Genomic DNA, 144,179 nt, shown 5'->3' with positions numbered 1-144,179 from the left:
TACAAAGTAAGATACTGAGAGGGCAATAAATGTGGGTAAAAGGGCCAATAAGTGAAAATAAGGTGGCCATGGCCATTCAAGCAATTAGCTCTAGGAGAGAGATGCAATTTGGTAGGTCAGTGAAGATAAAAACTTGTTAGTGTATGGTCCATAATTGACTTGTTTAATGTGCCTCAATGCCATGGAGTAGATGGCCATTTTTTACAATAATTTCTAATATAGTGTTGATAATAAGAATGTTTTGTGTCATGAATCCACAAAATTTCTAAGTATTGATCTCTCTAGCTGAAGAATGACATAACATTCATTGGTCACATTCTACTAGCTCCACCTCTTATTACCATTAAATGTGTGTGATAATTAAATGTAGGCTTAGCCACCCATGCCATAGGAAACTGAAGAGCCACTTGAAAAGTGGGCATCAAAGAATCACCTTTGGTATCTAAATTGTGGGTAGTGGTAGAAATGGTTAAGTGATTTAGTTTAAGCAATACCTTCTCATGGGAGATTGCATCACAATCAAGAACATGTAATGGCTTGGTGGTAGCCAAAATAGGGATGACAACATGAGTACCATCATCAAGATTAGAATCCGATACTTCATATCTCATCTTACAAGGATATATTGATCATATTTCTTGGTTTCATCAGAGAAACTAGAATAATTAGTTAGGGTAAAATTTAGCTAATAGGCAGGGTTCCATTAATCTGGATTTGAGGAGGGATCCACTGCACAAATAGAGAGAGAAGGAGACAAAAAGAGGGAGAGAGTAATGGGCATGATTTCAATTGTTGAGATGACAAGCTCAACACATGTGGACATTGATGATGGACCGCCTAGTTAGATGGGTCCACACGTCTGCACTTAGCACATCGGTAGTCATTATGACTCTCACATGGCCATTGACTCATTGCTTACTATATTCAAGTTGTTACACTTATTTATAGCTGGCATAGTTATAGCACCAGTCGACTAGTGTAGTCGGTTATGCATTGTTTGACTTAGTAGGCCACTTTCCTTTTATGTTGTATCTTATCTATACTTTGTGTACATTGTAAAGTGTGTGGAAGAAGAAGGAGAAACCAGCAAGAAAACGTTTTGGCCTCCATCTCTCTTCTTGTCTCTTGAGTGAGCTTCTCCTTGTGCATTCTATGTGTGTTCGGCGTAGCATCTTGAGCAAATCCCCCCACCACACGATTCTTGACATGGTATCAGAGCCGCGCCACTGAGAGAGGCTGATTTTGAAGGCTGAAGTGAAGGAGAAGAAGTAAGGTTCGAGCAAGCAAGCAACGGGTAAGAAGCTCTCACATTCTTCCACTCTCTCTCTCTCTTGGATAGTGCTTGTGGAGGCACTAGAAGCAGGGCAGAACAAAAATCTCAGATTGCAGTGAGATTTGGTGTGCGCGAAGAGCGTTGTGTATTCTACAAAACAGCCCTTTAGGGCCATCTCGCTGCTATTTTGGCCATCCAAGGTCATTTCAGATCTCATTTTAGACTCGCAAGATTGCGGACAACAGTTCGAGGTATTCTGCAATTTCAACTGTGCCTGCCGTATACAGGTGCACAGGTTATAGATTTTAGATCTGTAAGTTCAAAGGTGTTTACTAGCAAATAAACACAAGGTTTATCTACAAACTGGTTACAGATTGCATGTATTGTTGAGCAGACAATCAAAAAGGCTGTCTAGTGTATTGCCGTGCACTACAAGTTGAGGGTTGCATAAGATTTGCTTGCTGTTTGGTATTAGTTTTGTGATAATGGCAGAGAACATTGGAAATCCCATTATTGAGAAGGTAGACAAGAACAACTACCCTTCATGGAAGTTCCGTGTGACGAACTTCCTTATTGGAAAGGGCATTTATGAATTTGTTTCAGGTGAAGAAAAGGAGCCAGAGCTGGGTATCCCTCCGACTGCTGCAGATGAGTTAAAAGCATGGAAAGAGTGGAATGCGAAAGACAAAAAGGTGATGTACTGGCTATCTGCAATAATTGATAATACTATGCTGGGACATATTAGGAATGCAAAAACTTCACATGCAGCTTGGACAATTTTTGAGAGCATGTTTTCAGTAAATACAAAGGCACAAAAATTTCAACTCAAGCAAGCGTTGAATGCCTTGAAGAAAGGAAAAATGTCTGTCAATGAGTATGTTTTGAAGGTGAGGAGCATTGCAGATGCCTTAGCAGCGATTGATGCAATGCCATATGATGATGATTTGGTTTCATCCACTCTAAGTGGCTTTAACAATGAGAAGGCATGGAAATCATTTGTTACTTCAGTATATGTACAGAAGCCATTTCTAGATTTTGATGAGCTGATCTCTATCATGATTACTAAAGAGATCAATATGCAGGGTGATTCATGTGAAAGAAATGGTGAACATGTCTAAAAATTTTACTCGAGTTCAGGAAGGGGACGTGGAAGATCCTCTTCGAGAGGCCGTGGTATGGGACGTGCTAGCAATAACCAGCAAAACAGGTTCAATCAACAGTTTGGTGAAATGCAGGTTTCTGGAGGCAGAGGAAACTTTAGAGGCAGGGGGAGCTCTAGAGGAAGAGGTGGATGGCAGAACAGAGGTTCTAACAACTCAAGTATTTTGTGTCACTACTGTGGCAAAATAGGTCATATTACAGCCCAATGTTATTCTAAGAAAGATGATATTCATAGTGGTAAGTTGCAGAAAGGAAACTATGCATCGTCTTCACGACAAAATGAAGAAAAAAATGAACGTCTGTTTGTTATGCAGCATATGCTGAATGCAGGTTAGTTGCAAAGGGAAGTAGAATTAGATGTATGTTTACTCTGGATGCTGGAATTCCTACTATGAATGCTGCTATGTATGCTAAAGGAAAAGGTATTGTTGCAAATATTGAAATTTGGCACAAATGCATTGGACATGCAAATGTACAAAGGCTGAAATTAATGCAGTCCAAAGGGTTGGTTACAAGTTTGCCTACATTTAGAGTTGCAGAATTTCATAAGGTATGAGAAGCCTGTCAGTTTGTTAAGCAGGCAAGACAACCCTTTTCACATGATAGAGATGTAAGCAAAAATATCCTTGATGTTGTGCATACAGATATTTGGAGGCCTACACAAAATGTATCTCTTGGAGGCAGTTCATACTTTGTCACATTCATTGATGATTGTTCTAGAAAGCTGTGGGTATATTTTATGAAGGAAAAGAGTGAAGAGTTTGAGCACTTTAGAACCTTCAAGGCTATAATTGAAAGAGAAACATGCTTGAAAGTAAAGTGCTTGAGTTGAGATGGAGGGGGAGAGTACCTCTCAAATGTGTTCAGTGATTTTCTGAGGTCTCATGGGATAAAGAGATAGTTCACATGCAGGTATATCCCACAACAAAATGGGGTTGCTGAAAGGAAAAACAGGCATATTGCAAAAGTTGCACGCACCTTGATGGCTAAAAAGAATATGCCTAAGCATTTTTTGTCTGAGGCTGTTCATACTGTTTTTTATATTATGAACAGAACTCCCACAGCTACAGTTCACGGGATGACTCCTAAAGAATGCTTTACTGGCAAGAAGCCTAATGTATCGCACTTGAAGATATTTGGTTGTGTTGCATACGTTCATGTGCCAGATGAGCTACAGAAGAAGCTTGATCCAAAGGCAGAAAGATGTGTCCTTATTGGATACTCTTTAGAGTAGAAAGGGTATCATTGTTATAACCATGTCACATGTAAGTTCAGAGTGAGCAAGGATGTCATCTTTGATGAAATGAGCAGTTGGTATGCATCTAGTGGTGATGCATTAGATGATGATGATGATCATGACACTCATGTGCAGGCTAAAAAGCAAGAATCACGGACTCTTAGTGGACCAAAGACATCATCTGGTAGTCCTTGGTTTGGGAGACTAAGGAGTAGCTCTACATCTTCAGGTGCATCTAGTAGCACTACAGGTAAAGACAAAGGAAAGAATAAAGTGTCAGATGGCATTCATACAGTTCTTGATGGAGACTCAAATGGCTTAGAGAGCTTGGAATTCCTTCAGTGAGGACTCCAGGTGTGCAGAGAGCACGCGTCAATGCAAAGACTCCATTGAGTGATCCACTGGTACGCAGGTCTAGCAGGGTGAGATACCCTGTTAACAGATTTGGTTTTGAAGGTTATACAACTCACCATTATGATTATATGGTGAAAGTGATTGAGGATGTTGAGCCCACATGTTTTGAGGAGACTGTTGGTCATACTCATTGGGATGCAGCAATGGATGAGGAGATGGTTGCATTAGAGGCCAATAAGACTTGGGATTTAGTATCATTGCCAAAGGGCAAGACAGCTATTGGATGTAAGTGGGTTTATAAGATTAAGCACAATGCAAATGATTCTGTTAATAGGTACAAAGCTAGGCTGGTTGCAAAAGGCTATGCCCAGACATATGGCATAGATTATGAAGAAACCTTCAGTCCAGTTGCTAGGATGGAAACTGTCAGATATGTGTGATTGCTTTGGCAGCAGCCAAAGGTTGGAGGTTGTAGCAAATGGATGTGAAGAATACCTTCTTGCTTGGTGATTTGCAGGAAGAAGTGTATATGGATTAGCCAACAGGTTATGAAGATTTAGAGCATCCCACGTATGTGTGCAGGTTGAAGAAGGTGCTCTATGGGCTCAAGCAAGCGCCTAGAGCATGGTCTGACAAGATCAGAGAGTATCTTGTCAATATTGGATTTTATGTTTCTGATGTTGATCACTCACTTTATGTGAGAAAGGGAGATGCCAGTTTGGTCATCATAGTCATTTATGTGGATGACTTGATTATTACAGGTGATAGTGATAGTGGGATTGCTAAAGTCAATGAATTTTTGAAGAAGAAGTTTGAGATGAAGGATTTAGGTGAGCTAAGGTACCACCTTGGCATTGAGGTGATCAGATGTGATGATGGTATATGGCTGTCCCAAAGACAGTATGGCTTGGATATGTTGTCCAAGTATGGTATGACAGCATGCAAACCACTTTTAGTCCCGTTGGAGAAGAATGTAAAGTTGAGTGCTGATGTTGGGGATGAGATAGAAGACCCTACTATGTTCAAGAGGATAGTGGGAAGTTTGATCTACATGACCATTACAAGGCCAAACTTGAGCTACACTATTGGTCTTGTGAGTCAGTTTATGCAAGTACCTAGAAAGCCACATTTGGATGTAGTCAGATGCATATTGAGATATGTAAGTCCACATTACATTATGGACTGTTCTATGAGGCAGGTACAGATGTACAGGTGTTTGGATACACAGATGCAGATTGGGCTGGTAGTATGTTTGATAGAAGATCTACCAGTGGATACATGTTCTCTCTTGGTAGTGCAGCAGTTACTTGGAGTAGCAAAAAGCAATCTACAGTTGCTTTGTCGAGTACAGAGGCTGAGTATAGAGGTGCTGTTGATGCAACATGTGAGGTAGTATGGCTGTAAAAGCTATTGGTTGATTTAGATGTGCAAGTGGAAGGTCCAGTTGTCATTTATTGTGACAACATGAGTAGTATACAGTTGGCTAGGAACCCTGTGTTCCATGCCAAGACAAAACATATTGAGGTACACTATCACTTTGTGAGAGAGAAGGTACTAGTAGGTGAGATTGACTTGGTGTATGTCAGCACACAGGATCAAATAGCTGACATCTTTACGAAGGCATTGGGTATAGAGAAGCTTCAAAAGTTTCGAAGCTTACTTGGAGTTGCAGAGATGCAGTTGAGCTTGAGGGGGAGTGTTGAGATGACAAGCTCAACACATGCGGACATTGATGATGGACCTCCTGGTTAGATGGGTCCACACGTTTGCACTTAGCACGTCGGTAGTCATTATAAATCACATGGCCACTGACTCATTACTTACTATATTCAGGTTGTTACACCTATTTACAGCTGGCATATTTATAGCGCCAGTCGACTAGTGTAGTCGGTTATGCATTGTTTGACTTAGTAGGCCACTTTCCTTTTATGTTGTATCTTATCTATACTTTGTGTACATTGTAAAGTGTGTGGATGAAGAAGAAACCAGCAAGAAAACGTTTTGGCTTCCATCTCTTTTCTTGTCTCTTGAGTGAGCTTCTCCTTGTGCATTCTGTGTGTGTTCGACGCAGCATCTTGAGCAAATCCCCCCACCACACGATTCTTGACATCAATGACAATGGTTTTGATGGAAAACCAATGATAGAGACACTAATATTATAGAGATATAACATAAGTAAATTTTCTTTGTGGTGACAGAGTAATATGGAGAGAGAAAGAGAGGTGATGAATTTTTTTATGAATAAATAGTGCCAATGTGCCGAAATATTTTGGGATTCTTATGAGTGAGAGCTACTTAATACTATCATTCTTAGAGCTATTTAAATTTGTTGTCATCTCATATCAATAATTGGACCATCAATGCAAATATTGGTCATATGCAAAAAACAATGTGGATTATGCTAAAGATAAAGAATAAAACTAGCTTGATTTGGACGGCTTTCACTTTTGGGAGATGGAGACTGCACTACTAATAGATTAAAAAAAACTCAAGAGAGTGGAGTACACAATAGATAATGGTTCCACCATTGTCTCTAGAGAGAAAGTTGCTAGTGTTTGGACTTATCGAAAACACTATCAATGTGCACCAATTGTCAAATCCATAGTGTGGTGACTTATCCTTTGAGTTACCTTGCACAGTGGTGAGCAGTGATCACATCTACCATTTGAATACTCTGTTTGGTAGAACCTTTGTTGTGTGTGGTAGTGATGCAAGTATTGCTTCACCCTCACCGGATTTTAGCCAATCCACTAGCAGTATTTTGACATTGTTAAGGTACCTTCCAGACAAGTGCTCCTTGAAATAAATTTTTGCAATGTTAAAAGAGATCATAGAAGTGGAGGTGTTACCAATGAGACATGATCGTAATATCTTATTCAAACTTCTCTATGTGGAACCTACATCATGATGGGTGGGCCTAGAAAATAATTTTCATGGGCATGTATTCTACCTTTGCTAGATTTTTCAGGCACAAAGAAAATGTGTGGATCATTTACAATGTGTAAATTCTCTATCTTCAAGATTCTTTAGAACATGCCAAAGAAATTGGTTGCATTGGCAAGGTTGTTTGACCAAAGTTTGTGAACCAAACTTGGCTGTTCAGCTTGTGGGAGCTTGAATTGTTTCTTTTGAAATGTGCCTCCAATATGTGTTTCGACATGTCCATGCTAAATATTGCAATGTTTTCCCTTTGGGAAAGAAAACAAAAAGATCACAAGAGGAATCATTCATTTGGGCTATCATTTACATCCTGTTGGAGAAATTGTTTCCTGCACGGCTATGAAGGATATTAAGGATAAGGTCAAAAAATATGTGGAAAAAGATGGACAAGGACATTCGAAGTCCTTGCAAAAGAAATTGGCAAAACAAATAGTCATGGAGTCAATTATATCAAGTACATCTATTGGAGCGAAAAAACTGTCTAAGGAAGACCTAGGTGAGCTCTTAATATAAGAAAAATATCACAATGGAGAAATAAAGTCTATAGAGATGTTGGGATGACCATTAATGGTTATGATGCTCTACTTCAGCTTAAAAGAAAAAGCTCCTATGACTACTTTCAAAGCATGGTCTTTCTTAGGTATCTTGAGTTCTCATCTTTTTAGAGATACCATATCTTCAAGATGTCAACCCAAGGCCTTGCAAGTTGTGTTGACCTAGTAAAAAAAATGCATCCAAGGGGAGAGCTTTCAATGTGTTGGGTGTGTTTTGATTTCGTGAAAAACATGAAGGATTGGAATACTGTGGTTGGCCATGTTTACAGTCCATACATACAAGAGTTGCAAATGATAGCCATCGGGGATTTTAAGGTGGAGGACACAGAGGCCCAAACTTTGTTTTGGAAATTTCTCAATAGGGTCATGTAGAAGGAAGACTAAGGGAAACAAACTTTAGAGGAATTATGGGTTGATGAGGCTTAGGCTAGTGGCATGCAGTGAGGGTTGTTTTCAATTGTAATCCCAACAAGATTATTCCTAAGAGACAAAGGTCATATTCCTTCCATTGGGAGAAAAGTATCCAACATCATGCCAAAAAGTGCATTCCCACCCACAATCAAGAAGAGTTCAAATTATAGTGTAGACTTTGAAAAACTGCTCCCTTAGAGCAAGATGCTAAGTTTGAGTTGCAGGCTTTGAGGCATTGGTTGAAAGATTGCCAATGCTAGAAACTTGGCTCATGTGGTGGCATGCAAGAGTTGGGCATTGGAGTGAATATATGATTGAGGTAATGCAAAACTAAGATCTAGGGACTTCAGTGGTATTGCTCTTGGTTTTTTATATCGTTTTAGCCTTTTGACTGTCCTAGTGTAGGCACTCGACGATGATGACAAATACCTTATTCCATGTATTTATATGCAAATATTCTTAGCTGAAAGCTATAATGTTTGCTCATGATGATGCAAGTGTTAGAGATATAGACATCTAGCGTAAATGCCTTGGACACATAAATGTACAAAGGATTAAAAATATGCAGCAAAAGGATATTGTTTTGGGATTGCCAAAATTCAAATATATTGATTTGGGAATGGTATGTTTAGCTTTTCAATTTGGGAAACAAGCTCAATTTCATTTGCTTGATATACACAGAACAACAATAGACCTTTACAGCTTGTTCACTTAGATATATAGGGATTTTCACATAATGTATCTCTTAGAGAGCCTAGGTACTATGACTTTTGTGGAGGATGATTTCAACAAGTATACTTGGGTATACATTCTGAAACACCAAAATGAAGTTATTGAAATATTTATGGGTTTTGAACGTTATGCAAAGAAAGAGTTCAACCATTATGTCTCATGCATATGGTCTAATGGTGGTGGTAAATATTTGGCAAAGGAGTTTCAGGTACTTGACTAAGCATGGGATCAAAAGACAATTCACATGCATCTATACTTCTTAACAAAATGGAGTGTCTAAAAGAAAAAATAGGGTCATTATCTAAGCAGCCATGGCAATGATGAATGAGAAATATATGCCACTTTTTCACTAGGCTGAACTAGTTCTTACTATTGTTTATGTCATGAATCGAACATCCACAATTGGCATACTTGAGAAGACACTATATGAACACTTTTATGGCTACAAGCTTGACATTAGAAAGTTGAAAGTATTTGGTAGCATTGCATATGTGCATGTACCTAAGAGAAATGGAAAAAGCTTGATCCAAAGCAGTTAAGTCTATCTTTATTGGTTACTCATAGGAATGGAAAGCTTATAAGTGTTATGATCCATCTACTCACATGAGACTTTGATAAGCCATGATGTGGTTTTTGATGAGCTAGCATCATGGTATGATTTTAAGAAGGTAACAATTCACCATGATACTTCAAAAGGTACATATGCTAAAAATGGGATGCAATACACTACTACTACTAGTGGACCTACACATGATGTATATGCCAAAGTGAGTCCTTGGACATGACAATTACGTAGTCATGGTTCTCATTATGCTAACACAGATATGTCAATGAGGGGAAGATTGGACATCAATAAAGGAAAAGAGAAGGCATTTGATGATGTAACATGTCCATTGACATTAGGATATGATTCCACTGATAGCTTGGATAGTGAATTTGGAATACCTACAGTTGTTACGCTTGGTGTTAACTAGAGGTATGTACAGCCTCATGAGAGAGAAAAATATCATAATGCACCACATCTACAAAGATCAAGAGAAACAGAAAACTTATTGACAGACTTACTTACAACAAATACACAGCTAAACACCATGCATGTATGACAAAAGTAATGAGTTACAAAGACCCATGTCATTTGTAGATGTAGTCAAAGATGAGAACTAGTGTATAGTAATGGATGAAGAGTATGATGCTTTGCTAAAAAATGGAACTTGGGAGTTAGTTAAGTTTCCTAAATGCAAGATGTTTATTGGATGCAAGTGGGTCTCACTTGAAAGATACAAATCCACGTTAGTTGTGAAGGGTTATGCTCAACAATATGGGTTGGATTATGAAGAGAAGTTTAGTCCTCTTGCAAAGATGGAAACTGTATAGATAGTCATTACATTGGCTGCATCCAAAGGTTGGAATTTATATCAGATGGATATAAAGCATACATTTTTTAATGGTGATATGATGAAAAAAGTTTACATGCATCAATTGGAAGGATATGTATATCCTAAATATCCATCTATGTTTGCAATTTGGAGAAAGCAATGTATGGATTGAAATAGGCACTACAGGCATGGAATAACACCATATTAGAGAATTTGGGAATCTTCCAAGTTCCACTTTCAAATAAAGGGTAAAGATTTGGCCATGTGGCTAAATCTTAACCCATGCTTCAAAGTGAGACTTGGAAAGATAACCTATATAGTAATTAGGGTAGACTCCACTTTCTAGTAAGGAGACAAGATTTGATCATGTGGCCAAATATTAACTATATTGGGAGTTCCCAAAGTATATGAGAACTCTCAAATTCCCTAATATAGTATTGAATGCAAAAATTGGCTTGCACTTACAAAGTCTTGGCTTTCAAATGTGTAAAGCTAATCATAGCTTCTTTACCAAGAAGACAGAGAAAGGATATGTGATTTTAGTGGTTTATGTAGATGACTTGGTCATTATAGGTGATGATACATATGGGATTGATGATATCAAATCTAACTTGTAGAAAGAGCTTCAAATAAAATATCTGGGAGAGCTGAAATATTTCCTTGATAGTGAAGTTATACGAACACCTCAAGGAATCTAGATGTTACAAAAGTAGTATGCACATAATATGTTGGAAAAGTATAGTATATTGGAGTTCAAGCCCATGGATACTCCATTAGAACAGAATGTCAAGTTAATAGTTGATACATGAAATGAGATTGAAAATGTAACCATGTATAGTTAGATGGTTGGAAGCTTGATTTATCTTACCATCACTAGACCTGATCTCAATTATTCAATTGGATTGATCAATCAATTCATGCAAAGGACAAGGAAACCTCAATTAGATGCACTGAGAAGGATTATGAAGTATGTGAAGGCTACTGTTGAATGCTGAAATGACTTGATTTTTTAGTTGATTTTTGATTAATTTTGAATTATGTTGAGTTTTTTTCTAATTTTTTGAGATTTTAGATAGGGTGGAATGGTTTTGATAAGCTCATGATGTTTTTTAGTAGAGATATAAGGCTCTATGATGTTCTGATAGGTTTTGTTGAGGTTATGATTGGTTTTGATAACTTCTATTTACTTCTGTTTTTCTTCTATATGAAGCATGGAGTAATGATTGATGAATTTTGAGGTTGTTTGAAAGCTCATTGAATGGTTTTTGATCATTTAGAATGGTTTAGTATGAGTTATGTGGTTGTGACACTTTTTGTTGACCTTCTGTAACCCTCTATTGACCTTCTATAGAGCCTCTGTTTATGTTCTGTTTTTGTTTTGTATGCTCTATAAGTGTTCTGTGGAATGTATGAGAGGCTTTGGGAAATTTGTCTAGCCTTGTAAAGAGGTTATTGTAAGTTCAAAAGAGCTCAAGGAAGTGAAAGAAGTATAAGTTGAAAACTCAAGAGAAGACTAGAGTGAAGTGACAGTAGTGAGATATGAAGAGTCACTGTAGTGGCTCTGGTGACCTTTCATATTAGACACACCTCTTGGGAGGGGTATTCATGACCAAATAAGGGTTATTATGAGGGATTATTGAGTATTATATTGAGGATATGATGCACTATTGATAGAGAGAGAGAGAGAGAGAGAGGGAGTCAAAGATAGCCAATTCTATGCAAATAATGTATCTACATATGAGAGATTGTGAGAGAAAGCTATGGAATCTTTGAAGATGAATCATATGTGATATCTTTCCATTCAAAGTGAAGTATTATTTTGTGTTTTTGATTTCTATCAAAGATTTATATGAAGAACATGAAGAATGATGGATTTTCTTAAAGTTAAAGCTTGTTTCTATGAAGCTGCATTAAGATTTTTTATTCATGGTGTTGTTTTCTTTGTTGAGATCATATCAAATATGAAAAAAATGGTTGTTGATGATACAAGATAGATTTTCTTGTAGTAGAAACCCTGTTTCCTTGGTGTTCCTTTTGGGATTCCATGTTTTTTGTGTGCAACCGGGAAAATTGCCATCAAACAAGCATAAGAAGAGGCTGAAAATGAAAGAAATGGCATTGCTAAGAAGAGAAGAATTCAATGGGAGTTTGCAAAGCTTCTCCAACCACTAAAGAATTGGAGATTCTCATTGCCATAGCCACTTTCCACAGGAATTTCATCCCACAATGGTGAAAACATATCACTATCTTGATGCAGGCTCTATGTGGTGGACTATTTCCTCTTCCTATTGAAGCAATAGAGACGTGCATCTTGGTAGCAAATTGTTTGGGAACAAACCAAAGTGTGGAAATAGAGAGAATGATCATCCATGGGAGATTTGGTATTCATTGAGAAGCTTCTAGACATCATCAAGTGCAAGGTCATGAAAAAGCTTCAGGAGTCTTGGTCAATGGAAGTTCACGAAAACAAGAAAGAAAAGAGTTGGAATTTGTTTGTGGATGCTCAACAGCAGGACATGTGGGATGCATAGTGCACTGACAATATCCTATTTGTCCAATTAGCAACCCACTGGAAGTTAGTGGATAGAGTATTCTTCACAACATACACTATTGAAACCATTAGAAGTTGGCATTACTATGATGATGGCACCACAACGATCCTTAGAAGAATAAGCTTTGATACCTTCAGAACAGAATATCTTCCCCTCTATAGCAGATTAAAAGCGAAATTCAAAGATGTAGAAAAGAAAGAAGTAGAATAGATGTTGGCTGAGAGAGGAATTTAGGTGACGGGAAGTGCTTAAAAATAGCTAAAAATTATGAATATCAAGGGAAAAATATTCACTGTCAAAGGCGGCGGCTCGATCTAGGACGATTTTAAGCGCCAAAGTACTTTAAAGGCGCCCGAGCGACACTTGTTGATTTTTCATAATTTTTCAGACAGTCATGCGGGTTGACACGAGACACTGGCCAATGTGGGATGCTAAGCCGGACGCCCACGATTTTTCAGAGCTCAATTCCGAGTCCGGACTGGGGAAATGGCCAAGAAATCGGTCAAGATACGAAGAGGTGGACCAAAGTTTGGACAAATGGGCAAGTGACCTTTGGGGGCCCAAACTTAAAATGCCACATGAAATGTTAGAAGAAAATCGTGGAGAGAGAGAGGAGGAGAAGATGGCACCTTCAACGGCCGAAAAATGCGCTTGATGGAGATGGAGGCATCATGCCTGATCAATGCAACCCCTGTCAATCATCATTGGCCCTCATTCCCTCCTAGATGCTGACTCTTTCACCACCTCTCGCCCGTCAAATGATGCTCTCTTTGAAGATCTCTCATTTCAGTATTTCTCTCTCCTCCCTCTCTCTCTTCTAAAGGCAAGTTCATGTGGGAAGAAGAAGGAAGAAGAAAGAATGATGCGGATTGCTCCACAGGCTGGAAATGGTGATTGGTGATTGTGCTGGACATGAAGTGCTGCTGATTTCCAAATTTACAGCCATGGACATGAAACCCGAAACATGCAAATAAGCGGTAATTCAAAATTTTCAAAGGAAATTTGAGATTTTATAGCTTTTGATTGATGAAATGTTGTTCATGTGGGATAAAAATTGTTCATGCTACTGTTTTCTATGAGTTCTTGCTGGTCATAATCAAAAAAACAGAAAAATATACATCTTGTGGTTCAAAATAATACATTAAAACACGAAAAACATGAAAAATCAAGAAAAAATGATGGTTTTTGGCATAAAAATGGGGAAGTAAATAGGAACATCAATTAAACTTTCATTTTTGTGCAAGAAGGAACTAAGGGCCACAGCCCCTAATTTGTTCTTAATTTTTAGTAATTAAATAATGCAAGAAAATAAGGGAAAATACAAGAAAAGGGTGGAAAAACCCTTAAAAATAGGGAAAAAATACATTTTGGGTTCTGAAAAATAAGGATAAATAAGAGCAATGTTTGTGAATGTTTGTGGGGACTGAAGCATGAGGATTTGCCTCAGTTCAACCCCACCTTCTTGTTCTAGTGTGTGGTTTTCCGGTTTTTTCACATAAAATGATGGTAAAATGCCCATAAATCTATGCCACGACGCAATATTTAAACGGGGAAGGGTAGAGGAGTTGAAATATGTCTAAATGCCGTGTGTGATGATGGGAAAGTTGCTGATTTTTATGCATAGCATTTAGGACGGATGATAATTAAAATTAAGAGCTTAGTAGCACGAGGATCACCTCGGTGCTAGGCCCATGCAACGAAGCACGAACGGTAGTTGGAAACCATTAAAAGAATGTTTTTGCACGTGTGCACGATACTTTTTTGCTAAATGTTTGAGCACTAGGCATCCACCAAATGCATGGAGCATGAAAAAGATTTTAAAAGTATCAGTGATCAGCTCCTGGACATGCATTGCAATTGGTTTATTAGAACATGACCTACATTGAGAGGCAGCGAGGTACCCATGCTGTAGGTAGACGCGGATCCTAAAGGGGAAATCAAGTAAGGACAATGGTACATTCCTGGACACGCTTATTTGGTACCTTGAGTGACGTTTGTGCGAAATGTTTAGATGTTGAGCGACGCACTGAGGGGCCAATCCCCAAGGTGTAGGAGAGTCGCAGAGGGTTGACGGCATTTAGCCGTAGGAGGAACCCCATGTGTATGCGATTGGAGCCTTTTGGCTATGTGAAAGGGACTCCCTCTGAGGAGTAATATTGGGTTAGGATCAGTTGGACTACAACGTATACAAACGCAATGTTTAGGAAGGCATAGATTTTGATAGACGCTCCTGGCCGCGAGGCCGAGGGGTTGTCTTGTGCGTAGTGACGAGGTCCGGCTAGTGCATGAGCCAGTGCCGGCCCGTTTTTAGGTCCATCAGTGGTGCGTCTGCCGGGAGCCACTGAAAAGTGGCGGTTCTCGAATCCTGGTTGTCTAGGGACCAACTAGCAGTTTATGCCAAAGGATATTGAGATTGATCCGTTATTTATTGATAAGCATCGTCTAGTAGAAATCCAAAAGCAAGAAAGAGACGAAAGAGCTAGGCGACGTGCTGAAATTTTTAGGAGATATTCCCCTAAGCGTAGCGGTGCTGAACCCTTACGAGGGAGTGGATCTAGTGGTCTTGGAGCCACAAGCAGCAAGTTAGAAGAAGGTGGAAGCTCTAGTGCTCCCCTTTCTGCCATAAGCCAGTCTACATCAAGTGCGGGAGGTGTAACTCCACCGTCCCCTATTCCTAGTGCAAATCCAATCCTCGTCATGGCGCAGCCTATTGCAATTCCAGCAGGAACGACGGATTTTCCGGCTATAGGTTACCCGCTACCCATTTTTAATTGGCTAGTTGAGGAAGATGCGGAACTTCACATTAGGGAGTTTCAAAAGCTGATGTTTAACTGTCACATCCAAGAAGAAGGACATTTAATGATGTTCTTCAATATGACTCTCAAAGGAAGAGCTGCTATATGGTATCATGGTTTAGAAGCCGGAACCATATTGAACATTGATGCATTTTATGGAGCTTTTCAAAGGGACTTTGCCCCTGAAAGGGGTGGGCAATATTGGTTGCGTGTACTCAACGTGACCCGTCAAGAACCACACGAGGATATTCGTGCTTATGCGAAGAAGATAAAAGAGGTTTTCCGTAAGTTGGACACCTCTATTGCTATCCCCGCAGCTGCCCAATTGCAATATTTCCTTTATGGTTTGGACTTTAATATCCAATTGCAGTTGACTAGTGTCCCCTTGGGGGATATAGATACTGCCATTACACGAGCACAAGAGGTGGAATCCCGACTACAAGTAGCCTATACTTCTCGAGGCAATTCGAATATGGGTTTAGTATTGGGAAACAATATGGCAATAGCCAATGGCAGTAGTGGCCAAGGGATAGCAATGGCTAACCCTAATGGGAGAGGGAACATGATGCACAATGTCCCTTTATTACCAGCTCCCCCTAGCATGTCGATGCTTACGGGTAATCAAATGGCTCCAAGTAGTGGAGGCCAGATGGTCAATTCTAACACCATGCTTGTGGCTCAACAACCAGTGCCTAATCGAATTGTTAGGCCGATGGAACGATAGGGCTATGAGTCGAGTGCTTCCAATGTTCTTGGCGAGGTTAAGGACATGATGAAGCATTATACCGACATGATTACGGAGCAGTATCGGCAAATAGCCGTTGATGTCAACTTCCTTAAAAAACAACAAAATTTGATAGGAAGTAGATACCCAGAGGAGGGTGCACCTTCGAGGTTTAGTTGCAAATGGTGTGGTAGGCAGCACTATCCAAGAAATTGCCCAAATGTTAAGTGCGACATTTGTGGAAAATCTGGCCATTTAGCAGCTACTTGCTAGAGTAAGATCAGTTCCCTCCAGCGAGGAAGTCGGCAACCAGGGCCTGTTAATCATCGTGCCCAAGGAAATGATTCCTAGCGAGAGGACGGGCCTAAACAAATACTTCAACGACCAAAGACTATAGTGGAGGAGCTACCAAGTGGTAGTGGGGTTAGTTTGGTTGAGGCTGTACGCGTTAACGATGCTGAAACCTCTAATCTGCGAGCTGTCCTTACAAGAGGTCAAAAGGGTAGAGAAGCCGACAAGGATAAGCTTGTCGACGGAAACCCTAAACAAGGCGACAAAGAAACGCAAGTTTTGGATCCTGCCATGGAAGGGGGACCTTTGAAGCCCGTAGAAAGTAAAGCCGATAAGGAACCACCAAAGAAGAAGGTGAAAGTTAAGAAAGAGGCAATAAAGCCAGTTCAGCGACCTAAAGAGCGGATGGTTTGGTGTGAAAAGCGAGCTCTATCAAACTATCATGAATTTGATTTGGCGAGCTCTCTTTGCGAAGTCAAGCCGGATGTGAATCTTTTACAGCTTATTAAGCTTTCCCCAGGAGTACACAAGGAATTTAGAAAGATCCTACGTACCGGGTATATCGTAGAACCTTTGGGTATTGCGCGAGTTGGTGATGACTGGTTCGAGCATGCTGAGAAGCATTGCCCAAGGGTTGCAGCCTATGTCGATGGGATATTAGTAGATTATGCCATTGTCGACACGGGATCATCTGTTAACATTATGAGTTCTGAACTAATGGAAAGGTTGGGTCTTGCGATCCAGAAAGATACCTCCACAATTCTCAAAATGGCAGATGATAGTTTGAGACAGCCAGAAGGCTGCATTACTAAGGTCCATGTTACTGTTGCAAATGTAGAATGCATGTTGGACTTTAGGGTGATTCATTTTGTAGGCCGGCCAAGTTACCAAGTATTACTCGGACGTCCTTGGATCTTGCAAGCGGACTGCCAAGTGGATATACTCGCCGGTCGATTGATATTCAGCAGAGGTGCCCAGCGTGTGGTAGTTGATGCTTATCCTGAGTCCCCGCAGAGTGAGCGAGCTCCTCTATCTTCTACAGAATTGGAGACATTAGAAGATTTATCTGCCAATGAGACATCATCGAGTGATGAGTCTAAAGAGGGATCCACCACGGAGGACATCTATCATATCACTTTGAATGAGCCAATAGAGGGCCAAGATCGTATAAGAGATGCAGATGTTATCGAGCTAGACCTTGGTATGCCTGATGATTCGCGGCCAATCAAATTAGGTTCTATGCTCAGCTCAGCAGAAAGGGAGGACTATGTGGCCTTGATCCAGGAATTCCGTGATATCTTTGCCTGGAGTTATGATGAGTTGAGAGGCATTCCTCCTAGTCTTGCTGTTCATACGATTCCGTTGAAAGAGGGCAGTCATCCTGTACGACAGAAAGTAAGGCATATGCCTTTTGAACTGAGGGACAGGCTGTTTGAAGAGTTACAGAAGCTTCGAAAAGCGGGTTTGATTTTTCCTGTGCAACACACGGAATGGTGTTTGCCAGTTGTGATTAGAAAGAAGAAGAATAATCAAATCCGTTTATGTGTAGATTTTAGGGAGCTAAATAAGCAGACAGTTAAGGACTACTACCCATTGCCATTTATTGACCAGATTTTGGATCAATTAGCGGGTAGGGAGATATATTCGTTTATGGATTGCTTTGCAGGATACAACCAAATGGCAATTGCAGAAGAGGACAAGTTAAAAACAACTTTCATCACTATATTTGGTACTTTTGTGTACCATGTGATGGCCTTTGGTTTATGCAATGCACCTGGTTCGTGGCAACGAACAGCAAATAAGACATTCGGTGACATATCCCGTGAAGAGTTGAAGGTGTTTATTGATGACTTAGGGGCTGCCACCGTGAGAAGAAGGCAGTTGATCATTCTAAGAAAATGCTTTGAGCGCTGTAGACAACTTTGCATCGCCCTAAACCCATGGAAGTGTGTTTTTGGAGTACCTTATGGGCTGTTGCTGGGTCATGTAGTCAGTTCGATGGGAATTGCGACAGACCCCGAGAAGGTCAAAGTTATATTTGCCATGGCACCACCACGCACTCCGAAGGAAGTTCATTGCTTTCTGTCTTCGGTCGGTTACTACCGTAGATTCATCAACGCCTTAGCAGAAAGAACGTTGCCGCTTACAAATTTATTGTCCTTCAGCTGTTCGTTTGTATGGGGTGACCCTTGTAAGGTAGCATTCGAGGATGTGAAACAAAAGCTAGCAAGAGCGCCTGTTTTAAAAGCACCTAAAAGAGGTGAGGTGTTTTATATATTTTCAGCAGCCACCATGTATAGTATCAGCTGCTGTTTAGCCCAAATTTGGGAAGAGAAGTGGTACCACCCGATTGCTTTTGCTAGTTGGAAGCTAGGCGTATCCGAAATCAATTATACTTACATGGAGAAATTGTGTCTAGCAATGGTCTTTGGGACCAAGAAATTCAGGCATTATATTCTCTATGAGAAAGTCGTGCTTTATACGAAGGCGGAGGGACTTCGACTATTGATGAATAAGTTACAGCCGCCTGATCGTCTAGCAAAGTGGTTGATCACGTTGCAGGAATTTGATTATGAAATCAAGAGTAAGCCACCAAGGTTGCAGGGAATCGTGGAATGTCTTGTGGACTTTGGGGAGCTGAAAGAATCTGTGGCTGAAGGTAGTGACATGGACTTGTTATTTAAAATAGATACGGCATCTATTCCCTCCTGGTATGCTGCAATAATGCATTATTTATCAACAGGAGAGGCAGGATCCGAATTATCTAAAGCTGAGAGAAGGAAAATTAAGCAGCAAGCGTTAAAGTTTGCTTTGATCACGGGTACATTATATCGGCAAGGGGTTGATGATATCTATCGCCGGTGTGTGATGCCTGACGAGGTGCCATTCATTTTGGAAGAGTGCCATGACTCTGCTTGTGGTGGACATTTTGCTGGATGGCTTACAGCACAAAAGGCTTTAAGAGCAGGTTATTGGTGGCCTGCCATCTTCCAGGATGCGTTTGCATATGTTAAGAGATGCGATATTTGTCAACGACATGATAGTCGAGAGAATAGGAAATGACCACTCGCCCCTATTATGGCAATACTTCCATTTGAGAAGTGGGGAATAGACTTTGTGGGTCCTATTACTCCGTCATCGACTACACAAAAGAGGTACATCATTGTAGCAACTGACTACTTCACAAAGTGGTCAGAAGCACGTGCAACAAGGAAAGATGATGCTAAAGAAACTGCTAGTTTCCTTTTAGAGCAGATAATATGCCGTTTTGGTCCACCGAAAGAATTAGTGTCAGACCGCGGAACCCATTTCCTGAATAAGGTGATTAAGGGTTTGACAGAGATGTGGCACATCAAGCATAACAAGACAACCCCATATAATCCGCAAGCCAATGGGCAATTGAAAGCACCAACAAGCAGCTTGTGGGCATCCTGTCCAAAATTGTGTCGGAAAAGAAACGGGATTGGAATAAAAGTTATACGTGGCAGTGTGGGCTTATAATACGACCTTCAAACGAGCCACTGGCCATACCCCATTCAAGTTAGTATTTGGGGAGGAGTGTGTCTTGCCTTTAGAAATTGAGCTGCCGACTATTCGGTTTGCCATCAATCATTCTTTGAGCGATGAAGACGCACTTTTTGAATGCTTGACGACACTGGCACACTTAGATGAGCTTAAGTTGCAGAGCTTATTACACCAAGAAGTGGCGAAGCACCGAATGAAGCAGCTACACGACCTCAAAGCCAAGAAATACACCTTCAAGAAAGGACAGCTTGTTCTGTATTATGATGCACGACGTGAATTATTTCCAGGCAAGCTAGAGCCCAAATGGGATGGGCCCTATAGGATTGTTAGGATAGGAAAGAATAAATCCACAATCTTGTTAGCTGACCTTGAGGGGACAAAATTTAAAAATAAGGTTAATCTTAATAAGATTAAACCTTATTACTTCTGATTGCACTAATGCTATGACTGCCTTGTAGGTCTAGGCGAGATCAATCAAACATCTACAAGGAAATCGTGATAGAGGTTGATGGGTCGCCTGATCCCTTATTTAGAACACCCAGATTTCGAACAGAGGTATCATCAGGGAAAGCTCATTTGGTGGAGCAAAGGATACAAGGTGATTGAGCAAGAAGGCGGGACATTTATTTGGGAGATCAAGGTCTTCGGCCATCACTGCCTACAAATTTTGACGAGCATCCCTGTTGAATTCAATGATGATGGAGGGATGGAGCCTACAGTCCACCCGTTGAATATGCTGAATTTCGATTACCATAATTACGAGTAGAGTTCAGGATGGCGGGATATGTAAACCCTTTATGGACGTACACCTTGTACTTTGATGGGGCGTCCAGGGGTCCATGCAAAAAAGGAAGTGTAGGAGTTGTCATCCGAGACCCCCGTCGACGCATTGTCATGAAGTTAGCTGCTTATCTCGAGGTGAATTTTACCAATAATATGGCAGAATACAAAGCCCTGATTATGGGTTTGAATATTGTGAAGAAGGGTGGTATCCGCCAGTTGTTGGTGAAAGGGGACTCTCAGTTGGTTTTAAATCAACTCAATGGGACGTACATGGTACGGAACCCCATCCTTTGTATGTACCATCATACTGCCATAGCCTTGCTAGACGAATTCGATAGAGTGTCTTTTCAGCTGATTCCACGAAATTGGAATCAGTTTGCCGATTCATTGGCTAATTTCGCATATGAAGAAGACCTCTTCTTTAATTGTGGCCCTTGTCCCGATATATCTATTGATGCTGAGACAGGACCTGGTCGTTTGTGGGGTATGCTTTTCGAACATGCCCTCTTTGGCAGACGATGGTTGATCTGGGTGATGCAACGGGTAAGCGAGACTCATCTGCCTTTATTATCTTGGACCCACAGACTGGTTAGACAACATGTGATACGAACCCCTCTTGCGTATATCGCAAGAGGGATAGGTCATAATCTAATGCACCTAGTTTAGGGCTACAAGCCTTACTTCCCCTAGGAATGGTATGCTTTAATATCTATCATAGTTGCTTCCAGGAGGATGTTATGCATAGTCATGTTTTGCTTCATTAGGCCAAGAGGGCCGATTTAGTTTTCTAGCAAAGTCAAGTTTCATTTCGTTAGGCCAAGAGGGCCGATTCAGTTTTGTAGCAAAGTCTTGTCTGATTTCATTAGGCCAAGAGGGCCATTTCCCTGTCTAGTGCGGGTGCGTTTAATTGGGGTTTTGTTTTAGTGTTGTGCTGGACAGGTTTCGTGGTTTGTGGAATTTGGTGGAGCCTGGAGGAGCTTTTGCTACGATGGAAGCTTCTTGTGGCCAATCCAGGTGATACCTCTCCTTTACGAGTACCTTTCTTTCCTGTTATATGTGTATTTGTCCTTGTCGAGGGGACATATTTTTGTTGGGGACCGGCAACCAAGGCATGAAGTCCCAGGTTTAGGCTAAGTATGTTTGAGGGAGGTCGGAGTAGTCATTGCCTCCTCTAAAGACATTGCCAGGCATCGAAAGACCTGTTTTAGAAGGAAGTCCTAGTGGCCCTGTCCTGCTAGCCTGCTAGGCAGCCGTTCTAGGAGTTCTTGTTGGTAGTGAGGCAGTTAGAGAAGCCTACTAGAAGATAATAATGACGATGCCAAGAAACCCTGAACATCCTAAAAGATGACTATAAATACGAAGGTGTGTAAAAAGGGGTTTTAACCCCTATCAAAGAAAAGAAAAGAAATGGAAATGTATAGGCAGTTGCTCATTGCCTTGTGAAGGCCTGGTAGGTTCCTGGGGACGAGTCAGACCCGGGGCTGATACCTTGTCTTCCTAGGGGTGGCTTCTTGCTGGAAAAATAATACCAAAACAAGGAAGGTTGGAGCGAAAATAAAAGTGAGCGTTAAAAAAGGATTAAGTGTCGCCTTGCGAGGGCTTGGTAGGTTCTTGGGTGCCGAGACAGGTCCTGAGCCCGATGCCCTGTTCTCCTTGGGTCACTACGCTCAGCTCCCTCCTTTTTACATGCCCAAGTATGTTCATCCAATACAAACCCTAAAAGAAGAAATGTACTGAAAGGAAATCCTCCTTGATCAGGCTATAGGAGTCCTCGCCTTGCAGGAGCTCCTAGTGGTGTTGTCTTTAGTTGGTAAGTAGTGCAGACTACCACTTAGGGCAACCTCTTTGATAGGTTTTTTTAGTTTGGCTGTGTTGGAGCAGCTGGTTAGTGACTCACTTCGGATCTTTTATTAGATGATGCTAGGTCTATTCCTTGTGGATGTCATGCCTTGGTTCTGTCCAGGGGTAGGGGGAGCATTGTGCTGAGTTTTATTATATAATTGTTTTGTATCAGTTTGATGCTTCTTTGGTTGTTTATGTGCAGATATGTTCGTGGATTTGACGGGCTGAGTCGCCCTATCCCGTGGTCGCCAATGAGAGCGGAATTTAGGTGACGGAAAGTGCTTAAAAATAGCTAAAAATTATGAATATCAAGGGAAAAATATTCACTGTCAAAGGCGGCGGCTCGATCTAGGACGATTTTAAGCGCCAAAGTACTTTAAAGGCGCCCGAGCGACACTTGTTGATTTTTCATAATTTTTCAGACAGTCGTGCGGGTTGACACGAGCCACTGGCCAATGTAGGATGCTAAGCCGGACGCCCAGGATTTTTCAGAGCTCAATTCCGAGTCCGGACTGGGGAAATGGCCAAGAAACCAGTCAAGATACGAAGAAGTGGACCAAAGTTTGGACAAATGGGCAAGTGACCTTTGGGGGCCCAAACTTAAAATGCCACATGAAATGTTAGAAGAAAATCATGGAGAGAGAGAGGAGGAGAAGATGGCGCCTTGAATGGCCGAAAAATGCGCTTGATGGAGATGGAGGCATCATGCCTGATCAATGCAACCCCTGTCAATCATCATTGGCCCTCATTCCCTCCTGGATGCTGACTCTATCGCCGCCTCTCGCCCGTCAAATGATGCTCTCTTTGAAGATCTCTGATTTCAGTCTTTCTCTCTCCTCCCTCTCTCTCTTCTAAAGGCAAGTTCATGTGGGAAGAAGAAGGAAGAAGAAAGAATGCCGGCATGGATCGAATTGCTCCACGGGCTGGAAATGGTGATTGGTGATTGTGCTGGACATGAAGTGCTGCTGATTTTCAAATTTACAGCCATGCACATGAAACCCGAAACATGCAAATAAGCGGTAACTCAAAATTTTCAAAGGAAATTTGAGATTTTATAGCTTTTGATTGATGAAATGTTGTTCATGTGGGATAAAAATTGTTCATGCTACTGTTTTCTATGAGTACTTGTTGGTCATAATCAAAAAATCAGAAAAATATACATCTTGTGGTTCAAAATAATACATTAAAACACGAAAAACATGAAAAATCAAGTAAAAATGATGGTTTTTGGCATAAAAATGGGGAAGTAAATAGGAACATCAACTAAACTTTCATTTTTCTGCAAGAAGGAACTAAGGGCCACAGCCCCTAATCTATTCTTAATTTTCAGTAATTAAATAATACAGGAAAATAAGGGAAAATACAAGAAAAGGGTGGAAAAACCCTTAAAAATAGGGAAAAAATACATTTTGGGTTCCGAAAAATAAGGATAAATAAGAGCAACGTTTGTGAATGTTTGAGGGGACTGAAGCATGAGGATTTTCCTCAGTTCAACCCCACCTTCTTGTTCTAGTGTGTGGTTTTCCGGTTTTTTCACATAAAATGATGGTAAAATGCCCATAAATCTATGCCATGACGCAATATTTAAACGGGAAAGGGTAGAGGAGTTGAAATATGTCTAAATGCCGTGTGAGATTATGGGAAAGTTGCTAATTTTTATGCGTAGCATTTAGGACGGATGATAATTAAAATTAAGAGCTTAGTAGCACGAGGATCACCTCGGTGCTAGGCCCATGCAACGAAGCACGAACGGTAGTTGGAAACCATTAAAAGAATGTTTTCGCACCTGTGCACGATACTGTTTTGCTAAATGTTTGAGCACTAGGCATCCACCAAATGCATGGAGCATGAAAAAGATTTTAAAAGTATCAGTGATCAGCTCCTGGACATGCATTGCAATTGGTTTATTAGAACATGACCTACATTGAGAGGTAGTGAGGTACCCATGCTGTAGGTAGACGCGGATCCTAAAGGGGAAATCAAGTAAGGACAATGGTACATTCCTGGACACGCTTATTTGGTACCTTGAGTGACGTTTGTGTGAAATGTTTAGATGTTGAGCGACGCACTGAGGGGCCAATCCCCAAGGTGTAGGAGAGTCGCAGAGGGTTGACGGCATTTAGCCGTAGGAGGAACCTCATGTGTATGCGATTGGAGCCTTTTGGCTATGTGAAAGGGACTCCCTCTGCGGAGTAATATTGGGTTAGGATCAGTTGGACTACAACGTATACAAACACAATGTTTAGGAAGGCAGAGATTTTGATAGACGCTCCTGGCCGCGAGGCCGAGGGGTTGTCTTGTGCGTAGTGACGAGGTCCGGCTAGTGCATGAGCCAGTGCCGGCCCGTTTTTAGGTCCATCATTGGCCAAAGAGTTTTCTAGAGACTAAAACCTCCCCTGATTCTGTTCTTTTGAGTACAGACCAAGTGGGTGGAGCCAACTTCCTAATGAATGACACAATCAAGAGGCAAGCACTAGAACAAGTCTAGATGTACGTGAGAAGGGAGAAGGTAAATATCAAATCCGAGAATGAGCTTGTAGTAGAAGCCTCTTTTCACACCCTAAAAGCACTCTTTACAAAAGTCCCCATGGCGACTCAAGGTCCCCTTCCTAGTTAGATCCATCCTAGAAATATTGATGATAGGCCAAAGAATGTAGTCCCATTGCCCATCTTTAAGGGAGAGTACAATGAAGATCCTGATCTTCTTGCAGTAGAGTTTATGGTAGCATGTGTGGTAACAATGCCAGAACCAACCTGGAGCACTGGTTACCAGTATTCCCCACCACTTTCAAAGGTGTGGCGTTCTAGTGGTATGAGAGACAAGCAGTAAGAACTTTTAGCACATTGGAGTTTTCCTTATAGTCCTATAACCAAAAGTTTGTAAGTTTGTGGAATTGAGAAGATTAGGTAATCTACACGCTACAGTGGAAGGTGCAAGACTACATGATGAAGTTGAAGCAAGGTTGCCAATGACCTCAGGAAGAGGAGTCCTACCTCCTCCCATGTCAAGAATGGTATACCCACCAAATGTAGTCCCAAGGATAGTTCTCTACCCCTACCCCCATATGCAAATAGTGTCGTAGTACAATACACCGAATCCAAAGGGTTCAACCAAAACAATAGAATATTGCTCCAGAATATTGGCAACAGGATTTTGGTATTAGAGACTGTTGAGATATCGAGCTCCACTCGTGATATGCTAGGGTGACCGTTGTGTATTTATGTCACCGACTTGTCAGTTGTTGCAGATGCGGTTGGTACACCACCCATGAATAATAGCTAAATGATAGCTATCCTTATCTACTCTAGTTCGTGGCTCAGTTAGTATGCCACCTTAGTTAGTTGAGTTTGGTTTGAGACCCATATATAGGGTTCTTCTATTTCTATGTACGAGAGTTCTTTTTGGCTTACACAACTAAGAAGAGGAAAACTGTTTTTAGCCTCCATCTCTGTGTGTATTCCCCCATTGTGCAAGCAAGAAAGCTTCAAGTGAGACTCCTTCCTTCTCTCCCACAATCTTGACATGGTATCAGAGTCTTGTTCGTGGTAAGGAGCTTAAGAAAGCAAGCCAAGCTCGCGGTGTTCTGGTAAGAGGAGCACTGTTGCTTTCATTTTCTATTTTGGGAGCAGATCTCTGCCAGGCAGCACAGCCGGAAATTGCAAGAGTGCATTGTCTCAGGTTGAGACGCCCTTTGCGGTGAAGCAAGAGGGCAGTATATGCTACGAGCAAGGGCTTTAGCCCTTGGCGACCCTGTTTTTTTTATTTGAGGCCATTTCGGTGTTGGGGGTAAAGGCGCCTCCGCCGTGCCATCCCGTGTATTGTCAAGATTGTGGGAGAGAAGGAAGGAGTCTCACTTGTAGCTTTCTTGCTTGCACAATGGGAGAATACACACAAGGGTGGAGGCTAAAAACAGTTTTCCTCTTCTTAGTTGTGGAAGCCAAAAGAACTCTAGTACAAAGAAATAGAAGAACCCTAGATATGGGTCTCAAAACCAAACTCAACTAACTAAAGTGGCATACTAACTGAGCCACGAACTAGAGTAGATAAGGATAGCTATCGTGTAGCTATTATTCAGGGGCGGTGTACCAACCGCGTCTGCAACTGACAAGTCGGTGACATAAATACACAACGGTCACCCTGGCGTATCATGAGTGGAGCTCGATATCTCAACACTCCCCCTCGAGCTCAATCCCAATTCCTGCACACCAAGCAGGTCTCTGAACTTGCGCAGCTTCTCTGCGCCCAATGCCTTCGTGAATATGTCAGCTACCTGATCCTCTGTGCTGACATAAACTAGATCAATAAGACCTAGTAAAACCCTCTCTCGCACATAGTGATAATGCACCTCAATGTGCTTTGTTCTAGCATGATAGACTGGGTTATTTGCCAAGTGTATACTACTCATGTTGTCACAATAAATGACAACTGGCCCATCTGTAGACTGATGCATATCATAAAGTAGCTTATGCAACCAAGCTACCTCACATGCAGCCATTGCTGCACCCCTGTACTCAGCCTCTGTGCTCGACAAGGCAACTGTAGGCTGTTTCTTGCTGCTCCAAGTGATTGCAGCACTCCCAAAAGAGAACACATATCCACTGGTAGATCGTCTATCAGAAATACTACCAGCCCAATCAGCATCAGTGTATCCATGCAACTGTATCTGAACCCCAGTCTCATAAAATAGTCCATACTGCAATGTGGACTTCACATACCTGAGTATGCGTCTAGCCGCATCCAAATGTGGTTTCCTTGGAGCCTGCATAAACTGACTTACCAATCCAACAGCATAGCTCAACTCTGGCCTGGTAATAGTCATATAAATCAAGCTTCCTACTATGCGTCTGTACATAGTAGGGTCTTCCAGAAGCTCACCTGCATCTGTGCTCCAAAGAAACTGAAATAGGCTTACAGCCTGTCATCCCATATTTGGACAACATGTCCAATCCATACTGCCTCTACAAGAGCTGTATCCCACTTGGTGATCTAATCACCTCAATGCCCAAGAAATAACGCAGCTCTCCCAAATCCTTCATCTCAAACTTCTGCTTCAATAGCATTTTCACATGAAGGATATCTTCATCACTGTCACCTGTCATAATCAAATCATCAACATAAATGACAAGTAGCATAATACCTTTCTCTGTTTTTCTCACATAAAGTGAGAAATCTGCCTTGGAAATCTGAAAGCCAATAGTGACAAGATACTGTCCTATCTTGTCAGACCATGCTCTAGGTGCTTGCTTCAAGCCATACAAAGCTTTCTTCAACCTGCAAACAAACTCAGGATGAACAGCATGCACATAACCTGGTGGCTGCTCCATATAGACCTCTTCTTGCAAATCACCATGCAAGAAGGCATTCTTTACATCCATTTGATGTAAAGACCATCCCTTTGATGCAGCCATAGCAATGACTGCTCTTACGGTTGCCATCCTTGCAACCGGACTGAATGTTTCTTCATAGTCAATGCCATATGTTTGTGCATACCCCTTGACTACTAATCTTGCCTTGTATCTGTTCACAGAACCATCAGCATTATGCTTCACCTTATAAACCCACTTACAGCCAATTGCATTCTTACCTTTAGGCAAAGGTACCAATTCCCATGTAGCGTTTGCTTCCAAGGCATCCATTTCTTCATCCATGGCTTTCTCCCATTTTTCTTTTCCCATGGCTTGCTCAAAAGAAGTGGGTTCTGGTTCCTGTATCACCTTGACCATATATGCATAGTGAATGGCTGTAAATCCATCATATTTCAGCCTATCCACAGGATACCTAACTCTGGTAGACCTGCGCAAAGTGGGTTCACTCCCAGGTGCTCTCAAAACATCCCTAGTCTTCCTTACTCCAGGTGTAACAATAGAAGGAATACCCAACTCATCATCAATGCTCTGTTCTGAGCCACTGGATTCACCATCCACATAAGAGTGACCTGCATTCACATCAAACATGGGCTGATCAACCTTCTCTTTTCCTTTTCGTGATACCTGCATACCACTATCTGCATTACTTTGAGAAGATTCTCCTGATCTCAATCTGCCTGTCCATGGCGAAGACTGTGAACCACTACTAGAGGACGCTCCAGGTCCACTAATATTTTGTGACTGCTGCTGTGAATTCTGTGCAACATTACCATTTTGTGCATCTACATCATCAATCACATTTACTGGTTTATACCAGCTACTCATCTCATCAAAAACAACATCTCTGCTCACTGTAAACTTACGAGTAGAAGGGTTATAGCATCTATACCCTTTTTGCTGCAGAGAGTAACCAATAAAGATGCACTTCTCAGCTTTTGGATCCAACTTGGATCTCAGCTCATCTGGCACATGTACATAGGCAATGCAACCAAAAATTTTCAAATGAGAAATATCTGGTTTCCTACCAGTATACCTCTCCTCTGGAGTCATTCCATGTATTGCTGCAGTGGGAGTCATGTTCATTATGTAGACCGTTGTAGCAACTGCTTCAGCCCAATAAAAATCTGGCAAGTCTTTTTCATTGAGCATGGCACGAGATACCTCTCCAATATGCCTGTTTTTCCTTTCTGCAATTCCATTTTGTTGTGGGGTATAACTACATGAATATTGCTGCTTTATGCCATGCTCCTGCAAGAACTTTGCAAACTCATTTGAGAGGTACTCTCCCCCTCCATCTGACCTTAGGCATTTTATTTGCAGACCTATTTCTTTTTCAGCCATAGCTTTAAGGGTTTTGAAATGCCCAAAAACTTCACTTTTCTTTTTCATAAAATACACCCAAACTTTTCTGCTATAGTCATCAATAAAAGTGACAAAATAATGACAGCCTCCAAGAGATGCAGCTTTAGTAGTCCACACATCAGAGTGGATTAATTCCAATGGCTTCTCACTCTCTTGAACATGTCTAGGAAATGGTTTCCTTGCCTGTTTTCCAAACTGACAGGCTTCACATTCCTTATGCATTTCTGCAACCTTGAATTTTGGCAAACCTGCAACAATATTTTGGGCCTGCATTGATTTAAGTCGCTGTACATTAACATGACCAATGCGTTTATGCCAGATATCAATATCTGCAACTACACCGGTCCCATGTGCAAACATTGTTGCACTCAATTCAGGCATGTCTGCATCCAACGTAAACATTCTGCCCTTCTTCTTTCCTTTTGCTATCAAGCGACCTTTATTTTTCATATCCTCAACAAAGCATCCATGAGGATTAAATCTGACCTGCAAGCCCTGCTCAACCATTTGACCAACAGAAACCAGATTCTTGGTGATATTCGGGACATGAAATACATCGGACAGGTATTTCTTTTTCCCATCCTGCATAGACAAGGGAATTTTTCCAATCTGCACAATAGGATGTGCAGTATCATCACCAGTCTCCACAAATCCTAGTTTTTCCATTTTCCTTGCATCCTCCATCCATTCTGCATGACCTGTCATATGGTTTGATGCACCTGAGTCAACATACCATACATCGTTGCTTTCTTCTCCACTTGTCACAGAATTGTTCATGTGCTGCACCATGAACAAATACTCATTTCTGTCATCACCCTGTCTACTAGAAGATGCATAATTCCCTTGTTGCAGTTTTCCATTCATGATGTCATTCTGCTTTTTATAGCAGTCTTTAGCCATATGACCCATTTTACCACAGTAGTAGCATTCAACATTACTGTTTGCATTTTGACCTCTTTGCCATCCACCACGACCTCTTTGGCTCCCCCTGCCTCTAGAGTTACCACGTCCTCCTCCATAGGACTGGTTTTCTTGAGTTTGCTGCATATTCTGATTTCTACCACGGCCTCCAAATCGGCCTCCTCTACCTCTGCCTCTACCTCTTCCAGCATTTGAGTAGAAGACAGCTTCTTTTGAAGTTCCTCCTGAAGAAGATGCACCACCATTTCTCTGTTCCTCAGAAATTAGAAGAGCAATCAACTCCTCAAAATCAGGAAATCTTTCACGGACGGAAATGGATGTCCGAAACTGCGCATAATCCTTTCCTAGACCATTCAAGGTCACAGAAACTAAATCATCATCTTCCACTGGCGACCCAATGGAAGCAAGTGCATCTGCAATCTTCTTCACCTTCATGTGGTAGTCATTGATGCTCATATTTTCTCTTTGCACATTGTGCAACTCTTGCTTGAGCTGCATTTTCCTGGCTTGCGTATTTGTGCTATACATCTTTGACAGAGTATCCCATGCCTCCTTTGGCGTACTTGCATCCTGAATATGCACAATCATAGAGTCTGAAATGCTGATAGACAGCCAGTACATAACTTTCCTGGCTCTCTCATGCCATGCTTTAAATGCCTGCATTTGCTGTTGATTGGGAACATCAGGAAGAACTGGTTCTTCTTCATTTCCTGCAACAAATTCCCAATATCCTTTTCCCATAAGGAAATTTGTCATTCTAAACTTCCATGCTTGGAAGTTGTTCTTATCCTCCAGAGACTGAAGCCCCCCTCTTATTCTATTCTATTGAGTATAGACCAACTGGTTGGAGCCAACCCCTGATGAATGATGCAATCAAGAGGCAAACGCTAGAATGAGTCCAGAGGTATGTGAGAAAAGAGAAGGCAAGAATCAAGGCTGAGAACGAGCTTGCAGCAGAAGCCTCATTTGGTGCCCTAAAAGAACTCTTTACAGAAGTCCCCATGGCGACTCAACGTCCCCTTCTTAGTCAGATTCGTCCTGAAAATATTCATGATAGGCTAGCAAATGCATGTGCCATTCGGGCTTTGGGCTTCGACCGCCCGAACGAAGGCCTTCGGGCTTCGGCATTCGGCCTTCGGGACATCTAGCCATTCGGACCTTATCATTCGGGCTTCGACGGTTCGGCCCCTCCGAATTTGGGATTCGGCCATTCGGTGTTCGAACGGCCGAATCGGCCCGTCCGAACCCGGCCATTCGGCCCTCGGACCCTGCCATTCGGGCTTCGGCGGTGTGGCTAAACGAGACATTCGGACTTCGGCGGTTCAGACGCCGATTCTGGGATTCAAACCCTGCCATTCGGGCCAATTTTGGCCGAATGCATTTTTTGACACTAGTGCGGCCCTGTAGGTGCGAGAAAATCATAGAAAACTTGGCCGTGTGGCTAGGACACCTAGCAGAGTGTGTTGTCGCAGCCTAGTTGCAACAGCAGACCACACATCAGATCCCACATACCTGAGAGATGCAGCAGAGACCCAGATTTTAACCAGGCAGCCGTGTGTTGACCTCATACCCAGTAGTAGCCAAGAGCTGAAGGTAGCATTGACATCGCACTTGAGTGTTGTAATCCCACACACACAGTAGGCCACATTGGTTGTGCACTGAAAGAGCAGAAAGCCTGATTTCACACCGAACGCACATACACCACACTGAGTGTACATGATTTGAGGATTGGTTGTAATAACAAGGAATACACTCAAACATAATCATTCAAGGAACCCACCAATAGGACTGAACCCCAAGACTTAGCAGACAAATAGGGTTAGGACCTAGGAGGACATTAAGTGGACACGAGGATCCAAAAGACGACAACATAGAGGATCGGGTGCTGCCAGAACTACTCAAACTGATCGATGGCCTTGTGGAATTCGAGGCAGAAACAATGTCAGGATCAAGAGGCGACCGAGGAGAGGACCGGCTAGACCTAGGGGAATTCCCAGTCTCAGTACAGGAACTAGTCCATGACTACGATTTACTTACTAGGACCATGATCTAGGGTAGACCCATAGAAGAAGTGGCAGCAAGCCTCGAAGCAGAGAGAAGAGCAATCAGGAGAGCGCTAGAAGGCATAATTTCCTATAACCATGAGCAAATGGCTAGAAAGCTACAACAAGACGTAGATATGTACGAGGCTAGAAGGGTGCTAGACCTAGCTGGGGCAGCCAAATCTGGACCGAATGAAGAGAGGGAACGTGCAGCAGAGGCTGACATGACATTGAGTGAACTTGTAGCCAAGCGACTCATGGACAATATGTCTGTTGAGCAAAGTGCTACAGCCCTAGCCACCGCACTACTCTCGGGATTGGGAGTCACGCAAGGGGCTAAAGGACATGCTAGAATCCCTATCGTAGCAAAACAGCTAGCGAAGTATGAGCCTAGCAGTGACCCATATAGCTTCATGGAGTAGTTTGAGCAAGTATGCGAAGCAAACGGTCTTACTGACCTTGCACAATGCTCTCAAGCTTTTGGCTTGTGCTTAGGCGATAAGGGGAGAATCTGGTATTCTAGCCTCCATGACACAGAACGTACAAACTTTGCTCGCCTTAAGGGCCTCTTCATCAAGAGATTCTTGGAGGCAGGGTATTTTGACAACCTCATAGTCCGGTTGATGAATATCAGCCAAACGGAGAAGGAAGACGTCAGGGACTATGTCACTCATGTATGTAGCCTCTTCAAAAGGATCCCTACCAATGAACGACCTACTGAGAGGGCAGTATCTATAGTATTCATGAATGGAATTCGGAGTGAGGAGCTCTACAAGGCTTTGGCTAGTAACTCTACCTTGCAATGAGACGTGCTAGCTAGAGTTTTTGAAGAGGCAATACATGTAGATGATCAGCTTAGGGAACAAAGCGTGAGGACTACCAGCTGAGAAAGTGCAAATCACAGGGATCCAGAGAGATCAACTATTTCAGGAGAAAAAGCAACTGCTAGTGTGCACGAAAAGGGAAAGAGTATGGACCAAGGCCAGGAGATGGCGGACATGAGAATGGAGATTGCACGACTACAGGAACTGATAAGGAAGCCTACGGGATCACATGTACAGTGTATATACTGTGGCGGCAATCACCTCCCAACTGAATGCCAAGATCCTAGATATAGGCCATGCTCAAATTGTGGTAGATTTGGGCATGATGCATTGCATTGTAGGATGGCGAGGAGATTCCCATATGCACAATAGTACAATCCTCCGTACTTAGATAATAGACCACCCAATTTATTTGGGAGGGGAGCCCAATTGGCACTCCCTGCACCAAATGACTCAAGACCTGCCGTACCTAGGCTGGAGATGAACCCAACAGGTATACCAAGACCACCAGGGCCTTTTGTAACCCACCCACCAAGCGATGCTCCAGTTCACTATGTGGAAGAGCCTAGTGAAGAGGAGACATATGTCAACCCGTACATATCCTATGACGAGGAGGGCAACCCAGTCCTGATGGACTATCGGCCGGTGCCAGTGATGGCATCAGGTAGAGGAAGAGACAGAGGCTTTGGAGGGCCAAACCAAGATCCGATCACATGCTGGACCTGCGGCCATCTAGGCCACATTTCATCACGTTGCCCAGAGAAGGAACCGGCTAACAAGGACAAAGCGGATCTTCGATGCAAAAATGTGGGATCACACACCTGTTTCCTGATTGTCCTAGGCGGAAACCATTAGCTAGCTCTGCCAACATACTGTGAGCACCTCTGGGGCTGTTTGGACTGGAAACCTTTGATAGTGAGGACACACCTATCCCACTATAGGTTATGACACGAGCTCAAACAAGGCAGGTAGGTATCTCCTTGCCTGGACCAAGTAACATTGACGTAGCCTCAATAGGAAAGAAAAGCCGAAGGAGAAGGAAAAAGAGAATAGACGCGAAGATAACCCTTAAAACCGAGGGAGCCACGACGTTAGTGACAAGAAAGAAAGTCACAGATGCAGAGGCAGAGACCTCAGCCCCGAAGACAGCTGAGCTAGAGAGTGCCAAGGTAGGGGAATATTCCCATCCCAAATGGCAACTCAAAGCTATAGCCAAAGTCAAGGAGTGGGTCAAGGATGCCCAGGAGCATCTCAAGGATGCTGAACCCATACTAGAATATCCAATGGACGATTTTTCCAGCGTGAGCACACCAATCTCACCCACAAAACCACAAACTAAAAGTTTATGATTGCCACAGGGGGAAACTCAGCAGCAAGGCCAAAGGGGGACTTACCACGGCAGATAGAATGCATGGCCCAGGAGTGCTAGCCTTAGGGGAAGACAAGAGCCCAGTAGTCTCCTTGCAACCTTGCTGTCCACCACAGTAACTCTAAGCGTAGAAGACATGCTTAGGCAGAATCCTTCCTTATGGCAGGAGTTAAAAGATTTGGTGGAGGGACACACAGGACTTACGGGTGCTGATTAGCAAGATCATGATGCAGTTACGCAAATCCCAAGTCTAACTCTACACTCAACTCCTAAGTCATTGCACATCAATGCTTTCTAGGAAGGCACTAAAATGCATGTAGTCCTACTTGTTCTAGCCTTAGGAGATATGATGCGGAAAGGAATTGTAGACACAGGCGCCCGTGCTAGCGTATTGAGCCATGCAGTTTTAGAGGCATGGGGAAACCCTCTTGTAGAGACTGCCAGGTTCAATGTCACGTTAGCAAATGGAATGAAGGTAAGGCCATTCGGAGTCTTAAAGAACTGGCCAGTAAAGATTGCAGGTGTGCAGTTTTCCGTGAACTTCATTGTCATGAAGGAAGTGGACTATGACATACTCCTAGGCCGACCTTGGATGAGAAATGCTCGAGTCATTGAAGATTGGGGGAATGGTTTGATCCTCCTAGGGAGTAGAACTAAAGCAGTAAGGGTAGAGATGGACACTTGGAAAATGACCCCCGTTGACCTAAATGCCATCTCAGCCATGCTAAAAGGCGATACTCAAATGACCAAACCCTATGGATCACTCACTAAATATATTCCCTGCCTTGAGGATGAGCGGGATTGGATGCATTGGCAACCATTGACCTACCATTCTCTGATGAGGAAGAACTATATCGGCAGACTGCTAAAGCCGCAACCATGCCAATACAGGAGCCAATTGTGCCACTCTGCATGATGGCAGGAAGCTCACTCAACCCAAGGAAACATGTCTTGTTCCATATCCCCAGCAATAAGCTAGAGCTTTGGGAAATCATAGAGTATCTAACAGACACACTGAAGGGAAACTTGGCTACCAACCTAAAGTCTCTATGTGATCTGTTGACTAAGCCAGAATGGAAATGGACCAAAGTCCACAATTTGAATTTGTTATACAATTGGCCTTTAGTTACTGACGACAAGGAGACTGAAGAGAAAAGCTTAGGCGATGATGAACGGTCTAAAGAGAAAGACTCTGACGACGAGGAATATGAGGACTGCCGCTCTACAGGAGATGAAAGTGAGGAGGAGATAGATATAGTAGAGTATGACACAGAAGGGAGAATGATAGAAAAAATCAAGGCAGACTCGAGACCCAAGAAGGAAAAGACGAATTGGAGTGAAAAAGGAGTCATGCGGATGAAGTGCGATAGATCCTGGCTAGAACACATAGGAGCCGTGGATTACGAGCAAGCCGGAGTAGCGCGACCATGGGTAATCCCAGTGTTCAAGACGGATGCACCTACTGAACTACGACCCCCTAGGGAAACTCCTTCCTCGAGTGAGGGATGCGAGTTTAACTCGGAGTCGGAAGTCATTACTAAGAGTGATCCCAAGATACCCCAACCCTCTAAGGTCAAACGTACAAAAGGGGACTTGCCAGTCCACCTAAGGCACAAGAGATTAAAGGAGGAGGCCAGGATGCGAGCGAAGGACTCAGAAGTAGAGAGGCAAAAGAAACCGCAGGATCTACCCAAATGGTTTACAAAATTTAAAAAGGGTGACAGAGTAGTGATTCTGCTTGGTGCGAAGAGGCAGGGCCAAACTAGTGAACTGATCAAAGGACCCGCCAAAGTCAAGGAAGTCAACTTGGCTGGGGAGGGCGAAAAGCCAAGACCTGTATCATTGCAGATGATTTGACCGAGGATGAGGAGGCCAAACTTGTTGCAGTCTTGCAAGAGTATATTGATGTATTTGCTTGGACATTGGAAGAACTTAAAGGGGTTGACCCTAGGGTTGTGACTCATAATATCCCAATGGTCCCTGATGCAGTGCCAACAAAGCAATGACCTTACCCCATGAATCCCAAACATGCCCATGCAGTAAAAGAGGAGATTCATAAGCTCATGAAGGCGGGATTCTTATATGAGATTGAGCACACGGACTGGGTATCACTGATTGTGATCGTGATGAAGAAGAATGGAAAAATCCGAGTGTGCGTTAATTACAAGAAAGTTAATGCCGCTACGAAGAGGGATACCTATCCTTTACCATACACCGAGCACATGCTTGAGAGGGTAGCAGGTAAAGAGGCCTACAGTTTTCTGGACAGCTTCTCGGGCTACAATCAAGTGCAAGTGCACCTCGATGACAGGCACAAGACTGCCTTCGCCATGGAATGGGGTGTATTCGCCTACATTGTCATGCCCTTTGGGCTGATGAATGCAACTGCAACTTTCCAATGCTTAATGTGCACTATCTTCAAAGATATGCTTAGGCGCAAACTAGAGGTGTTTGTAGATGACTTATGCGTACACTCTAGCTGGGCCGAACACTTAGAGAAATTGAGAGCTGTCTTTGAACGGTGTCGGTTATACAACCTCTCGTTGAACCCCTTGAAGTGCCAGTTCTGGGTGACACATGGATGTATCCTAGGGCTTCTGATGTCAAAGAACGGCATCGCCACGGACTTTTCAAAAGTTAGAGTCATTGTCGACCTTCCGCCACCCAATAACTACAAGGGAGTTCAATGTTTCTTAGGACATACTGGATACTATCGTTGATTTGTACTAAATTATGCACGGATTGCTAGACCATTGTACAAGTTGTTGATAGTGTTCGAGTGGACTGAGGAATGCCAGCGCGCATATGAAGAGTTGAAGAAGGATCTTACCACTGCTGTTGAGAATTAGCAATCACACTCAACAAAACAGCCTCTTTTTATGGAGCCTCAGGGTCAAGGACATGCAGGCTAACTTATCCCATATGCACAATGGTGCCTACTGCAGTTTCCTACTTTCCTATAAAGCATTGTACTTGCTTCCTTTCTTAATGCAATGATAGTACTCTTTTCTTTTCAGTGAAGTGTCAATGTCATTGTCCACATACACAAGATTGTGTTTATGAGTCCAAGTCTCAATCTTGGAACCTAATTCACTTGTGTAACAAACAGTGTCCTTGTCTTCTCCATCATGAGTCCACACTTCTCATTTCATCCTCCATAGCTTTCGTGTTTTGCCATGCTCTAGATCCCGCATTTCTAACATGGTATCAGAGCCCAGTTGGGCATGGCATTGCTTGTCTAGCCTCTCTTGATTCCTTTCAACCTCAGTCTAGCTCAATGTCAGCTCATGACTTCATCTCCCAACTCTACTCTCACTGAAGCTTCCATGGCAGCCATAGCCAGCAGCACCCTGTCAGATTGAGCTGCTTATATCTCACTCCACAGGTCAAATCTCTTGGAGCTTCCTTCTGGAAAAGTATTCCCCAACTCACAAAGCTTCCCTGTATCACATCAATCCAGGACATTGGACCATCTGGAGCTCAGCATTGTGAAAATCCCCAATCTTTGCTCTGTGTCTGCCATAGCCAAACAGGACCTACCTTGCTTGGAGCTTCCATAACTCTTCAACCAGGCCATTTCAGCCCACGATTTCTTCTAGAGAGTTGTTCCTCTGCTCAAGGCACTTCATCCTGGCATGATAATCAATGACATTACTGCTCCCTGGCTTCAGCATTGCGGAAATTGCGGAATCCTGTCAGAAATGTACCTGCTGCTGTTCGACGTGCCTGCGTGCTGCATACTGACCACGATGTTGATGATCATGATAGGGCTTTTGTAGCCCATGAAATCAGCTTCCTAGGAATATAAAAATTTTTAAAAATGATCCACTGTAGCTCCTGCAATCAGCAAAAAACCAGGCCCCTGTCTCAAAAACCCTAATTCCACCATAGCCAAAAGCTTCAAAATCTTGACATTTTTCATTGTTTTTCTCACTGAAGTTATCAACAGTGATTTTAATCACTGAGCAATACTCTCTGAAGTTTATTAAAGTACTGTCACTTAGATCTGAAGGCATCAGCATCAAATCAAGAAGGGGAAGATCACTTGGATTTTAAAAGAGTAAAAGACCTTTTGCAGATCTGGTATTCATTGACACTCAGCTAGTGCTTTTTAGCACTTGTGTCTCTCAATCAATTCTTCTGTTGATCAAATCAAATAAATTCTAAAGTTGATTTTCTACTGTTCCCGTAAATCTAACATGGGCAAAGACTCTCCAAATGCTCGATTCAAAGGAGTCGGGTTCCACACTTGGCAAACCCGCATCAAGCTCATCCTGATGAAGAAGGGTCTCTGGGCCATCACAAATGGCAAAGAGAAGAAACCTCGGGACGCGGACCTTGCAACTACTTGGCAAAAGAATGATGACAGAGCTCAGGCCATTATCAAACTGGAGCTAGACGACAGTTATATCCATCATGTGGATAACTTTGAGACCTCACAGGATACATGGAAAAGACTTGACACCCTGTTCGGTGCACAATCTAAATCATCAAAGTATGGTCTCCTGATTGAGTTCTTCAGGCTTGAAATGAAGTCCAGCACATCACTTGCCACACATCTTAATTACATGGAAGGACTCCTAACCCAACTTGCAGGAATCAACATTAAAATGGATGAAGATGTTTGCATCGGTGTTCTACTTAAGAGCTTGCCTCCTGAATATAATAATGTATCAACAACTCTAATCAACATGCCAAATCCTAAACTTGTTGATATCCAGGCATCACTGTTAGAAGAAGAAAAGAAGCTAAAAACTAAAGAAGAACCAAGTACCTCTAGAGATGAGCATGCATTATATGTTGGCAACAGGTACAAAGGCAAGAAAGATCAGCTCTTTTGTGACTTCTGCAAAAGGACCGGACACACCGAGAAGTTCTGCCACGCAAGAAAGAGATCCCAAAAGGCCTATCTAGTCGCAGTCAAAGAAGAAGAAGAAAATGGAGCAAAGGAAGAAGAAGATGATGATGAAGACCACTAGGATCGGAAGGACAAGACTCATCAGTCCTTGTACTCTCATAATTCTGATAGACTGTTTTAATAGCCTTGTATTTTCCTTGCCCTAATGCTTCCTGCCATAAGCTTTGTAAACTCCTTATGTAACTTGGCATTACAGTCCCTGTACACTTTGTGAGGCCCCTGTTACAGCCTCTGGATGTTCACCATGTTTATAGTACCCACACTTAGCTTTTTCTGCGACAGCCTCTGGTGTTTTGCCATGTCTGTGGTATGCCCACACTTTGCAGGTGGTTCTCATTACAACCTCTACACACTTTGTGCCTTTTCTAGTTGTGATTGAGGAGGGGTGTTGAGAATTAGCAATCACACTCAACAAAACAGCCTCTTTGTATGGAGCCTCAGGGTCAAGGACATGCAGGCTAACTTATCCCATATGCACAATGGTGCCTACTGCAGTTTCCTACTTTCCTATAAAGCATTGTACTTGCTTCCTTTCTTAATGCAATGATAGTACTCTTTTCTTTTCAGTGAAGTGTCAATGTCATTGTCCACATACACAAGATTGTGTTTATGAGTCCAAGTCTCAATCTTGGAACCTAATTCACTTGTGTAACAAACAGTGTCCTTGTCTTCTCCATCATGAGTCCACACTTCTCATTTCATCCTCCATAGCTTCCGTGTTTTGCCATGCTCTAGATCCCGCATTTCTAACAACTGCACCAATCTTACGAGCCCTAGACTGGAACATAACGTTTCATGTGCACATAGACGCCTCTAAGTTTGCTATTGGGGCCGTGCTATGCCAGCCTGGTGAACATAACTTAGACTATCCGATGAGTTTTGCCAACAGGCAGCTCACAGAGACCGAGATAAATTATTCCACCACAGAAAGGGAGGGGTTGGCCATGGTATTTGCTGTAAAGAAATTTAGACATTATCTGTTGGCCACTCCCTTTGTCTTCTTTGTTGACCATCAAGCCTTGCTCTATCTTGTGAACAAGCCTTGCACTATAGGACGCATAGCTAGATGGTTACTTCTCCTATTGGAATTTGACTTCTCTGTGGTTGTACACAAAGGAAAGCACCATTACATGGCTGACCATATGTCCCACATACCCACAGGAGAAGCCGCTGGACAAGGCATACCTGACGATTTACTGAATGCTCATCTCTTTAACCTGTCTAGTGAGAGAGAATTGTTTAAAGCTGATCTGATGCCATATTGGGCCGACGATGTAGTTCAGGTGCTGGAGAGCGGATTACCTGAGAGATCAATTGAGAAGGCCAGGCTGAGGAGACTTATTTTGAAAATCCAACCATACCAATTGATATCCGGCCAACTCTATAGGTTAGGACAAGACGGTTTGTTGCGCAAATGCATGTGTGAGCACGAGATGCACGATGCATTGAAAGAAGCACATGGCGGAATCATTGGAGGACACTTTAGCAGGGATACAACAGCCCAAAAGGTGCTGCAATCCCAACTATGGTGGCCCACCCTATTCCGTGATGCTGCTAAATTTGTGAAGCACTACGACAAATGCCAAAGAACCAAGGTGCCCGTGCGCAAAGATAAAATGGAGTTGACCCCTGTCATAGCCCGACAACCCTTTGAAAAATGGGGCATCGACTTCATTGGACCTATCAATCCCGCGACACAGTACTCTCAGGCTCGCTACATCATAGTGGCAACTGATTACCTAACGAAGTGGGCACAGGTAAGAGCTACAAGGAAGAATGACGCTAGAACCACTGCAAAGTTCTTGTGGGAGCAAGTCATTTCACGGTTCGGGTGTCCAATAGAATTAGTTAGTGATCATGGCACACACTTCATTAATGAGGTGATATCGCATCTGCTCTCTACTTTTCTAATCATTCACAGAAAATCCTCACCCTATTACCCTCAGGCTAACGGACAAGTAGAATCCACCAATAAAATCCTAGTCAATGTACTCACAAAAGTTGTATCTACATCTCGGAGTGACTGGGACAACAAGTTAATGGCGGCCTTGTGGGCCTATCATATGGCTTATAAAACGGCTATAGGCCAGATGCCCTTTAGGCTGACTTATGGAACAGAGGCCATTTTGCCCTTAGAGTTTTTTGTCCCTAGCTTAAGGATAGCAATGCAGGAGCACTGGGAGGGAAGAGATGCTTGGACAAATCACTTGGTAGAGCTAGAACGTCTCACAGAAACGTGGCTCTTGGCCACCCATGCCCTGATTTGTGAGAAAGCATGGAGGAAAATGTGGTTTGATAAGCATATCAAACAACACGACTTTAATCAGGGGGATCTCGTTCTGCTATACTCTGTGAAGGGTCACAAACAAAAAATGAAATTTCATGGACTGGGACCTTTCCGAGTACGTGCAATTAGTCGAACGGGCAACGTTGAATTGGAGACGCTTGAAGGTGAAGGAATAGGCTTTTTCAATGGCAGCCGCATATAAAAATACTATCCTCCTTCCCACCTGTTGCATGAGCCACCTATGTTGGAAGCCCCTGTCAACGTCTGCGTGGCTACTATTATGGAAATAACAAATCAAGATGAAGAAGCAGTGGCACCCGCCTACCTACGAATCACCGTCACGGTGGAAAAGACCTATTCCTTTGATGCTTTGATTGATGAAGGTGTCGATTACAATATCTTGACGCATGACCATTGGAGACACATTGGTCAACCTAAACTACAGCCCACCAACGCCAAACTCACCCCATTTGGGGGCAATGCTTACACGCTCTTAGGGAAGTGCAAAGTGGTCATTTCTATCGAGTCTGACCGTATATCAGCTTTCTTTCACGTGTTGCCTAACACAAAAGGGGCCGGTAATATGTCACTATTAGGTCGTACTTTTAAGAAGCAGACGAATTGTAATGTGGATTATAATCTAGATCGCATCCATCTTACTATAGGCAATGTGCGCATAGTGACGACTTTCAGCAAGGGCTGTTCTGACCCTTTCAACATTGTGAAGCCACCAGTAGAAATCACTACGACCGCACTTATGCTCAAGTCTACATAGAAGGACACTAAGGTCTAACGCCAAACTCTATAGCCTAGACCCAAACCCACCAAGAGTGCTCTCAAGGCCAAAGAGTCTAAGCTTATATGGGTGCCAAAGTGGCAAAGACCACCTCCGGGTAGACCACCCAAACATGCCTATAAATGCTAAAACAATCAGTCATCATAGCCTAAGAGACAATTTGGACACTATCAATGTAGGCACACAACCACACCGCGATGGATCCCCAAAGATCTCTTGCGAGCGCAAGGCTACTATGAAGGCAACCCCTGGATTTGGGTGCCTAAGAATGGCAAGTCTAAAGGCTCATCTCCAAGCAACCTCACTCCAGTGAGAGAGGCTTGCAAACATAGCGCCCGGTCCGTAGTTAGCAAACCACTGCCCGCTATGACTAATAAGGCCCATCTAATTTATCGACCAAAGCAATCGCTAAAAGCCTCAAGCTTACCTCACTCAAAAGAGTTGAATACTTCCGTGGCTATGCACTCAAAACCTAGCACAACTTCTATGCCACTAGAGCTTCCTATAGCACTTCAAAGTGCTTCGGAGTGCAAAGCCACACCCGAACACCAGCAATGGAGTCACTGTTGTCTAGCTCAATCACACCAACACCACCAACAGGTCTTAGGCCTTCCTATGCAGTACGATCTTTCCTTTCCTTGGCTAAAGACCTTGCAGAAACTTCAGGAGATGACCTTGAGACCTGCATTAAGGTGTTAGACCACACTTTCACCACATTTGCTAGGAGTTATGAGCGGTTGGACCTAGGTCTTCTTGATGAACCACTTGCTTCCAAAGTTCGTGCATTACCATGCACTCGGGAGGAATACGAGTTTATGACTGTCAAATTCCCCAAGATTGCTGCTGAACTAATAGCAAATGAAGAAATCTCAAAGGAGCAAGCTGTTCTCAGGCGACTAATCACCTCATACCGTAAGCCTCCTCGTTCTGCTCCCGAACAAGAATTACATGAGCTCACGCAACTTGTAAGCTCCATTTCCTTGTTCTTACAGCAGTGGTTCACTTTGCGGACCCAATGGGAAAAGAAAGGCTATCGTATCATGACAAATGCTGAACAAAGGAGGGCAATCAAGACCATTGAGTACGATCCTACTTATGTGGCACCTCTTTCATTTAGAGTTTTGGCCATTACCTGGAACCAACACTTAGATGACCAGGTCCTAGCCCATCCTTACATTGACCAATTCCTTATGGAAGAAGAACTGCACATTGCAAGCCGCCTTAATACGGGAGATATTTTTCAAGATGTCTTGACCTATATCTCCTAAGTTTCTGTGCAACCTTGTGAACTCGATCATCACGCTCAACTTGAGTACAACCCTACATTTTATGAGTGGTTGTTGGCCGGAACACCCCATCACAATCACCTTTGATATCCTCACCACTTCGTTCAATCCTAGGAAGGATTTTAATCTTTCCGAGGGGGAGGAATAAGGCTAAGAAGGCATAAATAATTGTTGAAAGGTTGAACTCAGTGATCAAAAAAATTAAAAATTAAAAATTAAAAACTAAAAATTTAAAAAAATAGTTAGCAAAATTTTTCAAGTTCTTTGCATTCCTGTTTTGCGTATTTTTCATGCTTAGCTTCATTTAGCCATGTTTTCCTTTTCCACTTGTGATTAATGAAAAGTATTTTTGTTGGGCAGGAACCCAAGATGGCTCATCAAGATCGCGCTCATAAGCTTCCCTTCATGGAAGAAGAAAAGCAAAAATATATGCTGAATCTTGAAATTCAAGCTTATGGACGGCTGAATTTCCGAACTGTCCACAACCTATCCAGGGTCGTGGAAACAGAAAAAGCAACTAAACAGGTCATAGAAAAATGCAATATGACCAAGTATGTGGAGAAGGCAGAGCAAAATGTGGATCATGCAAGGTGTGTTGAGTTCTTATGAACTTTCGACTCTGCCTCCAAGAGTGCCACGGTGACTCTGGGAAGGGGGGATGCTGCCAGGCAAGTCAGGGTACCCTTAAGCAAGGAACTAGTAGAAAAGGCACTGGGTCTGGAATCAAGGGCCGTAAAGAGACCAAAAAGGGATGTCTTTACCATGCTAAAAATGGACAGGGGCCAGGTGCGGTCCAACGACAGAGTCAATATCTAGGACATCCCTGATGACAAAATCCGCATGCGTGCTAAAGTCATGCACACTCTCTTCTCCAGCCATCGATACACTGCCTATATGGGTAGAATAAATGTGCTTGTGCTCGAAAGCCTCACGGCCAATGCACCAGAAGAGATCGACTAGAATGATTATGTAAGACACACAATTGAGAAGGCTGTCGTAGCACTTGATTTGGGAAGCCAACCTGTTGGAGATGAATCCCCAGCAGCAAAAGACAGGAAGAAGGCCGCCTCCAAAGCACCATTCATTGGATATGGAGGTGTACTAACCGCCCTAATTGAAGAAGCAGTAAAGGAGGTAGGAGCAGTAGAGGGGGAGCAAGAGAGACCGCCACCCTCACCACACAATGAAGAATCCTCTGGCTCTAACAAGGAAATAGAAACTGGCGAGAGTAGTGATGAAGAAGAAAATCAAGAAGAACAGCGCTAGCAGCAGTAAAGAGAGCAGCGCACTAAGCGCTTCCAACAGCAAAGGGAAGAAGAAAGGAGGAAGAAAGAGAAAGAAGAACTGCAAAAAGCGCAAAGAGTGTCAAGAGCCCAGGAAACAGAGGAAAAGGAAAGAAAAAGAGGATGCACAGAGAGTGGAAGAGGAGTCTAGAAAGGCAGAAGAGGAGAGGAAAAGAAGGGCTGAGGAGAAGGAAGAAGGAACAAGAAGATATAGAACTTGCAACTCGCCTATCTATGGAACAACATCAACGACAAAGAAAGCAAACCCCACCCTAGGAGGATGAGAACCTAGACACAAGCCTGAATGTGCCAGATCCCATCCCGCCGCCGGTCGGCAGAGGGCAAGGGAAAGGAGGCCATCATGCCTGTCCCTACCAGTTTTGTGCCAACTAGCCATGCTGCTTCCGTAATAACCATCCCTGCCCCACGAACTTCGCCAAAGTTTGATGAGAGCAATATGGTCACATGGATGCAGTTCCTGGTGGAAAGGGAGTTAGCAAGAGAAGCTGGCGTAGCCACCCCAGTGTTAAGAGTGAAGAGGGAAACCACGGTTGATGTGGAGCCAAGCCCAAATCTTAAAAGACAGAAAACAAAAGCTACTACCACCGCCGTCACCATGTCCCATCCCCCACCTCCAGCAGGCCAGTATGATGAGTACGTTAAAGAGCTGCTCTCGCAACTAGAAAAGGCCAAGGAAGAAAAGAGAACTGCCATGGAAGAGTTGGCAACAGAGTGAGAATCAAGAGCCACTCTCCAGCTGGAGAAAACTAAACAGATAGCAGAGTATCAAAAGGAGATTGCTATGCTAAAGGAGGAAGCCAGCAATAGAGATGCAGAAGAAGCAAAAACCCTAAAGGAACATGATGCTATGCTAAAGGAGGAAGCCAGTAATAGAGATGTAGAAGAAGCAAAAACCCTAAAGGAACATGATGCTACCTAGGACGGAAGAAGAAAAATCCTAATGGATCGCCTCAATGGAGAGAGGGAGACCACTGCTCACTTGTGGCGCAAGAACGACCAGCTCACTGCAGTCAACCAGGAGGCACAAAACCGGCTTGAGAAGAGTAGGTGCGAAGAATGCAGGTGACTTCAGAGCTAGAAAAGCTAAGAGAAGAGTAGGTGCGAAGAATGCAGGTGAAGCTGGATCAGCTCAGTGCGCAGATCACTAATGAACACCAGGAGCAGTCCTGCCTACACCGCGTGCTCAAAGACCAAGAGCAACGACTCATGGCTATGACCCTCCATCAGGGGGAGATCCTGGAAGATATGAAGAAGAGAGCGAAGGAATGGGCTGACCACAACGAAAGGAGGGTACGAGACCCGGCACGTCGATTGGCCAAAGCAGAAGGAGATAGAGTATTGGCTGAAAATCAGGCAGAGGTTGCCTAGCTCTCTATGATGGCCCAGCAGCACACTTTCCTCAACACGCTGCTTCACTCCACCAAAACAGAAGAAAACGAGGCCAATGATGAGCTGCTGTAGAAGAAGCTAGCCATTGCACGTAGAGCCCTAACAGCAGGCCTGCACATACCACTACAACTAGGAGGCCCGCCGCAGAGCCTGGAGGAGCAAAGAAAATACCTTACATAGGTAGGCCTGACTGTGCAAGAAATTGACGAACTTGGTTTCATAGAAGAGAAGGTGCAAGAAGAAGTGCAAGCAGAAGGGGGTTTGATCTGGGACCTTAGGAGGATGACTACGTCCCACCACCCTCTCCTCCACGACAAGATGAAGGGCAACCCACTAACACATCCACTGAGAGGAAAGCAGCCATGGCTAAGCGCAGAAGAGAAATGGTGGAGAAGGAAAGGAAGAAGCTGAACATTAGACCTGTCCCAAGGCAACCTACTCCTCTCCCACCAGGCCCTGAGGACCTCCCCGCTGGATTCCATGCAGAGCTAATCATCTGGGAACAACAAGAATGTGCCTGCAACCCCTTCGACTTGAGCTTCAAGCTTCCCACTAAACTAAATAGAGTAATGACCATTGAAGTTGTAAACAATATAATCACTATGGGTGCAAGGCTCAAGGACAAGTGGCTGGAGCGAGAGGCCAACCCAACTCCTTGGGGAACCGAGGACCGCGAATTTTGGCATGATAAAGTCTTCCAAGTGCCTAGATCGGTGGAGGGCTACAATCGCCAACCCACCTGGAGAAGACGCATTTTTTATGTCAACCTTGACGCTTGGATGGTGTTTTGTAACACCCTTCCTTCTGAGAGAAACGACCCCACCTTCATGCCGTATCCTCAGAGGGTAGGCGTGGATTTTAATTCGTCCATCCACGACAGGTTTGACTTCCCTATCATCTATAACGCCAATAGCACCTCCTATAAAGATGCCCTTGTATTTATCCTCCCTAATTTGTACAGTTCCATAGATAAATTCCTGAGTTCACATCCTGTCCTGACCCCGCCTTCATAACAACCCGTAATTATCTTAGACTAATTAGGGTCCTAATCTACCAAGAGCCTACACCTCAAGAAAGCCACCTTCCACCCCTTTACTTCGACCCCAATGCCATAGATAGCAGCACCATGACTCGCCTCATGATGCGTGCTACTCTTTTGCCATCCTTCTGTATTGCACTGCTTGAGGATATGAGTGATAGTAAATTCACACAGTGCAACCACCCTTTCCTTTCCACCACCACTCTCAAGACCCGCCTCAATCTCAAGGGCTACTTGCTGAGCCGTAGATTCCTTAACAAAGCCCCTCGCCCTCCACCATCCCCTACCCGTCATTCGGATGACGAGGATTAAACTCCCATCATGCCCTTATATCACATGCATCTATGTATAACCTCTTCCAAAAAAAAGAAAAGCCACAAGGCAACAAAAGAAAAGGTGAACTGGAAAGAAGAGACAACAACAAAGAATAGCAAAGCCAAGGGATGAATCTACTACTAAGCAAAGATAAGAGAGAGAAGACTTCACATGATGAGCTTGCAACTTTCCTTCTCCTTGTTGTGTACCATAGTCACTGCATCTAGGGTTCTCCCTAGCCCCTTCCCCACTTCACACTTAGGGCATATCAAGGGCAGAACTTTCAGACTTGTCACCCTAAGATTTGCATCGCACCTCCAACGACACACGAACTGGGTCCTCAAGTGTGGGACATTACCAAGGGCTTGCCCAATGTTAGACCCATCTCCCAGTTCCACTGCCACGGGCACCATGCACTACACGGTGAGGCAGATGCACCCCTTAGGGAGTGCACAACTTTTCTTGCAAGTTATGTTCGTGTTTCAAGAACTAGCTACTCAGCTAAAGAAGATCATCCACGACATCCTTTAATGACCAAAACTTTTTCCATGTGTCGGATATGACACCACAGCTGCTGTTTCAGGAGCTTTTTCGCATTGGATTGGACGGACCAACATGCTTCATGTCGCCAACCATCTGTCTACTGATGGCTACCATGACTGAACTAAATCAAGCAAAAGGAGTACTCAGTAATAGATCTACCATTAGCATAGATTTTGGAACCTCATCTTCCAAAGATGCATGCCTAATGCCTCAAGATCTATGGATCGCTTATTGATTCCACAAGCCTGAAGATTTTCAATGCAAGGTTGAAGATCTTCAATGCAGCACTGGAGATCTTGAAATCACAGACAAAGATCTTCAAATCAAAGACACAGATCTTCAATGCGAAGACAAAGCATATCTTTGTCAAGGCAGAGTTCGGGGGGGCTTCTCCAGGATAACTCCCTCCAACACCATCCTCCTAAGGGATTGCTTATTGATCAAGTGTTTCTGATGCTCAAGGGATGACCGGCTACATATTTTTCACTAGCCAACTGGAACCCCTATCAGCTGTCTCGCAGAATGGAAGCCACAACTGTGTGAGAAATGCCGAGCATCTTCATGAAGCCCAAAGCACGCCGGAATCTCTCCTGGTCATCATCATTAAACCCCATCACCTCTCATTCACACCCTCACCTTTGAATCAATGTTATCTGCCCACCAGTTCCGCTTAGCAACAGACCCAACTATCCCACTACTTCCCACCGCAGCGCCATGGGACTAGCACTTGGCTAGGACGGGGGTAATGTTTATCGTGTTTACCGCAGCACAAAGGAGTGGGAAAATGGAGCAGAGGAGCGGGAAAATGGAAAAAAGGAAATAGCAAAAAAGGCGCATGATAAAAGAAGGAAAAGGTGCCTTGACCGATAACCAGACCTTGAAAAATTTAAATGTTCGGGCACGACCCCCAAAAAGTCTCAGTGTCACCCCGAGAAAGCAAAAGAGTAAAAAGCGCACCATTAAATGTGGAAGCGCTCCTGAATCCTTGTAAAAGAGTGCCAAGCTCACTCCTGTGCAAATTGTATGCATTAGTTGGGAATAGGATAAATTAGAATGGTGGGAAATGAGAAATGGGCTTAGCCAATGGTTGGCCATGTAAAAAAGGGGATGACTGCCCAAAGAAGGGAGGGCATGTATATAAAATTCAAAAGGAGGGTACTCGATCGAGCATCAAGGTAAGCTCACTACACTTGTAAGGTAGGCATGGTGCGTCGACTATGTGAGAGGTAGCCATGGCCGCTCGGCTTGATACGCTTGATCAATAAGTGGTCCGTAGGTCTCGGGGTAGAGCTTGTAGCTCCCCTTCAAGTGCTTACAAAAATGCCTATAGATGTGATCAGCATTACACATATGTATGCAGTGGTTATGATTACTCCAATGGACATCATCCAAATGGGAATCACGCTACTCTTTCTCAGCCATACGCAGTAGAGAATGGACAACACCATACATCATTTAATGCAGGGATGTGTTCCATACTAATTGATGTTGATCATGCATATGGAGAAGAGTTAAAAGCTGAAGGAGTGGGCAACATTGAAGAAAATGAAGAATATGAAGTACATGACAACTTACAAAATGAAGAAGAAGATGAAGAAGAGGACAATGCAGTAAATGAGGAACAAGATTATGATCAAGAAGGGGATCAAGGAGAAGAAGATGACATTGAAGATACTCAAGATCCTTTTGTCTTTCAAGAAGGATATGATAGTGACAATCTTGTAGATCTTGTGGTGCCTCATGACGATTATCAGCCTATTGATGATGATGATCTCTAATATCACAGTACACACATTTTTTATGAGAGTGATGCGATATTGATGACTTTGAGGTATATGGGGCTGATTATGCAGAACATGGGCAGGACTCTTCTTATCCTTTTGACCCAGGTGGTGATCAATATTGTGTTGACAGTTTTGATGCCGATTTTCCTACCCTAAATGGCTATTATGATGGAATATTCTTTGATCCACATAAGGATTGGGTTCATTGGGCTGTAGATGACTATTACTTTGGAATCATGTATGATCCGAGTTGATTTTGGGAGAATTTCATGTGGTTGGAGATAGGGGATAGTTTTTTGTATTAACTTTTTGTGAGAAAATTAATCTGTATAACTTCATCAAACAAGGTAAATTTTGTTATGGCCTAATAGCTTATGTTATGAACTTCATTTCTAGTGTTCATATGCCCCATTTGGATACTCCTACTAAAAGTTATGATAATTTTTCTACAACTACCCTATTCAGCCCAAATTCATTGTTTCATGGCAAATCTCTTATCCTATGAAGACCATTCATTGAAGATACACTTTTGGAGTTTGGCATGCGTTTTGTCTCCTATATTCTCTCCTATTAGATGTATCCATCCTTGTATTCATTGTAATTTCAGCTTTGAGGACAAAGCTTTTTCAGGAGGGGATGGTTTGTAATGTAGGAAAATTTTCCATGTATCTAGGATACCATTATAGCCATAAAATGGGCTGACATATGTAAATATACCCTATAATTAGAGGATTAGGGTTAGTTAGGTTTGACTAGGGTTAGCTATAAAAGGTGAGGCCAACCAAATATAGCATTATCTTTGGATCATTTGAAGAATTCATGTTTTGGTAACTTTTTTGTACTTCTTTCCTAGTTTAGCTATGACTGCAAACCATGATTAATGCAGGTTAGTTCCTTCCCTTTCAATGTATCTTGTTGGTTTCTTATTGATCATCCATGGTTGGTCATGGATTTAGGCCAGTTTAGGCTAAGCTAGGTTATCTTCATTACAAGAAGACATCAAATTGGGGAGGTGGGAGCTAAATCAAATGAATCATAGCCATATCCTCTAAAGAGATCATCCTACTGAGGGATGCAAGCTCATCCCTCATATCCTCCAACACGTTAATATGATCCTTTCATAGAAGGAGAATCATCAACAATGAGCATTCATAATTTCTTCTTGAGAGTAATTGAATGGGAAAATGTCTTTTGATTGTACAAAGAAGCAAGCTTTGTCCACGCTTCCGATGCTTTCTACAACTTGTGCACATTCACTAGGATAGAATCATGTAAGCTCATAAAGAGGAAAGATCACACTCTAGAATTGAGATGATCCCATAAGGCTGCATGATACATTAATGATCCAATGGTGGGATCCTCTAGTGAATGGGAAAAAGGGTGTGTAGCAAACTTCAAAAGATCAAAGGTATCAAGGATACACTCCACCTTACATGACAAAGTGAGTAGTTTGAACCATAAGCTGGTCCGCTTTGGGTAAATAAGGAAGTACATTCACCTATATAGACGGTTCCATGAATGGCATATGAAGGCCAGCAGAATGGGCCTCCTATGAGACATGGAGAGAATGGGAAGGAGATCGTTCTCAAACAAATGGGCTAGGTGACCTCCATTCTTCACAATCCACACGATATTATCACCTACACAAAGAAGCTATGGCCTTCAAGAAGAAAGATGCATTTCAAGAAGAATGAAAATATGGATGGCCTCCTCTACAAGAATGAGGGACTTTGTGTCTCTCTCAAACAATAATACCATACTCTGATACCATGTGAGAGCGCACAATGGAAAGAGGAAGATTCCTAAACCTAAAGAGAAAAAATATCTAAAAAATGATTTCTTGGAATCACTCTCACTTACATAGTCCATGTCATAATTCTCCAAAAGAGCACTTTCAAAACCGTATGTGATACCACACTCAAGAGTTCCCTTTAAGTATTTGAGAATCTGCATCTCATACTTCCAATGACTTTCTCACAGCTTATTTGAGAACCTGATCAAAACACTAATACCAAAATTGATATCATCATTCTGAATGTGGCAAGAATACTAGATGTCAAGAATGCTTGCTACTATGAAATAGGTAGGACTTGCTAAAAAGAATGTCAATCATGACCTCTCTATTATGTCAACATTACTATGGAGACATGCTTGAGGTTTATGTGAGAATTATATCATTAGCCAAGAAAGGTTAACTTAGGTGTTGAATTGCAAGGATCTAGTCCAATCTCTCCCTTTTTCCAAAATGCTCATACATATCAGTGAGTAAACTACAACACTACTTTAGGCCTTTAGCCCCCCTAAGGCTTTACAAGCATAAAAGTGAGAACGTGAAGACAAATGTGATGCATTTGATTTCAATGTGAGGTGTTTGGATACCTACACTAATACTAAGTAAAAGGAAGGGTGTCCTCTTCTAGCTAGCTTATGAGCTATTGGGTAAATATTACCCTCAGCACATTGTGAGTTTGAGTAAAGGAAAGAGTCTAGTGAAATTGAGCATGAAGAATGTGTATATGCACAATTTTTGTGTGTGGGTGAATGTATATGATGATATTACTACTTATGTGGTGGGAGAGATACTCTCTTGAAACTCTTTTTTATTGATGTGTCCCTCTCCTCAAAGATGGCATCTCCATTTTTTCTAACACGTGTCCCTCTCTCCTCACTTAACTAATCACTTAACTAATCACTTCACCATATAATTGAATAATTTCAAACTCAAAGATGGCATCTCCCTTTTTCCTAACATGTGTCCCTCTCCTCACTTAACTAATCACTTCACCATATAATTGAATAATTTCAAACTCAAAACTTGAGATTTTTAACATGTCATGATGAGTATGTTGCTTGGGTGCTAGTGCAATGTCATGATCCTACCACTAGTCTAGAGCCATCTTTGATGCACGCATTACAATACATGAGACATATACTTTTAAAATCTCAAACAAAATTACACAAAAAAATGGTTTAAAGTATCAAGCCCTGCCATTCAAATGCTCATTGGTGTCTCCATCTCATAGGAAGTATGTCAGTATATTTGCTAGTATAAGCATCAAAATAAGGAATGCAATATGTGTCAAAATAAATAGATGATTATATTGACATGTATATTAACAAGTGCAAAAAATCCTGGCAATGATTGTAGGGGAAATTAATTTTTAATAGGAGTTCCTATTGTTGTCCATGTCTACTATTCTATTAGACATAAACCACATGTGCATGGTACATAATACTTAACAATGCATTCTAAAAGTAATTCAATACATCTAAATTTAGTCTAATATATAGTGGCAAAATACACATAAAAAGACTATAATATATATAAGTTCAAGATGTGTGCAGGGTATGTGGTGTGGGAGAGAGCCCCTCCAAGTGAGAACTTATTCTCAATAGCTTCTTGGATGAACCAACTTACAATACATAACAAACTAGCTCTCATAACATTTAGTGACTAGTAAACATCTTTGTATCTTGTAAGCTTTTTTGCTAAAAATACTCAAATTTGACCTTCAACTAATTATGCAATTAAGAAATATGTAAATGAGAGAATGTCAATTGCATACAAACGTTTTCTAGTTGTTTTTTTTATTTTTGAGGCTCATGCTATCTTTTTCTCTAGTTGTTTCCTATATTTTTAAGGTTCTACTTTCTTTTCCTCTAGTTTGGTTAAAATCTATTGAAAATGAGGTGATTTATATTCTTTTCAATATTTTTTAACTAAAAAAGCACTAAGAAATAAGTGCATTTATTGATGACTATTATTTTCACAATAAATGTCATTTACAATCACTTTTTAGAACTCACTTACCAAATGTGGGAAGATGTGGGCTCTTATACTCCTTAGCAACTCACATGAACTTATCCTTTATTACACTTGAAGCAAGCTTTTCCTATCCACCAACAACTTAATGTTTGTTTTCACCTAAGCTCTCTAACTATGTGGATTAACTTATAGAAGGTAGTACTTTCATATTAAAGTTCACCATGGTGGATATGATTCTTGAAGCAATGCAAATAAAAAATCTCTAATTAATATAGTAGAGGCACACCACATCATCTTGACATTGAAGAGAATGGGGGCACCTACATAGTTAAACCACATATATGTAAGTCACTTCATTTATGCACTATTTGTCATTTGTTTCACCATGTTAGCAATGGCAATTATGGATTTTTAGGATATTGCTCATGATTGAGCATTAAGCAGATATAGTAACTAGTCATGATGATGCAAAAACTAATTAGCTTTATTCAATACCAAGCCATGCAAGAACTTCAATGCAAATCTTTGTTTAAGAGGACATTGTAAATCAAATGCAAGACAAACTAAGTTACCTTATGATCATAGCAGAGGAGAAAACCAATATGCAATGTCATAGCAAATAGTTAAATAATATCTCCAAAACATTTTCAAAGGAAAAGGGGAAGGGTAAGACTTGTTATGTCTAGTTAGTTGACTGGTGGCCAAAGACCAAGCATCTTGTAACTGGGTTGCCAAGCCAACTCCTAACAGTTGTTGCACTAGATAGGTGATCAGTGTCACTAATTTCAATAGCTCCGTCTAGCCTTCCAAGTATTTATGATACTATTTTGTCGTACTAGTCCAACTAATATCACTCAATGCCTAAGAACTAAGCAAATCTACTTAGTTCTTTTGTTTCTCTTTTCAATCACTTCATGGGTAGGTCTCTAGGTTGGGCACTAGAATGCTAAGGCTAGGATAGATATGATTTCCATCCCATCTTTTAGGGGCAGCTCCTTATAATTTTCTCCTACCATAATTGTGGCAGCTTATCTAGAAAATTTGTTTAACTTAAGAAAATTTGGTTTCAAAATATAGATCCAATGGTTCTATCAATACATCTCCGTGTAAGTTCCTTTTAATTGTTTTCTTCTCCACCTTTTATACAATTAATTTATTTTATTTATTTAATTCAACAAACATTCAAAGAAAATCAACTGACCTTCCACAAACCAAGAACTTTAGTTCCCCCTTTTAAAGCACAAACCCTCTCCGTATTGTGCAATCCGTTGTTGTTGTTTAATGTTTAAATAATTACTTCATTCTTATTTTTTTTGATAAAAACGTCATTCTCTCCTCTCTTTAAACTAAATACCAATCATGATAAAAGTAATTCTTTCCACACGCTTCATTTAAAACCCAATGTCTCCCTCTAAATTAATAAATTACTCTAGTGACCCTCCACTCTTTACTTTCTCGATCATCTAAGAAATGCTCATATGAATAACATGTAAAGTTCTAGTATAGATGTTGAGGCTTTCCCTCATGCCATCCATTCAACCAACTATGAATTTCAGTATTGTTAAAGAATTTTTATATTTAATTTTTTCATAGTAATTATCCTCTATTAATTATTTTTTAATAAGTCATAACAAATTTACCAATAGTAATGTTGATCAAGAATACACATACACTTCCCTAGCCCCTATGTGTCACAGATTAACGTAGTGCATATATTCTTGTTTTGTATAGATTTATAAACATGATGTGTCATGTAAGTATTTATTTAGAAATTATAATTAAATTATTTCTCTATTTCTCTAAACTTTTATAAAATTTAGTAAAACTCAAAATAAGCATTTTCAACTTCTTTATAAAATATCATGATTTTTGAAATATAGAAACATAATTTTCTATCAATAAAAACTCTTATTTTTACTCAAAATAATCATTTTTAAATTTAAAACCTATTAAATGATCTCTAAAAAATCTTTTAAAAAATCGGTAAACTTTTCATAGTATAAAATTCATTTAAAATAATTAAATTTAATAAATATTTACTCACAAGTTTATAATATTTTTTCTATGCAACTTTAGAGCAAGTTTCAAGCATTTTTAATATTTTTTAGTTTTTAAAATTAAATCGAACATTAATAAATATGAACAACCTTTCAAAGTGGAAAAACAAGCTTTGAGACATTGCATAAAAACTCTAACTATAGAAAATTTTATTATCATACTACTTATTTTTATTAAACAAAATGAAACCCTTATTACTTGGTAATATGCGAGTTGTAATCATGTCCTTGGGAGTGCTTGTCGTGTAGTCCAGCTAAAAGATTCCATCCACCCAATCATCTCAAATAGCAAGCTTTCCACTTTTCCCAAGCTTTCCATTTTCCCCTTTCACGAGACTTTCAACTTGCCAATTGACGCGCCACAATATGAATGGTCCTTTATGAGTTTAGAGGTTAAGCTTTAATTAAAACCATGGTTTCGATGAAGGCGACGAATGAAGGAGAAGGAAGACAATTGAAGATCTTGGCCATCTCTACATGGAATCAAGTGCTCAGCCTAGCGATTGAAATCCAGAAAATTCTTCTACCAGCCTACCACTTCAATTTGCATGGGTATGTTGAAGCTCCATATAGGCATTCTAGGCCAAGAGAGAGAGCAATGGAGGAGAAGAACAAGGATTAGTATTATTTTGCAGGTTGAATTGTTAAATTGCCTTATTCCTATTTTCAGGGGCCGTCTTCTACTCCCTTTACACAAATCGAATGGGGCGAGAGAAGGCGCTCTCTCTCTCTCTCTCTCTCTCTCTCTCTCTCTCTCTTAGAATATCTTGCTTGTTTCTAAGCTTTGCAGCAATGATAGAAAACGAACGAAACTCATCAACGTTTGTTTCGCCATGACTGGAGCCCATACCGTGAGAAAGAACAAACAGGAAGACATGCTATGAGATGGATGAGAAGCATGCAGTAGAGCAAAATGGCAGTCCCTCTACGTTCGATTTTTTTTCCCTCTTCTCTTTTCCCAATCCAAGAAGGAGCCTCCTCAATCATAGTTCCAACAGTTTTTTCAACAAAATAATCTTCAAAATCCGTCACACTCTCCAAAATCTCTTTGAGGCGATGAACCAAAACTTCCATCAAGGGGTTGTCATCCCTTTTGATTGCTTATAAATGAGCATACTCTCACATGGAAGCTACTTACCAATTCTAGTTCACGAAGAAGAGGAGCTGAAGTTGGTATTTTTCTACTTTGACTTTCCTCCACTAGCTTCCAGACTTGCTGTGTTAAAATAGGGCATTGTCTACTACAAGTTTCCTCCATGTGTGTGAGAAGCTTTGTAGATACCTCAACACTGAAAGGAGGACATGATTGACATTGCTCTCGATGAATACCCTAAGCCACAAGTTTTTCATTCAACCTATCTTGTAGCCCTTTCCTTAGACCAAGGAACTCCTTTATCCACTCAAAAACCTCTTGTCCTTTTTTAAGTGGAATTTGGGCAGTAATTGGAGATTCTTCTTTAGACATTTGCATGCTTGATCCTTAAAGGACGCCCAGATTATTGTCTTCAACCTAGGGTGTCACAAACATTAACCTTTGCCATGCCCTAAAATTAGCAAGTGTAATAGATTGTTGACTTAATGAACCCGAGGATTGGGAAGCAGAAGTATTATCATTGGACATCTAAGAAAAAGGAGCATTCACCCGCACAGTCCTGCAAAGATAGTTTGAGACTTCCATGGGCTTTTTTGGAAACTTTTTGTGTCATATCATGCAAGTGTGAAAGCCCCATCCTCAGTAGCAAGCAGGCAAATGAAAAGACAACGATACCCACCAACTCAACATCTCACATCCACGCTACCCCTAGTCAAAATTTCATAGAGATAACCTTGTTATTCAACTAGTGGCAAAGTTACGGGTGTAAACCCTATTGGATTCCTAGGTAGTCACCACGTACATTGAAATCCACTAGTCATGCACACACACACCATCTCGTGAAATCACTTCCTAGTGCTAACATCCCATCCCATATAGGTGGACTCTCATATAAACTGAAATGTTTATGTTTCTATTTTAAAAGTTTTGTTTGGTGTTCCTTTTGTAATTACTTAGGCTTTTGAATCTCTAAATTTTTTCAATCAGTTTATATTTGTGACTTTATGTTATTTCAAACAAATAGGTATAGATAGATTAAGTAAGACAACCTGTTATGTACAGGGATATTGCAACTCCAAGAATTGTCAATATAAGTATGCAGTAGTGTCTAAATCATTTGTCTTGTAGCTTAACAAATTCAAAATTCCAAAATTGAACACTCCCAAGACCACACAACATATTTTTGGCAACACAGCATCACATCTTAATATGATTATATTGAGAGTAGCATGTCATTGAGAAATAAACTTTAAAATTCAATCTCAACTTGCAAATTTTTAATATGTTTGGAGATTATATGCATAAATTAAGGGAAGAATTTCATTTGAGAATGAAATTTAGAATGATACATTTGAGAATAAGACATATGCAAAAGTAAGATGTAGACATTCTAAAATTGAATGGCATAGCATTGGATGAACATTGTCGACATCCCGTATTTGCATATGGATAGGAAGAAGCACAAATAGAAAAGAGGCAAATGGTAGAGAGAGTATGGAATGTTGCTCACATACACTTGGTATTGGAATATATCAAAGGCAAAATAAGTCTCTAAGACAAAATATGCAATTTGGGATGGAGTTGTGGCTTGGGTACCACTTGACAAATATTAAAATCCAAAGTGGGTAGTCTATGCTGAAATTTGAGATGGAAAATCATGCAAAATTGTTAAACAATATCAAGCCCCACCATCAAAATACACATAGGTACTTGATATGCCACTATAAATGTAGGAATATCTGACAAAATTTGTACAAAAAATTACATTGATATATATTGGCACTTATACCAGTGATTATTTTGACATGTGCAAAAAAAAACTACTGATACATATACCAAAGGATTCATAGGAAAAAAAACAGGGAACTAGCCCATTGTAGGGGCTAAATCCCTATTGTCCATTATAATATCCCGTGCCTCCAATAAATGTTAGTTAATTCATAAGTTAGTAAATTCAATTAGTTAGTAAGTAAGTTAGTTAGTTCGTAAGTTAGTAAAGTCAATTAGTTAGTAAGAAAGTTAGTTAGTACATAAGCTTAGTTTATATACTAGTTAGTAAGTTTAATAGTTAGTAAGGTTAGTAGCTTATATATTACATAAGTTACTAATAACTAACATTAGAAAATTTAAGGTTTTGTTTAAAAGAAAGGGGCATCGAACTGACGGTCGTTTTCGTCATAAAGTGTCCCTAATTGAAACAGGTCGTGGGCCTTATCATCACCCTCGCCATCATCATCATCGTCATCATCTTCATCGTCATTTTCTTTATCATTATCATCATCGTCGCCGTCTTCTTTATCACCATAATCAACATCAACAGCCTCATGAACCCCCTTTTTAAAAAAATTAAAGAGAAAATAAAATAATAATAATAAAGAGAGAAGCTCCTACTCTGAGGAGTGAAGGAGGTGTTTTAGCATAAAGAGAGGGAAAGGGAGAGGCAACATGCAGTCCCTTCAACTTATATTAAGGCATGCCCTCTACTCAATTGTGGAGGTAGAAGGAGACCCCCAAAGAGAGAGAGAGAGAGAGAGAGAGAGAGAGAGAGAGGAAGTTATCCCAAGAGGTTGCTAGAAAGAGAGTTAGAGAGGGAGAGAGTTAGCTCTCCCATCTTGAATTCATTCCTCCTTTATCTCTCGAACCCACTCGTAAACCATGGCTCTAAAGCAACGAGGTGCAAAGACCATGAGATCTGCCGCAACCAGTCAAAGAACGAGTATTGCTAGAGACACGAGAGTGCTCAAGGTTGCTAGAGTTGCCATTGCCAACGAAACATCGGGTGTGGCGAACGCAAGTACAAGCAAAGACAAAATTGCCAATGTTATCGTGCCAAACCAAGTTATTTGTGACTCAAAAATAGGCTATTATTTTTAGTTTGCCACATAAAATTATAAGATTTTTGCCAAAAAATTTCAAACACAATATTAGTGAATTTGGGAATCTCCCAATTCCCATTTTTTGAATACGAAAAAGATGGCACCCAAATAACATGCCCATAAGTTTCTTAAAACTATATGGTGTGACCTATTATTGGAAAGCACTTGAAAAATGGAATCTATTGAGCTATAGAGCGCTCGATTTGGAGTTATAATATTTAAGTTATGACAAATTCAAAGATTTGACCACATGTCCCAAACTTATGGGAAATTCCCATATTCCCCAATATGGTGTTTTCATAAAATGTTATCTTTTACATTAAAGGATACAAGAACTACTTGTTAAATTGCATGGACAGCATCCATATAAAAAGTAAGTATATAAAATATTAGCTTCCATATTTACAATTACACGAAATGACAGATTTCATCTAGAGAGTGTATTAGTACATGCATAAACTGTTACTGCTACCTATGATTTGGAGGTAGGGTAGTCGAGGTTATAATCCATAGAATCATGATGGAAATAGTTGTAGGAGGATATTGCACGAAATAAGTAAAGGACTATATGTGCAGTCGAGATTAGTAAAATAAGTTAATATATTTATTATCAAACATGACAAGGTTAAGTGTTGATTAACGCTTTAAAAGTGAAAGCCTATTTAAAGGTCTTGTAAATCGTCTCATTAAGTTATTGTCGCAATATTTTTCTAAGTACCAACTAAAGGAAATTCACTTATGTTGGGTAAGTTAGCCCTAAACATGAAATTTATGTCTTGCTTAACAAATTTGAAAGAATTTTACTCAACACTTCTTTATGGGGAGGAGAATTCTCATTAGATTGTAAGGTTGCCTTAGGTTAAGGTCTACCTTGTCTATGTGAAGTTCTGAGCTGCACGATGGTGTGATTATCATTGCATCATTATATGTTTGAAATGATTATTTGTGTTTACTAGACTCTATTAGGTCTCTGATTAAAAACATTGACAAACAAGATAAAAGGAAATATCGCATTAAGCTACCCCCAAGCTAGCTGCGAGACCCTACTCCACCAACGGGGTCATAGTTATCACTTCGAGAGGCTTAGACCGGCTCCGTGTTGAAAAGATCTGTATGTAGGGATAGTCTTGAGCAGTAGGAAAGGTGGATGCCAGGGGGGATCTATCTATAAATTTTGCAATACTTCTAGAATCAAACAAGCCCCTTCGTGACCCACGCGACGGAATTTTGGAACCCTAATATTAGTTACAAGGGTGGAATCTTGGTGGGCAGAATACCCTCGTGGAATTTTGTATATCTTCCACAAGATCAAAAAGATGAAAATTGTAATAAAATTTCAATATAATAAAGTAATTTGTTTTACTTAAGGGTTGTTTGAATTATATGTGTGACCATGAGATAAATTACATAAAGGAACCTATGATTTAATGGACTAATTAAAGAAGCTGGTTGTATATGTTTCAATAATGTGTAATAGGTAACTAAAAAAACTAAAGATAATATCGTCATCAAAGGAAAGTGGGTGGGCATGACCCCGACAGGTTTGTCTAACGGTTGGGTAGTCCCGGTTAGTTGGGAGATTTCCTAAATCGATGATAAAAATAGGAGAACAATAAATTAATCAATTAGTCGCTAGGTAGAACTAACTTGCATTGTTTTAGGGGGCTGGAATGGGATTTTGCCTTATGGGCAGGAGGGTTAACGTACTGCACTCTCCTTCGTCTCCCAATCTCTTTGAACCAAGTGCAATGCCAAGTCTGCTTCAATTAAAGTAATCTTGTAGGAAGTTGAAACTCGAATATACTGATACTAGCTAGCTATTAGGAGACCCTACTGATTTTAGGAACCTGAAAATTCAAGTCGATCCTAGTGGATTCAGTCAGAACTCTTCTGTTGCGATGTAGACTCAGTAGGGTCTAAGTGACAAACCCCATGATACTCCAAGGGAGCTTCAGGCAGTGTCATTTGGAAAACCTACTGATGGACTACAAAAAAATGCGCCTTGGAATTAGCCTGGGGGGTCAACTCACAGTTGGTATCAGAGTGCACATTAGTATAGAATACGACATAAGTTTTTTTATTAAAAAATCTTGGATTGTAAATAAAGCCTAGGACATGTTTTCTTCTATTTGTTAATGTATGTTTTTGAATTATGGTAGAGTAACGAATCTTGGAACAATTCTTGATCTTCCAAGTAATGTTTGTGTCAGCTATGCATTCATCCAGTCTTGCTTAGAGGAATAAGATGATGTGGATATTAGATTAGTTGTACAACCCCTCATCTCTATATCGTGAAAGACAGTGGATGATTAACAAAGGATAGTACTATATCGATGCAAGCCGTCTAGCTTATCTTCAAAATAATCTAAAAAGGGTGAAATGGATGGAAGATCTTAAAGTCGTCAAGGTCTAGCTATTTTATGAAGCCAGTGTAAACTCAACCCTATATACTAGGGGCAAGAAAATCAAACTAAACCCGTATATCTATGAGGAAGTTACAAAGATCCTTCCAGTCAACAGAGTATAAGTCGTAGGTCGCTCTAGCTACCGCAACTATGAAAAGGATGGATTTCTCAATTTTCCTCAAAAGTATAGATTCCTAGATATCTACTATCAGAATCAAAGTAATTACTGTCAAGATTGTGGGAGAGAAGGAAGGAGTCTCACTTGTAGCTTTCTTGCTTGCACAATGGGGGAATACACACAAGGGTGGAGGCTGAAAACAGTTTTCCTCTTCTTAGTTGTGTAAGCCAAATGAACTCTCATACAAAGAAATAGAAGAACCCTGTATATATGGGTCTCAAACCAAACTCAACTAACTAAGGTGGCATACTAACTGAGCCACAAACTAGAGTAGATAAGGATAGCTATCATGTAGCTATTATTCAGGGGCGGTGTACCAACCGCGTCTGCAACTAACACGTCGGTGACATAAATGCACAACGGTCACCCTGGCGTATCACGAGTGGAGCTCGATATGTCAACAATTACTTCATAAAGGATGTATCAAAGTATCATGCTTAGATTGTAGTAGGGAATCCTTTTCTTTAAAAAATAAGATGAGCATGTGAGCTATCTGAATATTGTATTTCTTCCCATTTGATTACCTTGTACATCCATTGTAATAAAGATTGATTGATACTCTATCAATCGGAGAAATAATTGAACCCTAATTTTCCCTTAGAACCTCTAAAATTGTAGTTTAACTTTAGCAATGGGAAAAGAGTTTTATTTGAAATTATTTCAACAAATTAAGTGAGAAATAATTTGAGTATCAAACTCTAATATTAATGTTATATAAATTTCGTAAAATTTAACTTGGGAATTGTTGAAAATTTTCCAAAATCTTGCATCCACAATAATTCCCAACAAAGCCCAAGAAAAAATGAATCTTTTGAAGTAAGTCAAACCTTCCGAATTTGATGGGAGAGGCGAGAATGTGAAAGCTGATGCAAAAATTTAGATTGAATCCGTGGAAGATTATTTTAATGTTGTTAGAACTATCCCAGCCAACCAAGCCATGATAGCTAAGCTAAAATTAATTGGCGAAGCTCAACTCTGGTGGAAGAAGTGCTATCGAGATCAAGGTGTCCCTGAAAATACCATTACTTGGGATTTGCTAAAAGAAGTTGTAAGAGGAAGGTATTTACCTCCAGCTTATCACACCCAAAAGATGAAAGAATTCTTTAATTTGAAGTAAATGGGACTGACCCTAGAGGCATATTACTCCAAGTTTGTTTCACTTCTTAAATATGCACCCTCCATGGATACTGCTCAATAAGTGTCTAAGTTCTGCAATAGGCTAAATTATCCTCTAAACACTGGTTTGGAATCAATGCGCCCAAACAGACCTCCAAGATGCTTTGATTCAAGCTACTCCTATTGTACATGAAGTAGAATGAAAGTCTAAAAATAATAAGTTTTGGAGCTATACTAACTAGAACACAGGAGGATTCAAAGGTCAAGAAAAAAGAACCCAAGGTAAATTTCACCAAGGTTAGAAGAAAAAGGCAAAATCCAATGCAGTTGGAAATTTTGTTCCTACCCAAGGAAATAGGGATGGGCTTAGGTGCTTTCACTATAATGAGTCAGGACATTTCAGGAGAGATTGTCCAAATCTTGGTGGAAACCATCGCCAAGGTCAATTTCGAGGTCAAGGCAGAGCTACCCAAGGCCGTGGTCAAATAGCCATGGCAAGAGAAAGAACATCAAATATTACCCGTAAAGAGATTAATAAGGAGAAAGACCCTACTATGGAAGAAGATATTGAAAAAGCAATTGTTCATGCTGCATTTCACAAGAAGGGTCCAAATCGTCAATATTCGATAATACAGACACTGGCTAGTCACCGAGGTAAATCATTTAAAGTTTTGATTGACTGTGGAAGTACACACTCATCTATTTCACCCAAGTGTGCTAAGAAGTTAGGAATATATACAGTAAATGCATCAAAATTGCTTGTAGAATTAGCAAATGGAAAGGAAGTACTTTCTACATAGCAAACTACGAAGGTAGAGTTTAAACTAAGAGAAAAGCTTTCAAGTATGAGGTTCAAAGTAATGAACTTAGAAGCTTATGAATGTTTACTGTTGGGAATGGATTGGATGATTCCCAATGATGCTCGTATCCATTGTGGAAAACGTCAAGTCATGTTTCAGGATTCAAATGGTGAAACAGTAACTACACAAGGTAAAACAAGAAAACCTAAGGTTCAATTAGCAAAAGCTTCTCGAATTGTGAAAGGCCTGAAGAAAGGATTACCTGTTCACTTGATCAAGCTTAACAAGGTAAATCAAGATGGTCAGACAAAAGAAGAACTATCTTGGTAAATCAAGATGGTCAACAGACCGAACAAGAACCATCCTGGTCAAAAGAATACACCAACATATTTCTTGAAGATCTAACTGAGTTAGAAAGAAAGAGAAGTCAATCAAACTTGTTCTAGGAGCCATCCATGTGGCAAAAAGACCTTAGAAAATGTCTATTCTTGAAGCCATCAAACTAAAAGAGCAACTCAAACAACTACTAGAACAAGGGTATATTCGGCCAAGTTGAGAGTGGAATTTAGGTGATGGGAAGTGCTTAAAAATAGCTAAAAATTATGAATATCAAGGGAAAAATATTCACCGTCAAAGGCGGCGGCTTGATCTAGGACGATTTTAAGCGACAAGCAGTCGACGGGTGCCCAAATGACACGTCTGGATTTTTAGTAATTTTTTTGTCAGTTGGGATGGGATATGGGAGCTGCAGGCCTCCCCGGAATGCCGAGACGAACACCCAGAAATTTATAGCATGTCAATCGGAGCTTGTATGAGGAAGTTGGCTCGAAACCGGCCGGGGTGCCCAAAAAGGGGCCAAATTTGAAATTTCAAAGGGTGTGATTAGTGGGGGGTGCCCTTTGGCTCCCCCACCCCCCCAATTTTTTCATGGAGGGCAAGGTAGTGCCGTGCAGGGATCCGCGCGGAAAAAACGGCGCCCCCCCCCCCCCCCCCCCCCCCCACCCCCAAATCGAGATGCAGGCTGAAGAATAAGGCATGGATTCAATTATATCAGGCTTCCACATTCGATCTTCACTCCGCATCGCTCCAGTTCACTCAGGGAATGGCAGCCTGTAGAGGGAGAGAGAAAATCAGTCTTTCTCTCTCCTCCCTCTCTCTCCTCTAAGAGGGAGTTCATGTGGGAAGAAGAAGGAAGAAGAAAGAGTGATGGAGGCTTGTCCGGCATGGATCGGATTGCTCCACGGGCTGGAAATGGTGATTTGTGATTGTGCTGGATATGAAGTGATGCTAATTTTCAGATTTGCAGCCATGGACATGAAACCCGAAACACACAAATAAGCGGTAATTCAAAATTTTCAAAGGAAATTTGAGATTTTATGGCTTTTGATTGATAAGATGTTGTTCATGTGGGCTAAAAATTGTTTATGTTACTGTTTTCCATGAGTACTTGCTGATCATAATCAGAAAATCAGAAAAATATGCATCATGTGACTCAAAATAATATACTAAAACACGTAAAATATGGAAAATCAAGGGAAAATGATGGTTTTTTGGCATAAAAATGGGAAAATGAATAGGAACACCAACTAAATTTTCATTTTGCTCCAAGAAGGAACTAAGGGCCATAGCCCATAACCTGTTTTGAATTTTTAGTAATTAAATAATGCAGAAAATAAGGGAAAATACAAGGAAAATAGAGGAAAAACACTAAAAATAGGGGAAAAATGCATTTTGGGTGCAGAAAGTTAGTGAAAATTAAGAACAATGTTTGTGAATGTTTGTGGGGACTGAAGCATGAGGATTTGCCTCAGTTCATCCCCACCTTCTTGTTCTAGTGTGTTTTTCCCTCTTTTTATACATAAAATGATGGTAAAATGCCTCATAAATCTATGCAACGATGCAATGTTTAAACAGGGAAGGGTAGGGAAGTTGAAATATGTCTAAATGCTGTGTGAGATGATGGAAAAGTTTCTTATTTCCATGCATAGCATTTAGGATGGATGATGATTAAAATTAAGAGCTTAGTAGCACGAGGATCACCTCGGTGCTAGGCCCAGGCAACGAAGCACGAACGGTAGTTGGAAATCATTAAAAGAATGGTTTTGCACTTGTGCACAATACTATTTTGCTAAATGTTTGAGCACTACGAATCCACCAAATGCATAGAGCATGAAAAGAATTTAAAAAGTATCAATGACCAGCTCCTGGACATGCATTGCAATTGTTTTATTAGGACATGACCTACGTTGAGAGGCAGTGAGGTACCCATGCTGTAGGTAGATGCGGGTCCCAAAGGGGAAAGCAAGGGAGGAGAAAATGGTACACTCCTGGAGACGCTTAAATGGTACCTTGAGTGGATTTTGTGCGAAATGTCTATATGTTGAGTGACGCATCGAGGGGCCAATCCCCAAGGTGTAGGAGAGTCGCAGAGGGTTGACGGCATTCAACCGTAGGAGGAACCCATGTGTCTATGCTTCGTGCCATTAGGCAATGTGTAAGGGACTCCCTCTGAGGAGTAGTGGGTGAGAGAAGAGTGGACTACAAACAACGTATTACAAACGCAATGTTTAGGAAGGCACAGATTTTGATAGACGCTCTTGGCCGCGAGGCCGAGGGGTTGTCTTGTGTGTAGTAACGAAGCTCAGCTAGTGCATGAGCCAGTGCCGGCTCGTTTTTAGGTCCATCTATGGTGCATCTGCCGGGAGTCACTTAAAAGTGGCGGTCCTTGAATCCTGGTTGTCTAGGGACCAACTAGCAGTTTATGCCAAAGGATACTGTGATTGATCCATTATTTATTGATAAGCATCGTCTAGCAGAAATCCAAAAGCAAGAGAGAGACGAAAGAGCTAGGCGACGTGCTGAAATTTTTCGGAGATATTCCCCTAAGCGTAGCGGTGCTAAACCCTTACGAGGGAGTGGATCTAGTGGTCTTAGTACCACAAGCAGTAAGTTAGGAGAAGGTGGAAGCTCTAGTGCTCCCCTTCCTTCCATAATCCAGTCTATATCAAGTGCGGGAGGCGTAACCCCACCGTCCCCTATTCCTAGTGCAAATCCAATCCTCATCATGGTGTAGCCTATTGCAATTCCAGCAGGAACGACGTATTTGCCGGCTCTAGGCTACCCGCTACCCATTTTTAATGGGCTAGTTGAGGAAGATGCGGAACTCCACATTAGGGAGTTTCAAAAGCTGATGTTTAACTGTCGCATTCAAGAAGAAGGACATTTAATGATGTTCTTCAATATGACTCTCAAAGGAAGAGCTGCTATATGGTATCATGGTTTAGAAGCCAAAACCATATTGAATATTGATGCATTTTATGGAGCTTTTCGAAGGGAGTTTGCCCCTGAAAGGGGTGGGCAATATTGGTTGCGTGTACTCAACGTGACCCGCCAAGAACCACACGAGGATATTCGTGCTTATGCGAAGAAAATAAAAGAGGTTTTCCGTAAGTTGGACACCTCTATTCCTATCCCCGCAGCTGCCCAATTGCAATATTTTCTACATGGTTTGGACTTTAACATTCAATTTGCAGTTGAGTAGTGTCCCCTTGGGGGATATAGATACTGCCATTACAGGAGCACAAGAGGTGGAATCCCGACTACAAGCAGCCTATGCTTCTCGAGGCAATTCGAATATGGGTTTAGTGTTGGGAAACAATGTGGTGATGGCCAATGGCAGTAGTGGCCAAGGGATATCGATGGCTAACCCTAATGGGAGAGGGAACATGATGCAGAATGTGCCTTTATTACCAGCTCCCCCTAGCATGTTGATGCCTACGGGCAGTCAAATGGCTCCAAATGGTGGAGGCTAGGTGGTCAACTCTAACACCATGCCTGTGGCTCAACAACCAGTGCCTAATCGAATTGTTAGGCCGATGGAACGACGTGGTAATGACCAAGGCTATGAGTCGAGCGCTTCCAATGTTCTTGGCGAGGTTAAGGACATGATGAAGCATTATACCGATATGATTACGGAGCAGTATCGGCAAATAGCCGTTGATGTCAACTTCCATAAAAAACAACAAAATTTGATAGGAAGTAGATACCCAGATGAGGGTGCACCTTCGAGGTTTAGTTGCAAATGGTGTGGTGGGCAGCACTATCCAAGGAATTGCCCAAATGTTAAGTGCGACATCTATGGGAAATCTGGCCATTTAGCAGCTACTTGCTGGAGTAAGATCAGTTCCCTCCAGCGAGGTAGTCGGCAACCAGGGCCGGTTAATCATCGTGCCCAAGGAAGTGATTCCTAGCGAGAAGTTGGGCCTAAACAAATACTTCAACGACCAAAGACTACAGTGGAGGAGCTACCAAGTGGTAGTGGGGTTAGTTTGATTGAGGCTGTACGCGTTAATGATGTTGAAACCTCTAATCTGCGAGCTGTCCTTACAAGAGGTCAAAAGGGTAGAGAAGCCGACAAGGATAAGCCTGTCGACGGAAACCCTAAACAAGGCGACAAAGGAATGCAAGTTTTGGATCCTGGCCTGGAAGGGGGACCTTTGAAGCCCATAGAAAGTAAAGCCGATAAGGAACCACCAAAGAAGAAGGTGAAAGTTAAAAAAGAGGCAATAAAGCCGGTTCAACGACCTAAAGAGCGGATGGTTTGGTGTGAAAAGAGAGCTCTATCAAACTATCATGAATTCGATTTGGCGAGCTCTCTTTGCGAAGTCAAGCCGGATGTGAATCTTTTACAGCTTATTAAGCTTTCCCCAGGAGTACGCAAGGAATTTAGAAAGATCCTACGTACCGGGTATATCGTAGAACCTTTGGGTATTGCACGAGTTGGTGATGACTAGTTCGAGCATGCTGAGAAGCATTGTCCAAGGGTTGTAGCCTATGTCGATGGGATATTAGTAGATTATGCCATTGTCGACACGGGATCATCTGTTAACATTATGAGTTCTGAACTGATGGAAAGGTTGGGTCTTGCGATCTAGAAAGATACCTCCACAATTCTCAGAATGGCAGATGACAGTTTAAGACAGCCGGAAGGCTGCATTACTAAGGTCCATGTCACTGTTGCAAATGTAGAATGCCTGTTGGACTTTAGGGTGATTTGTTTTGTAGGCCGTCCAAGTTACCAAGTATTACTCGGACGACCTTGGATCTTGCAAGCGGACTGCCAAGTGGATATACCCGCCGGTCAGCGAATATTCAGCAAAGGTGCCCAGCGTGTGGTGGTTGATGCTTATCGTGAGTCCCCGCAGAGTGAGAGAGCTCCTCTATCTTCTACAGAATTGGAGACACTAGAAGATTTATCTGTCAGTGAGACATCATTGAGTGATGAGTCCAAAGAGGGATCCACCACGGAGGACATCTATCAGATCACTTTGAACGAGCCAATAGAGGGCCAAGATCGTATAAGAGATGCAGATGTTATCGAGCTAGACCTTGGTACGCCTGATGATTCGCGGCCAATCAAATTAGGTTCTATGCTCAGCACAGCAGAAAGGGAGGACTATGTATCCTTGATTCAGGAATTTCGTGATATCTTTGCTTGGAGTTATGATGAGTTGAGGGGCATTCCTCCTAGTCTTGCTGTCCATACAATTCCGTTGAAAGAGGGCAGTCGTCCTGTACGACAGAAAGTAAGGCGTATCCCTTTCGAACTGAGGGACGGGCTGTTTGAAGAGTTACAGAAGCTTCAGAAAGCGGGTTTGATTTTTCCTGTGCAACACACGGAATGGTGTTCGCCGGTTGTGATAAGAAAGAATAAGAATAATCAAATCCAATTATGTGTAGACTTTAGGGAGCTGAATAAGCAGACAGTTAAGGACTACTACCCATTGCCATTTATTGACCAGATTTTGGATCAATTAGCGGGTAGGAAAATATATTCGTTTATGGATTGCTTTGCAGGATATAACCAGATGGCAATTGCAAAAGAGGACAAGTTGAAAACAACTTTTATTATTGTATTTGGTACTTTTGCTTACCATGTGATGGCCTTTGGTTTATGCAATGCGCCTGGTTCATGGCAACGAACAGCAGATAAGACATTCGGTGACATATCCCCTAAAGAGTTGAAGGTGTTTATTGATGACTTAGGGGCTGCCACCGTGAGAGAAAGGCAGTTGATCATTCTAAGAAAATGCTTTGAGCGTTGTAGACAATTTTACATCGCCCTAAACCCATGGAAGTGTGTTTTTGGAGTACCTTATGGGCTATTGCTGGGTCATGTAGTCAGTTCGGTAGGAATTGCGACAAACCCCGAGAAGGTTAAAGTTATAGTTGCCATGGGTCCACCACGCACTCCGAAAGAAGTTCATAGCTTTCTGTCTTCAGTTGGTTACTACCGTAGATTCATCAACGCCTTAGCAGAAAGAACGTTGCCACTTACAAATTTATTGTCCTTTAGCTGTTCGTTTGTATGGGGCAACCCTTGTAAGATAGCATTCGAGGATGTGAAATAAGAGCTAGCAAGAGCGCCCGTTTTAAAAGCACCTAAAAGAGGTGAGGTGTTCTATATATTTTCGGCAGCCACCATGTATAGTATCAGCTGCTGTTTAGCCCAAATTTGGGAAGAGAAGTGATACCACCCAATTGCTTTTGCTAGTCGAAAGCTGGGGGTGTCCGAAATCAATTATACCTACATGGAGAAGTTGTGTCTAGCGATGGTCTTTGGGACCAAGAAATTCAGGCATTATATTCTCTATGAGAAAGTCGTGCTTTATACGAAGGTGGAGGGACTTCGATTATTGATGAATAAGCTACAGTCGCCTGATCGTCTAGCAAAGTGGTTGATCACTTTGCAGGAATTTGATTATGAAATCAGGAGTAAGCCACCAAGGTTGCAAGGCATCGTGGAATGTCTAGTAGACTTTGGGGAGCCGAAAGAATCTGTGGTTGAAGGTAGTGACATGGAGTTGTTATTTAAAATAGATACGGCATCTATTCCCTCCTGGTACGCTGCAATAACGCATTATTTATCAACAGGAGAGGCGGGATCCGAATTATCTAAAGCTGAGAGAAGGAAAATTAAGCAGCAAGCGTTAAAGTTTTCTTTGATCGCAGGTACATTATATCGGCAAGGGGTTGATGATATCTATCGTCGGTGTGTGATGCCTGACGAGGTGCCATTAATTTTGGAAGAGTGCCATGATTCTGCTTGCGGTGGCCATTTTGTTGGACGGCTTACATCACAAAAGGCTTTAAGAGCAGGTTATTGGTGGCTTGTCATCTTCGAGGATGCGTTTGCATATGTTAAGAGATGCGATATTTGCCAACGACATGATAGTCGAGAGAATAGGAAACGAAAACTCACCCCTATTATGGCGATACTTCCATTTGAGAAGTGGGGAATAGACTTTGTGGGTCCTATTACTCCGTCATCGACTACACAAAAGAGGTACATCATTGTAGCAACTGACTACTTCACAAAGTGGTCAGAAGCATGTGCAACAAGGAAAGATGATGCTAAAGAAACTGCTAGTTTCCTTTTAGAGCAGATAATATGCCGGTTTGGTCTGCCGAAAGAATTAGTGTCGGATCGCGGAACCCATTTCCTGAATAAGGTGATCAAAGGTTTGACAGAGATGTGGCAAATCAAGCATAGCAAGACAACCCCATATAATCCGCAAGCCAATGGGCAAGTTGAGAGCACCAACAAGCAGCTTGTGGGCATCCTGTCCAAAATTGTGTCGGAAAAGAAACGGGATTGGGATAAAAAGTTATACGTGGCAGTGTGGGCTTATAATACGACCTTCAAACGAGCCACTGGCCATACCCCGTTCAAGTTAGTATATGGGGAGGAGTGTGTCTTGCCTTTAGAAATTGAGCTGTCGACTATTCGGTTTGCCATCAATCATTCTTTGAGCGATGAAGATGCACTTTTTGAGCGCTTGATGACACTGGCACATTTAGATGAGCTTAAGCTGCAGAGCTTATTGCACCAAGAAGTGGCGAAGCGCCGAATGAAGCAGCTACACGACCTCAAAGCCAAGAAATACACCTTCAAGAAAGGACAGCTTGTTCTGTATTATGATGCACGACGTGAATTATTTCCAGGCAAGCTAGAGCCCAAATGGGATGGGCCCTATAGGATCGTTAGAATAGGAAAGAATAAATCCACAGTCTTGTTAGCTGACCTTGAGGGGATAGAGTTTAAAAATAAGGTTAATCTTAATAAGATTAAATCTTATTATTTCTGATTGCACTAATGCTATGACTGCCTTGCAGGTCTAGGCGAGATCGATCAAACATTTGCAAGGAAATCGTGATAGAGGTTGATGGGTCGTTTGATCCCTTATTTAGAACACCCATATTTGGAACAGAGGTATCATCAGGGAAAGCTCATTTGGTGGAGCAAAGGATACAAGGTGATTGAGCAAGAAGGCGGGACATTTATTTGGGAGATCAAGGTCTTCTGCCATCACTGCCTACAAATTTTGACGAGCATCCCTGTTGAATTCAATGATGATGGCGGGATGGAGCCTACAATCCACCCGTTGAATATGCTGGATTTTGATTACCATAATTACGAGTAGAGTTCTGGATGGCGGGATATGTAAACCCTTTATGGACGTACACTTTGTACTTTGATGGGGCGTCCAGGGGTGCATGCAAAAAAGAAAGTGTAGGAGTTGTCATCCGAGACCCCCGCCGACGCATTGCCATGAAGTTAGCCGCTTATCTCGGGGTGAATTTCACCGATAATATGGCAGAATACAAAGCCATGATTATGGGTTTGAACATTGCAAAGAAGGGCGGTATCCGCCAGTTGTTGGTGAAAGGGGACTCTCAGTTGGTTTTAAATCAACTCAATGGGACATACATGGTACGGAACCCCATCCTTTGCATGTACCATCATACCGCCATAGCCCTGCTAGATGAATTTGATAGAGTGTCCTTTCAGCTGATTTCACGGAATTGGAATCAGTTTGCCGATTCATTGGCTAATTTTGCGTATGAAGAAGACCTCTTCTTTAATTGTGGCCCTTGTCCCGATATATCTATTGATGGTGAGAAAGGACCTGGTCGTTTGTGGGGTATGCTTTCTGAACATGCCCTCTTTGGCAGACAATGGTTGATCTGGGTGATGCAGAGGGTAAGTGAGACTCATCTACCTTTATTATCTTGGACCCATAGATTGATTAGACGACATGTGATGCGAACACCTCTTGCGATATACGCAGGAAGGGATGGGTCATAATCTAATGCACCTAGTTTAGGGATTCGAGCCTCTGTTTCCCTGGGAATGGTATGCTTTGCTATCTATCATGGTTGTTTCCAGTTGGATGTTATGCGTAGTATTGTTGACTTAATTAGGCCAAGAGGGCCAATTCAATTTTGTAGAAAAGTCAAGTTTCATTTCATTAGGCCAAGAGGGCCATTTCCCTGTCTAGTGCGGGTGCGTTTAATTGGGTTTTTGTTTTAAGTGTTGTGCTGGACAGGTTTCGTGGTTAGTGGAATTTGGTGGAGCCTGGAGGAGCCTTTGCTGCGATGGAAGCTTCTTGTGGCCAATCCAGGTGATATTTCTCCTTTACGAGTACTTTTCTTTCATGTTATATATGTCTTTGTACTTGTCGAGGGGATATATTTTTGTTGGGGACCGGCAACCAAGGCATGAAGTCCCAGGTTTAGGCTATGTATGTTTGAGGGAGGTCGGAGTAGTCATTGCCTCCTGTAAAGACATTGTCAGGCATCGAAAGACCTGTTTTAGAAGGAAGTCCTAGTGGCCCTGTTCTCCTAACCTGCTAGGTAGCTGCTCTAGGAGTTCTTGTTAGTAGTGAGGCAGTTAGAGAAGCCTGCCAAAAGATAATAATGATGATGCCAAGAAACCCTGAACATCCCAAAAGATGAATATAAATACGAAGGTGTGTAAAAAGGGGTTCTAACCCCTATCAAAGAAAAGAAAAGAAATGACAATATATAAGCAGTTGATCATTGCCTTGCGAGGGCCTGGTAGGTTCCTGGGGACGAATCAGACCCGGGGCCGATACCTTGTCTTCCTAGGGGTGGCTTCTTGCTGGAAAAAATGACAAAACAAGGAAGGTTGGAGCGAAAATAAAAGAGAGCGTTAGAAAAGGATTAAGTGTCGCCTTGCGAGGGCTTGGTAGGTTCTTGGGTGCCGAGACAGGTCCTGAGGCCGATGCCCTGTTCTCCTTGGGTCACTACCCTCAGCTCCCTCCTTTTTACATGCCCAAGTATGTTCATCCAATACAAACCCTAAAAGAAGACATGTACTGAAAGAAAATACTCTTTGATCAGGCTATAGGAGTCCTGGCCTTGTAGGAGCTCCTAGTTGTGTTGTCTTTAGTTGGTAAGTAGTGCGGACTACCACTTAGGGCAACCTCTTTGATAGGTTTTTTTGTATGGCTGTGTTGGAGCAGTTGGTTAGTGACTTACTTCGGATCTTCTATTAAATGATGCTAGGCCTACTCCTTGTGGATGTCATGCCTTGGTTCTGTCCAGGGGTAGGGGAAGCATTGTGCTGAGTTTTATTAAATATTTGTTTTGTATCAGTTTGATGCTTCTTTGGTTGTTTATGTGCAGATATGTTCGTGGATTCGATGGGTTGAGTCGCCCTATCCCATGGTCGCCAATGAGAGCGGAATTAAGGTGACGGGAAGTGCTTAAAAATAGCTAAAAACTATGAATATCAAGGAAAAATATTCACCGTCAAAGGCGACGGCTCGATCTAGGACGATTTTAAGCGACAACGGGCGCCCCAATGACAAGTCCGGATTATTAGTAATTTTTCTGTCAGTTGGGACGGGATACGGGAGTTGCAGGCCTGTCGGGGATGCCGAGACAAATGCCCAGAAATTTACAGCACGTCAATCGGAGCTCGTATGAGGAAGTGGCCCGAAACCGGCCGGGGTGCCCAAAAAGGGGCCAAATTTGAAATTTCAAAGGGTGTGATTAGTGGGGGGTGCCCTTTGGCTCCCCCACCCCCCCAATTTTTTCGTGGAGGGCAAGGTAGTGCCGTGCAGGGATCCGCGCGGAAAAAACGGCCCCCCCCCCCCCAAAATCGAGATGCAGGCTGAAGAATAAGCCATGGATTCAATTATATTAGGCTTCCACATTCGATCTTCGCTCCGCATCGCTCCAGTTCACGGGGGGAATGGCAGTCTGTAGAGGGAGAGAGAAAATCAGTCTTTCTCTCTCCTCTAAGAGGGAGTTCATGTGGGAAGAAGAAGGAAGAAGAAAGAGTGATGGAGGCTTGTCCGACATGGATCGGATTGCTCCACGGGCTGGAAATGGTGATTTCTGATTGTGCTGGATATGAAGTGCTGCTGATTTTCAGATTTGCAGCCATGGACATGAAACCCGAAACACACAAATAAGCGGTAATTCAAAATTTTCAAAGGAAATTTGAGATTTTATGGCTTTTGATTGATAAGATGTTGTTCATGTGGGCTAAAAATTGTTTATGTTGCTGTTTTCCATGAGTACTTGCTGATCATAATCAGAAAATCAGAAAAATATGCATCTTGTGACTCAAAATAATATACTAAAACACGTAAAATATGGAAAATCAAGGGAAAATGATGGTTTTTTGGCATAAAAATGGGAAAATGAATAGGAACACCAACTAAATTTTCATTTTGCTGCAAGAAGGAACTAAGGGCCATAGCCCATAACCTGTTTTGAATTTTTAGTAATTAAATAATGCAGAAAATAAGGGAAAATACAAGGAAAATAGAGGAAAAACACTAAAAATAGGAAAAAAATGCATTTTGGGTGCAGAAAGTTAGTGAAAATTAAGAACAATGTTTGTGAATGTTTGTGGGGACTGAAGCATGAGGATTTGCCTCAGTTCATCCCCACCTTCTTGTTCTAGTGTGTTTTTCTCGCTTTTTATGCATAAAATGATGGTAAAATGCCTCATAAATCTATGCAACGATGCAATGTTTAAACGGGGAAGGGTAGGGAAGTTGTAATATGTCTAAATGTTGTGTGAGATGATGGAAAAGTTACTTATTTCCATGCATAGCATTTAGGACGGATGATGATTAAAATTAAGAGCTTAGTAGCATGAGGATCACCTCGGTGCTAGGCCCAGGCAACGAAGCACGAACGGTAGTTGGAAATCATTAAAAGAATGGTTTTGCACTTGTGCACAATACTGTTTTGCTAAATGTTTGAGTACTAGGCATCCACCAAATGCATAGAGCATGAAAAGAATTTAAAAAGTATTAGTGACCAGCTCCTGGACATGCATTGCAATTGTTTTATTAGGACATGACCTACGTTGAGAGGCAGTGAGGTACCCATGCTGTAGGTAGATGCGGGTCCCAAAGGGGAAAGCAAGGGAGGAGAAAATGGTACACTCCTAGACACGCTTAAATGGTACCTTGAGTGGATTTTGTGCGAAATGTCTATATGTTGAGCGACGCATCGAGGGGCCAATCCCCAAGGTGTAGGAGAGTCGCAGAGGGTTGACGGCATTCAACCATAGGAGGAACCCATGTGTCTGTGCTTCGTGCCATTAGGCAATGTGTAAGGGACTCCCTTTGAGGAGTAGTGGGTGAGAGAAGAGTGGACTACAAACAACGTATTACAAACGCAATGTTTAGGAAGGCAGAGATTTTGATAGACGCTCTTGGCCGCGAGGCCGAGGGGTTGTCTTGTGTGTAGTAACGAGGCCCGGCTAGTGCATGAGCCAGTGCCGGCCCGTTTTTAGGTCCATCGCAAGTAGTTCACCATGGGAAGCCCGAGTATTATTCCAAAAGAAGAAAGATGGAACTCTCTGTCTTTGTATCGACTACCAAGGGCTAAACCAGGTAACCGTGAAGAATAAGTACCCGATCCCGAGGATACACGAGCTTCTTGATCATCTACAAGGACCAATGATATTTTCTAAGATCAATCTTTGGTCAGGATATTATCACATTAGAATCAAGAATGAAGATATTCCTAAAACCACCTTCAACACAAGATACGGTCATTTCACATTCATTGTGATGTCATTTGGGTTGAAAAATGCCCCACCCACCTTCAATAGGTTAATGCAGGACATTTTCAGACCTCATCTCGATGATTTTGTTCTTGTATTCTTTGATGGCATCCTAACTTATTCTAAGGAGGAAGAAGATAGTGAACCACATCTTCGCATTGTCCTAGAGACAATGAGAGCACACAAGTTGTATGCCAAGAAGAAGAAGTGTGCCTTCTTCAAAAGGAAGATTGAATACTTGGGATTCATAAAGTCTGCTAAAGGTATATCAATAGATCTTGCCCAAGTCAAAGATATTCAAGATTGACCACCCCCAACCACTATCAAGGAAGTGAGAAGTTTTCTAGGTCTAATAGGATGGTATTGAATGGGATGCAATGGCAGTGGAGAAGGAGAAGAGGAAGATGCAGGAGAGAAGAGCACACACAATGTAGGTGCTGTCCAACTAAACTAACAGCCTTATTGCACTATCATATTATATATGAATAAAGAATGGGCGATCATAGTGTACGTGGGAAGGCTCAGAGGCCTTTTACCCCAACAACCTCCCACTAAAAGGCCAATGTGGCTGGTGAGTGAAAACAAAGAAAAGGAAAAAAGACAAGGTGAGGAATCATGACATCTCACCGAATGCCCAATCGGAAAGCAAGTTGTGCAAAAAGTGTCGGGAACTTCTGTAGAAGAATAGTCAAGCGTCCCCGAGTCCATGACATCTAGGAGATAAGCGATTCTGTAGCTCCATACAATGGAGCAATCCAAGAATGCTTCTCATGAAGCAAGCACAACTCATTAATGCATGGCTGTAAAGCATCAAAGTCATGCATAGCATCAATTGTAGTGCATACAAGACAACAGAGAGCAGTCAAACTCTCTAGAGTCAATCACTGAAAGAGAGCCAACATCCCAGACACTGAAAGAGAGCAGTCAAACTCTCCAGAGTCAATCACTGAAAGAGAGCCAACATCCTAGGACACTCGTCCAATGAGGTCTCAAGACTACATGTGGCCTCAACAAAGCGGAAGACTGACATATGGCTAGTTGTTTAGCCTCCAAAACTACAAGAAAACGGCTCTCATGAGCCTATAAGGGGTCTAGCAACTGATCACCAACATCCTGACCCTGATTACTATGCATAGCTACATTATTTGGGCTAATGAGTGTCTCATTTTCACCATAAACAGCTTGTTGTAATGGCACTATAGCTGCTATAAAATCAGCCATAAGCGTACTGAACTCTCATCAAGAGGCATGAGAGGTGTCTGTGTCTCATAGAAGACAGCATGACAGCTGCATATGACCTGCTGGGCATCCAAATCCCATAATCTGTAGGCCTTAAAGTCACCATCTCCATAACCAAGGAGGATACATCTACGTGGCAGTGGCTCATGTGCCATACGTATAGATGCCTAGCAGCCAAAAATCCTCAAGTAATCATAGGAGGGATGCATGCCACTCCATGCCTCATGGGGTGTAATACCATCCAAGGTCAAGCACGGTGTCCTATTAACAAAATAGACTTCTATCATAAGGGCCTCAGCCCAAAATCCATAAGACAACCCAACTGTGGTAAGCATAGAAGCAACCTTTTCCTGTAAGGTTAGGCACATGCCATGAGCAATCCCATAATACCATGGGTAAAAGAAATCAATGCCATACTGCTGACAAGAGGTCTGAAAGTTGGGAGAGAGAGCATGACTCTCATAATCCATCTGCAAGCACCTAGGCCTGCTACTAGTAGCAGAATCCATAAACCTGTCAAGCATAACTGCAACATCCTCAATTTGCACCAAGGGAAAAGCCCAAACACGGTGGGCAGCATGATCAACAAAGGTCACAAAGTACGACGCTCCACCAAGTGGCTGGGATGGCATAGTTTCATATACTGCACAATGGACAAGATGTAGAGGAGCATGCCTCATACAATCACCATAAGCCAAGGGGGCTCTACAAGGACCAAGAGTACAATTAGGGCAAGCATCAAGATCTTTAAGTGACATAGGAGGCAGTAATGAGTCTAAATGAGACAAGATCTCCATCTCTCTATGGTGCATATGGCCTAGGCGATAATGCCATAACAATGCATGTGGTATCTGGATAACTGTAACCATAGAATCTCCCACATGAGAGACATAACCTGGCTAATGAGAACCAACTCTAGAACCTTTGGCCAAAACCAAGCAACCACGACAGATCTTCCATGACCTATCCTGAAGAGAAACAGAGTAACATGCAACTAACAGACAAAAATCAAGCTCTTATTGAGCATGGAAACATGTAAAAAATCCCTAAGCATAAGAGAAGTCCTATTAGGCAAGGCTAGGTGTATGTCCCCTATACCAAGAATAGCATAAGTCTACTCAAGGCCCAAAGAAATGCATCCATCAAACTCCCTGTAAGTAGAGAACCATGCTCTATGTGGAGTAACATGACAAGATGCCATACAATCCAATAGCCAATCTAAGACATAGGTTGTATCACTGAGCAAGAAACTTATAGGGAAACTAGATGACATGAGTACATGCTCAACTGCATCATCATGGGTAACAACATGTACCTCACCACTAGTAATAGTAGTAACACCCGTTGCATCTCCTGTTTCTCTGACTCTCTGCTCATGTCGAGTCCATCTCTATCTCTACTGCTCTCTAATCCATTTGAAACATTTTCTTTTAACATGCCCAAGCTTCCCACAATGGAAGCATACATCTATAGGAGAAGAATCTGTAGAAGATGACAAGGAATCCAAGTTATCATGAATAGGGCTATCCATAGCATCCGCGGAGCTCAAGGAGTCAAGGACTGTCCCAACATAGGGAACCTGCTCATCAAGACAATTGTCAGTAGAAGCACAAGTGGTAGAAGCATGCTACTGCAAGTACTCTTCCATCCTCACTAGAGAGGGAAGCACAGAAGCATCAACTAGGGATGTATAAGCTCCCACATGAAAAAGACTCATAGCTAAGTGCATGACATAACCAACCACAATAGTGTAAAGGCCAAGACATATGTCAAAAGAGCATACGGTATTCAATCATGAAATCAACCCATAACCATAATGGCAAACATGACTCAGCAGTATATCAGACCACATAGTAGCATCCAAGTCAATGCAAGACCGGTAAGTGGCATAAGATCCTCCAATGGTCAAGCTCTAAGAGAAGACCAAGTATCTATATGACAACATCCAAATAAGTGGCTCAGTAAGGTACATTATAGTAGACAAAGTGCATAGTTGGGTAAGCATCAAGAGCAACTGCTCTCTGACATGTATGGACAAAAGCAACCCAACTAGCATAGAAGCTAGGCAACATAGAAGCAACAAAGCCATAACTGCTAAACCCAAGCACTATCAAGAAGTACACTGATCAAGAAGTAACCTGCAAAGAACCAAGCATCAATGAGCAATGAAAGCTCAATAACCAACTACCAAGACAATGGAGCAAGCACAAAAGCAACAAAGCCATAACTGCTAAACCCAAGCACTATCAAGAAGTACACTAATCAAGGGGTAACCTGCAAAGAACCAAGCATCAATGAGCAATGAAAGCAATAACCAACTACCAAGACAATGGAGCAAGCACTGCTCAAACATGTATCTACATCCAAGTAAATCCAATATCCATAATCGAGGCATTAAGGACCAAATAGCATCCAAGCTGCATAAGTGATAAGACAACCAAATGGAAACTTCTCCACAAAATTCTCAAATGCAAGTCAATTCAAGCCCAATTATCTGCCATACTAAAGCCAAACCCAAAAGCATCCACATCAGACATCAGTCCCATAATGGGTAGCATGGGGCATAAAACTTGTCAAGTGAAATGCCAACTGCAAAGAAAATGACAGTGAACCAAGAATTGAGCTCTACTCTTTGCTCAAGAAGAATCCGGGAGCATAAACATCAAAGTTGCATCATCCAAATATATCAACATATCATCTCGAGTAGTCGGGAGCATCGGTAGACCATAAGCATAACCAAATTGGAGGTAAAATAACCCGTCAACCAAGGTAGCATAAATCCCAACCAGCAACGGAATGTTTTCATCCAAATCAATGCTCAATAGCTCTCAAATAGCATATCCATGCATAAACCATGATGATCAAGCATCAATATATCCAACATGACACCCGAATGTCAACAAAAAGCATTATTAATAAGCCATCCCTGATAAAACCTTGCTATGCCCAAACAATGTACATCACTAAATCCCTACATAAATCGAGCTATGGAAGCTCAAACCAAGTCCCAAAGCATCTCAAAACATTGGAAAAACATCCTCAAAGCATTTGGGCATCAAATACCAAGCCTCGGAAGCATCACATAAGCTAAGAGCATGACATTTTCTTGCTGTAAATCAACTTAGATCTTGCCTAAATCGGGTTCCGGATGCTCGAGATATGAGAAAAAATGGGTTTTTTTTTTCTAGATTTTGAAACAGACGCAAAAAACATGAGTTGCTATTGTGGGGTATGTTGGTTATCTTGAGTATAAGGGGGCAAAGGGGGGCATACAAGGTGCCCAATGAAGCCAAGGAATACCTACAAAGAGCCTATGAGGACCGGGTAGAGGCGGGAGATGAAATCTTACCTCGGGGGGAAGAAGCCACGGATGACATTGAGGCTCCAAGCTCTAGGTCTTCACTCTAGGCTAAAGTAATGCAAGGCCAAGCTCCATGATCAAGCTCTGATACCAATTGAAGGGGATGCAATGGCAATAGAGAAGGAGAAGAGGAAGATGCGGGAGAGAAGAGCACACACAATGTAGGTGCTATCCAACTGAACTGATAGCCTTATTGCACTATCATTTTATATATGAATAAAGAATGGGTGGAGGCCTTTTACCCCAACAGGTATAGGATATTCATCAGAAACTATGCCCTAGGATATTCATCAGAAACTATGCCCAAATTGCAGCACCTCTTGCAAAGCTACTCAGAAAGCAAGTTGCTATTATCTAGACTCCAATTGAACAATTTAGCTTTGAGCAACCAAAGCATAGTTTGATAGCTGATCCTATCTTAGGGCTACCTGACATAAGTAAGGAATTTGAAGTTGTCATAGATGCCAGCTCTCTTGCATTGGGATGTGTACTAATGCACGAAGGTCATCATGTAGCTTACTCTTCGAGAAAGTTGAAAGCCCATGAAAAGAGTTATGCTACTCACACGACCTGGAGTTGTTAGTTTTGATTCACGCTCTCAAATTATGGAGACATTACTTGTTTGGAAATAATTTTTTCTTAGTCACAGATTATAAAATTCTTAAGTGGATTTTTACTCAACTTGATCTTAATATGAGGCAACGATGATGGATCAAAATTTTTCAAGAGTATGACTTTGAAATTAAATTCAGACCTAGTAAAGAAAATGTAGTAGTAGATGCCCTTAGTCGTAAAGCCTTCCTTAATGCTCTTATCATCACTGAAGAGTGTAAGAGATGGGGAATACATGGAAAAATACATGAATAAAATAATGGAGAAAAAATAATTGCTATACTGGTAGTATATAAGATGTAAGGGACTTGACATTTCCCCACTAAAGCTCAATTTATTGCATCGCAAGTAGCCAACCGATTCATAGAACATGTGTTCAAATTTCATGGTTTACCGCAAGTCATTGTGCATGATTAGGATACAAAATTTATGGGTAATTTTTGGCAAGTGGTATTTAGTTCTATGGGCACCAAGTTGGCTCCCTCTACAACTTATCACCCCCAACTGATGGTCAAACAAAGAGGGTCAACAAATGGTTGGAAACTTATCTAAGACAGTTTTGTTATGATGTTCAACATGCTTGGGATGCATGGTTACGTTTGGATGAGTTTTCCTATAATAACTCCACCCATGGAATCTCACCTTTCAAGGCTTTATATAGGTATAAGGTCCCTCTCCCCATGGTCATCTTCAATGACAAGATCAATCCTCAAAGCAATGTAAGCTTAACTTAAAGAGAGCTCAAGATCAAATGAAGCTTTATGCTGATGAGAAAAGACAAGACATTGAGTTCCAAGAAGGGGATTTGGTTTTACTGAAGGTACCCAATTCTAGGTATGCCACGCTTAAGGATGGCTCTAACAACAAGTTAGCACACAGGTTCTATAGACCCTATCGGATTATCAAGCAAGTGGGTGACTTCTCTTATCAGTTGGAATTACCCCCTTCCACCAAGATTCACAATGTTTCTCATGTGAGTCAACTCAAACCTTTCATTGGATCATCAGTGGATTATTTAGAAGAGCTACCTCCTATGGATGAAGAGGGTATCATCCAATACATCCCAAAGGCATAGGTCAAAGGGAAAAGAAGCTGCGCTCAAGATCAATCATGGAATACTTGATCAAATGGAAATGATTGCCCCTTGAAGAGGCCTCTTGATGACCATCTTCAATCATGCAAGAGTTCCCTCATCTTATGGATACTAACTTGGTTGAAATGTAGTCAACGGGTAGCCTGTCCTAGTTCAGACACCCTATAGACAGCTCTCTATTTTCAATGAGATTTGATTTTGAATTATGGACAGCATTTAATTCCATACATGAGCTGAAATTACTCAAAGTAAGCTCTATTTCTATGTGACAAACTCCCGATCGGAGTTACCTATCAAAAGTTATTGCAAATTTACCACAGCAGGGTCCTGTAGTAGTCCACTATCTTCAACTCTCAATTTCTTATTGAATATGGGTCAAAATTTGATTTTTCTTATTGTCCAATCATGCCCATACATCATATTGTATCCATGATCCAACATACATACACAACCCCCCACATGATTTATTGAATAACCCCTTGTAATCATGCAACAGAGTAGTACTCTCGACTGCCCTGCCCTATTTTGTAATAAGTGCCTTTTTTAAAAAAAGGGGCAAAAACCTTTAGGCGGGAATGGAATGTAAGAGATGGAAAATACAGGGGAAATTATGGGAATACAATAATGGAGGAAAAATAAATGCTACACTGGCGGTATATAAGATGTAAGGGACTTGACATTTGGTCATCAGATTATAATAATAAGTCTCCTTCATCTTCTCTCCCTTTTTCCAACTTTCATGGCTTCCTTCCTTCCTTTTCTATCTTTCTCTCTCTTCTTCTAGTATTTCTCTCTCCACATCACTCTCTTTCTCTCTCTTCTGTTTCTCTTCTTGTCTCTCTCCGGTCCTCTCCTTAAGAAAGAGCAATCTAGAGCAAAAACTTTGTCTACTACAATGGTATCAATGTCGACTAATCCTATCATCGAGTTGCCTAAGGATGAAGTAAATAAGGAACCAGACTATCAACAATTGTTTTGAGAAGTTCAAAATAAAGAACAATATCCCAAATTCAAGACTAACTATAAAGAATTCTCTATAGATGAAGATGAAGGATTTGTTTATTTCAAAATGAGACTATGCATTCCTTCAAGTTAGAAGAGAAGAATACTTTGGGAAGGACATGATTCTCCTTTTTCAGGACACCCAAGTTATGAAAAAAAATCTTAATGGTGTTAGGAAAAGCTATTACTGGCAAAGACTCAAGGGTGATGTACTTAAGTATGTCACTGAATGTCTAAATTGCCAAAAAGCCACTTGACATTCCCTAGATAAAATGGGAGTTTATTAGCATAGACTTTGTAGTTGGGTTACCTTTTGTGCAAGGACGATATAACTCAATGATGGTGATAGTAGGCATGCTAACAGAGGTCGCTTATCTTATTCCAAGAAAAACAAGTTACAAAGCTTTAGATATTGCAAGAATTTTTGCAAAAGAGATTTTTAGGTTACATGGGTTACCTAGAAGGATCATCAGTGGTGATTGAGGATATTCTGCGCGCATATTGCAACAAGGAACCTAAAAGGTGGATTCAGTATTTACCCTTAGAGGAATTTTCTTACAATGCCTCCTATCATCGAAGTTGTCGGGACCTAAAACGGGCCTGACACTCGCTATAAGCACTAGGTGGGCCCCTCTATACTAAAAAACCACACCCCCTTAGCCTCGTGGCCAGGAACGTATAAGGGACATACTGCCCTAACTGCTATCATGAATCTCGCATTTTTTTTGAATGGTAGTCCAATGGTTAAGCCTTCCCCCCCACTCCTCAGAGGGAGTCCCTATACATAGATTGGTATAAAATACCTCATAAGCACAAACAAAAGGAGGCAACCCCTGGCTGAATGCCGTGGCCCCACTACGGCCCTACTACACCTCAGGGATTGGCCCCTCGATGTGCCGCTACACATATAACATAGGTGTCACAAGCTCCACTCTTACTTTAAAAAGTTCTAGGAAATAAGATATTTCCTCACTTAACAATTTCCCAAGGAACCCAAATGCCTAAACCTACAACTTAGGTGTCTCACAACTCAGCGTGGGTCATATGTATAAGAAACCAATTGCAATGCATCCAGGAATTACCATGTGATATGCACAATACAACTATGAATGCCATAGTGCTCAAACATTTTATTATTTATAAATCAACATTGTGTAGTGCAACAAATATTTCTTTCCATGATTTCAACCTATATGTCATGCTACGTTGCTAAGGGTCAACAGCCTTGAGCATCCTCATGCTGCTTGAACCATTTTACCATACTTTATAAACATCCTATATGGTATGCACAAACAAATAGACCAAAATTTTATATGTTATCAGCAACTAATTAGCAATAAAACCCCTCTTTCCCTCTACCGTTTAGGTTGTGCATCATTGATAGGTGTAAAGAGTGATTTTCTCATGTGTTTTTCTTGTAAAAAATGGTAAAAACAAAATTTAATGTAAATACATGATTGAATTGAGGCTTATTCCTCATGCTTCAATCATGCCATACACTCACGGACATAAAACATATTTTTTTCGCTTTTTTAGTGCAAAAAACTAAAATTTTCCAAAATTTTACTACTTTTTTTCATTTATTTAGATAAAAATTATGATATTTTTTATTTATGGATTGAGACTGATCACAATTATTGAGATTTGATTTATATTCATTTCTAATCCATATGAACCCCAAAATCACAACAAAACTCTCAAAATTTATCATTTTTATGAAAACTGCATAATTGTAAGTTTTGCGTATTTTGATATAAATTGTTAAATGACTAATTTTTAATTTTCTTTAAGAAATCTAATAAATTTCAGCATTAACAATTAAAGGAATCCATTTACAAACAATTTCAAAGGAGATCATTGCCAAGATCTGATTGATGCCTTCTTCTCAGCCCCCATGGTCCCCCTCCTCCAAAAACATCACCAGGAGGGAGGGCAGCGGCTTCATGCCATTTCAAAAAACAACCCCCCCCATATCATGAAATTTTTTTTAAAGGGGGGCCATTGGCCTCCCAAAGGGCCATGCCTAATTTTGTAAAAATATTTTGACAATTTTAACTTTGGCAATGTCCGCCCTCCCGCATCTTGTTCATCCAATGCCCAATTCCGAATCCAAAAAATCCTACCTAATCGACTTGACATCCTTAATAGCCAATAAGCTCTCTCTTCAATCTAGTCATCACAAAAATTACTAAAAATCTGCAACCACCACAAGGATCGAAGTTTTGCATTTCTGTCTTCCTAGGTCTCTAAAATTGTTGGATCTTCAGGTTGCGCTTCTGACAACTTTAAATTCCTGCCTAAAATTTGAATAAATATGTTCTCCTAATCTACACTTCAAGAATTTTTAAAATATGCTCTCTGAAGTATTCAGATGACTCCATTTTAGGCACTATATGGTCAAGATTGGCATATGCCACTTAATTTTTATGATCCTACTCTTAGGGTAGAAGCTTTAATAAAAATGTTAGAAGAAATGGATGATCAAATCAAGATTATTAGACATGATATTCAAGCTGCCAAGGACTGACAAAAGGTGTATGCTGATCTGGAAAGGCAAGAACGAATCTTCAAAGAAGGAGACATGGTCTTCGTCTATGTCCATCCAAAGAAGATTTCCTTGTCTTTAGGAGAATCTAAGAAGCTAAGTCCAAGACATCGTGGACCCTACAAGGTTCTCAAGTACTTAGGACCAAGCACTTACAAGACACAACTCCGCGAGAATTTAAAAATCCACATTGTATTTCATGTTAGCTTATTGAAAGCATATGTAGCTAACCCTAACCATATCCTTGATTATCAACAAGTTGTAATACCTAGCCAAGGATTCCTTGAGTTACAACCTATCAAAGTAATTAATGTAAGAGAGAGAAAATTGAGGAGTAGAATCCGTAGAGAATACCTTATCCAGTGGAAAGATTATCCTGAAGAAGATGCTACATGGATAGATGAGAATGCTCTTTATCAACAATACCCACGATTTCTCTTGAGATGAGGACATCTCGATTCCTCTAAGGGGAGGAGGATGTAATATTCCCACACCTCCAATAAATGTTATTTAGTTCATAAGTTAGTAAAGTCAAATAGTTAGTAAGTTAATTAGTTTGTAAGTTAGTAAAGTCAATTAGTCAGTAAGTAAGTAAGTTAGTTCATAAGTTAGTAAAGTCAATTAGTTAGTTAGTTCATAAGGTTAGTTTATATACTAGTTAGTAGGTTTAATAGTTAGTAAGGTTAGTAGCTTATATATTATATAAGTTACTAGTAACTAGTGTTAGAAAATTTAATGTTTTTAAAAAAAATAAAAAAATGGGCATCGAACTGATGGCCGTTTTGCTGCCATAAAAAGTGCCCCCTAATCAAAACAGGCCATGGGCCTTACCATCACCATCGTCATCTTCTTCTTCTTCTTCATCCTCATCTTCTTTATCACCATAATCAACGTCAATAGTCTCACGACTCCCCTTTTTTTAAAAATTAAAGAGAAAATAAAATAATTGAGAAAAGAGAGAAGCTTCCACTCTAAGTGAAGGAGCTATTTTAGCATAAAGAGAGGAGAAAGAGAGGGGAAGGGAGAGGCAGCATGCACTCCCTTCTGCCTATATAAAGGCATGTCCTCTACTCAGTTGTGGAGGTAGAAGGAGACCTCAAGAGGCTGCGAGAGGGAGTTAGCGAGAGAGAGAGAGAGAGAGAGAGAGAGAGAGAGAGAGAGAGAGAGAGAGAGAGAGAGAGAGAGAGAGAGAGAGAGAGAGAGAGAGAGAGAGAGAGAGAGAGAGAGAGAGAGAGAGAGAGAGAGAGAGAGAGAGAGGGACTTACCCCGACAAGCTTCTAGAAAGAGAGTTAGAGAGGCACAGAGTTAGCTCAATCCCCCCTCTTTGTGGATCTTCAACTAGGCCACCTTCTCTCATGCTCTCCCATCCTGAATTCATTCCTCCTTTATCTCTCAAATCCACTTGTTAACAATGGCTCCAAAGCAACAAGGCATAAAAGACCAAGAGATCTACTACAATTGGTCAAAGAACGGGCAGATACGAGAGTGCCCGAGGTTGCTAGAGTTACCACTACCAACAAAACATCGGGTGTGCCAAACACGTGTAAGCAAAGACAAAATTCCCAATGTTGTCATGCCAAACCAAGTTAATCATGACTTAGAAATTGGCTATTATTTTCATATTGCCACATAAAATAATAAGGTTTTTGTCAAAAGATTTCATAAAATGTTATCTTTTGCATTAAAGGATACAATAACTACTTTTAAAATTGCATGGCCAACATCCATATAAAAATTAAGTACATAAAATATTAGCTTCCATATTTACACTTACACGAAATAATAGCTTTCATCTAGATAGCATATTAGTACATAAATAAACTGCTAACTGTTATCTATAATTTGTAGTTAGAGTAGTCGAGATTATGATCTATAGAATCATGATGGAAATAGTTGTAGGAGGATATTACACAAAATGAGTAAAGGACTATATACACACTTGAGATTAGTAAAATAACTCTATATATTTATTGTCAAACATAACAAGGTTAATTGTTGATTAATGCTTAAAAATTGAAAGCCTATTTAGAGGTCTTGTAAATCATCTTGTTAAGTTGTTGTCATAATATTTTTTAAAGTACCAACTAAAGAAAATTCGCTTATGTTGGGTAAGTTAGCCCTAAATAGGAAATTCATGTCTTGCTTAACAAATTTGAAAGAATTATACTCAGCACTTATTTATGGGGGGAGGAGAATTCTCATTAGATTGTAAGGTTACCTTAGGTTAAGATCTACCTTGGCTAAGTGAAGTTGTGAGAGCTGCACAATGGTGTGATTGTCATTGCATCATTATATGCTTGAAAGGATTGTTTGTGTTTTCTAGAATCTAGGTCTTTGATTAAAAACATTGACAAATAGGATAAAAGGAAAGATCGCACTAAGCTACCCCCAAGCTAGTTGTGAAACCCTACTCCAAGGGGGTCATGGTTATCGCTTCAAGAGGCTTAGGTTGGCTCTGTAGTAGCGAAAAGGTCTGTCCTTAGGAATAGTCTTGAGCAGTAGAAAATGTGCATGCCAAGGGGGGGCTCTGGCCATAAATTCTACATTACTCCTAGAATCGGACGAGCGCTTTCGTGACCCAAGACAGGATCCTAAAACCCTAATGCTAGTTACAAGGGTGAAATCTTGGTGGGCAGATCACCCTCATGGATTTTCGTATATCTTCTGCAAGATTGGAAAGATGAAAATTGTAATAATCTTCCAATATAATAAAGAAATTTGTTTTACTCAAGGGTTGTTTGAATTGTATGTGTGTCCATGAGATAAATTATGTGAAGAAACCTATGATTTAACGAACTAATTAAGGAAGCTGGTTGTATATGTTTCAATAATGTGCTATAGGTAATTTAAAAAAAGCTAAAGATGATATCGTCAACAAAGGAAAGTGGGTGGGCATGACCCCCAATATGTTCATCCAATGTTTGGGTGGTCCCAGTTAGCTGCGAGCTTTCCTAAATCAGTGATAAAAATAGGAGAACGATAAATTGACCAATTAGTTGCTAGGTAGAACTGACTAACATTGTTTTTGTTGAGATATCGAGCTCCACTCGTGATACGCCAGGGTGACCATTGTGCATTTATGTCACCGACGTGTTAGTTGCAGACGCGGTTGGTACACCGCCCCTGAATAATAGCTACACGATAGCTATCCTTATCTACTCTAGTTTGTGGCTCAGTTAGTATGCCACCTTAGTTAGTTGAGTTTGGTTTGAGACCCATATATACAGGGTTCTTCTATTTCTTTGTAAGAGAGTTCATTTGGCTTACACAAGTAAGAAGAGGAAAACTGTTTTCAGCCTCCACCCTTGTGTGTCTTCCCCCATTGTGCAAGCAAGAAAGCTTCAAGCGAGACTCCTTCCTTCTCTCCCACAATCTTGACATGGTATCAGAGCCTTGTTCGTGGTAAGGAGCTCAAGAAAGCAAGCCAAGCTCGCGGTGGTCTGGTAAGAGGAGCAGTGTTGCTTTCATTTCCTGTTTTGGGAGCAGATCTCTGCAGGTAGCACAGCCGGAAATTGCAGGAGTGCATTGTCTCAGGTTGAGACGCCCTTCGCGGTGAAGCAAGAGGGCAGTATATGCTGCGGGAGAGGGCTTTAGCCCTCGGCGACCTTGTTTTTTTTATTTGAGGCCATTTCGGGGCCTGTTTTGCAGACGGAAGTTTTCTGCACGCACTCAGGAAAAGGCTCAGTTTTATGCTGTGCGACCACTGTTCTACAGGTCGGTGAAAAGTTACTGTAGAAATTGCATCGTATGCTTGAGCGCAGAGACATTGGGAGTTTCAGAATCATCCTTGGTTCCTGTTTATGCAAAATCGTCACTAGGAAGCGACTGTGTGGTCAAATACCACTTTCGCCAGTTTTGGAGATTTGCCCTTGTGAGGGTGAAGCTGTGTTTTTTTGCAGTGACAGAATTTCTTGCAGTATTCTGTAATGGCGTCTGATTCTCTTTCACAGATTGTCACTGAAAAGCTTGACAAGAACAACTTCCAGGCATGGAAGTTTAGAATGACGAATTTCCTTATGGGAAAAGGATATTGGGAATTTGTTGCAGGAAATGAAGAAGAACCAGTTCTTCCTGATGTTCCCAATCAACAACAAATGCAGGCATTTAAAACATGGCATGAGAGAGCCAGGAAAGTTATGTATTGGCTGTCTATCAGTATTTCAGACTCTATGATTGTGCATATTCAGGATGCAAGTACGCCAAAGGAGGCATGGGATACTTTGTCAAAAATGTATAGCACAAATACGCAAGCCAGGAAAATGCAGCTCAAGCAAGAGTTGCATAATGTGCAAAGAGAAAGTATGAGCATCAACGACTACCACATGAAGGTGAAGAAGATTGCAGATGCACTTGCTTCCATTGGGTCGCCAGTGGAAGATGATGATTTAGTTTCCGTGACCTTGAATGGTCTAGGAAAGGATTATGCACAGTTTCGGACATCCATTTCAGTTCGTGAAAGATTTCCTGATTTTGAGGAGTTGATTGCTCTTCTAATTTCTGAGGAACAGAGAAATGGTGGTGCATCTTCTTCAGGAGGAACTTCAAAAGAAGCTGTCTTCTACTCAAATGCTGGAAGAGGTAGAGGCAGAGGTAGAGGAGGCCGATTTGGAGGCCGTGGCAGAAATCAAAATATGCAGCAAACTCAAGAAAACCAGTCCTATGGAGGAGGACGTGGTAACTCTAGAGGCAGGGGGAGCCAAAGAGGTCGTGGTGGATGGCAAAGAGGCCAAAATGCAAACAGTAATGTTGAATGCTACTATTGTGGTAAAATGGGTCATATGGCTAAAGACTGCTATAAAAAGCAGAATGACATCATGAATGGAAAACTGCAACAAGGAAATTATGCATCCTCTAGTAGACAGGGTGATGACAGAAATGAGCATCTGTTTATGGTGCAGCACATGAACAATTCTGTGACAAGTGCAGAAGAAAGCAACGATGTATGGTATGTTGACTCAGGTGCATCAAACCACATGACAGGTCATGCAGAATGGATGGAGGATGCAAGGAAAATGGAAAAACCAGGATTTGTGGAGACTGGTGATGATACTGCACATCCTATTGTGCAGATTGGAAAAATTCCCTTGTCTATGCAGGGTGGGAAAAAGAAATACCTGTCCGATGTATTTCATGTCCCGAATATTACCAAGAATCTGGTTTCAGTTGGTCAAATGGTTGAACAGGGCTTGCAGGTCAGATTTAATCCTCATGGATGCTTTGTTGAGGATATGAAAAATAAAGGTCGCTTGATAGCAAAAGGAAAGAAGAAGGGCAGAATGTTTACATTGGATGCAGACATGTCTGAATTGAGTGCAGCAATGTTTGCACATGGGACCGGTGTAGTTGCAGATATTGATATCTGGCATAAACGCATTGGTCATGTTAATGTACAGCGACTTAAATCAATGCAGGCCCAAAATATTGTTGCAGGATTGCCAAAATTCAAGGTTGCAGAAATGCATAAGGTATGTGAAGCCTGTCAGTTTGGAAAACAGGCAAGGAAACCATTTCCTAGACATGTTCAAGAGAGTGAGAAGCCATTGGAATTAATTCACTCTGATGTGTGGACAACTAAAGCTGCATCTCTTGGAGGCTGTCATTATTTTGTCAGTTTTATTGATGACTATAGCAGAAAAGTTTGGGTGTATTTTATGAAAAAGAAAAGTGAAGTTTTTGGGCATTTCAAAACTCTTAAAGCTATGGTTGAAAAAGAAACAGGCTTGCAGATAAAATGCCTAAGGTCAGATGGAGGGGGAGAGTACCTCTCAAATGAGTTTGCAAAGTTCTTGCAGGAGCATGGCATAAAGCAGCAATATTCATGCAGTTATACCCCACAACAAAATGGAATTGCAGAAAGGAAAAACAGGCATATTGGAGAGGTATCTCGTGCCATGCTCAATGAAAAAGACTTGCCAGATTTTTATTGGGCTGAAGCAGTTGCTACAGCAGTCTACATAATGAACAGGACTCCCACTGCAGCAATACATGGAATGACTCCAGAGGAGAGGTATACTGGTAGGAAACCAGATATTTCTCATTTGAAAATTTTTGGTTGCATTGCCTATGTACATGTGCCAGATGAGCTGAGATCCAAGTTGGATCCAAAAGCTGAGAAGTGCATCTTTATTGGTTACTCTCTGCAGCAAAAAGGGTATAGATGCTATAACCCTTCTACTCGTAAGTTTACAGTGAGCAGAGATGTTATTTTTGATGAGATGAGTAGCTGGTATAGACCAGTAAATGTGATTGATGATGAAGATGCACAAAATGGTAATGCTACACAGAATTCACAGCAGCAGTCACAAAATATTAGTGGACCTGGAGCGTCCTCTAGCAGTGGTTCACATTCTTCGCCATGGACAGGCAGATTGAGATCAGGAGAATCTTCTCAAAGCAATGCAGATAGTGGTATGCAGGTATCACGAAAAGGAAAAGAGAAGGTTGATCAGCCCATGTTTGATGTGAATGCAGGTCACTCTTATGTAGATGGTGAATCCAGTGGCTCAGAACAGAGCATTGATGATGAGTTGGGTATTCCTTCTATTGTTACACCTGGAGTAAGGAAGACCAGGGATGTTTTGAGAGCACCTGGGAGTGAACCTACTTTGCGCAGGTCTACAAGAGCTAGGTATCCTGTGGATAGGCTGAAATATGATGGATTTACAGCCATTCACTATGCATATATGGTCAAAGTGATACAGGAACCAGAACCCACATCTTTTGAGCAAGCCATGGGAAAAGAAAAATGGGAGAAAGCCATGGATGAAGAAATGGATGCCTTGGAAGCAAATGCTACATGGGAGTTAGTACCTTTGCCTAAAGGTAAGAATGCAATTGGCTGTAAGTGGGTTTATAAGGTGAAGCACAATGCTGATGGTTCTGTGAACAGATACAAGGCAAGATTAGTAGTCAAGGGGTATGCACAAACATATGGCATTGACTATGAAGAAACATTTAGTCCGGTTGCAAGGATGGCAACCGTAAGAGCAGTCATTGCTATGGCTGCATCAAAGGGATGGTCTTTACATCAGATGGATGTAAAGAATGCCTTCTTGCATGGTGATTTGCAAGAAGAGGTCTATATGGAGCAGCCACCAGGTTATGTGCATGCTGTTCATCCTGAGTTTGTTTGCAGGTTGAAGAAAGCCTTGTATGGCTTGAAGCAAGCACCTAGAGCATGGTCTGACAAGATAGGACAGTATCTTGTCACTATTGGCTTTCAGATTTCCAAGGCAGATTTCTCACTTTATGTGAGAAAAACAGAGAAAGGTATTATGCTGCTTGTCATTTATGTTGATGATTTGATTATGACAGGTGACAGTGATGAAGATATCCTTCATGTGAAAATGCTATTGAAGCAGAAGTTTGAGATGAAGGATTTGGGAGAGCTGCGTTATTTCTTGGGCATTGAGGTGATTAGATCACCAAGTGGGATACAGCTCTTGCAGAGGCAGTATGGATTGGACATGCTGTCCAAATATGGGATGACAGGCTGTAAGCCTATTTCAGTTCCTTTGGAGCAGAATGTGAAGCTGAGCACAGATACAGGTGAGCTTCTAGAAGACCCTACTATGTACAGACGCATAGTAGGAAGTTTGATTTATATGACTATTACCAGGCCAGATTTGAGCTATGCTGTTGGATTGGTAAGTCAGTTTATGCAGGCTCCAAGGAAACCACATTTGGATGCGGCTAGACGCATACTCAGGTATGTGAAGTCCACATTGCAGTATGGACTATTTTATGAGACTGGGATTCAGATACAGCTGCATGGATACACTGATGCTGATTGGGCTGGTAGTATTTCTGATAGACGATCTACCAGTGGATATGTGTTCTCTTTTGGGAGTGCTGCAGTCACTTGGAGCAGCAAGAAACAGCCTACAGTCGCCTTGTCGAGCACAGAGGCTGAGTACAGGGGTGCAGCAATGGCTGCATGTGAGGTAGCTTGGTTACATAAGCTACTTTATGATATGCATCAGTCTACAGATGGGCCAGTTGTCATTTATTGTGACAACATGAGTAGTATACACTTGGCAAATAACCCAGTCTATCATGCTAGAACAAAGCACATTGAGGTGCATTATCACTATGTGCGAGAGAGGGTTTTACTAGGTCTTATTGATCTAGTTTATGTCAGCACAGAGGATCAGGTAGCTGACATATTCACGAAGGCTTTGGGCGCAGAGAAGTTGCGCAAGTTCAGAGACCTGCTTGGTGTGCAGGAATTGGGATTGAGCTCGAGGGGGAGTGTTGAGATATCGAGCTCCACTCGTGATACGCCAGGGTGACCATTGTGCATTTATGTCACCGACGTGTTAGTTGCAGACGCGGTTGGTACACCGCCCCTGAATAATAGCTACACGATAGCTATCCTTATCTACTCTAGTTTGTGGCTCAGTTAGTATGCCACCTTAGTTAGTTGAGTTTGGTTTGAGACCCATATATACAGGGTTCTTCTATTTCTTTGTAAGAGAGTTCATTTGGCTTACACAAGTAAGAAGAGGAAAACTGTTTTCAGCCTCCACCCTTGTGTGTCTTCCCCCATTGTGCAAGCAAGAAAGCTTCAAGCGAGACTCCTTCCTTCTCTCCCACAATCTTGACAGTTTTAGGGGGCCGGAATGGGATTTTGCCTTATGGGCAGGAGGTTGACATACTACACTCCCCTTCGTCTCCCATGCTCTTTGAACCAAGTGCAATAGCAAGTCCACTTTAGTTCGAGTAATCCTGTAGGAAGTGGGAACTCAAAGTTACTGATGCTAGCTAGCTATTAGGAGACCCAACTGATTTTAAGAACCCAAAAAGTCAGGTCGATCCTAGTGGGTTCTATCGAAACTCTTCCTTTGCGATGTAGACTCAGTAGATTCTAAGTGACAACCCCATGATACTCTAAGGGAGCATCAGGGCGGTGTCATTTGGAAAATCTACTGATGGACTACAAAAAATGTGCGCTTGGAATGAGCCTGGCAAACACCTCACATTCATATCCTCATATCCTATCAAACATGGACTATTATTTAGACCTACATGAGAGCTTGCATTAGGCACTTTTTTGGAAATATAAAAATATGAAAATTATTATTCAATCATGTACTTGAACACAACACCATCTTAAGGACAATGTAAGTAAAAACCAAAATTGACCAAATATTACTATTCTTTGTATTACATTATATCCATGAGAGTAGATAAATCTCTAGAATTCAAAGTCTCTCTTACATAGAATATATAAGAACTACCCTTGCCAAACCTATTTCATTAACCTGTCCTTGATTGCAATTCTCCCTCCTTAATCTCTTCTATGTGAATAAATAAAACATCTCATCCATTAGCAATATGAAAATATTTACAATGCTTATAATTAGAGACACATAAGCTTACTAAATACTAGGATCACATAAGCTTAAATATTTCAATACTATAATTAAGAAAAAAATTACACTAGAACTAAGAGTGTTCTTTCATACCTTCATGTGCTATATAACCTATCACTAATAATATAGCTTTTCCAAAACAATGTCATCTTTTGTAACACTCAACTTGTTTTACACTTCATGAGATTGGGTCTTCATATGAGCTAGCAAATCATCAACACATTCTTGCAACTTGATGTTCAACAAAGGGAGTAAATCTTCAAAAATGGTAATTTATTATTGAATTGAGACTTGCAATTCACTCAAACCCACCTAATTTTAAGTCCCAATAAAATAAAGCATGCTTGATCCACCATTACTATATGAAAGCATCTATAGAGATAGACTAACTCATCCTTCCATCATATTATCAAGGCCAAGCTATAAGAGTCTATATATACTACATGTAAATCAAGATCAATAGTCCAAGTATATCCCATGCAATCTAAGACAATGGAATGGAGGTTGCATGAAAGAGAGTCCAACAAATATTCAAACTATGTACACTCCATGCTATAATCCCTAAAATAAGATTTAAGCCTAATCCATAAATATCAAAAATATTTAAGGTTACCTAATGCAAGATATTGATGAGTTGAAAACACCAAACCAAGAATTGGTTTGCATAGGGCTTTCACTAAAGTCAATTGGCTAAGTGGTTTGGAGTTATCATTACCTTAATTGCATTCAAGAGTTATCATTACTTCACCTTTTTATGGTTTCTCTTATTTTGTGCTTTCAATTTATTCTACAATTCAGGATCCTAGTCTCACTAAACCTAGAGGACTACTTAAATGGGATTAGAAAACTTGTAAAAATGGATATAACAAAAGGAAATCCATATGACCTCCATAGGTACTATGAAGGAAAACTCAATTACTCTATTTATGCTATTAGAGAAGTCATTTCCTAACTCCATCCTTACCATTCAAGTGCATTTGCTTCACCTCCTAGATGAAGTATTTATAGTGGATGCATTATACAATGTTGAAATAAAGGGAAATGCCCATGTCCTCCTGTAAGGGCCATGCTACTATACATAGTACATATGCCTATCTAAAACATTGTTTGAGGTACTCTTCAGTACCACAAATCTTGTGTCTCTGTTTCTTCTCTCTCTCAACCTACATCTCTACACAGAAGTTCCATTGCAGCTAACTCATCAAAGTGGTATCAGAGCTTGGTTGAGGCAATTAGGAGCTTGGCATTTCTTTAGGTGTAGGAGCTTGAAGTTGAAGAAGAGTTTGCAGGCAGGGCAACAAGGTTTGAAGCTTGAATCTTCCCTCTTCATTTGAGCTTGTTGACAACCATCATTGGCCACTTGTTGGGGACCCTCCCCATCATCTCCATCACTTGGACTAGCATTCCAATCTCTTTAGGGCTAAAGGCACCATCAGTGTGGGTATGCAAATCTGATTTTCAACATGCTTAAGACCTACAGTAGCTTCTCCTCTTCATTTGGCATCATGGTTGTGCTCCAAACTTTGCATCTAATGCTTAACATTGAGCATTGAAGTGTAGTATTACACTTGAGGCTGATATACATTTAGCTTTAGGTTTGAAATACACAGTATTCATATCTATAATAAATAGGGCAACACCTGCTCTCTTGAGATTGATGCTCATATAATAGCTATTTAGATGTATATTGATGCTAGATGCTTTGGAAACCATGTGGCATTGTCTTGAGGCAATTTTGAGCTAATATTGGCAAGGATCTGGCTCATTTTGCAAACATAGTTGTGGTTGGAAACATGGGAGCAACTATTTCCTGAGTGAATAATGCTTATGATTCACTTATATGATGACTATCTAATGCCCATTTGGTGCTACATGACTTGGAGATGTTATGTCCATGATTAGAGATCATTTTAGGGTGATCAGAGTCATCATTGTGCTTGGTTTTGACAGAGATTTGGATGTTGGAATAATAGGGTTGAATGACATTTTGATTGCGTATGCATTATGTCTTGCTTCTAGACTTGGTCTTGGGCATTCTAAACCATGTATTCATGCTTATGGTTGATGTTACATGCTTGGATTTGATTCTGGAATGCATTTGAGCAATGATTAAAGCTCATTTTTGGATCAACTTTACCTATAGGTCTACTGATGTACATCTAGGACGGTTTTCTGCATATTCAAGACAACATACCTCACTGTCAGGAAATTTAATATGTTTCTATGCAAGAACATTATGGTGATGTTTTGAGAAGCTTTGCATGATCTTTGGAGCTCAATCTCAGTTTGAGAGGTTATTTCAGTTCTAAATTTTCAAGATAGATTTTTCTTGAATGTCAGGACTATACTCCTGAATTGTAGGTTAGCCACCTATATTGTCAGGAATTTTAGGACTGCACTCTATTTTTGTCAGGAAATTGGTATGTTTACTATCATTGAATGCTTTTTGAGGAATTTTGGGCAATGAACTGATGTATGTTCTTACTACTACATACTTGGGGATATTCCTAACATATTATTGAGTGAATTTTGGAGCTTTCATTGCTTGGTATTAGCTGTCATTTACCGTCATACAATTATTTGACTGTGAATCATGGCTAGCAATAGTGACAATCATCTTATGCATATCAATAATCTTGAAGGAGCACACAACTTTCCAATTCGGCAAAAGAAATGCTATAATATCTTGTTGCAGAAGCAAGCAAAGCCGATTAAAGTAAAGGGAAGAAAACCAGCTGATGTAGAGCAGGACGACTGGGATGAGTTGAATGAGCTTACACGCTTGACCATTGAGCCATTGATTTCTGATGCCTTGATGTTTAACATTGAAGGGTTGGATTCTAGTTATGACATTTGGAAGCGACTGGAAGAATTGTATGCCCAGAAGAGTGGTGCAAGCAAAGTCTACTAGCTGAAGAAACTCATGGATTTGTGTATGAAAGAGGGTACTACAATGTCCACTCACCTTAGTGAGTTTAACTCCATTTTCAACTAGCTCGTTGCTTTGAAGTTCAATATTGATGATGAGTTCAAAGCTATGTGTGATGAAAGAGGGTACTACAATGTCCACTCACCTTAGTGAGTTTAACTCCATTTTCAACTAGCTTGCTGCTTTGAAGTTCAATATTGATGATGAGTTCAAAGCTACGTTCTTACTTTGCACTGAGTGCTATTATTTAGCAAGCTCTTCATTTGGAGCTTTTTAAGTGCTTCTTGAAGCTTTTTGGTCATCACTTGGATTTTTTTGGTTATTTTATGGAGCTTTTTGTTTGATTATGTTATCGCTTTGAATTTAATTATTTTGCAATTGCAAACTAATTAGATAAATTATATTAGGATGTTGAATTGCAAACTAATCGTAAACTATTGAATGCTTTGATCTCTAACAAAAAATAGGTATGGAACTACTTCTAAAGCATGAAGTTTTAGCATAATTTTATAAGTTTATGAAGTAATCCCAATTTAAGTGAGATCCAAAATCCATAGAGTCATACATAATTCCCAAGCATCATCAAGCTCCATGGCATGCACTACCAATACAAGGCATCATATTAAAAATAATGCAACTACAAATCATGTGAAATCATCATCGTCAATAGGATGAATAGATGGTGGTCCGCATGCCACATCAACCAAGCACTGGTTGTAGAGGCTAAAATCACCCTCAAGGCACATGCAAAAATGATGCATCTCTGTGCATGCTCTACCAAGGCCGCCACAACTTGAAAAAATATCCAGCACATAGTCAAGATCCTCTGTGAACGTAGCAAGGAGCCACCTACAAAAGAAACCATTTAGTAACATCCATAACAAAAGCATGACATATCTCAATGCAAAGTATAAACCAGTCTAAGAGTGTATAACGCACATATAAAAAACTAGTGATCTTTCTGCACCCCCTCGAACCTCTACACCATCCACATAAGTGTGCTCAAATGATGTGCCCTGGAGGTCTATCTCGAAGAGAAAGCTACAAGAGGCAAGAAACCTATATGGGCTAACCCTCTCGCCAGCCTCTCTATCATATGAAGGGACATGCATCCCTCGATAAAACAAGCCAATAGTAAGGTCCATGACCTAGCAATGTAGAATAATCTTGTTAGCTACTTAAACTTTTATTTTAAAAAGTTACAAGTTTGTCTTCAACACACTTACCTCCTCTCGAGTATCAGGGTGTCTATATCCACCCTCACACACGAGAGTCCATGTGCAATGGAGCTTCAATCCAATGGCATGAGCTCCTCTAAGCACTTTTCCAAAGTGTTGTGCAAGTCCCAATGTCACCAAGAACCCCTCATCTGCCAAGAATCTATGGGCTAGGTCCATGACACCTTTGACAAGTGTACTAGAAAATGTATTCCATTCGGGAATCCCTTTCAAATGTGAAGATGTATAAGACCATGTAATATCACATGAGTTTATAAACTAAACTAATGCAAGCACATATACCTTTTGCCTCAAGGCCAACAATAAGCAAAGATGTAGGAAAATCTGCAAACAACAACTTAGCAACCTCATATGATGGGACACCATTACACTGGTAAGAGTTGATGGTATTTCCCTCCATGAAGCACTTAATGCTAAAATTGAAAACACAATAACAAAGCATAAGTAACCATTACAATAGATGTGTATATAGAGGATGGTGATAAAATATACCCATCCAATGCAAAATCGTCGATTGATGTCACGTCAACAGAGCATCTACGATAGTTTGGTATTGAAATCCTATCATCAAAATAAAGTTTACTTACAAATTTTGATGTTGGCTAAATGTTAAGACTCGGAATGTAAAGCTAGAAATCTACATACCTGTCTTGCATACAACAGGATGTCTACAAGACTCTTGTATAGGCTCTGATGACTGAGTCATGAACGACATAGCCCGAGAAGGTGTAGTATGTTGCAAAGATCCCTCAAAGTGACCCTTACTTTTTTCCTTTTCTTTCCAAATGCCATGCATGTCAAAACCATCTTTTTGCCTAAAGCTGTAAAGAAAAATAGGAAGGAGGGCAAATTATTTAGTGTTTAATGTTTAGATTTTATATTATCTTCAAAAAAATATAAAAATGTACTTTTAACATGACTCCAATAATCCAAAAAATGATACTTGATTCACTTTCTAATTATTCATCCAATGAAACAACTTTCTCTTTGTGTTTAGAACTTTGCTTTGTTGTACCAACCTCATTTGATTCACTTATATTACCTACGCAATATAAAGACAACAAAATAATACTTTAATAAATTGACTCGTCAAATGAAAATCCTAAACTCTATCATTCATGCAAATTGGCTTACCCTTGCAATGCTTCAACGCATCATCTATCATGGGGATATTCTTTTGTTTTCCCATGGACTTTTTCTTCATTGTAGTATGAACAGTTGCATCACTAATGGCACCTAAGTAGTGTGAAGTCAACACAATATAATATCATATTCATGCAAATTAGAAACAAGGCTACTTGGATCAAACTAAAAATTTGCATTCCATCCAATATACCCTTTGCCATGCTACCTGTTGACATATCGAGCTCCACTCGTGATATGCCAGGGTGACCGTTGTGCATTTATGTCACCGACGTGTTAGTTGCAGACGCGGTTGGTACACCGCCCCTGAATAATAGCTACACGATAGCTATCCTTATCTACTCTAGTTTGTGGCTCAGTTAGTATGCCACCTTAGTTAGTTGAGTTTGGTTTGAGACCCATATATACAGGGTTCTTCTATTTCTTTGTAAGAGAGTTCATTTTGGCTTACACAACTAAGAAGAGGAAAACTGTTTTCAGCCTCCACCCTTGTGTGTATTCCCCCATTGTGCAAGCAAGAAAGCTACAAGTGAGACTCCTTCCTTCTCTCCCACAATCTTGACATGGTATCAGAGCCTTGTTTGTGGTAAGGAGCTCAAGAAAGCAAGCCAAGCTCGCGGTGTTCTGGTAAGAGGAGCAGTGTTGCTTTCATTTTTTGTTTTGGGAGCAGATCTCTGCAGGTAGCACAACCGAAAAGTGCAGAAGTGCATTGTCTCAGGTTGAGACTCCCTTCGCGGTGAAGTAAGAGGGCACTATATGCTGCGGGACAGGGCTTTAGCCCTGGCGACCTTGTTTTTTTGATTTGAGGCCATTACGGGGCCTGTTTTGAAGGCAGAAGTTTTCTGCACACACTCAGGAAAAGACCCTATTTTATGTTGTGCGACCACTGTTCTACAGGTCGGTGAAAAGTTACTGTAGAAATTGCATCGTATGCTTGTGCGCAGAGACATTGGGAGTTTCAGAATCATCATTGGTTCCTGTTTATGCAAAATCGTCACTAGGAAGTGACTGTGTGGTCAAATACCACTTTCGCCAGTTTTGCAGATTTGCCCTTGTGAGGGTGAAGCTGTGTTTTTTGCAGTGACAGAATTTTTTGCAGTATTCTGTAATGGCATCTGATTCTCTTTCACAGATTGTCACTGAAAAAAAAACTTGACAAGAACAACTTCCAGGCATGGAAGTTTAGAATGACGAATTTCCTTATGGGAAAAGGATATTGGGAATTTGTTGCAGGAAATGAAGAAGAACCAGTTCTTCCTTATGTTCCCAATCAACAGCAAATGCAGGCATTCAAATCATGGCATGAGAGAGCCAGGAAAGTTATGTACTAGCTGTCTATCAGTATTCCAGACTCTATGATTATGCATATTCAGGATGCAAGTATGCCAAAGGAGGCATGGGATACTTTGTCAAAAATGTATAGCACAAATACGCAAGCCAGGAAAATGCAGCTCAAGCAAGAGTTGCATAATGTACAAAGAGAAAGTATGAGCATCAATGACTACCACATGAAGGTGAAGAAGATTACAGATGCACTTGCTTCCATTGGGTCGCCAGTGGAAGATGATGATTTAGTTTCTGTGACCTTGAATGGTCTAGGAAAGGATTATGCACAGTTTCGGACATCCATTTCAGTTCGTGAAAGATTTCCTGATTTTGAGGAGTTGATTGCTCTTCTAATTTCTGAGGAGCAGAGAAATGGTGGTGTATCTTTTCCAGGAGGAACTTCAAAAGAAGCTGTCTTCTACTCAAATGCTGGAAGAGGTAGAGGCAGAGGTAGAGGAGGCCGATTTGGAGGCCGTGGTAGAAATCAGAATATGCAGCAAACTCAAGAAAACCAGTCCTATGGAGGAGGACGTGGTAACTCTAGAGGCAGGGGGAGTCAAAGAGGTCATGGTGGATGGCAAAGAGGTCAAAATGCCAACAGTAATGTTGAATGCTACTACTGTGGTAAAATGGGTCATATGGCTAAAGACTGCTATAAAAAGCAGAATGGCATCATGAATGGAAAACTGCAACAAGGGAATTATGCATCTTCTAGTAGACAGGGTGATGACAGAAATGAGCATTTGTTCATGGTGCAGCACATGAACAATTCTATGACAAGTGCAGAAGAAAGCAATGATGTATGGTATGTTGACTTAGGTGCATCAAACCACATGACAGGTCATGCAGAATGGATGGAGGATGCAAGGAAAATGGAAAAACCAGGATTTGTGGAGACTGGTGATGATACTGCACATCCTATTGTGCAAATTGGAAAAATTCCTCTGTCTATGCAGGATGGGAAAAAGAAATACCTGTCTCATGTATTTCATGTCCCGAATATCACCAAGAATTTGGTTTCTGTTGGTCAAATGGTTGAGCAGGGCTTGCAGGTCAGATTTAATCCTCATGGATGCTTTGTTGAGGATATGAAAAATAAAGGTCGCTTGATAGCAAAAGGAAAGAAGAAGGGCAGAATGTTTACATTGGATGCAGACATGCCTAAATTGAGTGCAGCAATGTTTGCACATGGGACCGGTGTAGTTGCAGATATTCATATCTGGCATAAACGCATTGGTCATGTTAATATACAGCGACTTAAATCAATGCAGGCCCAAAACATTGTTGCAGGATTGCCTAAGTTCAAGGTTGCAGAAATGCATAAGGTATGTGAAGCCTGTCAGTTTGGAAAACAGGCAAGGAAACCATTTCCTAGACATGTTCAAGAGAGTAAGAAGCCATTGGAATTAATCCACTCTGATGTGTGGACTACTAAAGCTGCATCTCTTGGAGGCTGTCATTATTTTGTCACTTTTATTGATGACTATAGTAGAAAAGTTTGGGTGTATTTTATGAAAAAGAAAAGTGAAGTTTTTGGGTATTTCAAAACTCTTAAAGCTATGGTTGAAAAAGAAACAGGTTTGCTTATAAAATGCCTAAGGTCAGATGGAGGGGGAGAGTACCTCTCAAATGAGTTTGCAAGGTTCTTGCAGGAGCATGGCATAAAGCATCAATATTCATGCAGTCATACCCCATAGCAAAATGGAATTGCAGAAAGAAAAAACAGACATATTGGAGAGGTGTCTCGTGCCATGCTCAATGAAAAAGACCTGCCAGATTTTTATTGGGCTGAAGCAGTTGCTACAACAGTCTACATAATGAACAGGACTCCCACTGCAGCAATACATGGAATGACTCCAAAGGAGAGGTATACTGGTAGGAAACCAGATATTTCTCATTTGAAAATTTTTGGTTGCATTGCCTATGTACATGTGCCAGATGAGTTGAGATCCAAGTTGGATCCAAAAGCTGAGAAGTGCATCTTTATTGGTTACTCTCTGCAGCAAAAAGGGTATAGATGCTATAACCCTTCTACTCGTAAGTTTACAGTGAGCAGAGATGTTGTTTTTGATGAGATGAGTAGCTAGTATAAACCAGTAAATGTGATTGATGATGTAGATGCACAAAATGGTAATGCTGCACAGAATTCACAGCAGCAGTCACAAGATATTAGTGGACCTGGAGCATCCTCTAGCAGTGGTTCACATTCTTTGCCATGGACAGGCAGTTTGAGATCAGGAGAATCTTCTCAAGGCAGTGAAAATAGTGGTATGCAGGTATCACGAAAAGGAAAAGAGAAGGTAGATCAGCCCATGTTTGATGTGAATGTAGGTCACTCTTATGTGGATGGTGAATCCAGTGGCTCAAAACAGAGCATTGATGATGAGTTGGGTATTCCTTCTATTGTTACACCTGGAGTAAGGAAGACCAGGGATGTTTTGAGAGCACCTGGGAGTGAACCCACTTTGCGCAGATCTACCAGAGTTAGGTATCCTGTGTTGACATATCGAGCTCCACTCGTGATATGCCAGGGTGACCGTTGTGCATTTATGTCACCGACATGTTAGTTGCAGACGCGGTTGGTACACCGCCCCTGAATAATAGCTACACGATAGCTATCCTTATCTACTCTAGTTTGTGGCTCAGTTAGTATGCCACCTTAGTTAGTTGAGTTTGGTTTGAGACCCATATATACAGGGTTCTTCTATTTCTTTGTAAGAGAGTTCATTTTGGCTTACACAACTAAGAAGAGGAAAACTGTTTTCAGCCTCCACCCTTGTGTGTATTCCCCCATTGTGCAAGCAAGAAAGCTACAAGTGAGACTCCTTCCTTCTCTCCCACAATCTTGACATGGTATCAGAGCCTTGTTCGTGGTAAGGAGCTCAAGAAAGCAATCCAAGCTCGCGGTGTTCTGGTAAGAGGAGCAGTGTTGCTTTCATTTTCTGTTTTGGGAGTAGATCTCTGCAGGTAGCACAGCCGGAGATTGCAGGAGTGCATTGTCTCAGGTTGAGACGCCCTTCGCGGTGAAGCAAGAGGGCAGTATATGCTGCGGGATAGAGCTTTAGCTCTTGGCGACCCTGTTTTTTTGATTTGAGGCCATTTTGGGGCCTGTTCTGGAGGCGAAAGTTTTCTGCACGCACTCAGGAAAAAGCCCAGTTTTATGCTGTGCAGCCACTGTTCTACAAGTCGGTGAATAGTTACTGTAAACATTGCATTGTATGCTTGTGCGTAGAGACATTGGGAGCTACAGAATCATCCCTGTTGCCTGTTGATGCAAAATCGTCACTAGGAAGTGACTGTGTGGTCAAATACCACTTTCGCCAGTTTTGCAGATTTTCCCTTGTGAGGGTGAAGCTGTGGTTTTTGCAGTGACATAATTTTTTGCAGTCTTCTGTAATGGCATCTGATTCTCTTTCACAGATTGTCACTGAAAAACTTGACAAGAACAACTTCCAAGCATGGAAGTTTAGAATGACGAATTTCCTTATGGGAAAAGGATATTGGGAATTTGTTGTAGGAAATGAAGAAGAACCAGTTCTTCCTGATGTTCCCAATCAACAGCAAATGCAGGCATTTAAAGCATGGCATGAGAGAGCCAGGAAAGTTATGTATTGGCTGTCTATCAGCATTTCAGACTCTATGATTGTGCATATTCAGGATGCAAGTACGCCAAAGGAGGCATGGGATACTCTGTCAAAGATGTATAGCACAAATACGTAAGCCAGGAAAATGCAGCTCAAGCAAGAGTTGCACAATGTGCAAAGAGAAAATATGAGCATCAATGACTACCACATGAAGGTGAAGAAGATTGCAGATGCACTTGCTTCCATTGGGTCGCCAGTGGAAGATGATGATTTAGTTTCTGTGACCTTGAATGGTCTAGGAAAGGATTATGCGCAGTTTCAGACATCCATTTCCGTCCGTGAAAGATTTCCTGATTTTGAAGAGTTAATTGCTATTCTAATTTCTGAGGAACAGAGAAATGGTGGTGCATCTTCTTCAGGAGGAACTTCAAAAGAAGCTGTCTTCTACTCAAATGCTGGAAGAGGTAGAGGCAGAGGTAGAGGAGGCCGATTTGGAGGCCGTGGTAGAAATCAGAATATGCAGCAAACTCAAGAAAACCAGTCCTATGGAGGAGGACGTGGTAACTCTAGAGGCAGGGGGAGCCAAAGAGGTCGTGGTGGATGGCAAAGAGGCCAAAATACAAACAGTAATGTTGAATGCTACTACTGTGGTAAAATGGGTCATACGGCTAAAGACTGCTATAAAAAGCAGAATGACATCATGAATGGAAAACTGCAACAAGGGAATTATGCATCTTCTAGTAGACAGGGTGATGACAGAAATGAGCATTTGTTCATGGTGCAGCACATGAACAATTCTGTGACAAGTGGAGAAGAAATCAACGATGTATGGTATGTTGACTCAGGTGCATCAAACCATATGACAGGTCATGCAGAATGGATGGAGGATGCAAGGAAAATGGAAAAACTTGGATTTGTGGAGACTGGTGATGATACTGCACATCCTATTGTGCAGATTGGAAAAATTCCCTTGTCTATGCAGGATGGGAAAAAGAAATACCTGTCCGATGTATTTCATGTCCCGAATATCACCAAGAATCTGGTTTCTGTCGGTCAAATGGTTGAGCAGGGCTTGCAGGTCAGATTTAATCCTCATGGATGCTTTGTTGAGGATATGAAAAATAAAGGTCGCTTGATAGCAAAAGGAAAGAAGAAGGGCAGAATGTTTACATTGGATGCAGACATGCCTGAATTGAGTGCAGCAATGTTTGCACATGGGACCGGTGTAGTTGCAGATATTCATATCTGGCATAAACGCATTGGTCATGTTAATGTACAGCGACTTAAATCAATGCAGGCCCAAAATATTGCTGCAGGATTGCCTAAGTTCAAGGTTGCAGAAATGCATAAGGTATGTGAAGCCTGTCAGTTTGGAAAACAGGCAAGGAAACCATTTCCTAGACATGTTCAAGAGAGTAAGAAGCCATTGGAATTAATCCACTCTGATGTGTGGACTACTAAAGCTGCATCTCTTGGAGGCTGTCATTATTTTGTCAGTTTTATTGATGACTATAGTAGAAAAGTTTGGGTGTATTTTATGAAAAAGAAAAGTGAAGTTTTTGGGCATTTCAAAACCCTTAAAGCTATGGTTGAAAAAGAAACAGGTCTGCAGATAAAATGCCTGAGGTCAGATGGAGGGAGAGAGTACCTCTCAAATGAGTTTGCAAGGTTCTTGCAGGAGCATGGCATAAAGCAGCAATATTCATGTAGTCATACCCCATAGCAAAATGGAATTGCAGAAAGAAAAAACAGACATATTGGAGAGGTGTCTCGTGCCATGCTCAATGAAAAAGACCCGCCAGATTTTTATTGGGCTGAAGCAGTTGCTACAACAGTCTACATAATGAACAGGACTCCCACTGCAGCAATACATGGAATGACTCCAGAGGAGAGGTATACTGGTAGGAAACCAGATATTTCTCATTTGAAAATTTTTGGTTGCATTGCCTATGTACATGTGCCGGATGAGTTGAGATCCAAGTTGGATCCAAAAGCTGAGAAGTGCATCTTTATTGGTTACTCTCTGCAGCAAAAAGGGTATAGATGCTATAACCCTTCTACTCGTAAGTTTACAGTGAGCAGAGATGTTGTTTTTGATGAGATGAGTAGCTGGTATAAACCAGTAAATGTGATTGATGATGTAGATGCACAAAATGGTAATGCTGCACAGAATTCACAGCAACAGTCACAAAATATTAGTGGACCTGGAGCGTCCTCTAGCAGTGGTTCACATTCTTCGCCATGGACAGGCAGATTGAGATCAGGAGAATCTTCTCAAGGCAGTGAAAATAGTGGTATGCAGGTATCACGAAAAGGAAAAGAGAAGGTAGATCAGCCCATGTTTGATGTGAATGTAGGTCACTCTTATGTGGATGGTGAATCCAGTGGCTCAGAACAGAGCATTGATGATGAGTTGGGTATTCCTTCTATTGTTACACCTGGAGTAAGGAAGACCAGGGATGTTTTGAGAGCACCTGGGAGTGAACCCACTTTGCGCAGGTCTACCAGAGTTAGGTATCCTGTGGATAGGCTGAAATATGATGGATTTACAGCCATTCACTATGCATATATGGTCAAGGTGATACAGGAACCAGAACCCACTTCTTTTGAGCAAGCCATGGGAAAAGAAAAATGGGAGAAAGCCATGGATGAAGAAATGGATGCCTTGGACGCAAACGCTACATGGGAATTGGTACCTTTGCCTAAAGGTAAGAATGGAATTGGCTGTAAGTGGGTTTATAAGGTGAAGCACAATGCTGATGGTTCTGTGAACAGATACAAGGCAAGATTAGTAGTCAAGGGGTATGCACAAACATATGGCATTGACTATGAAGAAACATTCAGTCTGGTTGCAAGGATGGCAACCGTAAGAGCAGTCATCGCTATGGCTACATCAAAGGGATGGTCTTTACATCAGATGGATGTAAAGAATGCCTTCTTGCATGGTGATTTGCAAGAAGAGGTCTATATGGAGCAGCCACCAGGTTATGTGCATGCTGTTCATCCTGAGTTTGTTTGCAGGTTGAAGAAAGCCTTGTATGGCTTGAAGCAAGCACCTAGAGCATGGTCTGACAAGATAGGACAGTATCTTGTCACTATTGGCTTTCAGATTTCCAAGGCAGATTTCTCACTTTATGTGAGAAAAACAGAGAAAGGTATTATGCTGCTTGTCATTTATGTTGATGATTTGATTATGACAGGTGACAGTGATGAAGATATCCTTCATGTGAAAATGCTATTGAAGCAAAAGTTTGAGATGAAGGATTTGGGAGAGCTGCGTTATTTCTTGGGCATTGAGGTGATTAGATCACCAAGTGGGATACAGCCCTTGCAGAGGCAGTATGGATTGGACATGCTGTCCAAATATGGGATGACAAGCTGTAAGCCTATTTCAGTTCCTTTGGAGCAGAATGTGAAGCTGAGCGCAGATGCAGGTGAGCTTTTGGAAGACCCTACTATGTACAGACGCATAGTAGGAAGCTTGATTTATATGACTATTACCAGGCCAGATTTGAGCTATGCTGTTGGATTGGTAAGTCAGTTTATGCAGGCTCCAAGGAAACCACATTTGGATGCGGCTAGACGCATACTCAGGTATGTGAAGTCCACATTGCAGTATGGACTATTTTATGAGACTGGGGTTCAGATACAGTTGCATGGATACACTGATGCTGATTGGGCTGGTAGTATTTCTGATAGACGATCTACCAGTGGATATGTGTTCTCTTTTGGGAGTGCTGCAGTCACTTGGAGCAGCAAGAAACAGCCTACAGTTGCCTTGTCGAGCATAGAGGCTGAGTTCAGGGGTGCAGCAATGGCTGCATGTGAGGTAGCTTGGTTGCATAAGCTACTTTATGATATGCATCAGTCTACAGATAGGCTAGTTGTCATTTATTGTGACAACATGAGTAGTATACACTTGGCAAATAACCCAGTCTATCATGCTAGAACAAAGCACATTGAGGTGCATTATCACTATGTGCGAGAGAGGGTTTTGCTAGGTCTTATTGATCTAGTTTATGTCAGCACAGAGGATCAGGTAGCTGACATATTCACGAAGGCATTGGGCGCAGAGAAGCTGCACAAGTTTAGAGACCTGCTTGGTGTGCAGGAATTGGGATTGAGCTCGAGGGGGAGTGTTGACATATCGAGCTCCACTCGTGATACGCCAGGGTGACCGTTGTGCATTTATGTCACCGACGTGTTAGTTGCAGACGTGGTTGGTACACCGCCCCTGAATAATAGCTACACGATAGCTATCCTTATCTACTCTAGTTTGTGGCTCAGTTAGTATGCCACCTTAGTTAGTTGAGTTTGGTTTGAGACCCATATATACAGGGTTCTTCTATTTCTTTGTAAGAGAGTTCATTTTGGCTTACACAACTAAGAAGAGGAAAACTGTTTTCAGCCTCCACCCTTGTGTGTATTCCCCCATTGTGCAAGCAAGAAAGCTACAAGTGAGACTCCTTCCTTCTCTCCCACAATCTTGACATCCTGTGGATAGGCTGAAATATGATGGATTTACAGCCATTCACTATGCATATATGGTCAAGGTGATACAGGAACCAGAACCCACTTCTTTTGAGCAAGCCATGGGAAAAGAAAAATGGGAGAAAGCCATGGATGAAGAAATGGATGCCTTGGAAGCAAATGCTACATGGGAATTGGTACCTTTGCCTAAAGGTAAGAATGCAATTGGCTGTAAGTGGGTTTATAAGGTGAAACACAATGCTGATGGTTCTGTGAACAGATACAAGGCAAGATTAGTAGTCAAGGGGTATGCACAAACATATGGCATTGACTATGAAGAAACATTCAGTCCGGTTGCAAGGATGGCAACCGTAAGAGCAGTCATTGCTATGGCTGCATCAAAGGGATGGTCTTTACATCAGATGGATGTAAAGAATGCCTTCTTGCATGGTGATTTGCAAGAAGAGGTCTATATGGAGCAGCCACCAGGTTATGTGCATGCTATTCATCCTGAGTTTGTTTGCAGGTTGAAGAAAGCCTTGTATGGCTTGAAGCAAGCACCTAAAGCATGGTCTGACAAGATAGGGCAGTATCTTGTCACTATTGGCTTTCAGATTTCCAAGGCAGATTTCTCACTTTATGTGAGAAAGACAGAGAAAGGTATTATGCTGCTTGTCATTTATGTTGATGATTTGATTATGACAGGTGACAGTGATGAAGATATCCTTCATGTGAAAATGCTATTGAAGCAAAAGTTTGAGATGAAGGATTTGGGAGAGCTGCGTTATTTCTTGGGCATTGAGGTGATTAGATCACCAAGTGGGATACAGCTCTTGCAGAGGCAATATGGATTGGACATGCTGTCCAAATATGGGATGACAGGTTGTAAGCCTATTTCAGTTCCTTTGGAGCAGAATGTGAAGCTAAGTGCAGATGCAGGTGAGCTTCTGGAAGACCCTATTATGTACAGACGCATAGTAGGAAGCTTGATTTATATGACTATTACCAGGCCAGATTTGAGCTATGATGTTGGATTGGTAAGTCAGTTTATGCAGGCTCCAAGGAAACCGCATTTGGATGCAGCTAGACGCATACTCAGGTATGTGAAGTCCACATTGCAGTATGGACTATTTTATGAGACTGGGGTTTAGATACAGTTGCATGGATACACTGATGCTGATTGGGCTGGTAGTATTTCTGATAGACGATCTACCAGTGGATATGTGTTCTCTTTTGGGAGTGCTGCAGTCACTTGGAGCAGCAAGAAACAGCCTACAGTTGCCTTGTTGAGCACAGAGGCCGAGTACAGGGGTGCAATAATGGCTGCATGTGAGGTAGCTTGGTTGCATAAGCTACTTTATGATATACATGAGCCTACAGATGGGCCAGTTGTCATTTATTGTGACAACATGAGTAGTATACACTTGGCAAATAACCCAGTCTATCATGCTAGAACAAAGCACATTGAGGTGCATTATCACTATGTGCGAGAGAGGGTTTTACTAGGTCTTATTGATCTAGTTTATGTCAGCACACAGGATGAGGTTGTTGACATATTCATGAAGGCATTGGGCGCAGAGAAGCTACGCAAGTTCAGAGACCTGCTTGGTGTGCAGGAATTGGGATTGAGCTCGAGGGGGAGTGTTGATATATCGAGCTCCACTCATGATACGCCAGGGTGACCGTTGTGCATTTATGTCACCGACGTGTCAGTTGCAGATGCGGTTGGTACACCGCCCATGAATAATAGCTACATGATAGCTATCCTTATCTATTCTAGTTCGTGGCTCAGTTAGTATGCCACCTTAGTTAGTTGAGTTTGGTTTGAGACCCATATATAGGGTTCTTCTATTTCTTTGTACTAGAGTTCTTTTGGCTTACACAACTAAGAAGAGGAAAACTGTTTTCAGCCTCCACCCTTGTGTGTATTCCCCCATTGTGCAAGCAAGAAAGCTACAAGTGAGACTCCTTCCTTCTCTCCCACAATCTTGACACTACCACCAGAACAACAAGTGTTTTTAGCATAGGAAGCGGTCCCATCCAAATCTAGGGTTTCTTTTTTAAGGTATCACCTTATTCTTAGGGTTTCGCTTCCTACTTGCAACTCTTTTTTGGGATCTGCAAGTTATTTCGTGAATCTGAAGTCTATTTTATCCCTATGAAAAATTTAATATTTTCGCCCAAAAAGATAACATAGGCATTTATAGTACCTATGGCAGGCAATTCATGCGCCACCCTGCCCTAACCCGCGCTTAGTAGGATTTGAAATGCTTTTCCAAGTCTGTTTAGACTTTAGAATTTGTATCGACAAATTCTTATCAATGTCCAACAAGTCCTACAGACTTCCGATATTTATTTAATTTACTGATACTTATAATTTTAGGGTTGTCGAGTATTTCATAGTTGTTTTTGCTTCAACATTCTCGATATTTTAGGTTAGGTTTTCTCGTTGATTCATACGTGGATCAACTCATGATATTGATGATCTCGCTAATGTAATCATTAATATTAACATCGTGTGTGTTTTCAATAAGAAAATAATTTTTAATTTATTCTATTCATATTCTATGGTTTAATCGATGATTTCTGAACTTTCAACGTTGTTTAGAAAGATCAAATTTCATTTAGCTATATCCTAAGTGCAATGTTGATTGTTTTTCTGAAAACTTTATTCTAGGCAATGAAAAAATCATAAGTGTAATTTTTTTTCATCTTTCAGATATCAAATTATATTACTATAGACCTAATTTATGCACATCTAGTATATATTTTCCTATATAATTTTTTGTTGATTTAATGCATTGATTATTTCATGATATTATCTAAACTATTTTCTATAAATTACTATAAAACTCATATATATTTGTTTATTATTAGAAAAATGAAATAGAGATAGTCACTTTAAAGAAAAAATTATAAAATATTAACTTCCGTGACACCGTCTACCCTTTTGCTGTTATTATGATCGCATGCGTCTTTAATGAAATAACAATAAATATCACAAAATAAACCATAATTAAGATATTTCTTAATGACATGCATATAATCCTTTTCCAAATGAAAGAGTTTTTTCATTGAATAACTAATTATAGGTTATTTTCCTAAGCAGTAGTACATATGTATTTTCTTTAGAATGCATTTATAATAATTTAAAGCTAAATATAGCGATAAGCTTATAAAACATTATTTTTTTCCAAATCGATGAGATGTTACCTCTCTCAAGTTTGTTGTAACAAGGGTTACACCAATTTCTAGCGTGTCATTTTCTCCATCAGCCGCATTCTTTGCTTCCCTTGCTTCAAATGGGCTTTTTAAATTTCTACGACCTCATGGAGGCATGGATGTTAGGCAAAATTGACTTGGTAGTTCAGAGAGATTTGGTGGTTTTCCAAAAAGATTTCGCCAATGTTTCACTTAGCGGTATGGTCATATGGGACGAAGGCGTAGCAGGGGGTAGAGAATATGAAAATGAGGTAGAAATGGGATATTTTCCTCTTTCAAGCTCAAAGCTTCAATGGATAAGAGAAGTAGAGAAAGTTTTCCATCATCAGGAGGTCTTCCTTCTTTCTTTCTTTGTGAAGGAGAGGGGTTGTATTTATAGGCATGAGGGGGAGCATGCAATCGACTTATTCTTTTGCCTACTTGTCATAAGAGCCAATTGAACTTTACTAAAAATGCATTTTGATTGTCTACCTGTTAGATAGTGGCATAGGGATAATTATATATTTTACGCTTTCTCTCCCTTCAGTCCTAAAAAATGTTCTGACTTTTGGCCTATTTTTTCAAAAATGTCTTTTTTTTCCTTCAAAACGACTTCATCTGGTGGTTTTTGGCTAAGTCACCTCATGACTTATCTAGTTTATAAAGTCACGTAATACTCTTTGATACTTAACTTACTCAATATCATGGTTGTTCTTGCGTGTTCTTTATCTCCCGAGTAAGGATTTTGTGATTTATCTTATGGTTACGAAATCAATGTGATCCTTGACGCATTAAATGGAATCGAGAATACACAATCAAATATAATGCGAAAAAAATTATATGATCAAGCTGTTGACGAAGGAAATTCGGTATGGCAGCCTCTATACTATGCCAAACTCCCTTCTGCCACAAAGTGAATGAGATAAGAGCACCACCTAGTAATGGAAGAGCGGACTAGGACGCTATGCAAGAGGGAGAGGAGATTGTAAGAGAGAAAAGATGGAAACTAAGAGAGGAAGAGAGAGAGAGTGAGTGAGAATGAGAGAACTACGAAAAAATAGATGAATCAATAAACTTAAGAGATGGAGAAACCTCAGGACATAACCAATATACACAATATGGACGCCAATATCCTGGGCTTATTACATTGTAGAGCAAACATAAGCTATAGTAAGAGAAGGAATTCCATAAGCTCATGAAGGTGAATGGGGAAGGCTCAATAGGGCTGAAAGAGGCCTCTTTGCTCTCTCTCTTCTTGCAAATTACAAAGGAGAAGGCCTCTTTATATAGGCCTTGAGGGTGTTTAGGGAGGAGGTTAAGATGTAATAGGAATTAACACCACCAAAGCTGCATTAAGGCGGTTCCACCAATATGGAAGCTCCATCTAGATGTTTTGTTGACCAATTTTTACTTAATCAAGCTCCATCATAGGTGAGTTGTCTCCATTCCCCCCCCCATAGCTTGAGTCCAAGAGCTCTCCTATAAAAAAATATAGAGAATCTTCATAAAATAAGATCATATCTAGCAATAATAGAGAGAGAGTAATGAGAGTTCATACATTACTACTACAACTAAGGATGATTTGAGGGTGATTTAGGAGGGGAATTCTAATGGTTTATTAGCTTGAGAGAGAGGATAAGAGAGGGGAAAGGGTTGGGGTCTAATGAATGATGTTTTATGGAAGTGTTAAGTGTGGGGAAGAAAGTATGGATGTGTATTAAATTGGGAGGTGGTCTCCACTGTAGTTGGAAAAAGTTGGCATCCACCATTTTGGCCATATCTCCCGACTCGTAGCTCCAAAAAATTATTAAAAAATACCAGCCAAAACTTTAGCTCACGCGCTACAACTTTCATGTTGAAAAGTTTTTTTGGATCGGAGTGGAAGTATTTTTAAAAAATCTTACAAAATCATGTTCTTGATTTTCCTTCCACTAATGCTTCCAAGAAGGGTCCCATTTGGTTGAATTGTCATAAGGCTCCAAAGTCATGACATTATGAGCCTCACATGCCCTTTGGATGGCTCCAAATCCATTTCATATCTTTCCTTTTCACATATTCCTTCACCTTCCTCCATTGATCTTTACTCTTCACCCCCCCTTGGTAAACTGGTCCATGAAATATTTTCATCCAGTGATGTCTTGGATTTCCCAAGAGGTTGTTCCCACCCTCTTCTTTATTTCAAAGCTCCAAATGTACAAAAAATCAACAAAGTGTTAGACAAATATTTTTTTGTGATTTTCTCGGATCACTGTCATAATATTATTTACGGGTGTCTTTGCTTTTTGTTGGATGAGAACATTGAGACATATTCTCGTGTTGGATTGCAGAATTGATTTAATACAAGACTTGATATTAAGAAAATTAGGTGCTATCACTTATGTGATAACTCGATGAGTAATTTTTAAAACGCCTCAAGCCCGAATTCATTTCTTGATATTAAGTATTGTGGTGGGAATATTACTTCCTCTCCTCCTTAGGGGAATCGAGATGTCTTCATCTCGAAAAAAACTAGAAAAACTATTTTTCTAGAGCTGTCTCTTCTATCTAGGTGGCATCCTCCTTAGGATAGTCTTTCCATTGGATAAGATACTCCCTAATGGTTCTGTTTCTCAGAGGTTTCTCTTTTACATCTAGAATCTTATCAGGCTGGAGTTGAAGGGCTCCTTGACTAGGCATTACAATTTGCTAGCCATCAAGAATATGATCTTGATTTGCCACATAAGCTTTCACAAGACTAACGTGAAATACATTGTGGACTTTCACATGATCAGGAAGTTGCAGTTTGTAGGCATTAGCTCCTAGGAATTTGAGAACTTTGTATGGTCTATAATACCTTGGACCCAACTTTTTGAACTTTCCTAATGAGACAAATAACTCTTCTTTGGGTGTACACAAATGAAAACCATGTCTCCTCTTGGAAGATACGCTCTTGCTATCCTAGATCAACATAAGCTTTCTCGTAGGCTTTGGCAGCTTGGATGTCTTGTCTGATAGTTTTGACTTGATCATCCATGTCTTCTAGAATTTTCTTAAAAGCCTTAACCTTTAGGGTTGGATCAGAGAAATTCAGTGGCATAAAAAAATATTTCCCATACAATGCTTGAAATGGAGTCATTTGAATACTCTGGTGATATGTCGCACTATAGGAAAATTCTACTAAGGGCAAATATTGTATCAACCTTGTCGACTCTCTGGAATAGTAAGCTCTCAGTTTATCTTCAATGACTTGATTAACCCGCTCTATTTGACCATTAGTTTGGGGATGATAAGCTATGGGTTTCAATTACTTCAAATATGCTTCTCAAAAAATGTGACATAAACAGAGAGTCACGATCATTAACAATCCATTTAGGCAATCCATGAAGCCTAAAGATTTCTTTCACAAATAGTCATGCACTATCTGAAGCTTTGTAGTTGGTCTTGACTAGGATAAGATAAGTGACCTTTGTCAACATATCCACAATCACCATGATTGAATTATACCCTCCTTTGAGCAGAAGGTAAGCCAACTACGAAATCCATACTGATGAACTCCCATTTCATTTGTGGAATGTCAAGTGACTAAATCTTGCCAGGTATTTTGACATGCTCAGCTTTCACCTGCTGTGGCAACTCAGGCATTTAGTAACATATCTGAGTACATCATGATTTAGTCTTTCCTATTAGTAACTTTTCCTAACTGCATTAAGAGTTTTTGCATAGCTAGGGTGTCCTGAGAACAGGCAGTCATGTGCTTTCCATAATATCTTCTTTTTCAACATATGACTGAGAGGAATGCAAAGCCTTGTCCTAAAACAGACAAGTCCATCATCCACACAGTGGAAATTTGGTTGAGTAAAGACTTCAATCCATCGATGCTGCCTCATATTGAGGTCTAGTTGAGTAGATATCCATTTGAGACGTTAGTGGTCAATGACCAAAGTAAACTTGCTTCCAAGCAGATACTGTTGCCATAATTTGAGAGCATGGATCACAACTAACAGCTCGAGATCATGGGTGGTGTAATTCCTCTCATGGATTTTAAGTTTCCTTGAGGAATAGGCTATCGGATGGCCTTGTTGCATAAGCATACAACATAATGCAACAGAACTTGCATTTGTTACGATCTCAAACTCTTGACTTAGGTCAGGTAGCTTTAAAATGGGTGATGTTATCAAATTTCTTGAGTTTCTCAAAATTGGCTTGCTCAATGGGTGTCCATACAATAGCAGTTTGCTTTTTTAGTAAATTAATGAGAGGTGCAGATATTAGGGTGTAATTTTTGATTAAATTCTATACCATGTAGTCAGCCCTAAAAAAACTTCTCACTTCCTTAAGTGTCGTTGGAGGTTGCCACTCTCTTGAACATCTCTAACTTTGGTTGGGTATACAGAGATTCCTTTAGCAAATTATATTATGAATTAGAGATATTTCGTCTGTCTTTTGAAAGTATAGGCATGAGGAGGGGGAGCATGCAATCGACTTATTCTTTTGGCTACTTGTCAAGAGCCAATTGAGCTTTAGTAAAAATGCATTTTGATTGCCTACCTGTTGGATGGTGGCATGGGGATGATTATTTTATGCTTTCTCTCCCTCCAGGCACAAAGAACGTCATAAATTTTGGCCTATTTTTTTAAAAACGTCTTTTTTTCTTCAAAATGACTTCATCTAGTGGTTTTTGGCCAAGTTACCTCATGACTTTTCTAGTTTATAAAGTCATGTCATACTCTTTGATACTTAACTTACTCAATATCATGCTCCTCTTGCATGTTCTTTGTCTACCAATTGAGGATTTTGTGATTTATCTTGCAATTACGAAATCAATGTGATCCTTGATGCATTAAATGGAATCGAGAATGTTGAATCAAATATAATGTGGGAAAGTTTATATTATCAAGCTGTTGTAATATTATTTACGAGCATCTTTGATTTTTGTTGGCTGGGAACATTGAGGTTCTTCTCGTGTCAGATTGTGGAATTGATTTAATGCAAGACTCGATATTAAGAAAATTACATGCGGTCACTTATGTGATAGATCGACGAGTAATTTTTAAAACACCTCAAGCCTAAAATCGTTTCTTGATATGAAGTGATGTGATGGGAATATTACACTCATATAGATGGATGTATAGACTGCAATCTTACATGGTGATCTGCATGAGGACATATATATACAGCATCTTGAGGGTTTTGTTGCTAAAGGCAAAGAGACAATGGTTTGTAAATTGAAATGGATTTTTTATGGGATGAAATAGGCATCGCGGAAATGATGTCATAAGTTTGATACTTTCATGTAGTCTCAGGGCTTTTAGAGAAGTCAAGTTGATCACACTGCTTGTACACTGAGAAGGCAGCCTGATTATCTTGGTTCTATATGTTGATGACATGCTAACTTTGCTGGTAGGAATACTCATGCCTTGGATTCATTGAAGCAGAGTCTTCATGGCAGCTTTGACATGAAGGATCTTGGTGATGCCAATCACATTCTTGGGATGCGGATACTCAGAGATAGATCGAAGGGGTTACTGTATCTATCTCAGCAATAGGAGTATGTATCCAAGATTTTGCAGCGTTTCAATATGGAGGGGGGAAATAAATCGGAGTTCCATTGCCTCCATATGTGAAACTCAGTGCAGAGGATAGCCCTACATTTGATGATGAGAAGTTTGGAATGGCTAAGATTCTGTATGCTTCAGTCATTGGCAGTTTGATGTATGCTATGGTTGCTACATGTCCTAACATTGCCTTTGTAGTGGGAGTGGTTAGCTAGTACATGGAAAACCCTGGCAAGAAGCGTATTATGGGACATCTCAAGGGCACAAAGGATTTGTGCATCTACTTTGGTAAGGAGAAGGCATCTATCGATGGCTTTACGGATGCAAACTATGCTAAACATGTAGACCACAAAAAGTCCACTATAGGGGGTATGTGTTTAACTTCACAAGGGGATCGATCTCTTGGATATCCATATTGCACAAGTGTGTTGCACTATCTACTACGGAGGCAGAGTATGTGGCTACCACTGAGGCATGCAAAGAGACCTTATGGCTGTCACATTTGGTTGTTGAGCTTGGGATTATTGAGGTTCATGTCCTCCACTGTGATAGTCAAAGTGCTATCATGTTAGCACGAAACCATGTCTTTCATGCAAAGACAAAACACATATCATAACACCATATTGGGGAATATGGAAATTTCCCATAAGTTTGGGACACATGGTCAAATATTTGGATTTGTCATAATTTGAACACTATAACTCCAAATCAAGTGCTCTATAGCTCAATAGATTCCATTTTTCAAGTACTTTCCAATGATAGGTCACATCATATGGTTTTGAGAAACTTATGGGAATGTTATCCGAGTGTCACCTTTTTAGTATTCAAAAAATGGGAATTTGGAGATTCCCAAACTCACTAATATTGTGTTTCATCAGAGAGGTACTTGGAAGCAAGAGCATTGAGCTGGTCAAGGTGCACACTGATGATAACCGTGCAGACCTTCTCACAAAGGGTCTTCTTGCAAAGAGGTTTGCCCATTTTTGTGTGACGGATGATATGTATTGGATAGGTATAGCCTTTTCAACTTTGTACATACTTAGACTTAGCTGATTCTTTTCCTTTACATTTGGGCACATTTCCTTTAGGGAGGAGGTTGTTGGGATAAAGGGTTGTGCTCGTGCTGCCCGTAAGGGCCAGACTGTACATTAACCTTTGGGCGCATTTCCTTTAGAGGGGAGGTTGTTGGGATAAAGGGCTATGCCTGTGTCCACTCGTAAGGGCCAGGTTGTACATAGTACATATACCTATCTAAAACATTATTGAGGTACTCTTCAATACCACAAATCTTGTGTCTCTGTCTCTTCTCTCTCTCAACGTAAATCTCTACAAAGAAGCTCCATTGCAACTAACTCATTATACAATAGATGGATAGTTTTCCTTGATAACTTCATGAAGTCACAAAAAAGATTTTGTGGAAAAAGGCAAGGTTTGAGAGGTGGCCTAAGGCTAAGGATAATAGAATGGATAGTTCTCTTGCCCAAAAAAAAAAGTTTTGTATGTTACATCATCTAATCATGTAGAAGTGGCTGAATTTATATAAGATTGGAAAGGAGCAATAAAGGCTAGCAAGATAGGTCTTCAAAGCATCTCATAGAACATGGATTTTACATTATCCAAAGTATTTGGAGGCATTACCGACCTTCATGATCCCCAAGTGGTTAATGAAGAGCTAAAAAGAGTTATGAAAGAGGGGGTCAATATAAGCATGGAGGAATGAGAGTTTTCTAAATGTTGCACACTCAAGGTAAGAAATTGTTAGGGTAGCTTACTTCCTATTTTGTGGCTTGCATTATACGTAGATATTTTCTCAAAGTCCAATTTTTCTTGTCCTTAAGTACAAGTCATATTCTGCATTTTGGTTCTTATGGGTGAGACTCTCAGAGGAGCACACAAAACCAAAGATGGCACACCTTTGATTGTGGTGTAATGGAAAAGTTTAAATGAGAGAGTCGTTTTGTAGAGCTATAGATGCAAACATTATGGTGGTTGAAATGGAGTACTTTGAGAAGATCCAAGAGATTTTGGGAGTTCATTATTCTAGTTTCAACATATTGAGCTTGGATGTCCAATGGCATAAAGCAACGATGGAAGAGCCAAGTATAACACATAAAAATATACTAAATTGTCTTCAAATGATAGGCCTGACTATTGAAATATGTGTAGGCAAAAGCTTTGGTCTCATTATGCGAGTATTATCCTCGTAATAAATGTCGAAAAGTGTGTCAAAAAGGCAATTACATACATACATACATACATACATACATACATACATACATACATACATACATACATACATACATACATACATACATACATACATACATACATACATACATACATATATATATAAAATCTATCAATGGCTAACTCCTTACAAACCAAGATATGTTTTCACTGATAAAATGCTTGTATAACATTCAAGCAACACATGTTCATTTGTAGATACTTAGTATCCAGTTCAGTCCCAACTCTTTCTATGGACATGTATCAAACATCAGTTCTTTAGTTAGAATCCCAAAAATTTCAATCAAGTGAAGTATAGTCCAACTCACTTTTTGGAAAGCAAGAACTGGTAGTAACACGAGCTAGTGATGTTTTGCATACATCAAATGGAAGGTTTGGCGATTGATTAGTACTATTTAGTCTAGTGATTGTTCTCTTTTAGTGCAAGATAGTGCACCATAATTCCTCTTAACTCCCCAAAGGGAATAAGAATGTGCAAGAGTTATGAAGCTCATTGCTAAGAGTAGTTTATTGTATTCTGCATTAGGTAGGGCAGCATACATACCACTCAAAGGAAATTTGAATCATACTCCTTGCAATCCAATATGAATGTCAACTCATTCTACCATATGGATAGATCCATGCAAATGTGCTTCAAATATTACTAGCTATGACTTAAAACAATGATCTAGAAAAATCTATGAGTTCTAAGGGCATCCTACAAAATGCTCAATTGTAGTCTTTTCATGGTCACCTATGTAATAATTAACCTATTTTTGTACATATTGACTTATTGGATGAGGTTCTAGCACATGACATTTTACCCGTAGCATTATGTAGAAATAGGAGTTGTTACAATTTAGTTGCTCATATAGATCATACATAGTAGAGTTAATGAATTTCCATAGAGTCATACAAAAATGGTTTACAAGTTGTCTTTGCTTGCCCTCTATCACATACATATGCAAGTAGAGTTGAGTTCTATGCACCACATTATTCTTGTTACAATCGCTTTCTAAAATAGACTAGTGTAACTTCTTTGTTTGGTTGTTATGACTTGTTTGAATTCAACACATTTGTTGGGTTACGATGACACAAGAGCACTTAGGTTCAATGATAATGTATTGAGTGCTTCAATTTTGTTTGCCCATAGGCCATTGAAGTAAAATCTCTTGTGTTTTACATTATTATAGGGATTTCACAAAAGCTAAACACAGAATGCAAATGTTTCTCAACTACAAAACAAGGCTAATGTAACCTACTAGTCACGTTGAATCTTCTCAACTTGTTCTTAGTGATTAAATGTTATCTTTTTGTGATTTTCTTCTACTCAAGTGGATGAAGATTTTCTTTTAATATTAAGAGCACTTCTTCATAATTAGACTATTATTTCTACTCAAGAGCATGCATTTTAGTAGTAAAATCTTGTTTGATGTTATCTTTTATTGACTAGATTTTCTTTGATAATATCCATTATTGATTAGTGCTTATCTCCTATGAGTTTTTAAGTGAAAAGGGATTATGATATAGTGTGCATGGCCAACCAATCAACTATTTCCTTGCCATAATCCAATCATAATCACAAAATGAATCTATGATTGGATGCAAATAATTGTCATAGAGCTTGTGCACTCACTCAATGTGTGTGTGTGTGTGTGTGTGTGTGTGGGGGGGGGGGGGAGAGAGAGCGAGTGGAAGTTGGGTCAAGCATGTCTGTCGTTCCCGACTTGAGGACCCAATTTGTGCATAAGGGAGGTACAGTGCGTGTAGCTTAAGGTGACAGGTTTAGCCACGAGTGTCACCTCCCTAGGTATGTCCTGCCTTTGATGTGCCCTAAGCGTGAAGTGGGGAATCAAAATGAGGCTAGGGGGTTAGGGACGAAGCTAGCCGATTGAAGCCACCGGGCGCACCTAACTTGAGAACCCCTAGGTGCAGTGACTGTGGCCTATGTGGGATGAGCTGTCCATTGTAATTTATTTGCTTCTCATCTTTGCTTCCTTTTTCCTTCTTTCTTTCTTCCTCTTCCTGATTCTTTTTCTTTTCTTTTCTTTTCTTTTTCTTCTTCTTCTTCTTTTTCTTCTTCTTCTTCTTCTTCTTCTTCTTCTTCTCTCTCTCTCTCTCTCTCTCTCTCTCTCTCTCTCTCTCTCTCTCTCTCTCTCTCTCCCTCTCCCTCTCCCTCTCCCTCTCCCTCTCCCTCTCCCTCTCCCTCTCCCTCTCCTCTCTCTCTCTCTCTCTCTCTCTCTCTCTCTCTCTCTCTCTCTCTCTCTCTCTCTCTCTCTCTCTCTCTCTCTCTCTCTCTCTCTTCTTTTAGACCTTGACCTTCAGGGGGTAGTAAAAAATAGAGGATCTATTCCTCGAGATCTTGATGAGTGTGAGATGGGGAGGTAGGGGGCTTCAATGATTTACTAAGTTCCTACTTAGCATGTACCTTTTTTGGCCTATCCTAACATGGAGAGGAGTGGTGGACAAAAACGGATGGCTACAACTAGTGAAATGGTTGTCGTTCATGTCCTCAAGGAGGGGCATGTAAAATGACGGGAGCAGAGCAGCATGCAGCATCAACCGAGTCATGGCGCATCCATCTATTCCCACATTAATGTCAAAAAAGAGTGGCGGAAGATGGTATTCTACTAGTGTGTGAGGTTGCCTGAGGAGTGTCCAAAGTAATCTAATATAGTTACATGTTGTTACAAAGGCAGGGTCTGGGCAGGAGAAGGAGAATTCCATCAAGAATTAAGCCATGGAGTCCCATAGATCTTGTTCTGAGAAAGCGAGTGTTTCCTCAAGCTTTGTGATGTTGATGTTGTAGATCTTAGAGAAGTCATAATCGATCATGGATGTTGGGATGAAAATCTACTCCTACCCTTTGAGGATATGGTAGATATGTTAGATCATTTTGTTCGAAGGGCAAGGAGCCACAAAAAAACATCCATGCATCCACATTGCCATTCCAGACTCTTCTCCACTACTTAGGTTGGGATTCGTAGCCTTTCACCATGTGGGGTTCTCCTTGACCTTGTTTTCCCAGTAATTTGTCCCCCAAGACATTGGATTATTCTCTCTTTTGATGAGCCATCAATCACCAAGCCTTCTTCCCATGGCTGTTACTTCCATTACCGCTTCAATGGATAGCATTTTGCTCAAGGCCACTAGATATTGGAAGGTGAAATCAAAGGGCGAGTAGCAATTTTCCCAATACTCCCATACTGATAGCTTCATGTTCCAGTTCATGGGTGAGAAATCCTTCTTTGGTGGGATGGGAGGCTATGGGGTTTCACACAGTTGCACTTTTTCCCTTTTGTGTGCTTGATCAAGCATTCTAGCCATCTTCTTTCTAGCTTTTGCTTCCCTTTCTACTGTGACATCCTGCTCTTGACGGGGTTTAGGCCTTGGTGAGGGAGGTGGTGGAATCCACTCCTCATCTCGTTGTGCCCCATCCCTACACTGATTCCTATGGTTGTTCTTCTTGGAGTCCTAATGTGTCAACCTCCTGTGGCATCAAGCCCACTCTCAACAAATATTCTCACTAATCTTGCCAAGTAAGGTTGAGGTTAGTATCCTAGATTTGGGAGAACAACCCTTGTTTAATCGCCTTGAGAGCTATTTTTAGTTTTCTTTTAAGCGCCTCTACTGCCTCATCCTCCCTTGTCTTCCTTGGCCCTTAGCCTCATTTTTAGCGCCTGGATTTCTTTTTGCTACATGGCCACCTTGTGTGTTTTTTCTAGTTGGAAGGCGGCTGACATTTCTCTCTCCATTTCTAGCTTTGTCATTAAAACTCTCTTCTCCTTTTTTTCCCATTCCAATTGAGCATAAAGCTCCCTCAAATGCTCATTCTGGTGAGCGGGTTGCGGCCCCATGGTAGTAGTAGCCTTGATTCTTGGTTGCTTGGGCCCCTGTTGAGATTTGGCATCTACAGTTGCCGGTCTTTTATTATTGTCATCAAAGTTCCTACACTAGAATCAAGCATTGGGGTATGTGCTTTATCAACCAAGAATTGCACCCATGCCATGAGGTTACTGGCATAAACCATGATTGGGATACCTAGTGTTGCTATGATGGTCAAGGTAGCTGGCAAGATGGTAGGTGGGATTCAGTGGAGTGCAGCCTTGCCTTTTCCCTATGGAATAGGTGGAGGCAGGTCTTTTGATGCTCGGCCACTAGTTCTCGGCATGTCCTGCCTTGGTAGGCTCATTGCTACCAACTTCTCATACATGCACTACTGCTCAATGGACATGTGCATGGCTTGTGCCAAGTCCTCTTCTTCTTTTCTTCTCAGTTCTTCTTCTTCTTCTTCTGCCTTCTTTCATAGTTCTTCCTCTACCCTTTTTTATTCTTCTGTTATTCTCTCCAATTCAACCTTCTTGTTTATCCTCTCTTCTTAGGCTTTCTTGGATTTTCTTTACGCTTTTACTAGCTCTTCCTTCTCCTTTTTTGTCGTCCTCTCCTCCTACCTCTCTTGTGTTGTTTCTTTCTTGGGCATTTTTAGTTTTCTTTTTCTAGGCTAGCCCTGTGGTGCTCCCTATTCACTGCACCACTATTCCCTAATAGTTCTTTCACTTGATTGTTCCCGTTCTTGTCGGGGAGGTGACCTTCCAGGCATTTCATGAGCTCCTTCTTCTGCATTGTGTGTCTCCTTCACTACTTCATGGATGAGGGAAATCAAGATTCCTCCATATCTGATGAACACGGCTTTGCAAGATGGTTTCTTCCTCTCTGCTCCCTTTGATGCTGGGGATTCCCCGCATGCCAGCTTGCTACCCAGGGCTAGTTCCTTAGCAGATTGGTCAAATAGTCTTTTGTACATAGTTGTTCCAATCTATTTCATCCAATGCGCGAGCTACCAAGCTCTCCAGCATAGGCACACTAATTCTATGCATAATGGAGTTGTACCGTTGGCTGCAGAAGAGGGAGTGGATGACTTTTACCTGCATTCGAATCTCTGGATCGGGGATGTCCTAAACGCTAATACCATCATTTGTCAAGGCTTGCTCCATCATGTTCAGCATGGTGTATACATCCCTCTTTTGCCTCCTTTCCACCTTGGGTTCCAAACCTAGTGCCTTCTCCACCAAGGTCTTATTGAGCTGAACTTGAATTTTCTTCACTCCTTCTCCCCTCCCCACAATTACCATCCCACGCTCCCTATCACGGTTGTAGGTCCTCAAGAATTCCACATACTTGGCGTGGTCAAGTTTCTATTCGGGTCCCTATTCAAAAATTTTTATGTACTTAGCCAGGTTGCATTGCTTCACAACCCTTTTAGCAACCTCCTCCTTAGCCACCACCTCTACGATGTTATGGATGCTTTAGAACTTTAGCCGGTTGTAAGCGCAATTTTCGAGGAAGAGGCCATTCTTCACTCTTTCCTCGTCCATGAATGGAAGATGGTAGGCACCATCCTCTTGTGATGCCATCTTCAATTCCTATCACACAACCATAGTTCACCATTAGTGTTTTTAAGACACTTCCTTGCTGGAAGATAAATAGGAGTTGATCATGCTTTTATGGAAAGAAGACACGCTTAAGAAAAAAAAGAGAATTTTCCTTCGAGTAGTTCTATTAATTTCCAAATTCTATGACAATTTTCCTTGATTTCACCTTACTTCACCTTACCCCCTCCCCCACAAGAAGAATCCTTCCTAGGATTAGAGGTTGAGAGGTTAAGGGCATTTAGCGCATGTTCTTGGGGCTTTACTTCTACATGAGCCAAGTATAGAAATTTGAATTGTATTCTAAATTAGCATGGTGGTCCATGTCAAAACGATGGGTGCTTGCTTGAGTCATGTAGGTGAGAACATCTGTGAGGAAGTCGCTGGAGTTTACTCAACTGGCAATGTGTAACTCCTCCTCAGTCAGAATTCAATTTAGATGCAAGTGGGTTAGGAGGTGCTCTTCTAGGGGTTGGTCACCACAGATGGTGATCAACAACCTATAGGAGGTTGGAGCTACATAAGTGGGGTCATACTCTAAGGTTTTGATGGCCCATCGATGCTCAGCGTTAGTCATGATTTGGTATCCCTCTAGCTCCCATTGAAGTCGGAGAGCATACCATTCCCTCAAGAAAGAGGAGTCAGTGCGAGCGAGCTATTTTAACCCCTTGATGTCTCCATCTGTGGTGGAAAGGACAGTGCTCTTGTGATATGATGTAATGAGGCATTGGTTTTGTGCGTGTTCTTTGGAGACCTCAGTGGCAAGTAGCTCATCAGTTTCATCGAAAGCCTTAATGAATACAAATTCTAATTCTTCCCAAGAACAGAGGCATGTACGCACTTCCATCGCTATAGGCTCATCCAAAAGACGTAAATCCAGCCTATCATAAATTTTAGCAAGTGTCATAAAGGTAGCATCTAAGCATCTAAGGCAAGCAACCAAGTCATCCCTCGTATTCTTGGTGAAGTCCGTGGCCAAGGTTAGAATTGATCTTTGCTCATAAGAGGGTCTAAGGCTGCAGGTAGTTGGGGTTTTGACTGAATTAGAGAGTTTAGTGCAATTGATTGTTGCAGCTTAAGTTGCTTCCTAAGGTTGTAGATTGGTCTCTTGTTCAATAGGCTGGTTTGTGACAGTTGCTAATGGTGCTTTTGAGGCCTAAGGGGCACTAGTAGGCCTATGTTGAGATAGTTTGTTAGTAGTGGGTTGCAATTTTGGCCTATAGATTGGTTTAGATTTTGCAGGCCTAAACTTCAAAGCTTTTAGGGATTTAGCAACCTGAGTTTCTTATGGTCTGAGTGCTTGATCTGTCTTGATGTTTCATATGGTCAAGCTTGAGGGCGGCGTTTGAGTAGGGCCATTGGTTGTTTTTGCCTTAGGTACCCAAATCCAAGTATTTCCCTCACAATAGGCTTGTGCTTGCAAGAATAAGATCTTGGTTGGGGACCCATCGTGTCTTGACCGTACATCGATGTGTATGGTCTCGTCTTGGCTTCCTAGGTTTTGAGTGTGGGTCCTTAGCCTTGCGAGGCTGTGGATGTCTGATCCTAGGTGGTGGGTTTTGATATTTAGGCATCCATTGAAGCCTTGGTTTGCAGGCCTTAGCTTTGGCTCTAATGGTTTGCTCGTCTTGGGGTTTGGCGGGTGGTGACAAATCACGACCCCCTCCCTAGACTTGACAATAGGGTTCTCTACAGGTGGCTTTGCAAACTTTGAAGGAGTAGCACATCCCTTGCTAAAAGCAGTGACTATACGCACATTGCCTATGGTGAGGTGATATGCGCTAGGACTTATAGTCGACATTGCAATGAGTTTTCTTTTTAAATGAGCATCCTAACACACGAGTTTATACATGCATCTATAGTGTTTGTTAGCACATAAAAGATCATTGGTATGCTCTCAGACTCGATAGAGATTGCAATTTTGCACTTTCCCAAGAGGGCATATGATCGACCCCCAAATGGGATGAGTTTGGCATTAGTGGGTTGTAACTGCGGTTTACCAATTTAGATCCAATGTGTGTGAGATAGGACATTAAAGTCATCTCCTTCATCAATTAGTGCATTGAGGTTGGTCGTGTGCGAGTAGTAATCGTCATGCTTACGGTGAGCTAGTTCTCGTCCTCATCTTCAATCTTCGTAATTGTGGCCACTCAGTACATTGATAGGGGGCTCCAGCATTGGAGGCTTATGTAATGGCTATGCGGGAGGGTAATACTTCTTGATGCGACTTCCATTGAATAAGCATGTGCCCTCTCCTTCCAAGGTTTCGAGTTCCACATTACCGGTTTTGCTGATGGCACAGACCCTAAAAGGCTCTAGCCCTCTAAACTTCATATTTTCTTTATGACCCTTGACAAAATACAAGAGTATTAAGTCTCCTTGTTCGAAATCTTGTTGTTTGACATGCTTATCAAACCAACTTTTTTGTCTTGCCTTATCACATATTAGTGCGTGGGTGGCTAGAAGTCGAGTTTCTGATAGGCATTCTAGCTAAACTAGGTGCTCTGTCCATGCCTCCTTTTCATCCCATCTCTCTTGATGAGAAATTCTTAGGCTAGGAACAAAGAACTCTATAGGTAGAATTGCTTCAATTCCATAGGTCAACCTGAAGGGAGTCTACTATCCCATAGCCATTTTATAAGCTATGCGGTAGGCCCATAAAGCTTCCATGAGCTTTTTATCCCATTCGTTTCGCGAACCAACAGAGACTACCTTGGTCAGGGCGCTTACTAGAATTTTATTCATTGACTCAGCCTAGCCATTAGCCTGAGGATAGTACAGTGAGGATTTCTGATGGATGATTAGAAAGGTGGATAGAAGATGAGAGATCACTTTATTGATGAAGTGTGTGCCTTGGTCACTAATGAGTTCGATATGGGGCAACTGAATTGTGAGATAGTCTGTAGCAACAATGATGTATTTCGCTTGTAAGTATTATGTTGCGGGATTGATTGACCCAATGAAGTTGATTCTCCATTTCTTGAATGGTTGCCTTGCAATGATCGGACTTAACCCCATTTTTTCCTTGCAAACTAGTGCCTTGGTCCTTTGGCACTCATCACAGTGCTTTATGACTCGTGCTACATCTTGAAAAAGATCAAGCACTTGGACTATGTCATTTGCCTAGTAAGGCATCAAATCAACTCTAAACAAATCTTTTTCATTGGATAGATTGAATAGATGTGCATTAGGTAGTTCAGCATCTGCAATGCCTTGCCCAACGGCTTCTCATGTGGGGATGCAAGACATGTAGTTGGCCATATAATGCTGCTTTTCTTTACGTACGACCATGGAGAAGTCAAATTCTAAAAGCAGAAGTAACCATCGGTAAAGGGTGTAGCCAAAAGATAATGCCGAAATTTTTTTATAGCAAATACCATGGCCAACCCCTCTCTCTCCGTTGTCGAATAATTCATTTTCGTATCCGTGAGTTGTCTACTAGTTAGCAAAGCTCATAGGATAGTCTAAGTTGTGTTCACCAACTAGCACAATACCACTCCTATAGTCAATTTAGAAGTGTCAATGTGAACATGAAAAGTGGTTGTCCAATCTGGGGCTCGTAGAATTGGTGCAATGGTTAGCCTTTTTCAGTTGCTCATACACGTGTTGGCATTCCTTGGTCCATTTGAATATGATCAACAACTTGTATAGAGGTCTAGCAATCAATGCATAGTTCAACACAAACTACCGATAATACCTTGTATGGCCTAGGAAGCACCGAACTCCCTTGTAATCCGTTGGTGGTGGGAGATTGACGATAACCTTGATTTTCAAGAAGTTGATGGCAATGCCGTTCTTCAACACCACATGCCCTAGGATGCATCCATGCTTTATCTAGAACTGGCACTTTATGGGGTTCAATGAGAGAAGATATAATCAACACCACTCAAAGACAACTTGAAATTTGTCTACATGCTCCTTTCAAGTGGAGTGAACACACACACCATCAATGAAAACCTCTAACTCCTTACTAAGCATGTCTTTGAATATAGCACACATGAGCCTTTGAAAGGTAACTGGCACGTTAGTCAACCCGAAGGGCATGACTATGTAAGCAAAAAATCCCCACTCAGTGGCAAAGGCAGTCTTGTGCCTATCGTGAAGGTACACTTGCACCTAGTTGTACCTCGAGAAGCCATCCAAGAATATGTATGCCTCTTTACCAACTACTCTTTTGAGCATGTGCTCGGTACACAACAATGGATAATCGGCACTATTTATGGTGCCGCCGCATCTCTCGATTTTGACCATGGAGGTGACACCAACGTGCTTATGCTTGAGAGATCATCGATCTCATCCTCCAATATGGACTCAACGTCTTTTGGGTGTTCCTCGGCTTCTTTCACCACTCCTTCACCTTTTCGATGGCTTCAAGTTGGCAATTTGGGTTGGGTTACTCCCCAACCCTCGCACTTCCTTTCTCAGCCATCCTTAGGATTGACATTTCTGCTTCTATGTCTGTCACTTTCTTTCCCGCAGGCAGCCTTGTGGCACTCTCTGTTTTCAACATGACCTTTGCATACAGTTTCTTCCTCCTTCTACGGCTCCTCTTTTCGATTGAGGCTGCATCTAAGTTGCTATGCCTTAGCAAAGATATGCTAGCCTACTTTGTCTGTGCGCAGGTCATGACATGCAACGGGATAGACATGGCCTCCCCATTGAGTGTCTCGACACCGAACAACCCTAATGGGTATGAGGGCTCATTCGTCCAGTTAGAGGAGGGCTTTCATGTGCGGCAATCAACAAAGAGGTGTGTGATTCCGCATTTAGCACAGCTCTGATAGTTCTTTTCTTGTCTAGATTTTCTTGCTCTTGTTTAGGGCAGTGCGAAGAGATATGTCCTGGGTGACCACAAGTCTAGCATGTGATTGGTTCTTGGGTTTTCCCTTCTAAGTCTCTACCTCTCCCTCTACCTAACACCATCATTGGTACTAGTTGATAGTCCATAAGGATTGCATTTTCCTCTTCATCGTATGAGACATAAGGGTGTACGTAAGGCTCTTCATTATTTGGCTCTTCCATGTAGTGGGCTGGACCGTCACTTGGTGGATGGGTCATGTAGTGTCCAAGTGGTCTAGGTATGCCTGTAGGGTTTTTCTCCATCCTAGGAATGGTTGTCTTAGAGTCACTGGATTCCAGGAGACCCAATGGGGCTTCCCTTCGAAGAAGTTTGACGGCCTTTTTGCTACTAGGTAAGATTGATTATATGGTTGCGGGTATGGAAGTCTCCTTAGCAGTCTACAATGCATGGCATCATGGCCCGAACCTACCACAATTGGCACAAGGTCAGTACCGGTGGTCTTGACACTCAGGTGGCAAGTGATTTCCACCACAATACATGCATTGGATGTAAGGGTGTGTTGGTTGTCTCATCATCCCTTGCAATCTATCTAGCTCCATCTTCATCTCCGCTAGCTCATGTCTTGAATCAGTGCCCTTGCCTTTATCATGAGTACTTGGGCATGATCTTTTACTTGTCATCGTAGCTCTCTCGGGATTCCTAGAGGTAGTCTCCTCTCAATTTGATCTCCTTGATTTTCTCTGCTTGAGCTAGTCATCCACTCTAATGATCTCTTCAAAGATCCTCATCTGCGCGTCTCACTATAAGCTCGAGTTGCTGGCCAAGGCCTTGTAGAGCTCTTTACTTCATATTCCATTAATGAATACGGTGGACATTACTCTCTTGATTGGTTGCTAGCCCTTTGGGATTCTCTTGAAGAGAATCCTCACATGGGTCACGTAATCCCGAATGTCTTCCTTATCCCTCTGCTTGACATTCATAATTAGTACTAGCAAGTTGTATGAGTACCCAACCTCTAAGAATCTCTTAATGAAGAGATTCTTGAGGTCATTGAAGTTGTTGCACTCTGTGAGATCTAGACTAATGTACCAAGTCCTTTCCTTGTCACCTAATCATAAGCAAAAGCTTGCGATCGTGCTGAGCAAGATCGCGAGGCCATTGGCCTCACAGACCTGCTTCAACTGCTCCACGAAGCTGTAAGGGTCATTTTCTTGGCTTGTATTTGTCCAACTATTTTGTGACGGCTATAGGGACTTTAGATTGGCTCTTGGAGCCTCGAGTAACCCCTAATCCTACAAGCAACAAAGTTGCCATTGCACTGGCATTTTGCTAGGCAGAAGCATTGTCTAATAGTTGCTTCATGAGAAGCTCACTCAACATGAGATCTCCCTCTAGCTATCTTTCCCTCTCGGCATCAAGGCCTATCATATTCATGTTTTCTAGAACTAGCACCCTCTAAATTACACGCACTTCCATGTTCTATTGCATGCTCGTGGCCCGTTGCTCCTAATTGTAGGTTACTAGGCTTCGTAAAGCTTTGTGCGATAGTCTCCTCTCCTCCCCTAGGTCTATTTATGACATCCTCCAATGTCCTACCATGGTGGTCTATCTAGGCCTGCAGATCGTAATTTGCAGCTAATTGCTCAAGAGAGTGCCTAGGTCGAGCTCCTTGTCTCGTCCGCAATCCCTCTCTTCACCAAGTTGTCAATGAGATTGATTAGATCGGGTAGATCCACTCCTCAAATGGTTGTCTATTCCTCTTGAATTTCCTGCTTCTTCTTGGTCCTACGCTTGGGGTTTCAATCACCGGACTATATCTCCAAATCTTCTCCTACTAATGGGTTTGTTCTTGGGTCATGTCTGGATGAGTTCCTTGTTAATTACAAACAATCCTCAATTTATAGTCACTTTGTATGTGTGTGTACTCTTTTCTGTACAATGTGCGCAATCAAGCTTTAATATTTTTTTAGGTGTACTTCAAGTGCTAGAGAGCAATACAAGTGCGAAGGCAAAGTGACTACGCGACTCTCACACTCTCGTTTACAAATTTGGCCTAATAAGCCGCAAGCTTGGTTTTTGGCTGTTCTCACTAGTCCTAGGGTCTGTGATGTGTCATTCCACTCGATGAGGGTCTATTTGGGGATCTATGCCTTAGTCTGGTGCTACTTAGTGGCTTGGACTGACCTGCATGGGTTCATACGACAATCATCTAGGTCAGCTAGGGTATTTTGATTAAAAATTTGAAAATTTCTAGATTTGGCCTAGCACGTCCAAATTGCAGGGGTCAAATGGCCGATTCATTCTGTCTAAGTGGATGAGGGCTGAATGAGAATGGGCCAAATGCCCGATTCGAACCGTCCTAGTGGAATGTCTAAGAGCCAAGTTTTTGAACAATCAAGGACCGAGTGTTTGAACAACCGAGGGATGAGTCTAGTGGGTCGAATGCCTAGTTGATTCAAATGGTCGGTTTGGGTGGGCCTGTCCAAGTGGTAGTGGGCCTAGTAGTAGGCCGAATGACCGAGCATGCGAGGGCCGAGGGCCGAGTTTGGGACAACTCAGCCTAGAATCACTGTCAGTCGGACAGGCTAAACGTGGCGCGATTTTGGTCGACGCAAAAAAAATTCATTCGAATCACACGATTTACAGCGTGCCCCATAGCAAGCACCTCGAGATTAAAGCCATAGACAAGGGAGAAGAGTTGTGCATACCTGCAATGAGCTAAAAATGTCTGGGTGAGTCGATCGATCCAATGCAGGCAATAGCTCTCTCTCTCTCTCTCTCTTTGTCTCTGTCTCTCTCTCTGTCTCTCTCTCTGTCTCTCTCTCTCTCTCTCTCTCTCTCTCTCTCTCTCTCTCTCTCTCTCTCTCTCTACGAATGCAACAATTGCAAATGAGCTTTTCCTTGTCTCTTGGGTTACAAACCCTTCCTTGACCTCTCTAATCACTCTCTTGATGACATAAACCCTTTCGAGCACTCCTTTTTTCCCTTTTTCCTTGATCTGTGGCATGTTTGGGCCTATTTTATAGCAATAATCCTAAGGCTTTTCTGCTTTGATTTCTTGGTCCTACCTACTCTAAATGCAACAAAAATCAAAAGTAAAGCATTGAAATGATTTCTCCTACTTGCCTAATCATCAGCAATAAGAAATATTTACTTGTTTCGAAGATTAAACTCCAAAATCTCCTACCTACAAAGAGCACTGGTTCGGAATCCTACTTTTTGACGCTTGATTCGAAGCGCTCAAGTGCTCAAGCTTGAATCCTTGGTCCGGAAAATGGAACCAAAATGTAAAGGGAGCTCCGCCAAGACCCATGGATTGCTTATTCCTTCAAGCATTTCAAGTGAGCACTAATGGCTACCTCTCACATAGTCGGTGCGCTATCCCTCTCTACAAGTGTAATGAGCTTACCTTGATGCCCACTTGAGTGCCCTCTTCCCTCAAGCACGCCCCGATAGCTCCATGATTCGTGATGCAAGCTCAAGCATCCTCAAGCCTCTTCCTCCAAGCTCCATCCTCCATAGCCATGCACGAGACAAGAGAAGAGAAGGAGAGAAGAAGAAGAAGATTCCACTTTGCCACACACCAAAGAATGAGCTCTTCATTCACTTTTCAACTTTATATACAAAACCCTAAATCCCTTTTGGGTGGTCATCCCCTTTTTTACATGGTCAGTCGTAGCCCAGGCCCTCTTTCCCATAGCCCTCCTATCTTCCTACCTTCCTTTCCACTGCCCATCTACCTTTATTTCTGCCTTTGACTTATCTTGCAATTTTCCACTTTTTTTGCTTTCTTTTGTGCTAAGGTTAACATGCGTATACATTCCAAAAATTAATTTATATTGAAAAAAAAATTGCACATTTGAAGAGGTATTATATGCTAGTCTATGGAAGGAAGGCTTCGAAAACCCTCCCAAGACAAGCTTATTAAAACTATGTTTATAGTATAGAACAACAAAAAGAACTAGCCTAGTGGATAGTCACTTGGCTAGTTAAGTGCACTTGGGTGAGACACTGCAAAGCCTTCATAGCCCGTTGCCAAGTATGTCAAGGCCAAGATGGCAAGGTCTATGTTTTGGTCGCCGCCTTGGTCATGAGCCTTGGCGTGACACCCCCGTCCGATGACACGACGCACGGTACTCGCCCATATATTCATAAATTTTTATCTTCACGTTCCAAAAATGGAACCCCCTTTCTGACATCATTGATGATGTCATAAAAATGCTAAAAGTAAGCGTTCTCTCTTTATCATCGATGATGTCATAAAAAATGCTAAAATCAGCCATTCTCTCTTTACCTCTCTCCCTTACTATATAAAGAGGGGTAGAATGTCATGTCAGAACAACAACCCATGTAGAAATCTCTATGTTGTTGATGCAATGAAGCTCTGTTGCAAATCAACTGAGCCTCTCTCTCTCCACACCTACGCAGAAGCGTTGCTCAAATCCATCAAACTTCTTACATGGCTCCCAAGAGACATCGAGATGTTGAGAGAGGTCATGCTCAGAGAGCTCCCCAATGCAAGGAAGTAGTAGCTGCTGAGGGAACTCAACACAAAGCTGAAGTGCAAGCAGAAGTTACTCTTGAATCCATTCAACCTGAAGGACCAGTTATTCCACAAAAAATCAAGGTTACGGACATCACCCATAATCATGATGGATGGCCAAACAGAGATAATCAGATGTATTACATAAGAAAATGATTAATGTTAAGCTATCTAAAACTTTCTAATTTTTCTATTGCTTTTTTGTATCTTACGATAAAATGAGGGATAGGTTAGTAATGCTAGAAAAGCCCATAGGATAAGTCTGTTGTTATGTAGATTACGATTAATTAGAACGTACTAGTATTATCAATTGCTTTTAAGGAAAGAACACGGGAATTGATGAGGGGGATAGATTCTATGCATCGCATACATTGACAAGTGTGTTAAAAACGTTTTATGGTTATGACTCATTTTGGATTTGTGAATGATGAATTATGTCTCTTATGATTCAATGCTTGCACAGTCGGCAGACGAGTTGTGAATTGATGGGACCTTGGGATCCCCAAGCCAATGCTCCCTAATACTCTGTGGAGTGTGGAAAAACTCACATGTGGGTGGGGGTCCTATGCTCCCAAGGGAGGAAGGTTTTTTTGGTTTTTGATCACTCAAGCACCTGAGAGGGCAAAGGGCCGAGTGATAAGTGCCCCTGCTATGTAGGACGGCTCCTGAGGCTCAGGGAAGCTTAGAGGGGCTTTGAGCCAATAAATTCCTTACTGATCATGAATGGAATGCGATTACATATAGCCCAATCCTAAGGGATTGGAAGGTCCTATCTTAGGTTGGACAGTGTCTTTTTGCAGAAAGACAAAATTTGTGTGTCACTCTACGGAGTGATAGTTCTGCTTGTTATTATGAAATAAAGTATTTGATTTTTAAATTATTTGTTATGTGCTAAAGATTGACTTTAACTAACCTTGTTTAACAAAGTAATAAAGGGAAGCTGTTTTTTTAATGTCCAAATAGCATGGTAGGATGCTTTGCCAATTAGAAAACTAAAGCAGACCCAATCAAGGAAAGTGAGAGGGTTTGATCGATGATCAAACACCTATGGCTAGGTGCACCTGATAAGTGGGGTAACTTTGCAACACTAGATAGAGTTGATTAAATCATGACCCTCCCAATATCGATAGGATTAGTTACCAAGTTTAACACTATTTTAGGGGGGACAGAGCTGAGATTTTACCTTATGGATAGGGGGATTGAGCTGCACTCTCCCCTATCTCTCACTCTCTTTTAACCAAGTGTGGTGTTAATCTCACTCTTGCCTTTGATTGATTGCAAAGTGGTCCTCCTTATGTGGGTGTTAGATTTTTGTTAGGGGGGTGACTTGTCCACGCTTCCCTTGTGAAGTAGAAGTGAGATTCCCATGTTCAACTAAGTCCTAGGTTTCCCATGATGGGGAGACTGGATGGTGATGTACATGGATATGAATTTCAGTCAACTACTAAGAGGAATGCTTTGGGTCTGTTGGAGGAGGCACCTCACAATAATGAAAATAACAATAGAAGAAACCTAGATTTGATTTGGAACAATGTTGTCCATACTTGTAATCACTTAACTTGCTCCCATACTTCTACACTTTGGGGCCATTGTTGCTTGCAAACTCTAGAAGTTCTAGCACTCCCAATCACGGCCTCTACAATTTTGCAATGTTTCCCATGCCCTTTTGTCTTGGTTGATCTTTCTTGAAATTAGGAGCTATGATGGAACCTCATATGGGCCACCACTAGCTATGGCACTAGCCAGACCTCTTGCTCATAATAGGCAAACACACCCTCATGGCCTCGCAGGCTAGGAGCGTCTATCTACTGCTAAAGGAAAGCCTAATCTATGCGTTTATAGTTTTGTAGTCCAACGTTTCCCTTTCTATAAAATCCACAGAGGGAGAACCCATACACACTGGCAATAAATGGCACGATAATCACATACATGGGAGGAAACCTCTTGGTGGAAACACTGCGGCCTCACTACGGCTCTCCTACATCATAGGGATTGGTCCCTTGATGCGCTGCTCAACATATAAAACAAACGAACAAGCTCCACTTTTTCATTTTTAAAGTATTCCAGGAGATACCATGTGTCATTACCATATAATTCCCCAAGAAACGAACGTCTATCCTACGGCTTAGGATGCCTTTCCACACTCAAGCATGGGTCATCATCATCAAAAACACGTGCTATGCATCCAAGCTTTTGTATCCTGATACCATGATCGACATGAACATGCAAAAGTGGATGCTCCTAAAGTGCTCAAACATAATTTTCAATCAGAAACACGTGGTGCACAACCAGGCTTTCCAATGCATTTACTAACCCGTTGCAGTGATGTAAGGATAGCACCGAGACAACACTTGTGCTACTATCCTCTTAATTAAAATACAGCAAACCCTACATCATGATGTGCATCAGAAAATCAGTACCACGCAAATCACACCATTTAAACATCCCAATCCCCTATGTTTAGGTATTGCTTTCGTTGCATAGGTGTAGAGGTTCACTTTGTCATGTTTTGATGCATAAAAAGTAATAAATCACAAAATTTAACAAGGAGATAGGGCAAACTGAGGTCAATCCTCCTGCTTTGTCAGTATCATACATCCACAAACAATCATTATATTTTTCTTTATTTTTGTGAGGCGTTTTTTTATTTTTTCCCTTATTTTTTCCATTTTCTTGAATGCTATTTTCTGATTTGTCTTGTTCCAATCACTTAAGCATACTAACATTTAATTTATCTTCAATTTTCCCTCCATGGGAACACATTTCACACACTCAAAATGATAAAACTATCATTTTACCGCTTAAAAACCGCGTTTCGGGTTTTGGGGAATTAAATAGCACATGTAAATCATTGCAAAATCAGGATTTTCTGATACAAAGCAATTAATCATGATGCAAACAGTACTCACACAAATTTTCATCCAATAAAAATATCATTATCATAATAAACTATAAAAAATCCTTCATTTTTCTTCATAAAAATGGTCATACTGTGTTTTTACGTAACCCAAGATGCCTTGAATGACTGCATAACCAGCAAATGGAGCCTCCATTTCTCTCAATCCAATGTTGTATATCAATCTTCAAAGAAGGAAAAAATAGTGTTTTTTAAGGGGGAAATCACAATGGGGAAAGGCTCTAAGGTTAGAGAGTGGTTGGGCAATGCTATGTAAGGCTGGGGTAAGGGGAGAAGAGCTCATTTGCATTCTGACTTAGTTGAGAGAGAGCAAGAGAGAGTGAGAGAGCTACATACACAGGAGAGGAGCAAACGCCCTTTGATCACACTTCTGAGGTGCTACAGGTATACAAATCTCTTCCCCGGCATGCCCTTGTGTGTATTTAATAGCTTAGAATAGCTAATCATCAGCATGACACTAGATTCGTCACCATTTTTATTGTCGGAAGTGCACCGACCCCGACGCATTCTGACATCCAAACCCTAGAATCAGGCAGTTGGCTACCCCGAACCTAGGATTCAGCGTTTGACCTTCGGGCATTCGGCCACGTGCCGTTTGGGCTTCGGGCTTCGGCCGCCCGAATGAAGGCCTTCGGGCTTTGGAGTTCGGCCTTCGAGCCATCTACGCATTCGGACCTTATAATTCGGGCTTTCGCATTTGGCCTTCGGGCATTCGGCCACGTGCCGTTCAGGCTTCGGGCTTCGGTAGCCCAAAGGAAGGCCTTCGGGCTTCGGCGGTTCGGCCCCTCCTACTTTGGGATTCGACCATTCAGAGTTTGAACGGCCAAATCGGCCCTAGCCATTTGGCCCAACTCGAGTTAACTCGAGTTCGGCCATCAGACTCAGCCATTCAGGCTTCGGCCCTCGGACTCGGCCATTCGGGCTTCGACCCTCGGACTCCGCCATTCGGCCTTCGGCCCGGCCAAACAAGACATTCGGACTTCGACGATTCACATGCCGATTCTGGGATTCGAACCCTGCCATTCAGGCCAATTTTGGCCGAATGCATTTTTGACATTATTTTAATCATTTAAGCCCAGACCCTCATTTTCGACACTAGTGCGACCCTGTAGGTGCGAGAAAATCATAGAAAACTTGGCCGTGTGGCTAGGAAACCTAGCAGAGTGTGTTGTCGCAGCCTAATCGCAACAGCAGACCAGACATCAAACCCCCACATACCTAAGAGATGCAGCAAAGACCCAGATTTTAACCAGGTAGATGTGTGCTGACCTCATACCCAGTGGCCAAGAGCTGAAGGTAGCATTGACATCGCACTTGAGTGCCGTAATCCCGCACACACAGTAGGCCACATTGGTTGTGCATTGAAAGAGAAGAATGCCTGATTTCGCACCAAATGCATAGACACCACACTAAGTGTACATAATTTGAGGATTGGTTGTAATAACAAGAAATACACTCGGAACATAATCATTCAAGGAACCCACCAATAGGAGTGAACCCCAAGACTTAGCAGACAAACAGGGTTAGGACCCAGGAGGACATTAAGTGGACGCAAAGATCCAGGAGATGACAACATAGAGGATCGGGTGTTGCTAGAACTACTCGAACTGATCGATGGCCTTGTGGAATTGGAGGCAAAAACAATGTCAGGATCAAGAGGCGACCGAGGAGAGGACTGGCTAGACCTAGGAGAATTCCCAGTCTCAGTACAGGAACTAGTCCATGACTACGATTTACTTACTAGGACCGTGATCCAGGGCAGACCTGTAGAAGAAGTGGTAGCAAGCCTTGAAGAAGAGAGAAGAGCAATCAAGAGAGCGCTAGAAGGCATAATTGCCTACAATCATGAGCAAAGGGCTAGAAAGCTACAGCAAGACATAGATATCTATGAGGCTAGAAGGGTGCTAGACCTAGCTAGGGCAGCCAAATCTGAACCAAATGAAGAGAGGGAACGGGCAGCAGAGGCTAACATGACATTGAGCGAACTTGTAGCCAAGTGACTCATGGACAATACGTGCGTTGAGCAGAGTGTTACAGCCCTAGCCACCACACTACTCTCGGGATTGGGAGTCACATAAGGGGCTAAAGGGCAAGCTAGAATCCCTATCGTAGCAAAACAGCTAGCGAAGTATGAGCCTAGCATTGACCCATACAGCTTCATGGAGCAGTTCGAGCAAGTATATGAAGCAAACGGTCTTACTGACCTTGCGCAACGCTCTCAAGATTTTGGCTTGTGCTTAGGCGATAAGGGGAGAATCTGGTATTCTAGCCTTGGTGACGTAGAATGTACAAACTTTGCTCGCCTTAAGGGCCTCTTCATCAAGAGATTCTCAGAGGCAGGGTATTCTGACAACCTCATCGTCCGGTTGATGAGGGAGAAGGAAGACGTCAGGGAGAAACCAAATGCATTTCCAATACCAAGTGCTACGTCACTCATGTGTGTAGCCCCTTCAAAAGGATCCCTACCAATGAGCGACCTATTGAGAGGGTAGTGTCTACAGTATTCATGAACGGAATTCGTAGTGAGGAGCTCTACAAGGCTTTGGCCAGTAACTCTACCTTGCAACGAGATGTGCTAGCTAGAGTTTCCAAAGAGGCAATACGTGTAGATGATCACCTTAGGGAACAAAGCATGAGGACTACTAGATGAGAAAGTGCAAATTAGAGGGATCCAGAGAGATCAACTATTTCGGGAGAAAAAGCAACCTCTAGTGTGCAGGAAAAGGGAAAGAGTATGGACCAAGGCCAGGAGATGGCGGAGATGAGAATGGAGATTGCACGACTGCAAGAACTGATAAGGAAGCCTACGCGATCGCATGTACAGTGTATATACTATGGTGGCAAGAAGGAAAAAGAGAATAGACGCGAAGATAACCCTTAAAACCAAGGAAGCCACGACGTTAGTGACAAGAAAGAAAGTCATGGATGCAGAGGCAGAAACCTCAGCCCCAAAGACAGCTGAGCTAGGGAGTGCCAAGGTAGGGGAATATCCCCATCCCAAATGGCAACTCGAAGCTATAGCCAAAGTCAAGGAGTGGGTCAAGGATGCCCAGGAGCACCTCAAGGATGTTGAACCCATACTAGAAGATCCAATGGACGATTTTTCCAGCGTGAGCACACCAATCTCACCCACAAAACCACAAAATAAAAGTGTATCCTTGCCACAGGGGGCAACTCAGCAGCATGGCCAAAGGGGGACTTACCAGGGCAGACAGAATGCATGGCTCAGGAGTGCTAGCCTTAGGGAAAGACTAGAGCCCAGCAGTCTCCTTGCAACCTTGCTGTCCACCCCAGTAACTCTAAGTGTAGAAGACCTGCTTAGGCAAAATCCTTCTTTATGGCAGGAGTTAAAATATTTGGTGGAGGGACACACAGGACTTACGGGTGCTAATCATCAAGATCATGATGCAGTTACGTAAATCCCAAGTCTAACTCTACACTCAACTCCTAAGTCATTGCACATCAATGCTTTTTGGGAAGGCACTAAAATGCATGCAATCCTACCTATTCTAGCATTAGGAGATATGATGCGGAAAGGAATTGTAGACACAGGTGCTGGTGTTAGCATACTGAGCCATGCAGTTTTAGAGACATGGGGGAACCCTCCTGTAGAGACTGCCAGGTTCAATGTCACGTTAGCAAATGGAATGAAGGTAAGGCCATTCGGAGTCTTAAAGAACTGGCCAGTAAAGATTGCAGGTGTGCAATTTTCGGTGAACTTCATTGTCATGAAGGGAGTGGACTACGATATACTGCTAGGCCGACCTTGGATGAGAAATGCTCGAGTCATTGAAGATTGGGGGAATGGTTTGATCTTCATAGGGAGCAGAACTGAAGCAGTAAGGGTAGAGATGGACACTTGGAAAACGACCCCCGTTGACCTAAATGCCATCTCACCCATGCTGAAAGGTGATACTCAAATGACCAAACCCTATGGATCACTCACTAAATATATTCCCTGCCCTCAGGATGAGCGGGATTGGATGCACGTCTTGGCAACCATTGACCTACCATTCTCAGATGAGGAAGAACTATATCGGCAAGCTGCTAAAGCTGCAACCATGCCAATAGAGGAGCCAACTGTGCCACTCTGCATGATGGTAGGAAGCTCACTCAACCCAAGGAAACCTGTCTTGTTCCATATCCCCAGCAATAAGCTAGAGCTTCAAGAAATCGTAGAGTATCTGACAGACACACTGAAGGGCAACTTGGCTGCCAACCTAAAGCCTCTACGTGATCTGTTGACTAAGCCAGAATGGAAATGAACCAAAATACACGATCTAAATTTGTTATACAATCGGGCTTTAGTTACTGACGACAATGAGAC

This window comes from Lygodium microphyllum, chromosome 7, assembly GCF_053477565.2.
Source record: "Lygodium microphyllum isolate KBCC chromosome 7, Lygodium_microphyllum_v1.1.10, whole genome shotgun sequence".
In the NCBI taxonomy this organism is placed as follows: domain Eukaryota; kingdom Viridiplantae; phylum Streptophyta; class Polypodiopsida; order Schizaeales; family Lygodiaceae; genus Lygodium; species Lygodium microphyllum.
Note: the sequence above shows the minus strand (reverse complement) of the source record.